Source organism: Saimiri boliviensis, chromosome 10, assembly GCF_048565385.1.
Source record: "Saimiri boliviensis isolate mSaiBol1 chromosome 10, mSaiBol1.pri, whole genome shotgun sequence".
Taxonomy (NCBI): Eukaryota; Metazoa; Chordata; class Mammalia; order Primates; family Cebidae; genus Saimiri; species Saimiri boliviensis.
In genome coordinates this window covers 19,413,962-19,537,368 of record NC_133458.1, presented here as the reverse complement: position 1 = coordinate 19,537,368, position 123,407 = coordinate 19,413,962, and the positions used below count along the sequence as shown (strand labels likewise).

General features: G+C 41.0%; 1 protein-coding gene and 3 non-coding genes across 5 annotated transcripts; 3 read left to right on the top strand and 1 right to left on the bottom strand.

Moving 5' to 3' along the window:
* Positions 1 to 12,467: 12,467 nt before the first annotated feature.
* Positions 12,468 to 54,926, top strand: AKR1D1 (aldo-keto reductase family 1 member D1). 2 transcript variants are annotated; one of them, XM_039473040.2, is made up of 9 exons: positions 12,468 to 12,657; positions 27,038 to 27,205; positions 30,595 to 30,711; positions 34,360 to 34,437; positions 41,758 to 41,880; positions 43,600 to 43,709; positions 44,614 to 44,779; positions 51,176 to 51,258; positions 54,103 to 54,926. In XM_039473040.2, the coding sequence occupies exons 1-9, from the start codon at positions 12,565 to 12,567 to the stop codon at positions 54,143 to 54,145; spliced, it is 981 nt and encodes a 326-aa protein (XP_039328974.2). In that variant the 5' UTR covers positions 12,468 to 12,564; the 3' UTR covers positions 54,146 to 54,926. The 2 variants fall into 2 exon arrangements, with proteins under 2 accessions (XP_039328974.2, XP_039328975.2); XM_039473041.2 differs by lacking the exon at positions 51,176 to 51,258.
* A 2,543-nt stretch (positions 54,927 to 57,469) lies between these two features.
* Positions 57,470 to 57,573, top strand: LOC120365506 (small nucleolar RNA U13). The gene has a single exon (XR_005580429.1). It is a non-coding gene; the product is annotated as a small nucleolar RNA U13 (small nucleolar RNA).
* A 47,180-nt stretch (positions 57,574 to 104,753) lies between these two features.
* Positions 104,754 to 104,860, top strand: LOC120365517 (small nucleolar RNA U13). The gene has a single exon (XR_005580438.1). It is a non-coding gene; the product is annotated as a small nucleolar RNA U13 (small nucleolar RNA).
* Positions 104,861 to 116,133: 11,273 nt separating this feature from the next.
* On the bottom strand, positions 116,134 to 116,265 carry LOC120365496 (small nucleolar RNA SNORA51). The gene has a single exon (XR_005580421.1). It is a non-coding gene; the product is annotated as a small nucleolar RNA SNORA51 (small nucleolar RNA).
* Positions 116,266 to 123,407: the final 7,142 nt, after the last annotated feature.

Below are 123,407 nucleotides of genomic sequence, written 5' to 3'. Positions count from 1 at the left end.
AAAACTCTCTAAAAAATAATCAAAGATGTTGTTGGAATTGAAAAACACTGTAACAGAAATGAAGAATGCCTTTGATGAGTTCATTGACAGACTGAACACGGCCAAAGAAAGAATGAGTGAGCTTGAGGAAATGTCAATAGAAACTTCCAAAGCTAAAATGCAAAGAAAGAAAATGAAAATAGGGAGAGAGAACAGAATATCCAAGAACTGTGGTACAATTACAAAAAAAGTAACATATATGTAATGAGAATATCAGAAAAAGAAGAAAGAAAGAACAGAAGAAATAGTTAAAGCAGTAAGGACTGAAAAATTCCCCAAATTAATGATAGACCTCAAATCACAGATCCAGGAAGCTGAGAGAATAGCAAGTGGATAAATAGCAAAACATGATACCTAGACATATTATGTTCAAATTTCAAAATAGCAAAGACAACCAGAAAATCTTGAAAAAAGCTAGGGTAAGGGGTAGAGAAGGAAATTTACCTGTAGAGAAGCAGGGATGAGATTTACTTTAGACTTCTCTTCATAAATCATGTAAATCAGAAAAGAATGAAGTGAAATATTTAAAATACTGAAAGAACAAAAAATCCATCAACCTAAAAATTCTTTCTTTTTTAAGGCAGAGTCTCACTCTGTCACCCAGGCTGGAGTGCAGTAGCATGATCTCAACTCACTGTAACCTCTACCTCCCAAGTTCAAGTGATTCTCCTGCCTCAGCCTCCCGAGTAGCTGGGACTTCAGGTGCGTGCCACCAAGCCTGCCTAATTTTTTGCATTTTTAGTAAAGACGGGGTTTCACTGGGTTACCCAGGATGGTCTCAATCTCCTTACCCTGTGATCCTCAACCTCTCAAAGTGCTGGAATTACAGTCATGAGCCACTGCATCTGGCTCCTAAAAGTTCTTATCCAGTAAAATTATCCTTCAAAATGAAGACTTTCAGAGATAAATAAAAATAAAAATTGAAGAAATTTATTACCAGTAGACTTGCTTTGCCAGAAATGTTAAAAGAAATTCTTCAGAAATAATAAAAAATGATATATATCAGAAATCTGAATCTACATACAGAAAGCAAGAGTGTTAGAGAAGAAATAAATGAAGGTAAAAGAAAATATTCTTTAAAATCTTATTGATAGAGTAAGGTAACTTTGTTCAAAGTATAATAAACAAAATATTTGGTCAATGTAGCTTATGGATAACTGGAATGAATTACTGCAACACTATACGGGAAAGGAGGGAGGGATTAGGAATACTTTGTTACATAGTACTTACATCATTACATAATGATAGAGGAGTCAATTCTTCAAGAAGACATAATTTCTAATGTGTGTGCACCTAGCAACAAGCCATCAAAATATACAAGGCAAAAACTGATAGGCATACAAGGCAAAAACTGCAAAGAGAAACAGATGAATCTACTATTATATGTGAATACTTCCATGCCCTTTGGAGTAATTCATGGATCCTGCAGGCTGAAAATCAGTAAGGACACAGTTGAGCTGAACAGCACCACCAAACAACGGGATCTAATTGACATCCATAGAATATGTCATCCAGCAACGGAGGAATCCATATTCTTCTCAAGTTCACACAAAACATTCACTATGATAGACCACATTCTGGGCCATAAAACAAACCTTAACAATGAGAAATTATACTTAGCTGGGCATGGCGGTGCGTGCCTGTAATCCCAGCTGCTCAGGAGGCTGAGGCAGGAGAATTGCCTGAACCCAGGAGGCGGAGGTTGCCCCGAGATCGCGCCATTGCACTCCAGCCTGGGTAACAAGAGCGAAACTCCATCTCAAAAAAATAAAAATAAAAATAAATAAATAAATAAAGAGGAATTATACAATGTATCCTCTCAGCTTACAATGGAATTAAACCAGAAATCAAATCAGAAAGATAGCTGGAAAATCCCCCAAGACCCCCAAAATACTTCCGTTTAAACACTTGGAAATAAACATAGGTTAAAGAAGTCTCTCTAGAGAAATTTAAAAGTATTTTGAAATAAAGTAAAATGAAAATACAGCTTATCAAAATGTGTAGGATAGAGTGAAAGCAGTACTTTGACAGGAATGTACAGCACCGAATGTGTACACTAGAAAAGAAGGAAGACTTCTGGTCTTAACATGGTAGCACAGAAGCAGGCTGGCTTTGGCGCCCTCCTACAGAAAACCAAGAACTGTAGAGAGAGCAGTGAGATTTTTACCAGCAACAATTCCGAGCTCAAATATGAGGATGAGAGAGATACCAGATCCACAAAAAAGCAAAACATTCCAAGCGAATTGTAGGAGAATCAGACTTGTCCTGATGCCTCATCTCCTTTTCTGCCCAGCAACCCGCATGTGAAAAAATCTTTCCTCAACGGACAGTTTCTCCACCAAAGTGAGATTGAGGTGGTCAGCTAGCTTCCTCAGCACAAGTTACCAATTTCAGAAATTAAAGAGGAGCCATCACTGCTAATTCCATGGACATAAAAAAAAAAAAAAGAAGAATGCGATGAATAATCTGTGTCCATCAATTTGGAAACCTAAATAAAATAGACCAGTTCCTTGAATGGCACAACCTCGATCCTGCCGGTCAGCCATGTACACAACCACCTGAGTCCTCACCACTCCTGCTGTGGTGAGCAGCTGCAGTGCCTGCGTCTCAGTATCCTGGCTGGATACGACTGAGTCTTCAGGAAACTGGGATTTGAGTCTTAGGGAGGCTTTCACACCGTTGGTGGGAGAGCAAATTTTCAACCATTGTGAAAGACGTTGCGGCAATTCCTCAAGGAACTAAAACTAGAAATACCATTTGAACCAGCAATCCCATTACCAGGTGTATACCCAAAACTGGCCGGCCATATGCAGAAAGCTAAAACCGGGTCCCTTTCTTACAACGTATACAAGATGGATTAAGGACTAAGACCTACAACCATAAAAACCCTAGAAGAAAACCTAGGCAATACCATTCAGGACATAGGCACGGGCAAAGACTTCATGACTAAAACACCAAAAGCAATGGCAACAGGAGCCAAAATTGACACATGGGATCTGATAAAACTAAACATCTTCTGCACAGCAAAAGAAACTCTCATAAGAGTGAACAGGTGACCTACAGAATGGCAGAAAATTTTTCCAATCTATCCATCTGACAAAGAACTAATATACAGAATCTAAGAACTTAAACACATCTATAAGAAAAAAGCAAACAATCCCATCAAAAAGTGGGTAAAATATAGTGAAAGTGAAAATCAGTGAAAGTTCCTCTTTCCAGATTAACTACGTATAAGTAAAATACGCTAATACAAATTTGTAGCCATCTATTTTGTACTTTTCAGGTTAAAACAAATATACCTATGTTTAAATAAGATAACTGCCAAAATAACTATTAATAGATTTTTTTTCCCCAAGATGTAAATACTCCTGTCAATTGGAAACAATTACAACGCACTTTATGGAATAAATTAAATGCCTTGGAGACAGATTTTTGTATCATTGTTTGTCCCTCCTTCACATATAACTATCTACAGCTGTTGTGCCTTGAACCCAACAACTCTCTTTCCCTACTCAAGCAAGAAAAAAATGCCTTGATTACTTAACTTGTGTTAGGAAATTCTCAGTGCCTCATACAGACCTTTGTATATTAACTTTGTATGGCATGGGTTAACTTCTATTGATCTTCTTATGTGGAGGTTAAGGACAAATGCTTATCTCCAGACTGACTAGAGAATGACATCTACTCTTGCAAATACTAGGGACTCGATTAACTAAATATGTATTAATTAAAGATAAACAATGTTATATAACCATGGGTCTGTGAGTTGTTTTCAGGGTGGCATGCACCAGCCTGTCAGCAATATTTAGTATTAATAATTGGATTTGCCTGTAATCCCAGCACTTTGGGAGGCCAAGGCGGGTGGATCACAAGGTCAAGAGATTGAGACCATCCTGGTCAACATGGTGAAACCCCGTCTCTACTAAAAATACAAAAAATAAGCTGGGTATGGTGGCGCGTGCCTGTAATCCCAGCTACTCAGGAGGCTGAGGCAGGAGAATTGCCTGAACCCAGAAGGCGGAGGTTGCGGTGAGCCAAGATTGCGCCATTGCACTCCAGCCTGAATAACAAGAGCAAAACTCCGTCTCAAAAAAAAAAAAAAAAAAAAAAATTGGATTTATAATTTCCACCTGGTTTTGGTGCAGCTGAAGGACTAGGTCTGGTCACATATTGAAATATGTCTAATGCATCTAGTTCACTCTAAGAGACACCCACCTCGAGTAGGCTTTGGGCTTTCTGATACCAAGGTGATCAAAATAATTAATGTACCTTTGGATAACCCTAACTGAATTTTGTTCATTAGTAGTTCATACTTAAACATAAAAACTGGAGATTGTCAGGCAAGCTATGCTATTACTGATTCCAATCCACTCTTGGCATGGGAGCCTTTCTCAAAAGTCAGTTCACTTCAGATAACTGAGTTAACTGATCTCAACTGGATCTGCCAGTTAGCATAAAATGGAAGAGCAAGTATTGGTCCAATCAACGTTTCCCAGTAAGCTTTGATGATTCTTTACTTATTTTTTAGGATGGATTGAAACTTTTTCTTGCCAGACCATCATTAAAGAAGTTTTAATGCTTTGCCTTTTACTTAAAAACTTTATTGTTCTTATACCCAATCTTCAGGAAAATGTAGAAAAAATAAAGGATTACTAAAACTAAAAATTGTCACAGTTTTGAGAGATGCTGGAACTTACATAAAAGTTCCTACAGTATTCCATTTGCCTTAATGACATAGGCTCTTCCCCTTAAGAGTTAATCAAAGATCACACCATGCATTACAGACTTTTGATCTGATCCTAGTCTTTGTCCCATTGCAAGTTGACATAACTAAATATTACATCTTATCGTTAAACAGATACGAGCTGCCTTTTCAAAGTAACCATTTACACAACCTTTCAGCTTGAAACTTGGAGATTTCATCTTCTGGAAGAGAAAGCAAAGGAAGATTTACCTTGAACTTTCACCAGCAGGACTGTATCAGGTACTGTTACTAACTAACAGTATGATGAAACTCTAAGATATTAATCTGTGTGTGCATTCAGAGTTTCAGTTAAAAAGACATACATCCTTTTTCCTAGATCAGGGATTTCCATTTCACCTGTAGACCCTGGGAATTTTTTCAACTCTACCAGAAGCAGACAATCCCCTAAAGCAGGCATCCCCAAACTTTTTACACAGGGGGCCAGTTCACTGTCCCTCAGGCCATTGGAGGGCTGCCACATACTGTGCTCCTCTCACTGACCACCAATGAAAGAGGTGCCCCTTCCTGAAGTGTGGCGGGGGGGCCGGATAAATGGCCTCAGGGGGCCGCATGCAGCCCGAGGGCCGTAGTTTGGGGACGCCTGCCCTAAAGGAACAATTGATTCGAAACCCTCCATCACCCTCCATTGAAGCTAATGATTGTATAAACTAGATAGCTTTTGCTAAAATCTCTAGAACAAGATTACTTTTAAGATAATTTAACTCCTTTTTCTTTGGATTTCTTTTACTATGGATCTTGCCTAAGAGCATATGTTAAAGCTCTCCAGTGACTGGGTCAAGCATTCTCAGTATGGTCTCGTATACCTTTTTTTTTTTTTTTTTTTTTTTTTTTTTAACTTCTAAGCCTCTATGGTCTTTTTTGTGGCATTTCAAGAGAAAGAAAGCATTCTGATACATTTTTCTCAGACCTTAGTTACTGCTGTCAATCTGATTGGTAGATCCGTGTCCACTTGACCCTGCTGGGGAAAACATATGTCATAGATGGTTCTTTAAATACTGTCAAGATAGATGTTCTTATACAGATTTCTTCCAGTACCGAAATGTCTCTCACATTATGAGTCCCAACCTTCAGCCTTGTAAAAATGGACTTTACCTCCACGTTACAAAACACTTCTTATTAGATCATTAACTAAACCCAGGAACTGAGCTCTCTGAAATGGTCAATTGCTCTCTTCAGAGTCACTGTATCCTGTAGGAATTATTTAACTTCACTCAGAAAATATGTTCACCATTAGGGCCCAATGGTTAGTTCTCTCTTTTTAAGAAAGTAATATTTGTACTCTCCTTTGAATCCATGCCCTACCAAAATACTATTTCTTATGTGTACACTACCACTGGAAACCCATCAAATCAGTTTAAATTTATTACCCAGGGTCTGAATGGATAATAACATATTTCCTCTTGATTCCTTCTTGGCTAACCAAGAGGGAGTCTCTGCCAGAGCAAACATACCTTGGTGCAAATACATATGTACAAGAATAGATCCAGCTGGATTTTTTAATGCATTTTTGAGATCTGGGTTTGGTTATCTAGTCCACTGGATGAACAGTCTTTTACCAAAGTCATAATAATTTGTTTTTCTGGCAAGTGCCTGTATCACAGTTGGTCAATTCATCCTGTCTAGATTCTTAGGTGTTTCTGTGTAACCACTTTTACCTCACACGATACAAACACTTATTCTATAATATTTGGTTGGTGCAAAAGTAATTGTGGTTTTTCCCATTTGAAAATAATGGTAAAAACCACAATTACTTTTGCATCAAACCTTAGAAGGCCCAGAAGGAACTGATACTTGTCCAGTCTAGAGGCAACATTTCCCAGATAATCTAATCAGTAGGGGCCTAACAATGTGAAGGACTTGAACATCAACGATTATTGTCCCATGGTCCGACTTTGTCTGTCCTGATATCTATCAGCAGTGACCTAATTTCTACCACTAGGCTATGGTGTTCCTTCCCTGCTAAACATAAATATTTTCAGAGAATATCAATGTCACACATGAGGACTCTTCATGACCATGATGGAATGAGAAAAAATTAAGTGTGCTTTGTAATTATACCTGAGCAGAGATACTATGCAACCACAAGAATAACCAAATAACCCATCTTCAGCCAACATGAGTGACTATTACTTTTTCTCCAATAACACCCAGCCTGGGTGATGACAGAAAAAAAAAAGTTCTCAGTAACCAAAAGACACACACACACAAAAGTTATCTATAACCAAAAGACACCAAAGCCAAGAGGTCATAGATGTTGTACATACTTACATGGTGAAAACTTCCACGTAACTATTACAAAAGTTCCTCAGTAAACCATCAAGAACACTCCAAAAGTAGAAAGTTTAAGGAAAGAAATAAAGCATACTTAAAAGAATCGAAAGGAAATTTCAGAAGCGAAAAACGTAGTATCTGACATTTAAGATCTGTGGGACACCGTCCGTCTTACCAGCATATACATAATAGGAGTACAAGAGAGGAGAGAAAAAAACAAAACACTATTTTTTGAAGAAATAATGGCCAAGAAACTTTGCAAATTAGGTGTAAATCATGACTCTACATATCCAAGAAGCTTAGTGAACTACAGGAAGGACACAGCCAGAGATCCACAGAAAGACACATTACTGTCAAATTGTCAAAACCGGAAGACAAAATCTGTGTGACAATAATAACAGAAAGGAGGAGGTTGATGGAGTTTTTAAAGGATCGACATTTTTGAATACTATTAAAACTGGGTTATTATTAATTTGAACTTGATTATTACAAAGTTAAGATGCTAATCCTAATACCCAGTGTAACCTCAGTGTTATAGACTGAATATTGTCCCCCTAGATTTCGTAGGTTGAAACTTTAATTCTCAGTGTGATGGTATCTTGAAATGGGGCCTTTGAGAGGTAATTAAGTTTAGATCAGGTCATGAGGATGGGGTCCTCGTGATGGGTTTTGTGTCCTTTTAAAAAGAAACCAGAGAGCTTGCTTCCTCTCTGTTTCTCCTCTTCCCTACCTCTTCAACCTCCCCCACCAACACACTGTGAGAGTACAGCAAAACCACCATCAACAAGCCAGGAAGCGAGCTCTTACCAGAAACGGAATTGGCTGACACCTTGATCTGGGACTTCTCAGACTCTAGAACTGTGAGAAATAAATGGCTATTGTTTAACCCACCCAGTCTATCATATTTGATTATAGCAGCCGAAACTAAGACATCCAGAAAAAAAATTTAAATGTACAAAATAATACAGTACAAATGTTAAGCATACAAACTAATTCTAAAACGTGTGTAGAAAGTAAAAAGAAAAAGAATAGCTAAAATACTTTTTGGCAAGAAAAAGTCTGAAAATTATACTATGTGATTTTAAGGTTTATGATAAAGCTACAAAAATCATGACAGTATGATATCAATGAAAGAAGAGACAAATAAATCAGTGAAACCTATTTCTATGCAGAGTTCACAGAAATAAAACAACAACAACAAAAATGAAACAAAATAGAAAGTCCAAAAACAAACCTACCAAAATATGGTCTTTTATTTTTAACAGTGGTGCAAAAGAAATTCAGTGAAGAAAGCACAATTTTTTCAGCAGATGTAACTGAAAGAATAAGGCAGACTTATTCAAAATAAAACAACTAAATCTCTTCAATTATATAAAAATTTACTCAAAATGGATCATGGGTCTAAACAGACAATATGAAAATATATAACTTTCAGAAAAAATGTAGAATTAAATTTTCATGATCTTGGGTTAGATACTCAAAGTACAATAAAAAGACAATGACAAACTGAACATCATCAAAATTAAAGTCTTTTGTTTATGAAAGATAAAATTAAGAGAATGAAGAGACAAGCTAGAGACCGAGAAAAAATATTTGCAAACCACATATCTAGTAAAAAAATACACATCAAGAATTTACCAAGCAATCTAAAATTTCAACACTAAGACAATCCAATTTTTAAAATGAGCAGATTTAAATAGGCACTTCAGCAAGAGGATACACTGATGGCAACTAAGCGTAAGAAAAGGTGGGCCAGGCGTAGTGACTCAGGCCTGTAATCCCAGCAGTTTGGGAGGCTGAGGTGGGAAGAGGATTGCTTGACCCCAGGAGTTCGAGAGCAGCCTGAGCAACATGATAATATGCCTGTCTCTACAAAAAATTTTTAAAACAGCCATGCATGGTGGCACTCGTGGGTAGTACCAGCTGCTCAGGTGGGTAAAGCAGGAAAAATCACTTGAGCCTAGGCAGTAGAGGCTGCAGTGAAGTATAATCATGTCACTGTAACTCAGTTTGGGGGATGGAACAAAACACTTTCTCTCTAAAAAACAAAAAAAGGAAAAAAGAAAATGTGTTCAACATGATTAGACACATGGGAAATGTAAATTAAAATAACAATGAGATAACACAAGAAGTGTATTAGAAGGCGAGTATTTTTTAATACTAAGTGCTGTCAGGACGCAGAACAACTGCCATTCACATGCATCGCTGCTGGGGATGCAACATGACAGTCATTCTGAATGGCCATTTGGTGGTTTCTTACAAAGCAAAACATACATTTACCACATTACCTTATAATCTCATTCCTGGGTATTTACCAATGAATTTCAAAGGCATTATGCTGAGTGAAAGAAGCCAATCTCAAGAAATTTTAAATTGTATGATTCAATTTTTATGATAATTTCAAAAAATAAAACTAAGGTGATGAAAAACAGTGATTTCTATGGGTTAAAGGTTAGGGGAGGGTGTGATAGGATAGAGTTCCTTGGGTTTATAGCACTTTTCAGTAACCTGATTGTGGTGGTTACAAGAATATCTCTATATATGTTAAATGCATAGAACTAGACAGCAAAAAATCAGTAATAATAAAAATAATAAACACATGCTAATCAACATTTTAGCACAGAAAGGTGCACAGTAAGCATTCGTTGGATCAATTAAAAAATGATATTGGAGGCCACAACTGCCATGTTCCACACTGCCACAGCCTAGTTTAAATTACTGTGTCTGCTGTCCATGTGAATACTGCACATGTTATATACATGTTATGTGTCCATGTGTACATAAGCAAGAGTGACTCCTGGAGGGAGGGCAAGTCACTTTTAGACAAATTTTGTTGCTGAAACACCAGGAGTTCGGTCAAGGTCCTGCTGCTCCCTGCACAGAATGCCAATCACTGAGTCAACAAAGATTGCCAGAGAAGGCTTTAATCTGGTCCCGCAGCCAAGGAAAATAGGACGTCAGTCTCAAATCTGTCTCCCTGACTGACCAAAATTGGTCTGTTCGCATAGCTGAGAAGGTGGGAAAACAGAAATTAGGAAGGGTTAAGGAAGCAATCCTGATGAATGAGGCGTTTGGTGTCTCATTATCTGGATGTGGTGATTCAGTCACTTGCCTGAGGGTCAGTTTCTCGAGGAAAAAACTCAGTTAAGACAAATGTAAGTTTCAAGTTTTAAGACAGAGGGCCGATGTCTATGTTTATTCAAAAATCCATAAACACATGACAATTTTGCCAGTTTCAACTTCAGGACATTTTAACCATTGTGGACTCAGTGACCTATGAAGTATACAGGCCAGGGAAACGTCCTCTTTTGCCTTCTGAAGTTTCACTGAAAAATCAACTCACAGAATTTTACTTAAAAATATGGCCGGGCGCGGTGGCTCAAGCCTGTAATCCTAGCACTTTGGGAGGCCGAGGCGGGTGGATCACGAGGGCAAGAGATTGAGACCATCCTGGTCAACATGGTGAAACCCTGTGTCTACTAAAAAAAAAAAAAAAAAATACAAAAAATTAGCTGGGCATGGTGGTGCGCGCCTGTAATCCCAGCTACTCGGGAGGCTGAGGCAGAAGAATTGCCTGAACCCGGGAGGCGGAGGTTGCGGTGAGCCGAGATCGCGCTATTGCACTCCAGCCTGGGTAACAAGAGTGAAACTCCGTCTCAAAAATATATAGGCAGAACCACAGAATGGTTACCCACCCACAACAGGGTTTAGAGACTTATTTACTGGCAAATAAGGTTATGGAAGAAGGAGAAAGAGGAATTCTGTAGAGGGGATCACTAGGGAGAATGAATGGATCAGGAAGCAGAGATTACCTTGTACATTACCTTGTGAAAAGGTTTGTTCAGAAGGAGTTACATTCTTGGTCTTACAAGGAAAGGAAAAAAAAAAAACAGTTGTTCCTTTTGGTGGGTCTTGATCTTAGGGATATAAAGAAACTTCACTTTGGGAGAGGTGGTAGGAAGTAAAGGTCAGAGAAATCTTGAGGCTTTCCAGTTCAGTATGTCAAAGTGCCATATTTTGAGGTATCCGTTTCTGAGTCCCAACACATTCTTGGTCTTCTTTTTAGGTAATGGGTCATGAGATAACAGGGAGGGGAAAAAGAACAATTGTCCTCTTTGGTGGGTCCCTCCTATATTTATGTAGACGGGGGTCTTTTCCAGAGCTTGTTGATCTCTAAAGGTCTTTAATTCAAAATCTTTACTATACTAGGGAGCCATATGTTGGGGTGGAATTTCCTGCACTCTTTCACCCCCAAATCCAAATTTAGAAATAGTTTCTAATTTTTTTAAGGCAATGTCTTTTATTTCTTCTGGCCACTGTGATTGATTTTGTGACGGATCCATGAACCAAGAAAGGTAATCAAAGCTGACAAGGTTCAATTTCAGGACTACTGTTTAAGCTATTGAGAAAGTAAAATCTCTTTTTTGTTGTTTGAGCTTGAAACCATGTCACTCCAAGGACAGTCAGTAAATACCTTTCAGTAATAAGGGGACTGAGAGAGAGAGTTTCCTGAGAGATCAAGAAGGCAGACGGAAGAACAAGAAGTGAGAAATTGGTCCTGGCCATATTATTGTTTCTCTAGTCCTGTTTAACTGGTGATAAGCTTAATTCATGAGAAAGATCCTAGATCCTTTCCCCAGTCCTGCTGCATTCAAATCTCCAGGGAAGTCCTAGAATTGTCTAGTCTCCCCTGAAGCTAGCCATAATGCCAGAATTTGAGGAATATGAACCAATAAATTTCCGTTATAGTTTAAGGTAAGTCTGTGTATTAGTCCATTCTCATACTACTAATAAAGATAAACCAAGTCTGAATAATTTATAAAGAAAAAGAGATTTAATTGACTGACAGTTCCACATGGCTGGGGAGGTCTCACAATCATGGCAGAAGGCAAAGGAGGAACGAAGGCACATCTTACATGGCAGCAGGCAAGAGAGCGTGTGCAGCAGAACTGTCCTTTACAAAATCATCAGATCTCATGTGACTTATTCGCTATCATGAGAACAGCACAGGAAAAACACATGGTTCAATTACCTCCATGTGTTCAATTACCCCCATGGTTCAATTACCTCCCACTGAGTCTCTCCCATGACATATGGGGATTATCGGAGCTACAATTCAAGATGAGATTTGGATGGGAACACAGCCCAACCATATCAGTTTGTTATTTGCCAACAAAGGCATCCTAACTGATAGAGTCCAGATAGATCTGTCTCTTTTGTTTTTTCGATCTTTTGTTGCAAAGAAGTAAGTGTAAACTCTCAATACCTTATGTTTTACAAGCCTCTTATGAAGTTCAAAGGACAAACATGCTCAGGATTTCCAGGAACACCTGGAACAACAACAGGTTGAGAAATAGATCTGTTAATACCCCTTCCCTCTGCTCCTCCCTCTGGTCTTCCTTTTGTTGACTGAATAGGCCCTAGGACACCTCTTTGAAAAGACTCCGCAGTGTTCAAAATCACTCCTACAATCAGATTCTCTCTTCACAATGGATCTCAGTGCTGCACATCACCGCATACCTCTAAGTGATGGAAACAGCATTCCCATAATCGGACTTGGTACCTACTCAGAACCTAAATCAGTAAGCTTACCTTTTCTCTCTTTGCTTGTTTCTTTTAACGTGTGCCTATAGCATAATCTATAATTTATTTTAAGCAGATCTCATTGACTTGCTTTTTGTAGAAATGCAAGCAACCTCAATTTGTAATAATGAAAGGACTACTACTTACTGAATGGGTATTGAGCCAAAGGTTAAACTAAATCAATTCATGATTTAAAATTAGTTTGGATTTGAGAATGACAGCTTTCTTCTTCCTTTACTGAAATTTAGCTAACTGCTGATTACAAGAGTGAACTGAGCCACATGAAATTTGTGTGTTTATGACTTGTGTGGTTTTTTGTTTTGTTTTGTTTTGTTTTGTTTTTTGAGGTGGAGTTTCGCTCTTGTTACCCAGGCTGGAGTGCAATGGCGCGATCTTGGCTCACCACAACCTCCGCCTCCTGGGTTCAGGCAATTCTCCTGCCTCAGCCTCCTGAGTAGCTGGGATCACAGGCACACGCCACCATGCCCAGCTAATTTTTTTTTTTGTATTTTTAGTAGAGACGGGGTTTCACCTCGTTGACCAGGATTGTCTCGATCTCTTGACCTCGTGATCCACCCGCCTCGGTCTCCCAAAGTGCTGGGATTACAGGCTTGAGCCACCGTGCCCGGCCGGTTTTTTTTTTATGTTAGATAATTTTTAGTTTAGTCTAACAAACGTCTAGTGAAGACTTGCCATGCACTAAGCACTAGGTGATAGAAATGTCATATATAAAGAAAACAGTGTCTCTGTTACCTAGGATTAAAAATCAAATAGAGGGGGTAGATTCTTTACAACCAATTGTAGAACAATAAAGATAACTATCAATTATATTCTAGAACTCTCTGTAAACAGTCTCTGAAAGCGTTAAGTATTAGTCCATTCTCATGCTGCTATTAAAGACATACCCTAGAGACTGGATAATTTATAAAGAAAGGAGGTTTAATGACTCACAGTTCATCATGGTTGGGGATACCTCAGGAAACATAATTATGGCAGAAGGAGAAGAAAGCACATTCTTTTTCACATGGCAGCAGCAAGGAGAAGTGCTGAGCCAAAGGGGAAAAGCCCCTTATAAAACCATCAGATCTCATGAGAATTCACTCACTATCACGGGAACAGCATGGAAGTAACTGCCCCCATGATTCAATTACCTCCTAGCAGGTCCCTCCTACAACATGTGAGGATTACGGGAAATACAATTCAAGATGAGATTTGGGTGGAGACACAGCCACATGGAGAGTCTCTGCTAGGGCAGTATGGAAGGGAGATGTGGGGTCAGAGGCCCCACACAGAGTTCCCACTGAGGCACTTCCTAGTGAAGCTAAGAGAAGAGGGCTACTATTCTCCAGAGTCCAGAATGATAGATCCACCGATAGCTTGCATGGTATACCTAGAAAAGCCATAGGTACTCAACACCAACTTGTGAAAGCAGCTAGAAGCGGGGTTATACCCTGCAAAGCCACAGAAATGGAGCTGCCCGAGGCTGTAGGAGCCCACCTCTTGCATCAGCCTGCCCTGGATGTGAGACATGGAGTAAAAGATCATTTCAGAGCTTTAAGATTTGACTGCCCTGCTGGATTTCAGAGTTGTGTGGAGACTGTAGCATTTTTGTTTGGGCCAATTTCTCCCATTTGGAATGTGTGTATTTGTCCAATGTGTGTACCCTCATTGTTTCTAGGAAGTAACTAACTTGCTTTTGATTTTATAGGCTCATAGGCAGAAAGGACTTCCCTTGTCTCAGATGAGGCTTTGGACTTGGACTTTCGGGTTAATGTCAAAATGAGCTAAGACTTTGGGGGATTGTTGGAAGGGCATGATTGTGTTTTGAAATTTGAGTACATGAGTTTTGGGAGGGGCCAGGGCAGAATGATATGGTTTGGCTGAGGCTGCACATAGCAGGGGGGCCCTGGGCTGGGCTTACAAAACCATTTTTTCCTTCTAGGCCTCCCAGCCTATAATGAGAGGGGTTGCCACAAAGGTCTCTGACATGCCTTAGAGACATTTTCTCCATTGTCTTGGTGATTAAAATTCAGTTTGTTGTTACTTATGCAAATTTCTGTAGCAGGCTTGAATTTCTCCCCCCAAAAATGGGCTTTTCTGTTATATTGCGTTGGCCTAAGATGATGGGGTTTTCCAAATATACAATCATGTCATCTGTAAACAGAGACAATTTGACTTCCTCTCTTCCTATTTGAATACCTTTATTTCCTTCTCTTGCATGATTGCCCTGGCCAGAACTTTCAATACTATGTTGAATAGGAGTAGTGAAAGAGGGCATCCTTGTCTTGTGCCAGTTTTCCAAGGGAATTCTTCCAGTTTTTATCCATTCAGTCTGATATTGGCTGTGGGTTTGCCATGAATAGCTCTTATTATTTTGAGATATGTTTCATCAATAACTAGGTTATTGGGAATTTTTAGCATGAAGGGCTGTTGAATTTTGGCCTTTTCTGCATCTATTGAGATAATCATGTGGTTTTTATCACTGGTTCTGCTTATGTGGTGGATTATGTTGATTTATGTATGTTGAACCAGGCTTACATCCCAGGGATGAAGCCAACTTGGTCACGGTGGATAAGCTTCTTGATGTGCTGCTGGATTTGGTTTGCCAGTATTTTATTGAGGGTTTCACATCAATGTTCATCAGGGATATTGGTCTGAAATTTTATTTTTATTTTTATTTTTATTTTTGTCTCTGCCAGGTTTTGGTATCAGGATGATGCTGGCCTCATAAAATGAGTTAGGGAGGATTTCCTCTTTTTCTGTTGTTTGGAATAGTTTCTCAGAAGGAATGGTACCAGCTCCTTTTTGTACCTCTGGTAGAATTCAGCTGTGAATCCATCTGGTCCTGCACTTTTTTTGTTGGTAGGCTATTAATTAATCATTGCCTCAATTGCAGAACTTGTAATTGGTCAATTCCAGGATTTGACTTCTTCCTCTTGGGAGGGTGTATCTGTCCAGGAATTTATCCATTTATTCCAGAGTTTCTAGTTTATTTGCATAGAGGTGTTTATTGTATTCTCTGATGGTAATTTCTATTTCTGTGGGATCAGTGGTGATATCCCCTCTATCATTTTTTATTGTGTCTATTTAATTATTCTCTCTTTTCTTTTTTATTAGTCTGGCTAGCTCTCTATTTTGTTGATCTTTTCAAAAAACTAGCTCCTGGATTCATTGATTTTTTGAAGAGTTTTTTGTGTGCCTATCTCCTTCAGTTCTGCTCTGATCTTAGTTATTTCTTTTCTTCTGCTAGCTTTTGAATTTTTGTGCTCTTGCTTCTCTAGTTCTTTTAATTGTGTTGTTAGGGTGTCGATTTTAGATCTTTCCTGCTTTCTCTTGTGGGCAAGTAGTGATATAAACTTCCCCCTAAACACTACTTGAAATGTGTCCCAGAGATTCTGGTACATTATGTCTTTGTTCTTATTGGTTTCAAAGAACATCTTTATTTCTACCTTCATTTCATTATTTACCCAGTAGTCATTCAAAAGGAGGTTGTTCAGTTTCCATGTAGTTGTGCAGTTTTGATCGAGTTTCTTAATCCTGAGTTCTAATTTGATTGCACTGTAATCTGAGAGACTGTTTGTTATTATTTCCATTCATTTGCATTTACTGAAGAGTGTTTTTCTTCCAATTATGTGGTCAGTTTTAAAATAAGTGTGATATGGTGCTGAGAAGAATGTATATTCTGCTGATTTGGGGTAAAGAGTTCTATAGATGTCTATTAGGTCTGCTTGGTCCACAGCTGAGTTCAAGTCCTGGATATTCTAGTTGATTTTCTGTCTCGTTTATCTGTGGAATATTGACAGTGGGGTGTTAAAGTCTCCCACTATTACTGTGTGGAAGTCTAAGTAACTTTGCAGATCTCTAAAAATTTGCTTTATAAATCTGGGTGCTCCTGTACTGGATGCATATATATTTAGAATAGTTAGCTCTTCTTACTGCATTGATTCCTTTACCATTATGTAATGCCTTTCTTTGTCTCTTTTAATCTTTGTTGGTTTAAAGTCTGTTTTATCAGAGACTAGGATTGCAATCCCTACTTTTTTTTTCCTTCCATTTGCATGGTAAATCTTCCTCCATCGCTTTATTTTGAGCCTATGTGTGACAGGAGATGGTTCTACTGAATATAGCAAAATGATGGGTCTTGCCTCTATCCAGTTTGTCAGTCTGTGTCTTTTAATTTGGGCATTTATCCTGTTTATATTTAAGGTTAATATTTTTATGTGTGAATTTGATCCTGTCATTATTATGCTAGCTGGTTAATTTGCTCATTAGTTGATGCAGTTTCTTCATAGAGTCAATGGTCTTTACAATGTAGTATCATTCTGCAGTGGCTGGTATTGCTTGTTTCTTTCCATGTTTAATGCTTCCTTCAGTAGTTCTTATATCACAGGCCTGCTGGTGAGAAAATCCTTCAGCATTTGCTTGTCTGTAAAGGATTTTATTTCTTTTTCGCTTATGAAGCTTAGTTTGGCTGGATATTAAATTCTGGGTTGAAAATTCTTTTCTTTAAGAGTGTTGAATATTGGCCCCCACTCTCTTCTGGCTTACAGGGTTTCTGCTGAGAGATCTGCTGTGAGTCTGATGGGCTTCGCTTTGTGGGTCACCTGACCATTCTCTCTGGCTGTCCTTAGCATTTTTTTCTTCATTTCAACTTTGGCGAATCTGATGATTATGTGTCTCGGGGTTGCTTTTCTCGAGGAATATCTTCGTGGTGTTCTCCGTGTTTCCTGAATTCGAATGTTGGCCTGCCTTGCTAGGTCGGGGAAATTCTTCTGGATAGTATCCTGAAGAGTGTTTTCCAATTTGGTTCCCTTCTCCCTGTCACTTTTAGGTACACCAATCAAACACAGCTTTGGTCTTTTCACATAGTCCCATATTTCTTGGAGGCTTTGGTCATTTCTTTTTACTTTTTTTTCTCTAATCTTTTCTTCTCACTTTATTTCACTGAGTCAATCTTCAATCTCTGATATCCTTTCTTCTGCTTGATTGATTCAGCTAATGACACTTGTGCATGCTCTGCGAAGTTCTGATGCTGTGTTTTTCAGCTCTATTAGGTCATTTATGTTCTTCTCTAAACTGGTTATTCTATTTAGCAATTCATCTAACCTTTTTTCAAGGTTCTTAGCTTCCTCATATTGGGTTAGAACATGCTCCTTTAGCCTGGAAGAGTTTTTTTATTACCCACCTTCTGAAGCCTACTTCTGTCAATTCGGCAAACTCATTCTCCATCTAGTTTTGTTCCCTTGCTGGCAGGATTTGTCATCCTTTGGAAAACAAGAGACATTCTAGTTTTTGGAATTTTCAGGCTTTTTGCGCTAGTTTCTCCCCATCTTCATGGAGTTATCTACCTTTGGTCTTTGATGTTGGTGACCTTTGGATGGGATATTGGGATGGCCATCCTTCTTATTGACTATTCCTTTCTGTTTGTTAGTTTTCCTTCTAAGAGTCAGGCTCCTCTGCTGCAGGTCTGCTAGAAGTCCACTCCAAACTCTGTTTGCCTGGTTACCACCAGTAGAGGCTAAACATCAGTAAAGATTGCTGCCTGTTCCTTCATCTGGAAGCTTCATCCCAGAGGGGCACCTACCAGATACCAGCTAGAGCTCTCCTATATGAGGTGTCCATTGGCCCCTACTGGGAGGTGTCTCCTAGTCAGGATGCATAGGGTCAGGGACTCACTTGAGGAGGCAGTCTGTCCCTTATCAGAGCTGAAATGCTGTTCTTGAAGATCCACTGCTCTCTTCAGTGCTGTCAGGCAGGGATGTTTAAGTCTGCAGAAGCTGCATCCACAGCCACCCCTTCCCCCAGTGCTCTGTCCCAGGGAGATGGGCATTCTATCTATAAGTCACTGGACTGTGGATGCTGCATTTTTTTTTTTTTTTTTTTTTTTTTTTTTTTCAGAGATGCCCTGCCCAGAGGAGGACTTTAAAGAGGTAGTCTGACCTCAGAGGTCTTGTCAAGCTGCAGTGGGCTCCGTCCACTTTGAACTTCCCAATGGTGGCTTTGTTTACACTGTGATGATAAAACCACCTACTCAAGCCTCAGCAATGGCAGACACCCCTCACCCCATGAAGCTCCAGTGACCCAGGTCGACCTTAGACTGCTATGCTGGCAGCGAGAGTTTCAAGCCAGTGGATCTTTTGTTCATACCACCAAAGCATGAACAAAAAACTCTCCTGCTGCTAGCTCACACGGCTGCCAAGTTTTGTGCTTGAATCCCAGGGCCCTGGTGGCATATGCACCAGGAGGAATCTCATGGTCTGCCAGTTGTGAAGACCATGGGAAAAGCACAGTACCTGAGCCGGAATGTGTACCATTCTTCCTGGTACACTCTCTCAGAGCTTCCCTTGGTTAGGGGAGTTAAATCCCCTGACCCCTTGTGCTTCGTGGGTGAGGTGATGCCCTACCCTGCTTTGGCTTGTCCTCTGTGGGCTGCACCCATTGTCCAATCAGTCCCAGTGACATGAACTGGGTACCTCAGTTGGAAATGCAGAAATCACCTGCCTTCTGTGTCAATCTCATTACAGACCGGAGCTGTTCCTATTTGGCCATCTTGCCTGGAAATCCCCTAATTAACCATCTTCAAAGCATCTCTGCAGGTCATGCTCTTTGGATGCCACTCATTATGATAACCATGCCCACTTCACTTCTGAAGTTAAGTACTGCCATGTAGCCTCTATTATTTTAAAATTCCATCATTCCTAGTTTTTAAAATAAGGATAGGATCTTACTATGTTGCCCAGGCTGGTCTTGAACTCCTGGCCTCAAGCAATCCTCCTGTCTCGGTCTCCTGAAGTTCTGAGGTTAGAGGTCTGAGCCACCACACCTGGCCCCAAATTTTTTAGTAAACCCAGTTTTTTAACCTCTCCCACAGTCTGCCTTGTGTACGGAGGACAGATGTAATTGAGCTGAACAATTCTGGTGTTTTTGTCTTTTTGGTAAAAGAAGTGTTCTCTGGGCCCTGCTGCAAACCATGGATCCTCTGTGGGTTTCTGGCATTATATACTATATCCACTCTTGTGGGCTTCCATCTCAGAGCTTCCTGACCCCTCCCTCTCTTGACCATCTGCCACAGTATTTCTAGAATGTCTACTTCATGTATGTAGATCTCACTTTTTCCAGATTTCAGGAGTTATGCTGGCAGTGTGTTAGCACTGTTTCCTGAGGTGTTAAGTCACATATCAGAGGATGGTGTTTTCATATCAATTAACTCTCCTTTATCCACCGTCCTTTTGATGCTGTACCCCAAGATCCACTTCCACACATACTCTCCACCTCCATTGCACATGGTGTCTAGGAATGGGGTTCCTTCAGTGTATCATCCTCTTTCTTCCCTTTTTCCCACCAGGAAATCTCATAAGGGATAATATCCAAAACATAAAAGGAATTCCTACCTTTTATATTTAGAAGTATATATTCTAGTGTGACTCCATGGCTCTGAAATTAGTCTCCCTACCAAGTGATATTCACTGGAAGCCTCCTTTCGAAACAATTAATTATTGGCCTGGTGACTGGGAGGCAATTGCAGTAGATCCTGCCTGGAACACATGTTTCAAGGCAGCAGCTTCTACATCGTTTTCAGAAGACACAGGGAATGCTGGACATGAACACAGAGGAGTAGTGCTGGATCATTTCTTCTGATTTGCTTTCCATGCTCTAACTCATTCTTGCTACATCCAATATGCTACTGACACGTTCATTTGATTTTAAATGTCTGGCCAGATTTCTTGTTTGTTTATAGAATTGCTGTGTTTGGTTCTTTCCTAAATCTTCTATGGCACTCTTCATAGTTTCCAGTCCTCTATAGAGAGTTCCAAGTTCAATACCTCTTGGTATTTAATTTTCTTTTTTGTAATCTGGAAATGGGGGTCTTCTTCTGTCACCCAGGCTGGAATGCAGTGGTACAATCACAGCACACTGGAGATCTGAACTGCTGGGCTCAAGCAATCCTCCTGCCTCAGGTGTACATAGCCATGTCTGGATGATTTTTTAATTTTTGCTTATTTTATTTTATTTTATTTTTGTAAGACAGGATCTTACTATGTCGCCCAGGCCAGCCTCAAACTTATAGCATCAAGCAATTCTCCTGCATCAGCTTCCCAATGTGCCGGGATTACAGGCATGAGCCACCATGCCCAGCCTCAAGTTTCTTTCTTTAATCAAAACAAGCACAGTTATTTTAACTTTTGACTAATAATTCCCATCCTTATTGTGGTATTAATCTGTGGCTGAATTATTGCAGTTAGTATAATATCCTCCAGGTTCATCCACGTTGTTGTATATTGCAGAATTTCCTGCTTTTTTGAGGCAGGAATATTCTGGAATAAAATAATATTACATTGTTTATATACCACATTTTCTTTACCTGCTCATCTGTCAGTGAACATTTAGGTTGTTTCCATATCTTATCTAATGTGAATAATGCTACAGTGTATGGAAGTGCAAATATTTCTTCAAGATAGTGATTTTATTTTTATTTTTTTGGATATATACCCAGAAGTAGGATTGCTGGATCATACGGTAGTTCTATTTTTAATTTTTTTCTTGACCAACATGGTCTAATATATTTTTATTTTTTTTAGAAACCTCCATACTATTTTCCATAGTAGCTGCACAATTTTACACTTCCTCCAACAGTGTACAAGAGTTTTAATTTCTCTACATCCTCACCAATAATTGCTACCTTTCAGTTTTTTTATACTAATAATCCTAATGGGTGTGAGGCGTTATTTCATTGTAGTTTTGATTTGCATTTCCCAGATAGCTGGCGATGTTGAGTATCTTTGCATATACCTATTGGCCATTTGTATGTCTTCTTTGGAGAAATGTCTCCTCAAGTCCTTTACCAACTTTTTAATCGGTTATTTTTTGGGGGGGGTGATTTTTGTTTGTTTGTTTTTGTTGTCTGTTTGCTTTTGTTTGTTTGCTATTGAGTTGTAGAAGTTCCTTTTAATCATATTTTGGATATTAGTCCCTTATGAGATATGTGCTTTGTAAATATTTTTTCCTATTCTGTAGGTTGCTTTTTCACTCTGCTGAGTGTTTCCTTTTCTGTGCAGAGGCTATTCAGCTTGATGCAGTCCTAACAACCTCTTTTTGCTTTTGTTTCTTGTGCTTTCAGTGTCATACCCAAGATATCATAGCCTACCCAATGTCATGATGCTTTTTCCCCTTACGTTTTCTTCTAGGAGTTTTTCTGGTCTTAAAAATCTTTACTCCATTTTCAGCTGACTTTTTGTGTATGGTGTAAGATACAGGTCCAATTTCATTCTAATGATAGTTCCAATATTAGGATCTATAATTCTATTGAGGCTGTCAATTGTTTCTTCCTGTCTTCCTTTACGGAACTTTGTTTTCTGGGGTATCTAAATTCTTCAACTGTGTGTAGGTTAATACCACTTTAAAAAAAGTATTTGTGAGCATGCACCAAGGGTGAAAAACAAATATTTTCTTTCAGAGAGCATGTGTGTGTGTTTGCTCCAGGTTCCCTGGAGGCACTGCTACTCAGTGACCACATGAAACTGGTCATCGGACTCTGGCTACATAGGTTATGAATTCTCCCAGGGACTGGAGGTGGTCATAGCCTTTTAGGGAGTGTTTTTACTTTCCTTTTTCATCTTCTGAACCTCTCACTTCTGCATTCAGACTTTCCCATAAAATTTAGTTTGATTTAATAAATGCCTGCTGTCTTTTCAGCACTTTAATGGTAATTCTTTTAAAAGTTTTAATCTAGCTCTTTTTTCTGTTTTTTTGAGACAGGGTCTTGCTCTGTCGCCCAGGCTGAAGTGCAGTGGCTTGATTACAAATCCCTGCAACCTCTGCCTTCCAGGCTCAAGCAAGCCACCAGACAGGGCTAATTTCTGTATTTTTTGTAGAGATGGGGTGGGGGGATTCACTATGTTTCCCAGGCTGGATTCAAACTCCTGGGCTCAAGCAATCCTCCCACCTCAGCCTCCGAAAGTGCTGGGATTACAGGTGCGTCACCACACCTGGCCTAATCTAGCATTTCTAATTTTCTTAAATGGAAGAGGATGCTGTCAGCCACTTTAGAAAACCAAACTTTTTGTTTTACTGTTCAGTGAGATTGTCCTTAATTGTGGATCAAATTTTTATATTTTAGATTCTCCTATCATATCATTTATATGGTATCCTATTTGATCTTTCTGATTTTTTTCAAAACTGTGTTTCCAAAAAAAAAATGGTCAGAATTTGTGTAGACTTCCTTTATGCTACATTTAAGGATTACTCAGTGTGGTCTTCATGTTCATATTCCCAAGTAGTTCCTCCGTATTGATTAGAATTAAGTCCAAAACAGTAATACATCTCACTGCTGCCTCTGCCTTCTGAGAGACAATATTTTTCGGCAAATGTAGAAATATAAACATATAAATAAATAAGTAAATAGTGAATATCTGTAAGTAAACATCCAGCTTTTAGAAGAGACTCCCTGGTGAAAGCTGAATAATTAAAGATTTCACTACTATAACTTGCTTCTGTGCCATAATTCTTATTAAATGAGTCATCATCCATATATGCAACACCATGGTAGACTATACTCCTGCTTTGGCCCTCACCTTTAACATTTTTTTTTTCTTGCTTCGTCGCTCAGGCTGGAGTGTAGTGGCATGATCTCAGCTCACTGCAACCTCTGCCTCCAGGGTTCAAGCAATTCTCCTGCCTCAGCCTCTCAAGTAGCTAGGATTACAGGTGCCCACTACCATACCTGGCTAATTTTTGTATTTTTTAGTAGAGATGGGGTTTCACCATGTTGGTCAGGCTGGTCTTGAACTCCTGACCTCAGGTGATCGCCCACTGTGGCCTCCCAAAATGCTGGGATTACGGGCGTGAGCCACCATGCCTCACCGTACTTTCTTTATCCTCAATGCTCTCTTCTGTACTTCATTTTTTGTGTTAATTTTTGAAAATACAAGTCCCTACTTTAATATGCATTTGTCTGGGGCTCCCTTCATTGTGTACTTTAACTCTTCATTTAAATGATCAGTGCCAGCCCATAAAATCTCAGAGATGTTTCTGAGATTCTATTTACCATCCAGTATTAAGCTTCATATATTAATAACATGTAGAGGGAGGCCAAGGCAGGAGGATCACTTGAGCCCAGGAGTTTGAAACCAGCATGGGCAACATGGCAAAACCCCATCTCTACAAAAAAGTTAGCTGGGCATGGTGGCATACACCTGTAGTCCCACCTACTGGGGAGGCTAAGGTGGAAGAATCACTTGAGCGCAGGAGGCTGAGGCTTCAGTGAGCTGTAATCGTGCCATTGCACTTCAGCCTGGGTGACAGAGAACCTGAGAAGAAGAAGAAACAAGAAAGGAGAAGAAGAAAGAAGTAGAAAGGAGGAGGAGGAGAAGAAGAAGAAATGCAGATACTTGAGAGTGAAAGCAACATGTTTATTTTCTTCTTTGTAAATTTCTAGACACCACGCCTCACCTCCCCTTCCCACTGAACTTTAGTTGTCACACTTGTCATTCATAACATCTCATTTCACAGGTTTTTTCTGGTCTTTTGACTCAATTACTATCCAAGTCCTATTAATCATGTTGTTAATTAATTAATGAAATATCGCTAACATTTCTGGAATGTATGTTTCCTTTTCCCAGCTATTTGATATTTGTGACTATGGATCTTATAATATCCTCTATGGGGCCGGGCGCGGTGGCTCAAGCCTGTAATCCCAGCACTTTGGGAGGCTGAGGCGGGTGGATCATGAGGTCAAGAGATCGAGACCATCCTGGTCAACATGGTGAAACCCTGTCTCTACTAAAAATACAAAAAAAATAACTGGGCATGGTGGCGCGTGCCTGTAATCCCAGCTACTCAGGAGGCTGAGGCAGGAGAATTGCCTGAACCCAGGAGGCGGAGGTTGCGGTGAGCCAAGATGGCGCCATTGCACTCCAGCCTGGGTAACAAGAGCGAAACTCTGTCTCCAAAACAAAACAAAACAAAACAAAACAAAAATATATCATCTATGTAGCTAGTTTGTTCATTTTTCATATCCTCTTATCTTCTCTATAGTGATGACTTTCAATCGAAGCAGGGGAAAAAAATACAATATATATTCCCAAGGCTTTCTATTTCCTGCCCAAAAAGTCACTAGAAATACATTTCAGATTTCTTCTCTCACTCAGCCTACACCAAATCAATAGCTGTGGACCAGGGTTCACCTGCCTGATGTGATTTGTCCAGCATTTGGTTACAACACTGAAGAAAGCACAAGTAGTTATCAATATTTGTTGAGCAAGATCAGAACAATCACCCTTCAATATGAAGTCAGTACAAATCAGAAAACAGAATTAACCCTTTCACACACACGCTCTCCAAAAGATGCTTTGAAAATTACATTTAATGAGACTAGATGTTTGTCTTCAGGGAAATCTCATTGCTGTTTCTTATTAAGAAAAAATGGGCTGGGAGCGGTGGCTCACACCTGTAATCCCAGCACTTTGGGAGGCCGAGGCAGGTGGATCACGAGGTCAAGAGATCGAGACCATCCTGGTCAACATGGTGAAACCCCATCTCTACTAAAAATACAAAAAATTAGCTGGGCATGGTGGCACGTGCCTGTAATCCCAGCTACTCAGGAGGCTGAGGCAGGAGAATTGCCTGAACCCAGGAGGCGGAGGTTGTGGTGAGCCGAGATCACGCCATTGCACTCCAGCCTGGGTAACAAGAGCAAAACTCTGTCCGAAAAAAAAAAAAAGAAAAAAATGTAACTAAGATGAAAACACATTCATATTATTTAAATGCCATCATAACTGAAGCACGGTGATTTATGTGAAATCTGGAAAATGGTGTCTCTCAGAGACTGGGTAACTAATAAATCACTGAGAATACCTGAGACTGGGTAACTGATAAAGAATAGAAGTTCATTCTCCTACAGTTCTGGAGGCTGGAAAGTCCAAGACCAAGATGCCAGCATGTTAGGGCCCAGTCTCTCTGCTTCCAAAGCTGTATCTTGAATGCCGCATTCTCTGGAGGGGAGAAACACCATTACTCACATGACAGAAGAGGGAGAACCCACTCTCACAAGCCCTTTTTATGGTGGCGTTAATCCTAAACACCTCCCATTAGGCCCCACCTCCCAACACTGTTTGTTACATTGGAGATTAAGTTTCAACATGGGTTTTGGAGAGGACAAAAATAATCAAACTACACCAAATGAAAAACCAGTATTAAGAGGATAGGATATACTCATTCTTATGTTTAATGTGGGTGAATAAAATGAACAAAGATGTAGCTACCAAATTTTATTAAAACATATCCTAAAACATAAAATGTTCCTCAACAATATTTTTTCTTCAGTTTTATTGCTATAACTGACATGCCATAAACTGCCCATATTTAAAGTATACAATTTGATGAGTCTGACATGTATACATCTGTGAAGCCATCACTACAATCCAAATAATGCACATACCAATCAACTGTATAGGCTTTCTCATGCCACTTCGTAATCCCTCCTCCCACCCATACTTCCCCTGGCTCCTGACCCCAGGCAATCACTGATCTGTGTCTGTCATCATAGACTATAATTCCGCTTATATAAAATGCTAGAAGAGAAAAACTAAAGCATTTATACTTTTTGGCCTGGCTTCTTTCACTCAGCATAATTATTCTGAGATTCATCCATACTATGTGTTGTCATCAGTGCTTCACTTCTTTTTCTTCTTTTTTCTTTTCTTTTGAGACAGGTCTATCTCTGTTGCTCAGGCTGGAATGCAGTGGCATGATCATGGCTCACTGCAGCCTTGAACTCCAGGCTCAAGCAATCTTCCCACCTTACCCTCGAGTTGCTGGGACTCCAGGCACATGCCACCATACCCAGCTAACTACTTTGTTTTTTTGTACACATGGGGTCTCCCTATGTTGTCCAGGTTGGTCTCAAACTCCTGGCCTCAAGCAATCCTTCTGCCTCAGCCTCCCAAAGTCCTGGGATTACAGGTGTGAGCCACTACACCAGGCCCACGCCATTCCTTTTTATTACTGAGGAGTACTCTATTCTGTGCATACCTCTCAATTTGTTTACTCAAGCTTTTGATTTATAATTTAGCCTCCTTTAATCAGCTTATGCCCTTTTATAAAAAGGCTTCCACAAATTCTGCTGTGAGCGGAACTATTGATCAAATCACATTTTTGACACCACAAAGCTGAAGGCAGACCTGGGACAAATGGAAGGAGAGGAGGCTCCTGGGAGCTCAGTTTCTCCTGTGGCTAAACACCATCTTCCAATCACGACAGCCAGGAATTGAGAATCTTTCATTTCAGCTGTAAAGGAATGTATGTGCAAAATGTCCTGATTAATGATGATTAAAGGAAAGACCATTTCTCTTTTCCCCAAACCCAATCTCTTTGTCACTTCAGACCCCTCAGGGAGCCTGTGCAATATCGGTGAAGGTTGCTATCGACATAGGGTACCGACACTTTGATGGGGCCTACGTCTACAAAAATGAACATGAAGTTGGGGAGGCCATCAGGGAGAAGATAGCAGAAGGCAAGGTGCAGAGGGAAGACATCTTCTACTGTGGAAAGGTGAGATCTTGCCTTCAGTCTCCACTGGGGACAGTGAGGAGGTTTCAGGTGTTCATTTTATTTTTCATCTTCCGTGTGTGCGTGTTTGTGTGTGTGTGTGTGTGTGTGTGTGTGTGTGTGTGTGGATGGGTAGGTGGGTGGGTGTGTGAGTGTAACTGCACTCATGAGTATGCAGGACTCCATAATAACAGTTTGAGTTTGTTTGTGTAAAAGATAAGTGTTAAAATGACACCAAAATCATGCAAAATAGGATTTTCAACATTCTTGTATTATATTAACAAAGTATTCATTAGTTTCGGAGAAGTAAGCAGAGTAGCATTTCAGGAAGAGAAAGAGTTTTCAAAAAGTATTTGGCTGGGTGCAGTGTCTCACACCTGTAAGCCCAGTGCTTTGGGAGTCTAAGGCGGGTGTTTTGCTTGAGCTAAAGAGTTCAAGACCAACCTGGGTAACACGGCAAAACCCTGTCTCTACAAAAAATAAAAAATTAGCTAGGCACAGTAGCTTGCACCTGTAGTCCCAGCTACTTGGGAGGCTGAGATGGGAGGATGGCCTGAGCCAGGGAGGTCGAGGCTGCAATAAGTCATGTTCACATCACCGCACTCCGGCTTGGGTGACAGAGTAAGACCCTATCTCAAAAAAAGGAAAAAAAATTTTTGAGCAGACGTAATTAACTCAGGAATGATATTCATTTTTGGAACCAATAGATATTGTTTAATAAAAGCAAACAAACATAAATCAAAAAAACAAGCTCTTAAAGTCGCCAATCCAAAAGCCGCATGACTCATATTACACGAGTCATTTTTCACTATAATAGAATTAGCATGCAAGAAAAAGGTAGTCAAAACATGCTTTAAATTGTCCTTTAATTCTTTAAATTGTCCAAAAAGTACAGTTGTGAAGAGAAATCAATATTCATACATATATAATGTCAATATGGGCTGTATCTAATAAAGCACACTTGGTAAAAATATTAGTGCTTACTATTTTATTATTTATTTATTTTGTGAGACCGCATCTCACTCTGTTGCCTGGGCTGGAGTGCAGTGGCATGATCTTGGCTCACTACAACTTCCACCTGCCGGGTTCAAGAGATTCTCCTGCCTTAGCCTCCCGAGTAGCTGGGGCTACAGGCGTGCACCACCATGCCTGTCTAATTTTTGTATTTTTAGTAGAGACAGGGTTTCACTATCTTGGCCAAGCTGCTCTTGAACTTCTGACCTCGTGATCCACCCATCTCGGCCTCCCAAAGTGCTGGGATTACAGGTGTGTGCCACCACACCCAGCTTAGTGTTTACTTAAGTAAACAGAAAGAGTGTGTGCAACTGAGTTCATGTAATGAGCAGTTACTATCCCCTTATCAGGATTGTTTTCACCGAAGCTCAGCAGCAGCTGAGGGGTAATATGGGGGCGATTAAGTGCACAGACTGGTGTAAGGCTGCCCAGGTCAGAAGCCCAGATCTGTCACTATTGGCTAAGTTCCCTAGTATTTCTGGACCTCAGTTTTTCTCTCTGTAAAATGGGGATAATAATGTCAACTATTTCATACAGTTGTTATGAGTTCACATTTACAAAGCGCTCATATAGAACCTGGCACAGAGCTAATATTATGTGTGTTTGTTGAATAAAAGTAAATTAAAATATCTTCAGGAATGAAAAAAAAGTAAAAATAGCAAACAGAATTTCCACTTACATAGGATTGCAACAGTAACAGCAAAGGGACTCACAGTAGCAATCAAAACCCATGTAACACATTTTTCCATTACTGTCTTCATGTTAAATTTTCTCTGTGTTTTTAAGTCAAGAAAAAAAAATCATTGTCCAACAGAGAAAAAAAAAAAAATCAGATTTTACCAATTTTGCTCACCCTGTCTTGTGACCAAAAAACAGTATGATTCAGGCCGGGTGCAGTGGCTCACGCCTGTAATCCCAACACTTTGGAAGGCAGAGACAGGAGGATCACTTGAGGTCAGAGGTTCATGACCAGCCTGGTCAACATGGTGAAACCCCATCTCTACTAAAAATACAAAAATCAGCCAGGCATAGTGCCAGGTGCCTGTTGTCCCAGCCACTTGGGAGGCTGAGGCAGGAGAATCACTTGAACCCAGGAGGTGGAGGTTGCAGTGAGCTGAGATCAAGCCACTGTGCTCCAGCCTGGGTGACAGACCAAAACTCTGTCTCAAAAAAAAGAAAAGAAAAAGAGAAGAAGAGAGGGGAGGGGAGGGGAAGGGAGGGGAGGGGAGGGGAAGGGAAGGGAGGGAGGGGAAGGAGGGAGGAAAGGATTCTAAACTTTTATCCCCAAAAACATCTGTGAGCAAAACTGATATTCCAAACAACAGACTAATTTGTCCTGTGGGTATGAGCAACCTTGGCACCATATGTCTCAGATCCCTAAGGGTACACAAGCTCCAGTAGGATCAACCAAGCCTTGATCCTTCATTACGTAATACCTTAGTGAAAGAGTCATTTCTTAGAAATTGCTCTGGGGTCTAAGTAGGGCCAAGCAGGAACAAAAGATCAGTGAAAGCAAATCTAAATCTATGTACTACTTTAAAATGTCGCCAGCCTTCCACACCACCTGTCACAATGTGAAGGACCCAGTGAAGCCACACACATTAACCATATTCCTTGCTCATCTGAAACACATCTTTTATCAGAGTGGCATGACAATAAAGAATCTGGCTAGGTCAGGACATTTAGAACATTGTGTAACCCTAGTCATACGATGATGAATAATGCAAGCATTAAGGGTTGGTTAGGAAATTCACCCGGAAATAGGGAAGACTGCCATCAAATTAGGTACCGTGTGGTCAAGAGGATCTCTGAGTCTCTTGCACTACATTTGAATAAAATTATGTCTGGGGATGTGAGGGTGATCTGGCTGCGACATCTGTCACCCCACTCATCACCAGGGCTAATTCAGCTGATCTGGCTGTCTAGGCAATTGTACCTCTCGAAGCTGCACTCTCATTGGAAGAGGACGACTTTCCCTGGTGGAGGATGAGGGTTTTCAGATCAAGGGTATATGAGTAGCTGCACTCTTCTGCTACAACCTCCAAACAAGCTCTCAAGCTAGGCTCTGAGTGTCAAAAGTTTTATCAGCTCATCCTATACTCAGATGACTCTGCATCATAAACACATTTTGGTGACATAAAACATGTGCATAATATGCGTACAAGGGGCCAGGTGCAGTGGCTGATGCCTGGAATCCCAGCGCTTTGGGAGGCCGAGTGGATGGATCGCTTGAGCCTAGGAGTACAGCCTGGGCAACATAGTGAGATCCCTATCTCAAAAAAAAAAAAATGTGTATAAGTGCTCTACAAAGAAAAATGTTTACAAGATTGTAAAAATCACGTGGACATTAGTTAATTATCCTTCTTTGATTCTTTTAGCTATGGGCTACAAATCATGTCCCAGAGATGGTCCGCCCATCTCTGGAGAGGACACTCAGGGTCCTCCAGCTAGATTACGTGGATCTTTACATCATTGAATTACCCATGGCCTTTAAGGTGAGTTCAGATGCCTAAAGGTTAGGTCTCGGCAGCCTGACAACCATGAGTCAATAGCTATGTGTATGAATCTAGCTTATTATTTAGCACCACAGAGTATTGTGGGGTTTTGTTACCACAGATCAGAGAGTACTGCCCTAGCCTGACAAATGCCTGAGAAGATTGTGTTAACAGACTCAGGCTTGGTTTTAAAATTTCTTGACTTTGTTTAACTCCATGCAATTTCTATTATACCATGTTTTTACAACTATAGTTTAAGCTCTCTGCATCAAACCAACATGTAGTCCCCTGTAGCCCGGCATCAAGACACACACCCTTCTTCCCACTCACACACTCACCATCTCAGCCCTTATTCTCACTTTGTTAATGTTGACTCTTGTTCAAACGTCAGATTTCCAACCTAAGTCTTAAAAATTTGGAAAGACCCAGCGTACATGTGTTGCTTAGCAACGGGATGCATTCTGAGAAATGCGTCATTAGGCAACTCCGCTGTTCTGCAAACATCATATAGAGTGTCCTTACACAACCCTAGGTGGTAAGGTTTCATTTACCACGGTGGATGGTACTACTCTTGTAATAACATGAATCAAACACAAGCACATTGGGCCTAGATGGTGTAGCCTATGACAGACTTAGGCTAGATAGCCCAGCTGGCTGCCCCTGCGCTATAAACCTGCACAGCATGTTACTATTCTGAATACCACAGGCAATTGTTACACAATGGTAAATATTTGTGTATATATACATATCTAAACACAGAAAAGGTACAGTAAAAATATGCCATAAAAGATATGATACACCTATGCCTGGCACTTACCATGAATGGACCTTGCAGGATTAGAAATTAGGTGAGTCAGGGAGGGAGGGGTGAGTGAATGTGAAGGCCTAGGTCATTACTGTACATGAATGAAGACTTTATAAACACCGCACACTTAGGATACACTAAATTAATCAAAGCATACCTTTCCTTTGATAATAAATTAACATTAGCTTATTGCAACTTTTTGCCTTATAAACGTTTTAATTTTTTAACTTTTTGATTCTTTGTAATGATTACAAATGACTGTATTTAAAGTGAGAAAATAAAATTTACTTTTCTGTGACTAATAACATTTACATCCTTTTGAAAAAGACAGATAATTTCTATTCTTATTTTTGATGGGATCAAGGGCACAGAAGGTAAAACTTCAACAGTAAGAAATGACACAATATAGTGACATTACCTCCCAATTGAACCTATAATTGGGAAATCAATATTTGAAGCTAAAGTATGACATGCTTTTGGTGTTTGGTTGTGGTAGGGTCAGCAGGACGCAGTGGCTCATACTTGTAGTCCCAGTACTTTGGAAGGCCGAGGCTGGCAGATCCCTTGATCCCAGGAGTTTGAGACAAGACTGGGCAACATTGCAAAACCCCTCTCTACAAAAAATACAAAAAAATTAGCCAGTGGCATGTGCCTGTAGTCTCAGCTACTTGGGAGACTAAGGCAGGAGGATCGCTTGAGCTGGGGAGGTTGCAGGTACAGTGAGCCAAGACTGTGCCACTGCACTCCAGCCTGGGTGACAGAGAAAGACCCTGTCTCAAAAAAAAGTAAGAAAGAATAAAGAAAAGAGAGAGAGAGATCGAGGGATCATGCCACCTCATTCCAGCCTGGGAGGCAGAATGAGACCTTGTCTCAAAAAAAACAAACAGAAAACTACAACAGAAAAAGAACGCTATGATTCAGAAACAGTTCCTTTTAAAGGAAAAAACTAAGAATGCCTGACACTGGGTGATAGATAATAAATAGAAATGTATTGGCTGAGAGTTCTGGAGGCTGGAGAGTTCAAGACCAAAGTGCCAGCACCTCACAAGGGCCTTCTTGCTACGTCACCACATGATGGAAAGGGAAAGAGCAAAGAGCACAAGAGAGCACCCCTCCTCGCCTGAGCCCTTTTGACAATGCCATGAATCCATCACTTAACAACTCCCATTAAGCCCCACCTCCCGACACAGTTGCACTGAGGATTAAGTTTCCAACACGTGAATTCTGGGGGATACATTGAGACCACAGCAATTCCCAACAAGAAAATTTCTATTATCAAAGTCAACAAAGACTTTCATACTACCAAATTCAATAGACATTTTGCCCTATTATTTCATCTCTTTCAATACAGTTGACTACCACCTCCTGCCATAAACATTTTCTTCTCATGGGGTTTGTGATATCTCATGACCCTCTCATGATCTGTGGCCGCGTATTCTCTGCCAGTCTCCAAATGTTGTTATGCCCAGTCCGCTGCCCTCAATATTCTTGTCTTACTAGCTACACACTCTCTATAGGTGACTTAATCCAATCATGTGGATTTAAGACCATTTTACATGCTAATGTCACCCAAATTCTGTCTGTAACTATGAACTCTCTCTGAGCTCCTGACTTCTCTGTTCAGCTGTCTCCTTCAATATCCACTTGAATGTCTGGTGGGCATTTCAGAGTCAAAATATCCAAAATGAGGGGCCTGGTGCAGTGGCTCACGCCTATAATCTCAGCATTTTGGGAGGCCAAGGCGGGCAGATCATGAGGTCAGAAGTTCGAGACCAGCGTGACCAACATGATAAAACCCGTCTCTAAAAGTACAAAAAAATTAGCTGGGTGTGGTGGTGCATGCCTGCAATCCTACCTACTCTGGAGGCTGAGGCAGGAGAATCACTTGAACCTGGGAGGCAGAGGTTGCAGTGAGCTGAGATTGCACCACTTCACTCCAGCCTGGGTGACAGAGTGAGATTCCATCTCAAAAGAAAAAAAAAAATCCAAAATGATGTTCCAGATTCCTAGCCCCAACCTCAGGAAATGCTTACCACTACCCACCCAAGGGGTCTAGGAATCATCTTTGATTCTTTCATGTCTCACTCCCACCACGCCGCCTCATTTCCAAGTCAACGTGAAGGTGTGCTGGTTCCGCTTCTCGTCCGTGTGCTAATCTGTCTCCTTCTTTTCCTCTCTACTGCAGCTGCCCCAGTCCAGGGCACCGTCAGTTGCAATAGCGCCTTAGGTTGAGTTCCTCAGAAGCAAACTCTGAGATGAAGAGACTGTATGCAAGAGTGATTTGGTTTGAAGTATAACCAGGGAAACTGATAAGGGAGTGGGGAAATGTGGCTGAAAAAATAAGAGGTTACACAGATGGGAGGTAGAAAGCAGAATCCTACAGAGAGCAACTTGGGCTGAATGCCATAGAAAGCTCTGGAGACAAAGTTGTTCACATCTCAGAATTACATAGCCAAGAGGCAAAGTAACAAATATTGATACTTGCAACTTTAGCTCAAAGGCTGCCCCAGTGTGGGGAGCAGGGTGTAAATTCCTGGGGACATCTAATTGAGTAGGTACACAAGTCCCAGGAGCCTGAGCTCTGTCTGCTAACAGATGCAGGTGTCAGCTGTACAGAGTGAGAGGACAGTGCTCACGGAACAGGTACAGGTATCCCAGCGGGCATGGGCAGGTGTCTCAATCCAGTTGGGCTGCTACAACAAAATACGTTAGACTGGGTGAGTTCCAAACAATAGACATTTATTGCTCACAATTATAAAGGCTGGGAAGTCCCAATTCTATCATTTTAATTCCCAGATATAAATAAAATGAATTACGTTTATTCTTTTTTTTTTTTTTTTCAGCCAGGAGATGAAGTATACCCTAGAGATGAGAATGGCAACTGGTTATATCACAAGTCAAATCTGTGTGCCACTTGGGAAGTAAGTTCAAACGCGCTTCTGATTTTAAAAGATTACATTTTAAAAACTGTGATCTGATTATTGCTGTCAGATTTATGGAGAGAGATGCACCCTTTACTTCTAATGAAAAGTAACAGAACAGGCATTTCTAATCCTAAGTAGAGGTATATGAAATCTCCACTTCTGGGTACTAAATAATTCTTACTTTTGTTTTTCTGCAATGCCAAAGAAAAGAGAGAGGTGTGGAAGGAAAAACAGTGTAAATGAAATATGTTCTAATATAAAAGTAATTAAAATATATGAATGAGATAAACTCATAAATTAAAAAATAAATCTTAAATTGTTAATATGATGCCTAAAAGAAACAAACTTAAAATGATACATAAAAAAACTGGAAAACAGGCCAGTTGCAGTGGCTCACGCCTATAATCCCAGCACTTTGGGAAGCCAAGGTGAGCCGATCACCTGAGGTCAGGAGTTCAAGACCAGCCTGGCCAACATGGTAAAACTCCGTCTCCACTAAAAACGCAAAAACTAGCCAGGTGTGATTGGCCATGCCTATAACCCTGGCTACTCAGGAGGCTCAGGAAGGAGAATTGCTTGAATCTGGGAGGGAGAAGTTGCTGTGCATCGAGATTATGCCACTGCACCGTAGCCTGAGCGACAGAGCAAGATGATTCTGTGTCAAAAACAATTCTGTTGTTTTTTTTTTTTTTATTTCTGGGCAACCTGTTGGCTCTTTTCCCAGGATCACAAGAGTAGACAACCATAGGAAAATAACAATTAAACTCTTATGGATTCATGGCAGGGCAGGATATTTTGAACTTATTTTCTTAGCGGTGGTGTGGCAGCTCTGACCTAGAGTAGAAGGCAACTCAACAAGCAGAAAGAAGATAATACAGGAGAGGAATGGTTGGTCTTTTTGCATTTCCTTCACCCCTGCCATAGCCTGAGAACAAATATTGCCACAGAGGTGGAAACTCAGGACTCATTCAGGTGTTTTCAGGAATCAAAGCAGAGCAGCCTTGAAATTCTGCACTTGTGAAAAGCTGAAGAAGAACGTGAGTTACCACCTAACCTCTGGCAGTTTTTTTCCCACCGATCCTATTCCAAACTCCAAACGCTTGGAAATTACACCCTGGAAAATACCTCTTTCTATATACTTGCCTCTGAGGTGACAGCTGAAGGTCTGAGCCGTGGACTTGTTTAGAGGGGTGAGGAGGAATGATTTGTTTTCCAGTGCCCGGGGCTCTGTCCAAAAGAACACACAGTCGCTCCTGACCTCATTGGAGCCAATCAGGTTTGGACATTTTGAACATTCTCCTCTAAGAGACTGCCTAAGAGGACAGCCAGTATCCCCAGGAAAAAAAATGAGTTCACCACCCAAAGTAACAAGGCATTTGTTTCACAAGAAGACAAATGCATCTCAATTATTGATTCCAACATGAACAGAACAGAGAACCAGGATCTTCTAAAATTAACCAGTTAAGATATTAGAGAACATAAGAAAAGATATTAGCAATACGAAACTTGAACAAATAACTTTTTAAAACAAACAAAAATAATAATTAAACAAATAAAAATACAATGCAATAGGTTGGGATAAATAGAAGAAAATGGTCAAATTGAGATATCAGAATGAGGAAATTGCTCAATATGAAGAAGAAAAGAACAAGAAACTTTTTTAGATATGAAGAAAAAGCTAAGAAATTCAAAGAATAAAATGAGAATTTTCCAATCTACACAACTGGAGTCTAAGGAAAAAGAAGAAAAGGGGAAAGAAAACAAGAAGCTGCGCACAGCGGCTCATGCCTGTGATCCCGGTGCTGTGGGAGACCGACGCGGGAGGATCACTTGAGCCCGGGAGTTCAAGACCAGTCTGGGGAACACAGTGAGACCCCATCTTTACAAAAAAGGAAAGAGGTAATAGTTGAAGAAACACACACACACACACACACACACACACACACACACACACACACAGAGATCTTAAAGGGATCATGGAGCACAAAAGAGGAAAGACGGGGAATGTCACGGGTGAGGTGGCGTACACCTGTAGTCCCAGCTACTTGGAATTCTGAGGTGGGAGGACCACTTGAGGCCAGGAGTTCAAAGCCACAGTGTGCTCTAGTCATGCCTGTGAATGGCCACTGAACTCTAGCCTGGGCAACATAGCGGGATTTCGTCTCAAAAAAAAAAGAAAAAAATCTAATATTAAAAAAATGTTAAAACTTCGAGAGCATAACAAATAAGCCAATAAAAGAGGCAAAATGGAATAACAAAAATAATCCAAGACAAAGCAGAAAAAAAAGAGAGGCAATAAATAGATGAGAAAAATAGCAAACAAAGGGCAAGATGGGAGATTTAAACTCACTAATATCAATTATCACAGTATATATAAATGGTCTTAGCGCCCCAATTAAAAGGCGTAGATTGTTAGAATGGATACAAACCAAATCCCATTATATAGTATAAACAAGAAATTCATCTTAAATAAAAAGTCACCTAGTCACCTACAGGTTAAAAGCAAAAGCCTTTTCAAAAAGCAAAAGGGTAGAAGAAGATATATTAAGCTAACACTAGTAAAAATAAAGCTGGAGTTGCTATTTTAATATCAACGAATACTTCAGAGCAATGAGGATTACCAGGGATAAAGAAGATTATTATATAATGATAAAGGAGTCAATCAGAACATCTATGCCCCTAACAACAGAGCTTCAAAGGACATGAACTATGAACTAAGAGAACTGAACAGAGAAAGAGAATAATCCACATTTATAGTCAGAGATTCTATTAAAAGGATATCATATTTAAATGATAAATATACAGAAAGCCCTATAGGATAGGAGATTTAAACATTGTGAAACTTCTTTATCTAATGAACATTTATAGAACACTTCCCCCAAAGTATGAGCGTTATTTTTAAATTGCACATGAAACATTTAACAACATAGGCCATTTTTTGAGACATAACATAAATCTGAGTAAGTCCTCAAGTATTTTAATTATGCAATATATGCTGTCTGATCAAATGAAAGGCACAGATGTAAATAACTCATAGACCTAAAAAAATTAAAATATTTATCTAGATGTAATTTATACATTAGCAACACAAGACTGGAAATTATTTTTAAAAACAATATTAAACATTAAATATTCAGAGATAAATCTAAAAAAATATGTGCAAGAGCTATACAGTAAAAACTACAACTAATTACTGAAAGAAATCAAAGATGATCCGAAATTCAATGGAAAGATATACCATGTCCCTTGATCAGAATACTCAAGATGTTAATTCTCCCCAAATTCATCTTTAGATTCAATATAATCCCAGTCAAAATCTCAGGTAATTCCGAAATGTATATGGTGCCTGGTGCAATGGCTTAGGCCTGTAATCCCAGCACTTTGGGAGGCCAAGGCAGGTGGATCACATGAGGCTAGGAGTTCAAGACCAGCCTCAGAAACATGGCAAAACCCTGTCTCCACCAAAAATACAAAACTTAGCCAGGCGTGGTGGTGCCCATCTGCAATCCCAGCTACTTGGGAGGCTGAGGCGTAAGAATCGCTTGAACCTGAGAGGCGGAGGTTGCAGTGATCTGAGATTCTACCACTGCACTCCAGCCTGGGCAACAGAGTGAGATTCTGTCTCAAAAATAAATAAATAAAATAAAATAATATTTATATGGAAGTACAAATAAACCTACAACAGCCACAACTTTTTGAAAAAGAGCAGTAGCCGAGCAGTGGCTCATACCTGTAGTCCCCGTACTTTGAGAGGCTGAGGCAGGAGGATCACTTGAGCCTAGGAGTTCGAGACCAGCAAGGGGAACAGTGAGATCCTGTCTGTACAAAAACATAAAACAATTAGCCGGGCATGAGGGTGGCATGTGCCTGTGGTCCCAACTATTCAGGAGGCTGAGGTAGGAGGATCACTTGACCTGGTAGGTTGAGGTTGCAGTGAGCTATGCCACTGCAGTTGAGCATCAGTGACTGAGCAAGACTCCATCTCAAAAACAAAAAGCAATAAATTTGGAGAAATTATGCCAATTTTTTTTTTTTGAGACAGAGTTTCATTCTTGTTGTCCAGGCTGGAGTGCAATGGCACCATCTCGGCTCACCGCAACCTCCGCCTCCCAGGTTGAAGTGATTATCCTGCCTCAGCCTCCCAAGTAGATAGGATTATAAGCACGTGCCACCACACCTGGTTATTTTTTTTCATATTAGTAGAGACAGAATGTCATCATGTTGGTCAAGCTGGTCTTGAACTCCTGACCTCAGGTGATCTGCCCACCTCGGCCTCCCAAAGTGCTGGGATTACAGGTGTGAGCCACAGCGCCTGGCCAATTTATACTAATTTCAAGAATTATTATACGACTATTGAAATTATGACAATGCCATATTAGCATAAAGAGGAACATATAGATCAATGAAACATAAGAGAGTATGTTAAAATAGACCCATACACATATATGGTCAGTTGATTTTCAGCTGAAATGCCAAGGTAATTCATTGCGGGAGGGATAATCTTGTATGAAAACTGGCTCATATCAGCTTGCAAGAACCTGTTTGCATGCCGGGCGCGGTGGCTCAAGCCTGTAATCCCAGCACTTTGGGAGGCCGAGGCGGATGGATCACGAGGTCAAGAGCTCGAGACCCAACATGGTGAAACCCCATCTCTACTAAAAATACCAAAAATTAGCTGGGCATGGTGGCGCTTGCCTGTAATCCCAGCTACTCAGGAGGCTGAGGCAGGAGAATTGCCTGAACCCAGAAGGCGGAGGTTGCGGTGAGCCGAATCGCGCCATTGCACTCCAGCCTGGGTAAGAAGAGCGAAATTCCGTCTCAAAAAAAAAAAAAAAAAAAAAAAAAAACCCATTTGCAAACCTCTTCCTCACTCCACATTCAGTGATGTCAGGTTGTTAGCTTGAGTGTAGCCTGGTGTGAATAGTTACATCACAGACATTGACAAATGCTACAAACTGGGAAACTTTTTTCTCCCTGGATAACTGGTTGTTAAACATTTATCAGTATTCCACTGGAGGTGTTCATGATCTTGATTGTGATGATTTTACTGGGTATGCATACATTAAAATTCCTCAAAATGTACACTTCAAAAATGTGTAGTTTATTTCACATCAATTATAACTCACCAAACTATAAGGCAAAAATGATGCATGATAAAAAGTTCCACATTTATGCATGCTCAGAAATTTTGCCTCATAAAGACACACACTGGAAATTGTTAGGTCTGATGAATGTACTAAGTAAAAGGAACAAAAATCTAACAGATGCTCTAAAAAATGTATGAAGTGAAAGTGATCAAAGTATGCATTATCTATAAAAATCTTTAAGATCAAATAATAAAAGGAAAATGAACTTAATACATTAAAATTAAGCTTATATATATACTATTAGCATACAGATGTTGAGGGGAGATCAAGGAATGCATAAGCATGCTAAGTTATTGTCTTTATTAGAGAACTTCTTATAACTAATAAAGACTTAAAAAGAAACAGAGTAAGTGGGATAAACTGAAATAAATCAAGATGGTAGAAACGTCTAAATATATGTATGGTTGCAATAAATGTAGATAAATTAAACTCACCTAGACAGAGATTGACAATTTAAAAGGAGACACCTAAGCATAAAGACATGTGAAAGTTAAAACTTTACAGAAAAAAAGTCAAATGCCAGAAAAAGTTGGTATTACTATATTAATATCATATGACAGACTTAAAAATTAAAAGCATTATTAGGGACAGAAAAGGTTGTATACAAGGATGAAAGATTGAATTTAACAAAAAGATATACTAATTTTAAGCATACATGTACCAAATATCTTCAAAACATAGAGAACAAAAAATTGACAGAATATAGGAGGACACTGGCCAAGACTGGTAGCTCATGCCTGTCATCCTAGCACTTTGGGAGGCCAGGGTGGGAGGATCGCTTGAGGCCGGGAGTTTGAAATCAACCTGGGCAACATAGTGAAACCCCTCATCTCTAAAAAAAATGTAGGCAGTGTGTTTGCACATGCTTGTAACCCAGCTACTCAAGAGTCTGAGAAGGGAGGATCTCTTAAGCCCAGAAGTCAAGACTGCAGTGAGCCAAGATCCCACCACAGCACTCCAGCCTGGCAGACAGAGCAAGATATTGTTTCAAACACACACACACACACACACACACACACACACACACACACACACACACAGAGGCAGGAGAACATTGATAAATCACCAGTATAGTAGGAGATTTTCACATATTCCTTTCAGTTTTTGACATATTCTTTCTGTTAATTTTGACATATTAATTTCAGTTACTGAGAAGCCTAGAAGAGTTAGACCTAATTTTATAGACAACATGTGTGTATATATATTTACATATATATATGCATGAGAGAGAGAAGAGGGACAGTGTTACATCCAAAAATGGGAGCATATAGCTACTTCATATATACCAGAATGTTTATAACAATTGCTGGCCGGGCATGGTGACTCATGCCTGTAATCCCAGAAATCTAGGAGGCTGAGGCAGATGGATCACTTGAGGTCAGGAGTTTGAGACCAGCCTGGCCAACATGGTGAAATCCTATCTCTACTAAAATTTCAAAATTAGCTGGGTGTGGTGGCAGGTGCCTGTAATCCCAGCTACTTGTGACTGAGGCAGGAAAATCACTTGAACCCGGGAGGCAGAGGTTGCAGTGAGCTGAGATCGCAACATGGCATTTTAGCCTGGGCAACAAGAGCGAAACTCTGTCACACACACACACACACACACACACACACACACACACACGTGTGTGCGCCCAGGTACTATGGCATAAAGAATCAAAACATTTCAAGAAATAGAATCATTTTTTTAAAATGTTTTTGAGACACAGTCTCACTCTGTTGCTCAGGCTGGAGTGCAGTGACAGTTGTAACTCACTGCAGCCTCAGTTTACCCAGCTCAAGTGGATCCTCCCACTTCAGCCTCCTAAGTAGCTGGGACAACAGGCATGCGCCACCATGCCTGGTTAATTTTTGATTTTTAGTAGAGACAGGGTTTCACTATGCCTCGGCCTGCCAAAGTGTTGGGATTACAGGTGTGAGCCTGAGATCACTAATGTGCTGATAAATACCTTGAGAAAATACAAGGAAAAGATAGGGCATACAAATATTTTCCAAACTCAGTCATAGAATTATTGCCTTTTCCCACCGTCCCTCTTTTACTTTTTTCACAGGATGCTTATTAACATACCCAGGAACTTTCCTTTTTAAAGAATTCACCGACACCCTTCTAAAAATTCATTCTTGCTTCTTGCGAGGCTTGTTTCTTGACCTGTTGACATTTACTCTACAGGCTATGGAAGCTTGCAAAGATGCTGGCTTGGTGAAATCCCTGGGAGTGTCCAATTTTAACCGCAGGCAACTGGAGCTCATCCTGAACAAGCCAGGACTCAAACACAAGCCAGTCAGCAACCAGGTACAGCCTAATAGCTTCCACTGGGGTGTGGGGAGTGGGGGCAGGACTTACTAACACCAAGAAGCCTCAGCCGGGAGTCGGGAAGGCTCAGGATTGCTCCACCTAAATCTCATCATGGGACCCTGTGCAAGTCTTTAGCCTTCTTTCTATTGGTGTCACTTAATAAACAGACTTGGAAGTTCAAACCCAGGCAAAAGTAACCAAAAATGTTTTTGAAGAAGCAATAAGGGAGATAAGAGTTACCAGATTTTAAGATAGAGCATAGAGTCTTTAAAGTAATGTAAGAGTAGTACAAGAACCAACATATGAATAAGTGGGAAATAACAAATAACTCAGAAACAGGCTCAAGTATAATAAAAAGCTTAATACAGAAGAAAGTAGCACAAACTAATGGCAAAGGGATACCTTTTCCAGTAAATATTGTGAGAAAAATGGCTAACTATGTAGAAACAAACCTAGATCTTTGCCTCATAACTGCAAGGTTAATGTATCTCTGATCAGGAGCTTAAGAAGAAAGAGAAAATTATTTGTACATTCTACAAAAGAATTTTAGGTTTCTGAAGCTGCAAACGGAAGACAGAAGAAGATAGAAAAGGAAGCCATAAAAAATCATAAAGAAAACTTTGATGAATTTAATAGTACAAAAATGCTAAACTAAAAATACTAGGAACAGTTAAAGAACACACAAAAATAGATAACTATATTTTGTAACATAACAAAAAAGCCTCATGTCCTTGTGAGTTAAGAGTCTAGGCCAGACGCAGTGGTTCATGCCTGTAATCCCAGGACTTTGGAAGGCTGAGGCAGGCGATCATGATGTTGGGAGTTCAAGACCAGGCTGACCAACATGGTGAAACCCCGTCTCTACTAAAAATACAAAAATTAGCCAGGCATGGTGTTGTGCACCTGTAATCCCAGCTACTAAGGAGGCTGAGGCAGGAGAATCACTTGAACCCAAGAGATGGAGATTGCAGTCAGCCAAGATCACACCACTGGGCAACAAAGCGAGACTCTGTCAAAAAAAAAAAAAAAGTAATAAAAATCAGTGAGAAAAAACGCTAAGGCTCAACAAAAAAAGGAGTAAAAGAAATGAACAGAACTTCACAAAAGACATATTGCAACACTGGTAAACATGAAAAATGTTAAACTCACTATTAATTCGAGAAAGTTAAATTCAAGTGTGATTTTCTACTGCACATCAAATTAGCAAAGTTTTTGTCTTATTAATATTTTTAAATATAATGCCCTCATGCAGGCAAGTGATGAAATGCTAGTGAGTGCAAATTGGTTCAACCTTACTAAAAAACAATTTGGCAGTACATATCAAGGCCCTTAAAAAATGTTCAGTCTTCTATTTCTAGTAATCTACCCTAATAAAAATATCAGAATCCTCAGACAGACTGATGTATGTTTACTACAGCATTGTTTATAATGGAAAAACAATGGGAACAACATAATACAAAAAATTAAGGGAATTATTAAATAAGTTACAAGACATTCATATTATGTGAAGTCTTAACAAAAGATGTTCTTGAATCAATTTTAAGGAAGCAAAATGAACAAGATATTAAAGGACAGACTAGGAGGTAAAATGCATACAGTATGAAGGAGATTCTATTAATGAAATGGATTTTATTGAAGAATAGTTTTTTAACTATAAAATTGCATTCAACAACATGGTCTTGATTTTCTGCTCTGCTCTCCAATGCAACTATATAGGTTGAGTGCCATCCATATTTCACCCAGCCAAAACTCCTGAAATTTTGCCAACAACATGACATTGTCATTATTGCATATAGCCCTTTGGGGACCAGTAGGAATCCATTCTGGTAAGTAAAGCTTCAGGAAGTATTTCCTTTGCCGTAGAGGGTGAGGCTTGCGGGAATTACTGTACTTCAGGCGTCCCCAGACTTTTTACACAGGGGGCTAGTTCACTGTCCCTCAGACCGTTGGAGGGCCACCACATACTGTGCTCCTCTCACTGACCACCAATGAAAGAGGTGCCCCTTCCTGAAGTGCAGCGGGGGGGCTGGATAAATGGCCTCAGGGGGCCGCACGCGGCCGGCCCTCGGGGCGTAGTTTGGGGACACCTGCTGTACTTGATTGGAATGCCTTTCGGTTTGCCTCTGCAACCTCTTCAAGTCACTATCTGTATATATGAATTAGAGCTTTTCATACTTTCCTCACTGAGATGTTTTAAGATCGATTACATTATAGGTATGAAATTGCCTATCAGTACCTGCTATATAGGACTGGTCAGTAAATGTTAGTTTAATTATTATTTGACACAGGAGCTTCTATGGCCATGTGTGGCAAATTTTGAATTTTTTTTGATCTCTGTATTCAGTAGTGATACTTCTCCTACGACATGTTCCATAAACTTAAGTAAAAATTTTTCTGCTCTAAGATGATTCCAAAAGTTGTCTCTCTATTTCTTCCACTTCAGTCTTCCTGCCTTTCCCTATTAGCCAGCTCTCTCTGTAAGACTCATCAAAAAATATTATTTACCCTCTGAAGGAGGCAGCTCCATAAACTTGCCTCTTTTGATCTTCCCATGCTAAGAGTAACTCTCCATTCAATGCATACTCTGCACTCAAAGAAACTGGTTACAGGTGACCTGCAGTGTTGGGGTAGGTTCCTGGGTGAATGGGAAGACAGAGGAGGAGGGTGGCTGATTCACCTTTGGTTCTCATTGAGCAAACTAATTATGATTCATGTTTTGATATTTGTAAGGGTGGATGTTTCTATTCCTCCTTTGTTAAAGGATACACTTCTAAACTCACTGGGGGAAAAGTACAATAAGACAGCAGCTCAAATTGTTTTGCGTTTTAACATCCAACGAGGGGTGGTTGTCATTCCTAAAAGCTTCAATCCCGAAAGGATCAAAGAAAATTTTCAGGTAAGAGCATTGTTTTTGGAAATGTGAAAAGATGGGTATGTTTGCTATGTTTGCTTTTATAGAATGTTATGTTCAGCTTGACAAGAAATTTGTAATACTCTCACATTTTATTTTATACCAGCTTTTTGACCTGTGTAGCCCGTAACTAGGTTTAACTTTCACTGAATTTCAGACAACTGCTAGTACTTCAGAGACTGCTTTCCTACTTGTACACTATCCAGTTCCCTCATATTTTCTTTGTCCTTATCTATTTTTTATTTCTTTAAAAAAATTTTTTTGTAGAGACAGGGTCTCGCTATGTTGCCCAGGCTGGTCTGGAACTCCTGGCTTCAAGCAATCCTTCAACCTTGACCTCCCAAAGTTCTGGGAAGATAGGGGTGAGCCACTGTACCCAGCCTCTTCCCTTATCTGTTGGCTCTTGGCACTGCCTACTAACTTCTCTACCCACACAACAGAATTGAGAGTGAATAAAACTTGGAATTCATAATAGTCAAACTTCCACCTTCTTAATGGCTCTGGTAAAAGTTGAGGACAAATTTGAAAATTATTGAAGAGGACCATTTAGACTTTATGAATGCTAAGTGCCTTTATTTCCCTCTACAAGTGATCTATGACCTACATTGTAATTTCCAGATGAAGAAATAACTAGACAAAGGGGGAATTCATTTATTCTGCTACTACCAAAGACTAAACAGCTAGGCAAATACACCCATAGAAAAGTACCATATAAAATCAATTACCCATTAGTTAATACTTTATATTTCAAAAGTAAATTGTTTAGCCTTACTCATAATTAAAGATAAATAAAAAATAAGATACTAGTTGTCCCTTCGTATCAGAAAATAATCAAAATACTTGATAATATCTGTGGAAATAGTATATGAAAATATACTATTATTAGAAACATTAATTGGTATGAAATTTCGAAGAATAAGGTATCATTATTTCACATTCATCAAAATTCAAATGTACATATTACATGATTGATTCATATGTGGAATCTAAAAACGTTAATCACACGAAAGTAGAGAGTACAATAGTGGTTACCAGAGGCTGAGGTGATTGAAAAATACAAAATATTAGCCAGGCCTGGTGGCACATGCCTGTGGTCCCAGCTACTTGGGAGACTGAGACAGGAGAATCGCTTGAATCCCGGAGGTGGAGGTTGCAGTGAGCTGAGATTGCTCCACTGCACTCCAGCCTGGGCGACTCCATTTCAAAAAAAAAAAGAAGAAGAAGAAGAAAAGAAAAGAAAAAAGGAATAAATGTCAAGAGATCTATTGTACAACAAGGTGTCTATAGTTGATGATGATATAGTGTATTCTTGATATATAAATATAAAGAGAGTTCATGTTATGTGCTCTTCCCACAAAAATAACTATATGAGGTAATGTAGTTGTTAATTAGCTAGATTTAACCACTCCACAATTTATAGATATGTCAAAATATCACGTTTTATAGGATAAAAACATACCATGTTATCTGTCAAATAAATTCAAATACACATATCCATTGACTCAGCAATCTTATCCTATAGATGTATTTGCACATATATACATGTATCCACATACACACAGAAACACACAGATGTTTATTATAGAATTATTTTTATAATTTTTTAAAAACTCAAAACTATCTTCAACCAGACTTTATAAAACAAGCTATGACATTCATACATTGAAATATTATGTAGCCATTTAGAAATACAAGTACTAGCATAGGAAGGTATCCATAATATTAGACAATTACATCTTCATACCTTTTTTGCTACATGAGAGAATGCAGCTCAAACTTTAGCAAAGAGAAAAAAGATAATTTATTGGCTCACATAACCAGAAAGTCCACAGATAGATCAGAAATGGCTAGACACAGGTACTCAAATGATTTACAGAGATATTTAGTTCGTTTTCTCTCTCTCTCTCTCTCTCTCTCTCTCCCCCCCCACACACACACACACACACCTTTCTCCTTTCTCTCCACCCATGTGGTGGCACAGACAATTCCTAACAGCTCCAGGATAATCAATTACTCATATTCAGTGAAGAGTGAAGGTGATCAGACACAAAGGCTTCTCTCAGGGTCTCTACCAATCCCTGATTAGCTCTTTGTGAGTCATCCTCTGATTAGCCCCCTGGGCTACATCCCTACTCTGGTGCTGAAGGAGGTAACAGGGAGCTCCATTGGAAGAGGGAAGGAAAGTTCACACACACACACACACACACACACACACACACACACACACACAAAGGGAGGAAAAGATGCTGAACAGTTACGTCAACTCCTGACAATGCTTTAACATTTGCCAAAATGCCTCATACTAAAAAGTGACTGACACCCTTTTCCACAATCTTAAAAGAGAAAGAGATCAACTGCATGCCTAATGTGTAGGTTCACTGAAGACTAAAACAAGTTTTAATGCACTTTTCAGGGACTGAAAAGTTTGCTGTTCAAAAATTACGAGAGAGTGTTACAAGTGACCTTTGCAATGGAAGGCATTTGAACTTTATGGCATGTAGCCAGTGATGATTTTGTACCAGAGAAAATGCCACTCTCCTTGAAATTTTCATTGTAACTAATTCTGTTACATTCCATATGTTTCCATAGCCTTGATAAGAACAGAATGGATCTCAGAGGTTACATATTCCAAGAAAATATAAAAGGGACATAGATTTAGAAGGAAAATGAGAATGAAAATCACGGCCAATTCTCACTCTTTTGGGAATAGATTTACTCAATAACCATGAATTTTGCTGGATATGAAACCAAGAAGCAACAAAATTAAAAATTATGCTCCCTTAGAATGAAGGCAAAATAAACTATTAAAAATATTTTAAAAGAATGGTAAAGAGCAATAAAACATAAAGAATAAAGGGAAAAATATTTTGATGATAAAAGAACAAAAAAATATATATGTAATAAAAAGTTAAGACTGGGCACAGTGGTTCATGCCTGTAATCCCAGCACTTTGGGAGGCCAAGGCAGGAGGATCGCTTGAAGCCAGGAGTTTGAGACCAGCTTGGCAACAAAGCAAGATCCCATTGTTTTAAAACGAAAAAAAAAAAAAAAATTAAGGTAAACCATAAGTTTAGGCTGGGCATGGTGGCTTAGGCCTGTAATCCCAGCGCTTTGGGAGGCCAAGGTAGGTGGATCACCTGAGGTCTGGAGTTTGAGATCAGCCTGGCCAACATAGCAAAACCCCATCACTACTAAAAATACAAAAATTAGCCAGGCATGGTCGTGGGCGCCTGTAATCCCAGCTACTCAGGAGGCTGAGGCAGGAGAATTACTTGAACATGGGAGGCAGAGGTTGCAGTGAGCCAAGATCATGCCGTTGCACTCCAGCCTGGATGATAAGAGCGAACCTCTGTCTCAAAACAAACAAACAAAAACCATGAGTTTAAAAACTAGATAAAACTAATGGTAGAAATGAAGAAAACTAATATGGAGCCAGAATATTTTAAAAGTTAAAATTAAAAATGTATGTATGAAATTATACCAGGTGCGGTCCAGCTTTGTTACCATCATTTTTGTTACCTACACTGTGTTGAGAATAATAGTAGATTAGAGATCATTTTTGTTACCATCATTCATTGTCCTCCATTCTTTGAAGATGTTATCTCTGGGCTGACTTTCACTTTCTCTAACACTCTTCTTCTCGTAATTCTCTGTGAATTCGACATCCACACGAGTCATTCTGTGCCCTTACCTGACAGCTCTTTGACTTCCTCTCCCATAAGAATCTTGTCCTATGTATTTGAACCATTCATTCCCATGGCTATCCCTTGGAAATTGCAATGACAAATGCCTAACAAATCCTCCATAGCCTCAACTTCAAACATCTTCCTTTCTTTCCTACACTAGCCATTCTTCCTCTCTACTGTGTAACTCCCACCAGCACACACATAGGTAATAACCTCCTATCTTAAAAAATAAAATCCAATCTAGACTCACTTTCCTCTCTATTATCCACTTCTCTCTTTCTGTTTCAAACATCTTGAAAGAGAAGTTATTCCTGATGCTTTGCATTCTCTTCCCCCACTATCCAGTGAACCCATTCAAACCAAACTCTCACCCTGACCATCCACTGGAACAGCCCTTGGCAAACTCACCAGTGACCTCCACATTGCTAGATCCTGTAATTCTGAGTCCTTGTCCCACTCGATCATTCTACCACATCTGATACAGTTGACATTCTCTCCTTCTTCAGACATTTACCGAAATGGAAAACTGTAGGAGAAGCAGTTTGAGAGGGACCCTCAGGAGCTCGGTTTTGTAATATGAGATCCTTATTCACTTAGGATAATGTGTACAGTGGGAGAAAAAAAAAAAAAAGACCACTGAAAATCAATCCACATAAAACAAGAAAAAAAAATTACATAGAAATAATGTACAGAGGATGAATTTGGAAGCTTATATTAAGATTGAAACCAAAGTTTATGAAAGTAAGTTTACTATTATTCTCAACACAATGTAGGTTACAATTGCATGTTTACTAACTCAGAAGAAACAGTGAATCTGTGTTGATTTTTTAAAATATGCTTCACAAAATTACATGACAACACAACAGGACATCCTCTATTTCACAAAAGATTTGCAGAATGTCCATAAAGAGAACAATTCTTACAAAAATTTTGGAGGGCTTCATCTGAAGGAGATTTTTAATTCTTTAATGTTTTCAAGTCATGCTCTTTTGATATGTCTATCAAAGTAGATTTTAACTGTGCAGGATTCTTTTTTTAAAAAGATCATACCTATAATTAGAACAAATCATATTTTTCTAAGATCATTTTCCAAGATCATTTTCATTGATTTAATAAAATCCTGCATCTTTGCAAGATTTGCAACCTCACTTTGCCATTAGGTTACGCTATATATTTACTGGATTAGAAGCTGACCCACCAAGACTTAAAGGGCAGGACTAGCATTTAGCAAAAAGGAAGCCTCAGTAAGGATTCATTTTACAGGCAATTCATTCATTTTTGTATTGTGCAAGTTTTTGATTCCTTATGTAAACTCAAAAATGCCAATACGTAGATAATAAATCATTTTTTAAAATGGTTCTCTGAAAAGAGTACTTGGAAAGAATCCATGGAGGTATAATTAAGTAAATTGTATTCCCCCTATACAATGAATACCATGGCTAAATGAATAAAGTCAGGCTGCATATTGTGATAGAACCATCACTGAGGTCACTAAGATATTATGTGAATAAGGGAAAGTTGTAGAATCATAAAGATATGGTCCAATGACTGTATTTTCCTCTTGATGTGTGTAGTGTTTGGAAGGAATATCTGGGAAGGGAAGTAAGACTGGGATGATGAGTGACAAGACTTTCATTATTTATTCCGTGTAAGTCTATGTACTTCTACAGTGTTTCATTTCTTTGCAAAGACCATATATTTATATACTACTTATATAATTAAAATCTATTAGTCATTAAATATGTTAAAATAAAAGTTAAAGGATAGAAAGATAAAATAATAAAGAGAAGATAGGTTATATACCAATAACCCAAATGTTAAAAATAAAAGGAAGTGAAAATAAAATATATAAATGATAATAAAAGACAATTATAAACCAGAATATTAATAAAGTATGAAAGCTAAGAAAAATAAAACAATGAAAATTAGAATAAAAAGGTAGAAGAGACATCAAAATGATGAGAGAAATCATTTCAACATAGCAAATTAAAAGTTAAAAACAAAACAAATTAAAATTTTTTAAAAAAGCAAATTAGGCTGGGTGCAGTGGCTCATGCCTATAATTGAAGCACTTTCGGAGGCCAAGGTGGGAGGATCACTTGAGCTCAGGAGTTTGAGACCAGCCTGGGCAACATGGTAAAACCCCATCTCTACAAAAAATACAAAAATTAGCTGGGCATGGTGGCAGGTGCCTGCAGTCCCAACTAGTTGGGAAACTGAGGCACAAGAACAGCTTAAACCCAGGAGGTGGAGGTTTCAGTGAGCCAAGATGGTGCCACTGTACTCCAGCCTGGGTGACAGAATGAGACCCTGTCTCAAAAAAAAAAAAAAAAAAAAAGCATATCTAGAAACTCAGAATTTTCTAAGGGTAAGATAGTAGTTCAGAATCAAAAGCTAAGCATCTCATACAGAAATAAGAATTCTTCACATTTGAGATTTTAGGAGATTTCATTAACATTTGTGGTTTCAGAGCATTTGGAATTTCTTGTAAGATGTCCCCAGAAAGATGATCTTGAAGACAAAGGGCAGAACAGAGTAACCAGCATCACATTAGTGGGCAGCCCCCCAACACCAGCCTGACTCCTCTTAGACATTTGCAGATAGTCATGCATCTTTGAAAGGCTCCCACTGGTGGCCCCACTTTCTGATCCCAAGCTTGACCTCCAAAAATGTTCTATTATTTCCATGACTTCAGATCTTTGACTTCTCTCTCACTGAAGAAGAAATGAAGGATATTGAAGCCTTGAATAAAAATGTCCGCTTTGTACAATTGCTCATGTAAGTCTGGGGATCATTAATGGGGTACTGGCCTGTAGTATTGAATAGTCATGTGTCAAGCAACAAGATTCATATAAAGCCTGACCTATGTCCATAGCACCAAGACAAGGCATGGTGGGCCACATGTTCTGAATGTTAACAGGCCTGGGGGAAATACATCCACTACAGGACCTTCCACTACTCTACACTCTCACCGAAAAGAAGAGTCCTGGCATGTGTGGCATTCTATGACTTAGGTTAAGGCATACAGGCTAAAGAACCTGAGGAGAATTAATTCATTACATACATATGCTAAAACAACAGCAGCACAAATGTCGAAACTTATTTATTTATTCCTAAATATCAAAGTGATGCACAAATTAGAGCAAAGTTATTTTGTAAAATTTTTGAAAAAGAGGCATGATGATGTTGTAAAAAGAGCACCAGGTTGAAAACCAAGAACCAGCCGGGCGCAGTGGCTCATGCCTCTAATCCCAGCACTTTGGGAGGCTGAGGCAGGCAGATCATGAGGTTAGGAGTTCGAGACCAGCCTGGCCAACATGGTGAAACCCTGTCTCTACTAAAAATACAAAAATTACCTGGGTGTGGCGGCACACACCTGTAGTCCCAGCTACTCAGGAGGCTGAGGCAGAAGAGTTGCATGAATCCGGGAGGTGGAGGTTGCAGTCAACTGAGATCACACCACTGCACTCCAGCCTGGGCGACAGTGCAAGATTTCATTTCAAAAAAAAAAAAAAAAAAGAAAGAAAGAAAGAAAGAAAGAAAACCAAGAACCTAGTTTTAGACAAACACTTTCTTGCCTATAAGATTTTTGTTTCTAGCTCTACCTATTAGCTCTAGTCCCACAAGCAAAATTCCATATACTCCTTTAAAATCTCAGGTTCAGCTAACCAACTGAAGTAGCTCTTTATTCTCTATTACGGGCCCTTTAAAAAAGAATATCGTTTCTATATATGTGTGTACAGATCTACACACACATACATATATATACTCACATACGCACACATATGAATGTCTTTCTTCTTAATCATTCTCTATTAATCTTTCCAGTTCTTCAAGTCACCTGAATAGTCATCTTCATCTTGAATCTTTAAGTGAGCATTCAGAAAATCCTAAAATGATTCATATAGTTTGGATACTTACTTTATTAATCTCACTGCTTTTCATCAGAAAGTATACTGACTGGACTATTACTGAATTTCTGAATTAATAAAACAACTTCCTAGTGGAAAATTTCCAGGTGGGAAATTGACATCAAAAGGCACCACCCAGCCTCAAGAACAAAAGAGTAGCAAAAGAGTAAACACAAACACATAAATAATATTTTCCCAGAACTAACAGTTACAGGCTTATTAATAGCTCTTGAAGATAAATGATGTCTATTGAATCAATCGTATATGGTTAAGAAGAGAAGCCAGGTGCAGTGTCTCATACCTGTAATATCAGCACTCTGGGAGGCTAAGAGAGGAGAATCACTTGAGGCCAGAAGTTCAACACCAGCCTGGACAACATAGCAAGACCCCATCTCTGTAAAAAATTTTAAAAATAAGCTATCGTGGTGCCACACACCTGCAGTCCTAGCTACTCAGGAGGCTGAGGTGAGAGGGTCACTTGAGCCCAAGACTTTCAGTGAACTATGACCATACTCTAGCCTGGTAAACAGAGTGAGGCCCTGTCTCTCAAAAACAACAACAACAAAAAACCACCATATAATCAATCCACCAATGTACTAATTGTTTTATAGACAGTTGGTGACATTATTCAGTTTGACATTTGACATATTTAAAAGCAATTCTAGCAACATAGGGAAAAAAATAACTCTTACCAGGAAATAACTAGAAAAATCTGCAGGGCGAAACAAAAATTAGGCCCCATTAATCGCAAATGCTGTATCATATAGGGATACTTGGTCATGATTTTTTATCAGCTTTTTGTTCAGTTGGTTTTTTACATTTGAGAATCTTAGTATTTTCCATTTTCATTTACAGTGCATGCAGAAAACTAAACCAGGAACACACACATTCCAGACATTTTACAGACCATTTTACCTTTGTTATTTAAGCGCTAAATTCACTGCCATCATCATTATCATCATCATCATCAAGGAAACTTATTTTGCTACTCATCACCTTTCTAGATCTCAAACTTTCAACACACAGGAGGTTCTAGTGAGAGGGGCAAGTAAAAATGCTGATAAGGCTGGGTGTGGTTGCCCACACCTGTAGTCCTAGCACTTTGGGAGGCCATGGCAGGAAGACTGCTTCAGCCCAGGAGTTCAGACCAGCCTGGGCAACCGTGATGGCACATACTCATAGTCCCAGCTACCTGGAGGTTGAGGCAGGAGGATTGCTTGAGCCCAGCAGTTTGAGGCTGCAGTGAGCTATGATCATGCTACAGCACTCCAGCCTGAGTGACAGAGCAAGACCCCATCTGTTTAAAAAAAAAAAATGCTGATCAGCAGAGGGTGACACTGGTAATAAGAGTTTCACAGAGAAATGCCTATGTAGTACGTTGGAGAAACAGGCAGCCAGTGTCAAAGGAGCGGAAAGGGGGAGGGAGAAGGGAAGAGGCACGTGCCTAAGATATGAGTCACCTCTGGGGATTCTGTTCTGTTGATGTGGTGGCCGCCAACCTTCCCTCAACACACACATCCAGGGGGCTGTCCAGAGCTTCAGGAAAAGGTGCTGGCTAGAGGAAAAACAACAGAGGGGAGTAGGTAAGAAACAGTAGAGGAATGAATAGGAGAGGGGAAGTGGTCAGTGAAATTCTCAAAAGATGCTAGCGACATATACAGCTGTGCAATTTTGGAGTGAACTTTCTTCTGTGGGGGAATTGTTTTGGCAGGTGGCGCGATCATCCTGAATACCCATTTCATGAGGAATACTGACTGCAGGGAGTTCCTGAACAGATTTTTCTCTCCCACGAGTGCCAAGACTGTGGGATGGGTAGTCCCCCAGATGTGAAAATGAAAGGGGTTTTACCATCCTGAGGTGAAATAATGATGGAAATGTGTTTAACGTTTGTGTCGTGTCAGTGACTTTGAACTAGTCACATTGAAGTAAAAATATTAAAATCTATTGAAATAACTCTTAGGAAATTATCAACTAATTTGTTTTTAGATCAATATCTTCTACGTTCCAGACAGAAAACAATTAGACTTCAGAAAAGACATCAAAGGCAACGTATGAGAACATGGAACTCATGAACCTGGGTAGTACCACTGGTAATCTGAGTTCTTTAAGAGTTAACAGAACAACAAGGTACACGTGGCAGTGTGCTGGCAGTGGCCTTGAGGCTTTGGATCGTTAGTTATAAAACAGAAACAGCCAAGATTAGATCCGCACATGCATTATTAACAAGGAAGTGATTTGCACCACCTTGAGTAGAGAGGTCTACCTGGAGAAAAATCTTCAAACAGAGCTAAACACCACAGTGGTCAACAAAGCCATCATGACGTTGTTTCTTTCCACCCATTGTATGTTTGTTTAGCTTTTATCCAGCTTGAAGAATGAAAACTTAAGTGGATCTCTCTTGCATCCTTAAAGGGCCTGAGCGTCAACACGGCTGGTGATGCATACTTACACATCTTACGATCAATCTTACCTACGTTGATTATAAAACCTCTATTATGTGAAAAGGCTTGAAACATCCAACAGACACAAATAAAACCCTGCCTTGTAAAATAGTTCTCAGATGGCTATTTTAAAAGAGGGATTTAAAAAGGAAACCTTGGGAAATATATTGAAAGAAGGTGCTTTATATGATTATTGTACTTAAGACTTTGACAGTGTTACTGGGATAGCTTCTATAAATTTTGAGAAAGTAGCAAGTTCAAAAGAACACTGGTAATTTTACTGTATGTCCAGTTTAAAGAGTGAATTAGATTACTAGAATTCAGAAATAGAGACATATCTATTTTCAATTCAACTACAGAAATATATTTTAGTCATTCACATTAGGTCATTGTCATAGGATAAGACAATTCTTCAAAAATTATGTTTTCCTGAGATCAGTTGCTTATAGATAATGTTCAGTGACATCAAGACATGCATTTCTGAGAAATTATCACTTTTGAAAATTTGATTTATACTGATTGTTTTCACTGATTCCAACATTATTATTTACAACACTGCCCTCTAGAAAATATTTTGTTCACAGGAAACAATAAAGTATAATGATTTGTTGCATCATATGAATCTCCATTCTCTTTCTAAGTTGGGGGAGGGGAACAATCATCTGAAGCCAATTAAATTAAAAGGCCTTTGATTTAATTCCTGCTGTGCATTTGGCACTGGGAAGAGAGGAAAGAAAAGGGGGTGCCACTAGGCATGGTGGCTCATGCCTGTAATCCCAGAAATTTGAGAGGCCAAGGCAGGTAGATCACATGGGCCCAGGACTAGCCTAGGCAACATGGCAAACCCCATCTCTACCAAAAAAATACCAAAAGTAGCCAGGAGTGGTGGCACATACCTGTAGTTCCAGCTATTCAGGAGGCTGATGTGGGAGGATGACTTGAGTTGGGGAGGCAGAGGTTGCAGTGAGCCAAGATTGTGCCACTGCACTCGATCCTAGGTGACAGAGTGAGAGTCTGTCTCAAGGAAGAAAGGAAGGAAGGAAGGGAAGGAAGGAGGGAGAGACAGAGGGAGGGAGGAGGGAAGAGAGGGAGGAGAAAGAAAGAAAGAAAAGAAAGAAAGAAAGAGCAAGAAAAAGACAGAAAAGAAAGAAGAAAGAAAGAAAACAGGGAGAAGAAAAGGGGGTACCATTATAAAAGAGCAGAAACTTGAGTCCTGGTCTCTGTTGTCAAAGCCCTTCAAAATGCTTTGAGGGGATTAGGGTAGAGATGAAAATGGAAACAACATCGATCAAAGCATTGTTAAAAGACAAGCATTGGTAAAAAGTCCCACCATTTGTCAGCAAAAAGGTATTTCTAAAAACTGGAGGAGAGCAATCCTTTCTTAGTCATAACAGAGATGGAGGGAAAAAATCTGGAGACAGAAAGTAGGAAGGTCAGGAAAGGAGAAGTCTGAGGGAAGTTTCTACATGTTCCTTCTCTCTCACTGTCACCCCTCTCAAGCTTCCTGTCTGTTATGGGTTGAACTGTGTCCTCTCAAAATTCATATGTTAAAGCCCAGCTTCCATGACCTCAGAATGTGATCCTATATAAAAATAGGGCCAGGTGTGGTGGCTCGTGCCTGTGATCTCAGCTATTTGGGAGGCTAAGGTGTAAGGATTTCTTGAGGCCAGGAGTTCAAGCTCACCCTCTTCAATAGAGACCTCACCTTTACAAAAATTTTTAAATTAGCTGGATATGGTTGTGCACACATGGAGTCTCAGCTAGTAGGGTGGCTGAGGCAGGAGGACTGCTTGAGCCCAGGAGTTTGAGGCTGCAGTGAGCTGTGATCATGCCACTGTACTTTAGGTTGAGTGACAAAGCAAGACCTCATCTCTTAAAAATAAATAAAATAGCATCGCCGCATATGTAATTAATTAAGATGAGATCATACTGGGGTAGGGTGGAGTAGGGTGAACCCTAAACCAGTAAGACTGTGTCCTCATGAAAAACGGAAATTTGGACACAGAAAACACACAGGATGAACGCCAGAGGAAGATGGAAACGGAGGTAAGGGTGGTGCTTCTACAAGGTAAGAAATGCCAAAGGTTGCCTACAACCACAAGAAACTAGGCAAAAGGCATGCAACAGGTTTCCCCTCAGCCCAGAAGGAATCAACATTGCCAATACCTCAATCTCAGACTTCTAGCCTTCAGGACTGTGAAACACTACAGTTCTGTTCTTTAAGCGACCCGGTTTGTGGAACTTAGTTATATCAGTTTTACAAACAAATACACCACGCCTCCGGAAAGATTTCCTGTCTCTCTAGCTAACATCGGCTGTAAAAATGTCCTTACCAAGTCAATACTAAGTATTGACAACCAATAATCTTGACCTTTTGGGGACTTTTGCAACCCGAAAGAGGTATTTGTTAACCCAGATCGATTTTTCTCGTCAGTGGCCTCTGATCAGCCATGTAGAAAGATCCATCAATAGTGATGCAACCTGCCTGAAAAAGGAGGGGAGACCTACGGCATATCATGCACCCTTTGGAACATACCGATCCACAGAAACATACCCGGCTGGAGTGGCAAGGCCATCCTGCCCCAGTGCACGGAATGTTTCTGCGTCTGCAGTGTTTTTTGATAAGAATATTTCTTGATATTTTTGTAGTTCATGAGCATAATGACTGGGTGTTCATGTGCATGTGTGAGATGTGCCGCCCTCAAACCTTGTTACGACATCAGCACATGACCCATATGACATGAAAAAAGATGTTCCATATCCCTGACAGTTCTCTGGGAGGACCTCCTTCAGGCACTGTCGTCCCATCCACAGTGAAGCACACAGCACCAGGAGGGGGCATTGGAGTGGCACAGGCAATGATCCCGTGTCTTCAGCCTTCAACATGATGAGGTATGTGCATTCCAAGGCCACAGTCACAGAGATTGACAAAGTTGAACAAACTCATATTTCCAAGACTTGGTATTTCTCAGAACTCTCAAAATTTCAGGCTTCTGCTGATAATTTCAATATCTGCTTCTTGAATCAGAATCCTTCCTGAATCTGAATGGTAGCCTTAATGTTTCTGGCTCCACACATGAAGTCTCCAAATTCTCACTTTGGCTTCTTCCACTCTAGTCTCTGCCTCCCATTCATGAAAAACAGGATTAGAGGGTCATGCCCAACTAATAGGCTTACTCTCTCACCTAAGGGGCATTTTGGTAAAAGGCTTTTACTGGTGGATCATATCTCTTCTGGCAGGTCTTATGTCCCTTGGCATCGGTGTTCGGATTCTTCAGGACCCCAGCTTGAGCTCAGGCTGCACTCCCTGGATGTACTAACTACCTAGCTTGGGGCAAGATTCTCCTTTTTGCCAGGGCACATGCTTGCCTGATTTAGCTCAAAGCAGATCACACTTTCTTAATCAGGCCATATTCTCTTCCCTCTGTGCCTTCTGCACTCCAAGCTTGAACCCAAACTTGGTTCCTTTATGAATAATTTCACTGAAGGCCACAGGAAACATCCAGCACAATCTTCCAACCCAGCACCAAAGCCTGAGGCTTGGCAGGCACATGGTCCAAGTTTCAAAACGTAAGTTAAACTTTAAGTGAATCTGGTGAATGGGCAGGAGCTCTGGTCTGGTGGGGAGTGCTGGGGGTGCTGGGGAGAAAAGGAAGGGGCAGGGGTCTGGGAGGAAGCCTCCTGTCTGTTTTTTATTAATAGTTGCTTGTCGGCCGGGCGTGGTGGCTCAAGCCTGTAATCCCAGCACTTTGGGAGGCCAGAGATCGAGACCACCGTGGTCAACATGGTGAAACCCCGTCTCTACTAAAAACACAAAAAATTAGCTGAGCATGGTGGCGCATGCCTGTAATTCCAGCTACTCAGGAGGCTGAGGCAGGAGAATTGCCTGAACCCAGGAGGCGGAGGTTGCGGTGAGCCGAGATCGCGCCATTGCACTCCAGCCTGGGTAACAAGAGGGAAACTCCGTCTCAAAAACAAAAAACAAAAATAGTTGCTAGTCTTCCTTTTGCTCTCTGGTTTCTCATCACTCCAGCCAGCAGAGACCAGCCCAGGATGAAGTCTGGGCAGTAGCCTGGGCTTTGGTACCACAGGGGCCCACGTGCGCCAGGGAAGCGCAGAGGTCCCAGCGTGTGAGCAGGAGGCCCAAGCGACAGCTCCAGTGGGCCCTGGCGAGGTCAAGGGCACAGCGCCAGTGGCTGCATATGTGAACAAGGTGCGCGGCGGCGCACAGTGGTTGCGGAGCCTGAGCACACCAAGGAGTGCGTCAGACTTCCAGGGTCAGAGTGCAAGGGGGCAGCTTTTGATTTGGGGGGCAACGAACTAGGACTTGATGGGCCGAAAGGAAGTGTCTAAACAGCAAGCTGCTTACTGCAATCTCCATCAGAATTTGTGGGGCGGATAGCGGTCCGGGGTTTGTGTGCTGCGCACAGTACCCTCATCACCACACAAGGGAAGCTGTGGAGCTGGGGTCAGAATGAGAAGGAGCAGCTGGGACCCGGCGACACCAAGAGAATGGAGGCCCCCAGACTCATGAGGATCTCTACCAGGAAGTGTGTAGGCAGCCTGTGGGCGGAACCTCACCTTGGCCTTGATGGAAACAGGCTCTGCGTTTGCATTTTGGGAGAACAAGATGGGGCAGCTGAGCCTCGCAGCCACACAGAAGCATCCCCAGCCCCGAGTAGATCACGGACAACACACAGCCGATTACCAGAAGGGCCAGTAGAAATAAATACAGTACAATCGGCGACAAAGAAAACCTACTCAATATGCTCAGCTTGGACCCAGGTACAGGGAATAGCGTAAGACGGCAAGCTGACGCCGGGGCCCTGGCAAATGGCCCACTTTCAATGAGGTGAAGACTCGATGGCATCTTTTCAAAGCAGGTGGCCATAGGCTACTCCTTGGTGATAGCCAGCGATGAATGTGAGACCAAGAAAGAGAAGATCAAGAAACTGCCAGGCTACAACACCTGAACCCTTTGATGCTCCTGAGGAATCCTGCAACTCCACACATCTCCCAGAAGCTGTCATTTCCCTGTACACTGAAAGGTAAAGTCAAACAAGGAATTTCAGAAAGCAAAAGTCAGTCAAAGATGCATTTTCATTAGACTCCCTGAGGTTCCATTTTTACAAGAGAACCAATGTTAATTATCCTTTTCTGTATACTTTTTAAAGTCTGTTTTTTTCTCTTTTCATGTTTAATTAAAATATTTGCACATATTTGGAAAAAATATGAGTCGTTAGCCAGGTGCAGTGGTTCACACCTGTAAGCCCAGCACTTTGGGAGGCAAAGGCGGGCAAATCACGACCTCCAGAGATCAAGACCATCTCGGCCAACATGGTGAAACCCTGTCTCTACTAAAAATACAAAAATTAGCCGGGTGTGGTGGTGCTCCCTGTAGTATCAGCCACTTGGGAGGCTGAGACAGGAAAATTGCTTGAACCTGGGAGGCAGAGATTACAGTGAGCCAAGATCATTCCACTTCACTCTAGCCTGGCTACGGCGTGAGACTCTGTCTCATAAATAAATAAATAAAATTAAAATATGAAAAATATGCGTTGTTATAAAACAGTGGTAGAGACAACCAGACTCCCATTGAGGACTGTCTTTCCCATTATTCTTCACCCAAATTAACTCAGTCAATTCTAACTTTCAGGAGTATTCACTTGTTATGCCCCATTTCCATAGAGCTATATTTCCATCAGGATGTTATTAGTTCCTAGTAACAGAAATGCAATTCAGACTAGTTGAAGCGGAAATGGTGAATTCAATTTGTCACAGAACTGGAAACAGAGAAGCGCAAGGATAAAGTGGCTTTAAGCAGCTAAGAACTAGGGCTCAAACAGTGTGTTTAGAACTTGTGACTGGTCCCCACCCCCACGTGGACTAGCTGTCTCTAGACAGCAGACATGATAGCTCTCAGCAACACTGGGCTCTCCTTTAACCAGACTAGGAACCCAGAAGAGAGTGAGAGTCTTCGGTAATCGCTCTGTCAAGGAAGTAATCCCGGGTAAAACTCTGATTGGCTAGCATGCATCATGCTGGAGCCAATCACGATGGCCTGGGGCAGTCTGAATGGAGGGGCTTGAGACATAAACTCATCCCTGTGCAGAGAAGAAGAAAGAGAGGGATGAAGGAGATCGCAGGAAGGGGAAGGAAAGGCAAGAGTGTAGGAGCGGTGGAACTAGAGGAGGACTGAGGGAGAAGGAATCATGAGGAACTACAATCCTGCCTGAATCACCAGAAACAGGTTGCCCCAAGAAGCAGACAAAATAAGAGATGTCTGCAACAAAGACTTTCAGGATATAGAGATAAATAAAATGTAAAAGCTATGGGAACCCGCAAAACACATTAAGTAAGCCCTGAGTGAGATGTGACTATGATCTGAGTCACACATGGTAACAACTTCTGTTCTCAGATAGATTAACTCACTTTCCTATTTTTCTTGTTCTGCACAATGACTAGAGAGAATTAGACTACACCACAGATAAATGCCTCCTGATTTCTTCATTAATGACCCTGGTTATAGATTCACTTCCCCTTTGTGGCCTCACTTTGCTTAGACCAGATGACAGAAAACACATGACTATTACACCCTCTGTAAAAAATGTTAAATGCCCCTTCCCAAAAGAAAACACTGTCTATAACCAATCACATTGCTGTAACTAGGCACCAAACCTGTATAAATAGTATTGTAATCCCACTAAAATCTCGGTCTCTGCCTATATAAATGAAATCTTAACTTCCTACTTCAGAATGCTGACTCCATTCCTTTGGAGTTGGTGTTTATGGCTGGTCCATCCTCACTCTTTGAGCTTGAATAAACTCTCTTTAAATTAAATTCTGAACCTTTTGATCATTTTAGGTTGATAGGAGTTTTGGAGTACTAGGTTTTAGCTTCCTACTTCCCTCATTTCAGATTCCCACAAAAATGATAGAGCAGAAATCTCTATCAGTGCTGAAAGTCAAGGAGGTTGCTGCCTATCAGAGGGTGTAAATGAGAAAAAACTGTCAAAGCATAATTTTTTAAAAATCATACTTTGGGAGGTCAAGGCAGGTGGATCACAAGGTCAAGAGTTCGAGAACAGCCTGACCAACATGGTGAAATCCTATTTCTACTAAAAATACCAAAAATTAGCCAGGCATGGTGGTGCACATCTATAATACCAGACACTTGGAAGACTGAGGCAGGAGAATTGCTTGAACCTGGGAGGTGGAGGTTGTAGTGGGCCAAGATCACTCCACTGCACTACAGCCTGGGCAACAGAGCGAGACTCTCAAAAAAAAAAAAAAATGATTCTTATATAAACACAAAATGAGTACATACCAGTGACTTAATTATCTTATTAATGATGGAAACAAAAAAAATGGTAAAAAGAACTACCAAGAGAATTGGAGAAAGTGAAGTATTTTCAGCAGCTGAAAGAAAGGATGCTTGGATCAAATTGCTCATTTAGATCCAAACTAGTTTAGCCTTCTGAAAGGCAATACAACTATATAACTTTTGGGTTTACCTTTTCTACCAGATTTAATAATTTACATCTCTACAATAAAAGATCCATTTGCATTGTTATTGGATAAAAGTCATTTTCATCACTATCGGGTTTCTATTAGTTAACAACTACTCTTACAAAATTGCAGATTATCCTATTAAATTATTAATTCAGCTGATCTGGGATACTCAAACCCTGCTCCTTCCAAAGAAAGGTCTAGCCATTAACCACCTATTGGCAGATAACCTCTAAGGCATTGGAATGTCATTCCTGAGAAGAATGTCTTGGCTTATCTGGGGCTTTGGGCCATACTAGACAGTTTATGCTAACAATGCAATTTATTAAGAGAGGCAGGGAGGGAGATGGCTACATGATGTCAGTTTGACTTCAAAGGGCTGGAGACTGAGTAAGGTCAGCTATGTGGGCACTCCAAGCCTATATGACTGACCTTCTATAAATACCCTGGATCTCAAAGTTTAGATGAGTTTCCCTGGCTGACAATACTGGTATGTGTTGTCACACACCACTGCTGGAAAAATAAAACACTATCTGTACAACTCCACTGAGAGAGAACATCATGTCAAGATAATGTTTTCCTCACAAATTGGGTTGGAAAGTATTCCTTCCTCTTTAGTTTTTTGAGGAGTTTGAGAAGGATTAGTACTAAAGCTTCTTTAAATGTTGGTGGAATTCAACGGTGAAGCCACTAGGTCTTATGTTTTGGGGTTTTTTGTTGTTTATTTTTGTTGTTATTTTTGATGGCAGAGTTTTATTAGTGATTTAACTTTTTACTTTTTTTTTTGAGACAGAGTTTCACTCTTTCACCCAGGTTGGAGTACAGTGAAGCAATCTCAGCTCACTGCAACCTCTGCCTTCTGCTTTCAACCGATTCTTCTGCCTCTGCCTCCCAAGTAGCTGGGATTACAGGTGCCTGCCAACACAATTGGCTAATTTTTGTATTTTTAGTAGAGACAGGGTTTCACCATGTTGGCCAGACTGGTCTTGAACTCCTGACCTCGTGATCCGCCCGCCTCAGCTTCCCAAAAGTGCTGGTATTGCAAGTGCAAGCCACCACGCTGGCTTATTAGTGATTTAATATTTACTCTCCTTACTGATCTGTCCAAATTTTCTATTTCTTCATGATTCAGTCTTGTTAGGTTGTATATTTCTAGGAATTTATCTGTTTATTCTAGGTTATCCAATTTGTTGGTATATAATTATTCATAGAAGTCTCCTATGACCCTTTGTATTTCTTCCTTTTTTTTTTCTTTTGAGACAGAGTCTCACTCTGTCACCCAGGCTGGAGTGCAGTGGTGCGATCTCAGTTCACTGCACCCTCCATCTCTTGGGTTCAAATTATTCTGGTGTCTCAGCCTCCTGAGTAGCTGGGACAACAGGTACACACCACTATGCCCAGATAATTTTTGTATTTTTAGCAGAGATGGGGTTTCGCCATGTTGGCCAGGCTGATCTAGAATTCCTCCTGGCCTTAAGTGACCCACCCACCTTGGCCTGGGCCACTGAGCCCAGGGAATCCTTTGTATTTCTGTGTTATCGATTGTAATGGCTCCTCTTTGGTTTCTACTTTTATTTGAGTCATCTCTCTTTTGTTCGTAATCCAGCTAAAGGTTTGTTAATGTTGTTTATGTCTTCAAAAAACTAATTCTTAGTTTTGTTGATCTTTTCTATTCTTTTCCTAGCCTCTTTTTTTTCTGCTCTGATCTGTATTATTTGATTTCTTCTTTTAACATTGGGCTTAGTTAGTTCTTCTTTTTTGAGTTCCTTAAGGAATAATGTTAGATTACTTGTTTGAGATCCTTCTTCCTTTTTAATGTAGGCATTTATTGCTATAAAATTCCTTCTTGGAACTCCTTTTACTGCATTCCATACATTTTGTCATGTAGGGTTTCCATTTTTGTCTCAAGGTATTTTGTTTTGTTTTGTTTTGTTGTTGTTGTTGTTGTTGTTTTGAGACGGAGTTTCACTCTTGTTACCCAGACTGGAGTGCAATGGCGCGATCTTGGCTCACCGCAACCTCCGCCTTCTGGGTTCAAGCAATTCTCCTGCCTCAGCCTCCTGAGTAGCGGGATTACAGGCACGCGCCACCATGCCCAGATAATTTTTTGTATTTTCAGTAGAGACGGGGTTTCACCATGTTGACCAGGATGGTCTCGATCTCTTGACCTCGTGATCCACCCGCCTCAGCCTCCCAAAGTGCTGGGATTACAGGCTTGAGCCACCGTGCCCGGCCATCGCAAGGTATTTTTTAATTTCACCTTCAATTTCTTGTTTGACTCATTGGTTGTTTAGGAGCATGATGTTTAATTTCCATATATTTGTGAGTCTCCAGTTTTCCTCCTGTTATTTATTTCTAGTTTCATACCACGCTTGTTGGAAAATATAGTTGACATATTCTTCTTAATTTTTTTAATTTTTATAAAATATACAAAAATATACATAGATACATATATTAGATTTTTATAATAAATACATAAAAAATATACATAAACAGAGTCTTGCTGTGTTGACCAATCTGGTCTCAAACTCCTGGCCTCACGCAATCCTCCCATCTCAGCCTCCCAAAGCGCTAGAATTACAGGCAGGAGCCACCGATCCTGACTACATTGTTTCAATTTTTGAAATTTGTTAAGACTTGTTTTGTGGCCTAATACATGAACTTAGAGAATGTTTTATGTGTGCTCCAGAAGAACACGTATCCTGCTGCTGTTGGATGGAATGTTCTGTACATGTCTGTTAGGTCCATTTAGTCTAAAGCATAGTTCAAGTCCAATGTTTCCTTATTGATTTTCTGTCTGGAAGATCTATCCATTGTTGAAAGTGCAATGTTGAAGTCTCCTACTATTATTGTATTGCTGTCTATTTCTCCCTTCAGATCTATTAATATTTTCTTTCTGTGTTTATGTGCTCCAATGGTAGGTAAACAATAGTGTGTGTGTGCATGTGTGCATTATATATTGCTCCATATTATATATTGTTCTATCATCTTGATGAATTGACCTCTTTATCACTATATAATGGCACTCTATGTCTCTTTTCACAGTTTTTGACTTAAAGTCTATTTGTCTGACATGAGTATGGCTCTTCCTCCTCTCTTTCGGTTTCCTTTTGCATGGGGTGTCTTTCTACATCTCTTCACTTTCAGTTCATGTTTATTCTTGAAGCTGAGGTGAGTCTTTTGTAAGCAGCATATAACTGAGTCTTTTTTTCTATCCTTTCAGCCATTCCATGTCTTTTGATCAGTGAGTTTAATTTACTTAATGTAAAGTAATTATTCAAAGTAAGTTTCCATTTTGTTCATTGTTTTCTGGCTGTTCGGTAGAGCCTTTGCTTCTTTCTCCCTCGCTTGTCATCCTTCTTTGTGATTTGATGACTTTCTGCCATGATATTACCTTATTCTGCTTTGTATTGCTGTGAAGGAATACCTGAGGCATAGTAGTTTATAAAGAAAAAAGGTTTCTTTGGCTCACAATTCTAATGTTTGGAAGAGTTCAAGATTGGGCATCTGGTGAGGGCTTCCGCTTATGGTAGGAAGTGAAAGGGAGCTGGAATATGCAGAGATAGCATGGCAAGAGGTGAAACCAGAAGGGGAGGTGCCAGGCTCTGTTTAACAATTACCTCTCATGGGAACTAACAGAGTGAGAACACAGTCACCCCTAATGGAGGGCATTAACTTATTCATGAAAGATCCACCCCCATAATCCGAACATCTCACATTACGCCCCACCCTCCAACACTGAAAATCAAATTTCAGCATGAGTCTAAATACCACATGTTCTCACTTATAAGTGGGAGCTAAGCTATGGGCACACAAAGGCGTACAGAATGGTATAATGGGCATTGGAGACTCAGAAGGGAAAAGGGTGGGAGGGAGCTGAGGGATTAAAAAAACTACCTATTGGGTACAATGTACATTACTCAGGTGACAGATGCACGAAAATCCTAGACTTTACCACTATCCAATTCATCCATGTAACCAAAAACACTTGTGCCCCTAAAGTTATTGAAACTTAAAAGATTTTTTTTTAAATTCAACGAGATTTAATGTAGACAAACCATGTTTGAACTATAACTAGATATGCTTTTATTCCTTTCTCTTTATCTTTTATGTGACTATGATAGGTCTTTTCTTTTTCTTTTTTCTTTTTCTTTTTTTGAGTCAGAGTCTCACTCTGTCACCAGGCTGGAGTGCAGTGGCACAATCTTGGCTGACTGCAACCTCCACCTCCCGGGTTCAAGTAATTCTCCTGCCTCAGCCTCCTGACTAGCTGGGACTACAGGCATGCACCACCACGCCCAGCTAATTTTTGTATTTTTGGTATTTTTTTTGTATTTTGTACTTTAGGCCACCATGTTGGCCAGGATGGTCTCATTCTCTTGACCTCGTGATCTGCCGGCCTCAGCCTCCCAAAGTGCTGGGATTACGGGCGTGAGCCACCATGCCTGGCTGGTCTTTTCTTTGTGATTACCATGAGGCTTACATATAGCTATAACATGCTATTTTAAGCTTATAGCAATTTAATTTTGATCCCCTCCTCAACATTATATATATATGTATTTCTCAATTATGACATTTGAAGAAACTTGAATATATATATAAAAGACATGCTATCACACCCTGGTAATTTTTGTATTAGTAGAGATGGGGTTTTACCATGTTGGCCAGGATGGTCTCAAACTCCTGGTCTCAAGCGATCTGCCTGCCTTGACCTCCCAATGTGCTGGGATTATAGGTGTGAACAACAACATCTGGCCACATTCTGTATTTTTGATATCACCATTTGCATTATTTGTCTATGCTGAGAACTGAGATGGTTTGAGATAAGACTAGATAGGTAAATTGGACATGACAGAAATTTAGTTTTGTTTTTCCTAGAAGGATATAGGAAGTCATTGAAGCAATTTAGAAAAGGGAATAATACTAGAACAGGCAATACAGCATCTCAAACTCATTCTGAGTTCTGACTCTAAGGAATACATTTTGCATAGGTTTATATACATCAAATGCATTTTTCTTGGTGCAAAGTCATCATAAGTACGTATACTAATAGAGCTTTCTTCTATTGCATAAACATCTGCCTTTTACAATAAACAAGGGAAGTATTAAAATCAGAGACAGAAGATGCATTTCTTCAATTTGTGTGATCTGTGTCTAGATATCAAGACACTAATAATCAACCTTAATCACTCTAATAAATTTAAGATATGGAACACAGAGGTGCAGATACACACACAATCTGCAACATTTTTGTCTTCTCAATTAAAATAATCCATACAAAATTTTAATTATTTATTTATTTTAGAGAAAGATCTCACAGTATCATCCAGGCTACAGTGCAGTGGCACGATTATAGCTCACTACAGCCCTGAACTCCTGGGCTTAAGAAATCCTCCTGCCTCAGCCTCCCAAATAGCAAGACTTAATGTACCCACCATAATATCTGGCTAATCTTTTAAATTTTTGGTAGAGATAGGGTCTCACTCTGTTGACCAGGGTGGTCTCAAACTCCTGGCCTCAAGCTATCCTCCTGTTGTGGCCTCTCAAAGTGCTGAGATTATAGGCCTGAGCCACCATACCCAGAATGTACCTATTTATTCATTTAAAGAATCCACATTATGTATGGTCATGTTTTACCGGGCATTTTTTGTCATATTGCACAATAGGAAAGGCAAGTAATATACCAATTTTTCACTTACAAAAATTGAGATTCTAAGTTTCTTTCAGCAACTCTTACTTAAACAGAGTAGAAATATCATACTTGGTTGTAGAATGCTTGAACAAACGAAAAATAAATATATATGTTTAATTTTTTGGGGGGGAGGAGGGAAAAAAGGAAGAGGGACGGAGGGAAGGAAGGAAGGAAGGAAGAAAAACTGTAATTTTTAAAATTTATTTGTAATTGACAAAAATTGTATATATTTATGGTGTATGACATGTTGTTTTGATACTTCTTTTGAGACAGGGTCTGGTTCTGTCACCCAGGCTGGAGTGCAGTGGCACGACCTTGGCTCACTACAACCTTTGCCTCCTGAACTTAAGCCATCATCCTACCTCAGCCTCTTGAGTAGCTGGGGTCACTGGTACCCACCACCACGCCCAGTCAATTTTTGTATTTTTTGTAGAGACAGGATTTTGCCATGTTGCTCAAACTGGTCTCGAACTCCTGAGCTCAAGCAATCTGCCCACCTTGGCCTCCCAAAGTGTTGGGATTACAGGCATGAACCACTACACCTGGCCTTGATACTTTTTTTTATATTGCGAAGCCATTAACGAATTATTATATAGTTTTTGTTTTGTTTATTTTTTGTTATTTTAGAGACAGGGTCTTGCTGTCATTCAGGCTAGACTGCAGTGGCTCAATCACAGCTCACTGTAACCTTGAACTCCTGGCCTCGAGAGATCCTCCTTCCTCAGCCTCCCAAAGCTCTGGGATCACAGGCGTGAACCACCATGCTCAGTATTACAGTTTTACATTTTAATGGTTTTTCTTTTAACCTCTGTGTTGAAGATATAAGTGACAGACAAGTGATATAAGTATTTATGGTTTTGTTCCTTTTTCTGCTAATCAATTAGTGGTATATCAAGTAAGTTTTGTTTTGTTTTTTTTTTTTTTTTTGTATTTTTAGTAGAGACAAGGTTTCACCACGTTGGCCAGGGTGTTCTCAAACTCCTGACCTTGTGATCCGCCCACCTCGGCCTCCCAAAGTGCTGGAATTGCAGGCATGAGCCACCTCGCCCGGCCAAGTTTTGCTTTTTTTCTGGATTTTACTAGAGCAAATTTCCCAAAGGAAAACAAAAGTATTGATTTTTTTTCTGCTGTTTTTTGTTTTCTGTCTTCTTTTACTGATATCTTTTGTCTGGTTTTTAGTTTGTCAATAAGTTTCTAACTTCTTAGGTCGAATAATACCTATTGCATTTTCTTTTTTGGTTTGTTTTTCTTCTTCTTGTTTAGTAATATAAACATTGAATACAATAAATGTTTCTCTGAGCACAGTTTTGGTTAAGACCTCATAAATGTAATGTTTGCAATTTTGTTATTTTCTAGATATTCTGAAATTTTATTTTGGTTTCTTCTTTGATTAGCAGTTGATTACGGGAATTCTTATTTATTTTTATTTCTGATGTAGAGTTTTATCTTCTGTCTTGTATATTTTACTTGTAATCATGCTGAGCTCAGATAATATCATCAATCAATGTTTTTAATATTTCATTAGTTTGTGACAAGATTATTCTATTTAAAAGTACTGAGTTGGATATAATGCACATAGTCATGTGTTACAGATTTTTATCATCTAATACGGGAAAAGTTGTTTTGAGTGAGTGGCTTCATTCCCTCACCACAGTGATTCTTTTTTTGTTTGTTTTTGTTTTTGAGATGGAGTCTCGCTCTGTCACCCAGGCTGGAGTGCAGTGGCACGATCTCAGCCCACTGCAACCTCTGTCTCCCTGATTCAAGCGATTCTCCTGCCTTAGCCTCCCGAGTAGCTAGGATTACAGGCATGCACTACCACGGCCAGCTAATTTTTGTATTTTTAGTAGAGACGGGGTTTCACTATGTTGGCCAGCCTGGTCTCAAATTCCTGACCTCAGGTGATCTGCCTGCCTCAGCCTCCCAAAGTGCTGGGATTATAGGTGTGAACCACCGCACCTGGCCAGATTCTTAACTGTGGTTAATTTTGTCCCACCCTCCTTCAGGGGGCATTTGGCAATGTCTACAGGTATTTTTGGTTGTCACGACTGGGGTGGGGGACACAGAGGTGGCATTAGCATCTAGCAGGTAGAGGACAGGGATACTGTTAAATAACCTACAATGTACCGGGTAACTCCCCACAGCAAAGAATTATCTGGCCTCAAATGTCAATAGAACTGGGGTTGAGGAAGCCTGTTAACACAAGAGTCTTTCTTGATAGGTGCTAAAGGGTACTGGTTCCTAATGCCATGCTTTCAGTTCATTGCATATGAGCTAAAAACTAATCCATTTAGGTTCATTTCTACAATGCTTAAACAGTCCATCCATTATAATTCACCTATTTGTATGCATTTTACGTGTTCTCAGATCATTATACTGATAACAGATTTCATGCTTTCAGTGTTTGCATTTGGAGCACATGGACAAATGAGTCCTAATGAAAATGAGTTCCTGCAGGAAACAGAAATACAAATTATAAATTATGTCTTCAGTATAAGCCAAGAGAAAATTGCTCTGATAAATAACAGACCGCTATTAACGATGGAAGCAATAAGGGATTGGATTAAGCTGGTCATCTACTTTCCTTCCTTTCCAATTTTTTAAAATAACTATGCAGAAAGCCAATTTAAAAGACCAAATTCATACCACCTTTAGAATAAAGAAAGCGTACAGTTGGTGAACTCAAAACCCTCAAAAACAGGAAACACAAGAGATTGGACGGACAACACAATAGGAGTAAACTGCAATCAATCCAAAGCACTTACAGTCAACAGCTTCTGCAAAGACAAGGGCAATTTTAGACATGCTCCAACCTTGGAGTCAATTAAAAATTCAAAAAGCAGAAGCTTTTAGGGCATCGGCAGATAATTCATTAAAGATGCACTTCAAAAAGTTACACCAATGACCTCACATTCCACCAGCGCTATTCCTTGCTATCCACACAGAGTTCTAAGGGTCTGCTAATAGCCACATTTGTTCTGGTTGGAACCCAATTCTTTCTAATCAAAGTGAATACTGTACCTGAAAAGGGCGGGTAACACAAGTATTGAGACTAGAGAGCGAAGCAAAACACTGCCTGGGGTAACTTCAAAGAACCACACAAGCCGGGCACAGTGGCTCAGGCCGATAATCCCAGTGCTTCGGAAGGCCCAGGTGGAAGGATCACTTGAGCAGAGGAGTTTGAGGCTGCAGGGAGCTACAATCATGCCACTACACTCCAGCCTGAGTGACAGAGTGAGACTCTGTCTCCAGTAAATAAATAAGTAAGAATCACACAAAAGGCAGGAGGAAAAAAAGCAAAGAGTGAAGCAGATTCTGGCATTTATTTCCAGGATAAAGCTGGGGATGGGGGAGAGATGCAACAGTGGAAAGAGAAAACAGGAAGACGTATCAGTATTAAAGGGACTTCTTGGGTTACTACCGTCAGATGTGTTATGATTATGTTATGTATAAATATTACCTCCTAACATCACCCTGAGGAAGGCAAAGAAGCCAATGACGTGAATGGCCCAACAATTGTCCTAGAAACCCTAAAACTAGTTATCTCTTGTTCCGAAGTCTAGTTATCTCCTCTTCCTAAGTCCACCTACCTTCTGGGCAAGGAGGGTCTGAAAGGAAATGTGAAACACCAGTGTCAACTGCGGAAAGCTGAGAAACAATTGCAGCACATAAATTACACCAGCCAACTGCAAAGAAGATCACTACAGAGTTTTGCCTAAAACAGCCTTGGGTAACCAAGAGTACAAGAGGCAGAACCAGAAAATGACAAGGCTCCAAATACACTGATCGTGACCAGTGCAGCGGCTCACGCCGGTTATCCCAGCACTCTGGGAGGTCAAGGCAGGTGATCACCTGACGTCAGGAGCTCGAGACCAGCCTGGCCAACATGGTGAAACCCTGTCACTACGAAAAATACAAAAATTAGCTGGGTGTGGTGGTGCGCACCTGTAATCCTAGCTACTTGGGAGGCTGAGGCAAGAGAATTGCTTGAACCCGTGAGGCAGAGGTTGCAGTGAGCCGAGATCACACCATTGCACTCCAGCCTGGGCATCAGAGCAAGACTCTATCTCAAAAACAAAAACAAAATACACCAATCACAACCAAATTCTAGGAGCATTCTTCCCAGATGTGTGGCATGAAAGGAAGACCCTTATGCACAGGTGTCATTGGTCAAAGCTGTACCTGATAATTAGCACCATCAATTTCCACCTCTATTTCTAGGCTCTTTGAACTGGAGACTGGTATTAGACAACTTCGCAATGCCTCACACATTGCCTTTGGAATAAGTTCCTGAAGACTGACTTTTACTATGTAATGTAAAAATGCAGCTCCTTGTTGGCTCATGGTAACGTCGCATCGCATATATCCATAGATCACATAAGCCAAGCTTGAACTGCAGCTAATCTGAGTGTTGGCCAAACAGCCTGCATCCTTCTGAACCTTGAGCACATGGGAGGCTTTTGAGGAGCTGCTTGGAGCCATTCACACTCACTTTTCTATCTGCCAAGGAGGCTGTAATGAGGCACCACAGTGCCTCGTGAGGTTTGACTCTTTCTGTTACCTAACGGGGTAACAGCTGCGGAGCTGTAACATGGCTAAGCAGTAGCATAGCAGTAGCTCCCCAGCAACAGAGCATGCCATTATTCACGTTGCAATCACCTGGGCCGTTTTCTTATAGTGTTGCCCGACACAAGGAAGTAAGCACAAGAGACTGTCTTATTATAAAAGACATGGAAACTGAAAAAGAGAAAGAGAGATTATGCTGTTATATTTAGAAATAAATAATAAAATTACTTCGATTTTAATAATGATTCCCCCAAGGGTCCTAGTGGTGCATAATTATGGTCTTTCTTATTTTCTTTTTCTTTTTTTTTTCCTTTTTTTGAGATACAGTCTTGTCTCCCAGGCTGGAGTGCAGTGGTGCGATCTCAGCTTACTGCAATCTCAGCTCACTGCAATCTCACCTCCCAGGTTCAAGCCATTCTCCTGCCTCAGCCTCCCAAATAGCTGGGATTACAGGTGCCCACCACCATGCCCAGCTAATTTTTGTATTTTTTGTAGAGATGGGGTTTCACCATGTTGGCCAGGCTAGTCTTGAACTCACGTGATCTGCCTGCCTCAGCCTCCCAAAGTGCTGGGATTACAGGAGTGAGCCACCACACCAGCCATCTTTGTTTCCTTAATTCAATAGTGGGGAACCTTTTTGGCACCAGGGACTGGTTTCTTAAAAGATAGTGTTTCCATGGATGGGGATGAAGCGGGTCTGGTGGTGGTGGGGGTATGGAGGATGCTTTCGGGATGATTCAAGCACATTACATTTATTGTGCACTTTATTTCTATTAGCATTACATTGCAATATGTAATGAAATAATTACACAACTCACCATAATGTAGGATCAGCGGGCGCACCGAGCTTGTGTTCCTGCAACTAGACAGTTTCATCTGGGGGTGATGGGAGACACTAACAGATCCTTAGGCATTAGATTCTCATAAGGCGCATAAAAGGGAGAACCCTTGAATGCGCAGTTCACAACAGGGTTCGTGCTCCTAGGAGAATCTAAAGCTACCGCCGATCTGACAAGAGGTGGAGTTCAGGCGGTAGTGGGAGCAATAGGAAACAGCTGTAAATACAGGAGCTTCACTCCTACTCTGCAGCCCAGTTCCTAACCAATACTTGTGTGTGCCCCAGGGTTGGGGATCCCTACTTTTTTTTTTTTTTTTTTTTTTGAGACAGAGTCTCACTCTGTCTCCAGGCTGCAGTGCAGTGGTGCAATCTTGGCTCCCTACAACCTCCACCTCCCGTGTTCAAGCGATTCTCCTGCCGCAGCCTCCCAAGTAGCTGGGATTACAGGTGCATGCCACTATGCCCAGCTAATTTTTGTATTTTTTTTTTTTTTTAGACGGAGTTTTGCTCTTGTTGCCCAGGCTGGAGTGCAATGGCGCAATCTTGGCTCCCCGCAACCTCCGCCTCCTGGGTTCAGGCAATTCTCCTGCCTCAGCCTCCTGAGTAGCTGGGATTACAGGCATGCACTACCATGCCCAGCTAATTTTTTGTATTTTTAGTAGAGACGGGGTTTCACAATGTTGACCGGGACGGTCTCGATCTCTTGACCTCATGATCCACCCGCCTCAGCCTCCCAAAGTGCTGGGATTACAGGCTCGAGCCACCGCGCCCAGCTAATTTTTGTATTTTTAGTAGAGACAGGGCTTTACCATGTTGGTCAGGATGGTCTCCATCTCTTGACCTGGTGATCCACCCACCTCAGCCTTCCAGAGTGCTGGGATTACAGGCGTGAGCCACACCCCTGGCCAGAGACACCTGCTTTAACTGATCAATATTCTTCATAGATCCTGACATCTCTGCTTCCACATTAGTCTCTGCTTCATTGCCATTGCAATTCCAGCTTACACAAGAATTGGTAAAATTTTCCATTTTATAGTATTTTAAGCAAACATATATACCTTATCTACCTCTAGGAAAATTAATAAACCAGATTGTAAGATTTTTTAAAATTTAATGAAGCAAGTGTTTCTTCCAATTATCCAATAGACACGGTATTAATACGTCAAATGTTAATATAAGCATGAAGAGGAACTCAAAGATTTCTAGAGCTTTTTCTTTCTTTTTGTGCTTTAAAGGTATTATCTCTTAAAAAAATCTTGCTAAGGTTGTGCTAACCCTGTGTTAGCCTGACAGACTCCATCTTAACCTCCGTCTCACCCCTCCTGCCATTTCTCCCTTGAGTTCATACCTGGGTCATGCTACTATGCTGGGTCATGCTGTGCTTAGAACTATAGAGGCATACAACCATTGTAACCATATCCTGCTTGACAAGCCCACTTGCTATTGTGAATACCCCCCTGACTGATTATATGACAAATACCAAACACCCCCCTTGGTAACCAGCAATCATGGGAACTGCTTGTGTGTATCCTCCTTAGTAATCAACAATCATGGGAACCTCCTGCCTCCTAGTTACCAGCCTCCTTATCTGACTTGCTTGTTCTGCTTCTATAAATTCTGCTTCAGCTAGGCTCCCCCTCCCCTCCCTTAAGCAAGTTATAAAAAGAAATCAAACCCCTTCTTCGGTCCGAGAGATTTTTGAGCGTGAGCTGACTCTCAGTCTCCAGCAATAAAGGACTCCTGATTCAGTCTCAGTGCTCTCCTTACAACTTGCTCAGTTATAACAAAAGTGGTAACAGAAAAAAAAATGTTTTTAAAAAGTTTAGCAGAGGCTGGACGTGGTGGCTCACAGCCGTAATCCTAACACTTTGGGAGGCTGAGAGGGGCGGATCACCTGAGGTCAGGAGTTTGAGACCAGCCTAACATGGAAAAACTCTGTCTCTACTAAAAATTACAAAATTAGCCAGGTATGGGTGGCACATACCTGTAATCCCAGCTATTTGGGATGCTGAGGCAGGAAAGTCACTTGAACCCAGGAGTCAGAGGTAAGCCAAGATCATGTCATTACACTCCAGCCTGGGCAACAGGAGTGAAACTCCATCTAAAAAAAAAAAAAAATTTTAGTTATGAACTTAACTGATGGTCTTGGTTAATAGGAAATGTGATAACGGCAACAATTTTTTAATGGAGATGGGTTCTCACTATGTTGCCCAGACTGGCCTCAAACTCCTGGCCTCAAGCAATTCTCCTGCCTCAGCCTCCCAAAATGCTGGGATTACAGGCATGAACCATTGAAACTAACCAAAAATTGTCTTTAGGCCGGGCACGGTGGCTCACACCTGTAATCCTAGCACTTTGGGAGGCTGAGGTGGGTGGATCACCTGAGGTCAGGAGTTCAACACCAGCCTGGCCATCATGGTGAAACCCCATCTTTATAAATAAATAAGTAAATAAATAAATAAAATACACTTTTAAAAATTGTCTTTAAACAACTTAAAAATTATAATAACTAATAGATACTTATAATGGGAAAAGTTTTATATAATAATCCTAATAAAGAGGATTCCTTGACTAAATTAAACTGGCTTAACACTTTTGGCTTAGAAATAGCTGTCTTTTCTTTTATTTTACCAGTATAAAATTATTTACCATAATTTCTTATTTTAACAAGTCTTGAACTTATTTTCTAATATAAAGGCTAATTAATTTGAGTTTTATGAATTTCCTTTACTGATTTTACTCATCAAATAAGCTATTTCAGATATTATAAAATATTAAAATTATGTATCAAACTAAATTAAATTATAATACATAATCTTTATAAAAGGGATTATTACAAGGCTTTAAATCATGCAAATTTAATGTGCCAGCATAGATTGAAATTTCCAAGTCCTTAGTTTTAAGACCTTAAGCAGATATTAAATTGAGTTAATTGTGAATTATCTTCATATACCTGAAATTTGTTTTTCAGACAGAGTCTCGAGGTTGCCCAGGCTGGAGTGCAGTGGCATGATCTCAGCTCACTGTAAGCTCTGCCTTCTGGGTTCAAGCAATTCTCCTGCCTCGGCCTCCAGAATAGATGGAACTATAGACCTGCACCATCACACCCAGCTAATTTTTGTATTTTAGTAGAGATGGGGTTTCATCATGTTGGCCAGGCTGGTCTTGAACTCCTGGCCTCCAGTGATCCATCCACCCTGGCCTCCCAAAGTGCTGGGATTACAGGCATGAGCCCCTGCACCCTGCCCCTTGAAAATTTTTATGCAAGATAAAGATATAAAACATTGGTCACTAAACATCATTTTAATTTATCCTTCTCTCATATTATTACTAAAATTACAGAATGGGCCAGGCACAGTGTCTAATACTTCATAGGGCTCTTGAGAGGACTAAGTGAGATGATGCATGTAAGCACTCAATATGTATCTGCTGTTGGCATTTTCTTGTTTCTTTTAGACACTGTCACTCTGTCACCCAGGCTGGAGTGCAGTGGCACTGTCTTGGCTCACTGCAACCTCCACTTTTCAGGTTCAAGCGATGCTTCTGCCTCAGCCTTCCAAGTAGCGGGGACTACTACAGGTGTGTAGTAGTTATTATGCCCAGCTAATTTTTGTATTTTTAGTAGAGATAGGGTTTTGCCATGTTGGTCAGGCTGGTCTCAAAACTCCTGTCCTCAAGAGATTCTCCCACCTCCATCTCCGAAAGTGCTGGGATTACAGGCATGAGTTACCACTCCCAGCCTTAATAATTATTTTAAAAAATATTCTGGCCAGGGCCGGGCGCGGTGGCTCAAGCCTGTAATCCCAGCACTTTGGGAGGCCGAGGTGGGTGGATCACGAGGTCAAGAGATTGAGACCATCCTGGTCAACGTGGTGAAACCCCGTCTTTACTAAAAATACAAAAAATTAGCTGGGCATGGTGGCGCGTGCCTGTAATCCCAGCTACTCAGGAGGCTGAGGCAGGAGAATTGCCTGAACCCAGGAGGCGGAGGTTGCGGTGAGCCGAGATCGCGCCATTGCACTCCAGCCTGGGCAACAAGAGCGAAACTCCGTCTCAAAAAAAAAAAATATTCTGGCCAAACTGAAACAATCCCTCACCAAAGGCTAATAGGCTGGTAGAAAAACATACAGAGGTTGTTTTCCTGTCTGGAAATATCTCCAGTCATCAATAACAATGAAAGCTCACTTTACCAGCAAATTTTTAAAAATGTATGCAAAGTACTCACATTAATTTGAAACATTTTTGTCCACATCATCCTCAAAGCTCTAAGAAAAAGGCAAGCTAATGATATTTTAAAGTCAGTACTGCCCAGCCTCTAAAGGAGCTTACTTCTTGGCTTAAAGTGTTACCACTAGCCTGAATGATAAGGGGATCTTTACCCCAAAAATCTCTATAAACCTTCTCTATATGAAATTGTTACTAAAATTCCCTGAGGATTTGGCTTGAGACTTGTACTGACAGATTCTGCCTTGTACATTTCTGACCTCATTGGGTATCATATTATTTAACTCATGTATACTTAATTATATATGAGAAGACTTCAATCTGGATGTACCTTGAAGATGTTACAGTAAGTGAAATAAACCAGTCCCAATAAGGCAAACACTAAAGGATTCTACTGATTGGAGGTTCCTAGGACAGTCAAATTCACAGAAACAAGAAGTAGAATGCTGGTTGCCAAGGGCTGGAGGAAAGAAGGAATGAGACTTATTGTTCAGTGAGTATGGAGTTTCAATTGGAGAAGATGAAAAAGTTCTAGAAATGAATGATGATATGGTTGCAAACAATGTGAATACACTTAATGCCACTGAATATACACTGAAAAATGGTTAAAACAATACATTTTGGCTGCGCACGGTGGCTCACACCTATAATCCCAGCACTTTGAGAGGCCAAGGCAGGTGGATCATGAGGTCAAGAGATAGAGACCGTCCTGGTCAACATGGTGAAATCCTGTCTCTACTAAAAATGCAAAAATTAGCTGGGTGTGGTGGCGCCTGCCTATAGTCCCAGCCACTTGGGAGGCTGAGGCAGGAGGATCACTTGAACCTGGGGGGGCGGAGGTTGTAGTGAGCCGGGATTACACCACTGTACTCTACCCTGGTGACAGGGCAAGACTCCAGCTCCAAAAATCAATCAATAAATAAATTTCATGTTATATATATTTTATAAGAAGAAGAGAAGGAGGAAGAAGAGGAGAAGAACTTAAGAATCTACAACTTTCTGTCTACCGAGAGGACAGTTAGGAAGAAAAATAGTTTTTAAAAAATTACTTAACTTTGACTTACAAACTTGCTGGAAATCTGACCCTGGAACCCACTTAAAAGCCCCAGAAACAGACCGCTGCCAACGCAAACAACCTCCTGTGAATTCCGCGATTTAAGATTCCGTGACTCAAGATGACATCCAGTGTAGACAAAGTCCTGCCACGGTCTTTGAATCAAGATTTATGATCAGGATAAGGGATTTACATTTGAACTTGGGTCTCACTATTCATTGTCTCTTCTTTTTTTTACATTTTGCCTTTCATGCTAATCCTTCTGACATCTGAACCACTATCCATTCCCAACTGTTGAATTTGTTTTCTAGACTTTTGAAGTATTTAAAATAAAGCCTGATGTCAAAGTTATCAAAAGGGAGGTAAGATGCTGGAATACACTGGTTTCTAACAAAGATTCTACTCTGGTGAGATGTTTCAAAACCAGAATGTATGACCCATAATTTAACTCTGATCAACCAAATAACAGTTAAAATACTCAGTTAAAATACACACATGTGCAAGCACAAAGCAGCTTATAGAACTAAAGAACTATAGAACTTATAGAACTAAACTTGGGCAAACGACTCTCTTTGTTAAGCCTTAAGTTTCCAATGCTTCCCACAATATTTGCTTCCTCCTCCATCGCCTAAAAGACAGTGTTGCTACACATAACCATTTTGTTATCCTAAATTGGTAATTGATAAAACTGTGTCAGGACTGTGTCAAGAAGAGACTAGGCTGGGCACAGCGGCTCACGCCTGTAATCTTAGCACTTTGGCCAAGGCAGGAGGATCACCTGTCAGGAGTTTGATACCAGCCTGGCCAACATGGCAAAACCCGGTCTCTACTAAGAATAAAAAAATTAGCCAGTGTGGTGGCATGTGGCTGTAGTCCCAGTTACTCTGGAGGCTAAGGCAGGAGAATCTCTTGAATCTGGGAGATGGAGGTTGCAGTATGCTGAGATCGTGCCACTGGGAGATAGAGTAAGACTCCATCTCAAAAAAAAAAAAAAGAAAAAAGAAAGACTGACCCCTCATGGCCAAACCTGTTCCACTCGGAGCTTGTTTGACCAAAATGAAGGAGTTGAGATATTCCTATGAGGAAAGTAGCACAGCCCTGGCCCAGCTAAGAACAAGGTGCCCACAGAAGGATCTGACAGACGTTACACTGGAGACCGCATGGCATGCACACCACGAGGAAAATTCCCAAAGCCATCTGGAGAAGCCACAAACCAATGAAATCCTGACTAGAGGTCAGCCTTTTCAAGGACAGAATGTCCAGGCTGACCCCTTTATTAGCTGCCAACTCGCTTTCCAAATGGAGAAGCAGAAGCGTACTGTAAGAAGATGTTTAACACTGAATGTGAAGGTGCTTGATGATAGCCTGTTTTAGGTTAAATACGCACAAGGGAAACTCTAGAGCAATCTTTAGGGCAGTGGCGTGATCACAACTCACTGCAGCCTTCACCTCCCAACTCAAACAATCCTCTCACCTCATCTCCTGAGTAGCTGGGACTACAGGCACATTCCATCACACCCAGTTAATTTTTTTTTTTTTTTTTTTTTGGTAGACATGAGGTCTCACTATGTATCCCAGGCTGGTCTCAAACTCCTGGGCTCAAACCATCCTCCTGTTTTGGCCTCCCAAAGAGCTAAGATTACCGGAGTGAGCCATTGTACCTAGCACGGTCTTTTGTTTCAAAACAGAAGTATAGCTATTAAGTCAATAGTGGAGACTCATGGGATCACAAAAATATTTATTTAGCCCAAAAGTAATCCCACCTGTAATCCCAGCTGTTTTGGGAAGCTGAGGCAGGAGGATCACTTGAGGCCAGGAGCTCAAGACCAGCCTGGGAAATATAGTGAGAACTCATCTCAAAAAAAAAATAAAGAGCTGGGTGTGCTGGCACATGCCTGTAGTCCCAGTGACTCAGGAGGCTGAGGTGGGAGGATCCTCTGAGCCCAAGGGTTCAAGGCTGCAGTGAGATATGATCATACCAGTGCATGCCAGCCTGGATAACAGGTGAGACACTGTCTCTAAAAATAATATTAAAATGGCAAAAATAACAAAATAATAATAATGTGACATAAACTAAGGCATATGATTAACTCAGCCCTCTGTACATGAAGTCCAACTAAGAAATATATACACGTAACGGAATATTATCTCATCAGATCTGTCAGAGGTTTTCTTTAGACATTCTGCCTTTTCTATGCTATTCTAAAATTATATATATCACATCTCTTTTTTCTGATTAGTTATAACTGTTTGGCTTTTTGTTTTTAAATTTAGACCCTTAATTCATCTGACAATATTTTTGCATCTGCTGTGCAATACAAAAAAAGAAAGTCATAAGTTTATATTTTTTATAATGGAAATCCAGTTATCCCAATACATTTTTTCCTTTTTTTCTTTTTTCTTTTCTTTTTTTTTTTTTTGAGACGGAATTTTGCTCGTTACCCAGGCAATGGCACGATCTCGGCTCACTGCAACCTCCGCCTCCTGGGTTCAAGCAATTCTCCTGCCTCAGCCTCCCAAGTAGCTGGGACTACAGGCACGCGCCACCATGCCCAGCTAATTTTTGTATTTTTAGTAGAGACGGGGTTTCACCATGTTGACCAGGATGGTCTCGATCTCTTGACCTTGTGATCTACCCGCCTCAGCCTCCCAAAGTTCTAGGATTATAGGTGTGAGCCACTGCGCCCAGCCTCATTTTTTTTTTCTTTTGAGAGAGAGTTTCACTCTTGTTGCCCAAGCTGGAGTGCAGTGGTGCCATCTCAGCTCACTGCAACCTCCGCTTCCCAGGTTCAAGTGATTCTCCTGCCTCAGCCTTCTAAGTAGCTGGGATTACAAGTGTGCATCACCATGTCCAGATAATTTTTGTATTTTTAGTAGAGATGGGGTTCTGCCATGTAGCCAGGCTGGTCTCAAACTCCTGACCTCAGGCGATTCACCCACCTTGCTCTCCCAAAGTGCTGGGATTACAGGCATGAGCCACTGTGCCCGACCCCAATACCATTTTTACTCAAGGGCCATCCTTTCTTCACTGATTGTAAAGGCCCGTTTATCATACATTTCCACTCCTGTTTGTACATGGATCTATTTCTGGGTTCTTTTGATTCTTCTGATATATTTGACACGTTCCTCTACCAAAAATGCTAATTAGTGTTGCTTTAGAATACAGTTTAGTATCTGTTAGGTCCTCCCTCACTATTATTCTTTTTCAAAACTTTCTTGGTATAATTACCACTTTTTTTTCCCTTCAGATAAAAATGGAAACTTTTCAAGATCCCCTCCCAAATGCTGCATGGGGATTCTCTTTGGAATTGCATAAAATGTATAGATTATTTTGAGAAATGTTAAACACTTTATTATAGTAAATCTTTCCATTTAGAAACATGGTGTGTATCTGTGTTCAGCTCTTGTTTTACGTCCTTAAGCAAAATTGCAAATTTTCTTCATATAAGTGTTCTGCCTTTCTTGCTTAATTTAGCCTTGGGCAATTTATAGATTTGTTGCTGCTGTAAATTTTTTAAATTTCTATTTCTAACAAGGATGCTATTATAAAGAAAAGCTATTAATCTTTTACTATTCACCTTGTAGCTACAGCTCATTCTAAATTGCCTTTTTAGATATACTAGTTTTTTTTTAATCTGAGTATCTTGAATTTTTAATTATCAGATGGTGATAAGTGATTGGTCACTGTTTTCCTTCCAGAGTTGGAAATAGATCCATGTGCAAATGGTAGAGAAATGTATGATAATTGGGGCATTTAAAGTCAGTGAGGAAAGAATGGCCCCTTTAATGAAAATGGCATTGGGACAACTGGATCTCCATTTTTAAAAATATATAAAGTAGGCCAGGTGTGGTGGCTCCCACCTGTAATCCCAGCACTTCGGGAGGCCAAGGCAGGTGGATCCCCTGAGGTCAGGAGTTTGAGACCACCCTCAGTAACATGGTGAAATCCTGTCTCTATTTAAAAATACAAAAAATTAGCCGGGCATGGTGGTGTGTGCCTGTAATCCCAGCTCCTTGGGAGGCTGAGGCAGGAGAATCACTTGAACCTGGAAGGTAAAGATTGCAGGCCGGGCGCGGTGGCTCAAGCCTGTAATCCCAGCACTTTGGGAGGCCGAGGCGGGTGGATCACGAGGTCGAGAGATCGAGACCATCTTGGTCAACATGGTGAAACCCCGTCTCTACTAAAAATACAAAAAATTAGCCGGGCATGGTGGTGTGTGCCTGTAATCCCAGCTACTTAGGAGGCTGAGGCAGGAGAATTGCCTGAGCCCAGGAGGCGGAGGTTGCGGTGAGCCGAGATTGTGCCATTGCACTCCAGCCTGGGTAACAAGAGCGAAACTCTGTCTCAAAAAAAAAAAAAAAAAAAAAAGATTGCAGTGAGCTGAGATCATGCCACTGCACTCCAGCCTAGGCAACAGAGCGAGACTGTGTCTCAAAATAAAATAAAAAGTAAAGTTAGGACTATATTGTACAGCAGATACAAAAATACTTTCAGACAAATTAAAGGTCTAAATTTAAAAACAAAAGACCAAACAATTAAAGCTAACCAAGGAAATGTCTGCCCCTGGCCAGTCACATAGCCCTTGCTGTGAAGTCAGCCCATGTTTGCTCATCCTGCCCGTCTGCAAAACTTCACAAACCCCTAACTCCATGGCTGTGTGCCACCCTCCAGAAGAATACGTTGAAGACGATAAGCAGGACAGAGCATAGGTTCCCACATCTCTTGCCTGAATCACTGTATTTTTAGAAAAGATAAGTTCAACAATCTTAGCACTTGCGTTACGTAAGATAACATCTGACAGTATTAATGATTATGCCTCAGTCATCTATAACCAGATGTATTACTGCACCCAAACTTTGATGAGATGTTGCTCTAATGTAACTTCTGAGCACATTTGACCTAACTTGTGAACGCATACAGAACCTCTATCACTTGATATATAAGCTGCAGACTAAAATATGGCTTTGACAGTCTAACAGAAACTCTGAAAGACTCTCCCAGGTTGCAATGCTCAGTAACTCTGAATAAAACGATAACTTTAATTCTTCAGAAGTCTGATTTTTTCTTTAGTTGACAAGTGTAGTAGGGGAAAAAAGGAAATTTAGATTCAAACTATTTTTATTTTATTTTACACACACACACAGTGAGCAGAATGTTTACAGTGTTGTTTAAAAACTGGAAAAATGTTAAAAATTTACTTTACTAGGCCTGATGCGGTGGCTCATGCCTGTAATCCCAGCACTTTGGGAGGCCGAGGCAGGCAGATCACAAGGTCAGGAGTTCAAGACCAGCCTGGCCAACATGGTAAAACCTCGTCTCTTAAAAAAAAAAAGAAAATTTACTGATGTATAAGGTCAAGGCTATATCCAGAAGCAAATATAAACAAATAAAACATAATGAAAGGAGGTATTCAGGAAAAAAATTATATATATATAATTAAAGCAGATTCTTTGAGACAGGCACAACACAGGAGCTTAAAGTTTGATAAGAAAAAGGCTAATAATTTTAAATTGACTAGGCACAGTGGCTCATGCTTGTAACCCCAGCACTTTGGGAGGCCAAGAGAGGAGGAGCTCTTGAGGTCAAGAGTTGGAGACCAGCTCTGACAACATAGTGAGATCCCACCTCTACACACACACACACACACACACACACACACACACACACAAATTTTTAAAATTATATTATGTTAAATAAGATAAATCTGCATAAATTTATACCAGTAAACAATATTATACCAACTACAGGCAATCATCCCTTTGCATGGCAGTGTGGGACTGCAGAAAAAGACTGTGCAAACTAAAACCATGCAAAATAGTCACGATAATCAATGGGGAAAGTTACAATCGTCTGTGACACTTAAATTGTTGTCAAAACATTGAAAACTTTCTTACTTTTGATTATAAATGTATAGTGAAATGGGAAAAAAGTACAACTAATATTTATTTAGCATACTAAAAAATTTTAGAAACATTGAAAATTAAACTGTTTTCTTTCTTTCTAAAAAACAGATCAAAATAGTCTGAAAGGTTTTTGCCTTTTTCTCATATAATTTATGGCTTGTCATACTCTTTCTTAAGTTGGGACCAGATACCAACATTTTGCCCTTTGTGCTTTCAATGTCATAAAGTATCTCTGAGAGTTCCTTAAATGCGAAGTTTTCTGCTGCTGTCACTTCCTCTGCAACATCTTCATCCTTTTTCTCACAAATATTTTTTCTAATTTATGTCAATAAAGTCACCTTCGCCAAATACCTCTGACTGCCTATGTAGTGTCTCTTGAATTCAACAGTCTGTCAAGTTTTATCTATAACTCCATTTATGTTGGACTCAAATTTCACTTCTAGCATTATCATTCACGGTTTTTTTTCTGCGTTCATCTTTATTGACTAAGTTCCCATTTCAAATACTCACTTCGGCCAGGCGCGGTGGCTCAAGCCTGTAATCCCAGCACTTTGGGAGGCTGAGGCGGGTGGATCACGAGGTCAAGAGATCGAGACTATCCTGGTCAACATGGCGAAACCCCATCTCTACTAAAAATACAAAAAACTAGCTGGGCATGGTGGTGCGTGTCTGTAACCCCAGCTACTTAGGAGGCTGAGGCAGGAGAATTGCCTGAGCCCAGGAGGCGGAGGTTGCGGTGAGCCGAGATCGCACCATTGCACTCCAGCCTGGGTAACAAGAGTGAAACTCCGTCTCAAAAGAAAAAAAAAGAAAAAAGAAAAAAACACTCACTTCTGTGGAATGTTGGTGGGTTCATCACTCAGGGACAAAGAAGCAATACAACCACAAGCTTTGCTGCCTGTGTGTGAATGGAAGAACAGCTGCACAGTGACCATAACACACCCCAAGTGTCCCTATATGGATGAATGGATAAACAAAATACAGTACAGTCATACAATCAAATATTCATTAGCCATAAAAAGGAATGAAGTTGGGTACACACAGCAATATAGATGAACCTTGAAAACATTATGCTAAGACAACAGTCACAAAGACTACACATTGGATGATTCCATTAACATGAAATATTTAGAATAGGCAAACCCATAAAGACAGAAAGTAGATTCGTGTAGCCTAGTGTAGAGAGATTCAGGGAAATGGGGAGTGACTGCTAATTAGTATGAGATTTATTTGGGAAGTGATTAAAATGTTCTATAATGATAATGGTCACACAACTCCGTGCAACTAAAAATCATTGAATTGTACACCTTAAATGGGTGAATTATAAAGCATGTGAATTATATCTTGATGAAGTTGGCATTTAAAAAAATCTTATTACCCATTTAGTTTAAATGTTCATGGGAGGGAGGCAGATAGCACCTTAGGACACTGTTCAACGCTCAAGAGAAAGAAGATGAATTATGATAAATCATCCCAGTGAAACAGAAATTATCTGATTACAATGAGAAATTATAAAGATTAAGGCCAGGCACGGTGGTTCACGATTGTAATCTCAGGACTTTGGGAAATTGAGGTGAGTAGATCACTTGAGGCCAGGAATTACAGACCAGCCTGGCCAACATGGCAAAACCCTGTGTCGACTAAAAGTTTTCCAGGTGTGGTAGTAAGCACCTGTATTCCCAGCTACTCAGGAGGCTGGGGTGGGAGGCTTGTTTGAGCCCAGGAGGTGGAGGCTGCAATGAACTGAGATTGTGCCACTGCACCCCAGCCTGGGCAACACAGTTAGACCCTATCAAAAAAAAAAAAAAAAAAAAAAAACTGTAAAGATTAAAACATGGAAAAGACGCATATAGCATAATGTTAAGTGAAAATAGTTGAGTGCAGCACTGTACGTGCACCACAAATTCTAAAGCATTCCTTGGAATGCAGTTTAATATTGTCATGTTTGCTCTGGTAGATTCGTGGTAGCCTAGTGTAGAGATTCAGGGAAATGGGGAGTGACTGCTAATTAGTATGAGATTTATTTGGGAAGTGATTAAAATCACAGGACCTGCAGTTCCTAAATATAGTGGGCACTCACTCTTTCTTTCTCATCTCCCCAAATGAAATGATTTGAAACCATGCTATAAAGAGTTATCCTACATGTATTGAAATTCCACTGGACATTGGTTATACATACATATAAACATACACACACACAGACAGACAGACACACACACACACACACACACGCAGCCATTCTATTTAAAAGCTGTAAATACAAATATTTGTATCAGGGTCTCTGGTTATTTCAGGCTAAAAACGCTCCATCTTAAAACAGGATGATATTCAGAGCTTTGGTAGGATCTGGAAGCAACCTATGCCAGAATGCAGCTGGCACCTATGCAGACCAGTCGAGTAGGCAGAAAGAGAAAACAAAATTTTGCTTGCTCGAACAAACTTAAAAAAAAAAAAACCAAGAAAGAAAAAGAATTTAGAGTCTTTTACACAGGCCAACTTGGATTTGAATCTGTTCTAAAGTTCATCAACCATGTGACCTTTTGCGCTAATTAATTTACCTCTCTGTCTCTGAGCTTCAGCTTTCCCCCTGGTAAAATGGAAATCATATCTACCTCAAAGAGTTTCTGTAAAAACTGGGAAAATCAGAGCAAAGCAGCTAGCATAGTACCACCTTCAGAGTAGAGGCTCAATAAATGGTAGAGATGTGAGAAGAGGAACAGCTGTGGTTCAGGTAGTAGGTATAACAGTATTTTTTGGCAATGATTAACTCACTTGGGATTTTTGGTAATCATGGGTGAGTTAATCATTAAAGAGCGGAGGGCCAAATGTCAAGTGGTTAGGTCAGGAAAACAAAATTAGAATTGTATTCAAGAGATCACCAAGCAAACAAAACAAACATAAAAAATCAAACAGAGGAGGTCATGGTCCCTCTGATGCATTCCGGAATGAAGAAACAGAAAAAAATAGTCAAGTGTGCAAGAAGCAAAGCAGGACTTTCTCCAGGAGAACGAGGCTGCGCCTGAAGCTGCTTCCACCAGCACACGTGATTTCTCTTGCCAGTCAGCATCCTCACCTCAAGGCTTAAAGGGATCCTGGCCTATCGCAGGTTTTTGTTCTTGTAGAACTAAGTTTCTTTATCTATGCCAGCTCATTCTATCTCCTGCATATTCTGTCAATTCTGTATGTCTGTATTGGCAGCTAATGGTATTTCCACCTGGACAGAGGGAGACCAGACACTCCCTTGCACTGATTTGTCTACTGAGACTCGGTCAATTATCCTCAAAAAGGTATTTGAGGCCAGTTATGGCAGCTCATGTACTTTGGGAGGGCTGGACAGGAGGATGCATTGAGCACAGGACTTTGAGGCCACCCTGGGCAACATAGCGAGAACTTATCTCAACAAAAGATAAAAACTAAAAAGTTATTTGACTAGGTCCCTGACCTTATCGAGTCTAGTGATTTTCAGACTTTATAGCAACAGAACCCATTTTGAAAGAAAAGGAATTGTATTTGGGACCCCAGTAAGAAAAAAAAAACCTATTCTCAATTGACATAATGCATATTATAAATTTAAATTTATAATATTTACAATTTACCATAAAGTGTGTTAATTAGAATAATGGGGCTGTTTTGAAGAACCCCAAAATTTAAAATGACACCAAATGTTCTAGCAATCTCTAGAGCAAATTTATTTATTTATTTTATGTATTTTATTTGTTTATTTTTTTGAGACAGTTTCACTCTTGTTGCCCAGGCTGGAGTGCTATAGTATGATCGCAGCTCACTGAAATCTCTACCTCCTAGGTTCAAGTGATTTTCCTACCTCAGCCTCCAGAGTATCTGGGATTACAGACACCCGCCACCACACCTGGCTAAGTTTTATATTATTAGTAGAGATGGGTTTTCACCATGTTGGCCCACCTGGTCTTGAACACCTGACCTCAGGTGATCGGCTCACCTTGGCCTCTCAAAGTGCTGGGATTACAGGTGGGCGTAAGCCTCTGCACTAGGCCAATTTATTTTTTTTTTTTAATTTTTATTTATTTATTTATTTTGAGACAGAGTCTTGCTCTGATACCCAGGCTGGAGTATGGTGACATGATCCTGGCTCACTGCAGCCTTGACTTCCTGGGCTCAAGTGATCCTCTTACCTCAGGCCCCAAGTAGCTGGGACTGACTACAAGTGCATGCCATCATGCCCAGCTAATTTTCTCTTTCTTTTTTTTTAAAATTGCACAGTACTAAAAGTCCTGACCATATTCAGGAACAGTTGTAAAGAGTAAAAGCTATTCTTTTTCTTATTTTTAAAACCATTTGAATTAGCCAGGCGTGGTGGCACGCGCCTTTAATCCCAGCTACTCAGGAGGCTAAGGCAGGTGAATTGCTTGAATCTGGGAGTTGGAGGTTGCAGTGAGCCAAGATCGCACCACTGTGCTCCAGCCTGGGTGACAGACAAGACACTGTCTCAAAAATAATAATCATTTCAAAAAAACATTTATTACATCGATAATTATTTCCCCAGCAGTGGTAAAAATGACATCAAAATAACACACTTTGCAAGCTCAGATTATTAATATAAAATCAATTATCAGCTTTTTAATAGCTGTAGAAATCAGAGAAAAGGAGAACATGAAATGTTTATCTTAAAGTTGAATCACCAGCAATATTGAACCCTAGTTGATATTTTTATCATAAATATAAAAACCAAACATGACGTTTGCAAAACATACAATGGGGCCAAAATTCTTATATCACATTATCATAACATAGCATATTGTATATTTAATCACTACTGTGTAATAACTACCCAATCCTGTGAACATTCTCAAGAAGTCTCAAATGGGTGTCCAATCTCTGCCTTATTATTATAAACTCAGAACAGATTTCTTTCCATTTAGTCATTTTATAGAATGTAACATATATACAGATTTAAATATAGATAAATTTACATATTATTTATATATAAGCAAAAAATGTGGACACAATTCAACATTAAAGTAAGTTCACACCACCGTTATTTGCCACACGGCACTTTTAGAAGGAGATAAATGTTCTAAAGATGATAGATGCCTGATAATTGACATATCATGTTCTGCAATCATCGTGCCCAGCACTTTGAGTTTGTTGCTGTTGCAATATTGTATGACCTATCAGATTTGGATAACAAATTTGTCCTGAAAAAAGAACAAAAGATTGATCTTTGAAAACGACTATCCATATAGCAGTGTTTCCATGGGAAAATTGGGAAGATTTTTGAAAAACGATTCTCTTTCCTTTCCCGAAATGAACCTCTACCTTAAGTCATGAGGGTGTGAGCCCCCAAATCTTCTACGGATGAATAAAATAATGCAAACATTGCTGTACATTCAAGGCCAGTAGTGATTCGCAAGAACTGTGGCCATAGCTCTATCTCCAATCTAGGACACCCGGACCTGCTTTTTCAGGCTGAGAACACCAGGTGGCATATGGTGGCTGAATCAGAGCCTTGGTAACCATGGCAACCAGCTACCCTTCCAGCTCTGCAGCTGCCATCTTTTATCCAAAGCAGTGTTCTGTGCACACTGGGGGTTTTGCTTTGAAATGGTGGTGCTGTGTGCTTTTCATTTTTCATACAGTCAGGGTTCCTACTTCTGGAAGGGGAATTTAGGTGCCAGAGATAGATAAATACTTCAGGTCAGTTGCATTCATTTTCTTTTCTGTGCGTTATTTATTGTGTCTACATAAAGTCGTCTGCAAATGATACTTGAGAGGGCCACACCTTTCACAGCAGGCTTTCTCTAGGGAGGCTAGACTTCACTGAAGGGAAATGAATGATGGAGTGAATGAGTCCTCCCCTGACCAAGGTTAAGAACAAACATGAGTGCCCAGCTCAGTGCTTGAATTGATTGTAGGTACAATGACCCTGAGATCTGCCTGTACCCTAAGGGATGTCTGCTAGAAATATCACTGATCTATAGACAGAAGACATCTGTTCACCGACACACTGGGAGGATGTCATTGACATAAATAGTACCTTGTCACAAAATTTGTTTTTTGTGTCTGCCATGCAATAATAAACCAAATATTTATAAATTGGAAACTAGCCATTTCCATTTTTATCAGTCAAAAATGATGAGATTTTCTAAGTTAATTTTGTCAGGCATTGCCCCTGGTATTTGGCATTATATCACTCACCCAGCTGCCAAAACCCATTTTCTTTGCTACTAGGAAGAAAGCTAAAATGAGTAATGTTATCCAAACTTCCCTAAATTCCAAAAAGGCTTGGGACTTGAAGTGGGACTCTTATTTATAAACACATCTATTTAAGCCTAGTGTTTTTTCTTGCTGTTACGGGGACTATATCATAAATGTCCATTCTTTCTATGAAAGGTCCTTCTCATAGGATGATAATTCTGTTAGAAACTCATTAGATTAAGTCACATGAAAAATGAAACATTCACATTGTGTATGTAATATAATAATAATAAAGGATAAAAGAAAAGAACTTCTGCTTGGAAAATGAAAAGAAATACAATGAATATTAACAACTGTGAGGCTTTGAATGGATTTTCTTTCCTCTTTCCACATTTATGGGCTACTTTTTTTTTTTTTGAGATGGAGTCTCACTCTGTCACCCAGGTTGCAGTGCAGGGGCATGATTTCGGCTCACTGCAACCTCTGCCTCTTGGGTTCAAGTGATTCTCCTGCCTCAGCCTCCCAAGCAGCTGGGACTACAGGCACATACCACCAATCCCAGCTAATTTTTGTATTTTCAGTAGAGACGGGGTTTCACCATATTGGCCAAGCTGGTCTCGAACTCCTGACCTCATGATCCACCCGCCTCAGCCTCCCAAAGTGCTGGGATTACAGGCATGAGCCACCACACCCACCACTTTCTACTTCTTAATCAAAATTTATTACTATGTCATAAACTTATGAAAACATTCAAATATTGCATTTTAGAATGTTTGGATTTTCCTATAGCAATTTCATTGTTTTTCACTTATATTACAAATGTAAAACTGTTAACATTCTATTTGAAGGAATCACTTGAAATCACGAACTTCTCAAAGTATTTTAATTCATTTAAATTGTTAAATAAGTTGCAATATGCTTGCTCTAATAGGAAGATAACTTTTTCAAAATCTAGAAATAAGAAGCTATTATTAAAACAATTTTTATCTGGCATTCTCTGTGAATTAAAGTATTATTTAAGGGTATCAGAAAGGGAGTATTACATTTAACCTCAAGTCAAACCCAGTTTCCGGTGATTTTATAAAAGTATCTATTGACACAAGGGATTTTACATCTATATCTACATATAGATACAGATACAGATAGATATATATTCATTGAGAAAGCTGCTTATAATTTGAGAAAATTAGTCATGGAGTTTTCACACATTTCCTGGTTTTATACTACCACATGTCTTCCTCCTGCCTCTCTTTTCCATCTTTAGCTTAAAAAGGGGAAAGAAGAGGAGGAGGAGGAGGAGGAAGTGGAGAAGGAGAAGGAGGAGGAGGAGGAGAAAAGGATTTGAGGAAATTGAATTAGTTCTGGAACAGGAGACTCAGGTAACCCATGCAAGCTAATCCTTTGGGACCACTCTATAAAGGATTGTCCATTGTTGATTGACAAGAGCTTGCGTCACTGACTGGTAAAGGATGGAGGAGGGTCACTGGTGAAAGCACCCAGCTCACTCTCCTCCAGGGCAGTTCAACCGTGGTGACCCCAGCATTCAACACCACACTCAGCATAGTGAATTTCTGTAGGGCTATTAAGAACTATGTCCAAGAAACATACTTAACAATATGAAAACATGTTCAAATTACGTCATTATGTGTGAGAAAAATTATGATATTGAGATAGATGACAGTCAAACCCTCAATGAGGTTCTCAATGATTAAGAACCACCATCTCTATCATCATTTAATTAGCTCAAGGGTAAGTATTTTCTTATTTTTTCTTACACATTGCAAGTATTTTCTGCCAAATTGTTGTTTGTGTGTGTTGGAGGGTGGGATGGCAGGGGGCGCTGTAGAGATGGGGTCTCACTGTGTTGCCCAGGCTGGTCTTGAGCTTCTGGACTCAAGAGATCCTCTTGCCTCAGCCTCTCAAAGCGCTGGGATTACAGGTGCGAGCCACTGCACCCAGCGAAACTGTAGCGTTTTAACAACATTGTGTTTGTTTCTTTTTAACAAAATTTTTAATGGCATATTTTGTCATTGCTCAGTATTTTGCTTTATCTAATTAAGTCTAATTTATCGAATTTTTTAAACTCTGGGTTAAAAACTCAGGACATGCTATCCCAAAATGTGAAACCTTGGCATTTGCAAAGACAACAGAAGCAGGAAGGCACTCTCACTGACTCCCCTGCAATGACCTACTCCCCTGAAACAGATCATAAAACCTAGGAAAGATTTACTGACTGTCCCCTCAATTAGGTCTTATGACCTTCACGTGAGAAGTGCCCTCCGTATACCCAGAAAATAGAAACATCCTCATTTCTGAAGATACTGGGAAAAGAGAAGAGTTTGAACAAACAGGGCTTGCTAAATTCTCTACCATTATGTTAGAGTCTCACCAATGCACCGCAATGTAGCAGTCTCTCATTTGAGGTATCGCCCTGAGTTCTTTGTCTCACAACCCTAACAATTAAGGAGCATGTTCACCAAGGGTGAGGTTGGAGTGGAAGTTTATTAAGCAAAAGAAGGCCGGGTGTAGTGGCTCACGCCTGTAATCCAAGCACTTTGGAGGCCAAAGTGGGTGGATCACCTGAGGTCAGGAGTTCAAGACCAGCCTGACCAACAGGGTGAAACCCCATCTTAAAAAGAAAAAAAAAAGAAAAGAAAAGAAAAATAAGCAAAAGAAGACCATCCTGGCCAACATGGTGAAACCTCGTGTCTATTAAAAATACAAAAATTAGCTGAGCTTGGTGGTGTGTGCCTATAATCCCAGCTACTTGGGAGGTTAAGGCACGAGAATCACTTGGGCCTGGGAGGTAGAGGTTGCAGTGAGCCGAGATTGCACCACTACACTCCAGCCTGGGTGACAGTGTAAGACTCTGTCTCAAAATAATAATAATAATGAGCAAAAGAAGAAAGCTCTTACCACAAAGAGGGGGCCCAAAACAGGGTCACCATTTTTACAGTTGAATGCAAAGGGTTTTATAAGAAACAAGTTAGGGCTGGGCATCTCATTTGCATGAGATTTGAATTTCTGGTAGCTCCACCCCATCCTCCTAATGTGCACACAAGGCCTTAGCTTGAGTTACTCCATATTGCTTTGTTCCCCTTTACTGAGCATGTGTCAGGGACAGAATTTTCCATTGTGGGCATGTCTGGGCAAGTCAGCTGTGCAGCCTTCCTTGGTCTGTGGGGCTGTAGGCATGTCTTAGGCAAGCGCCCTGTGCAAATTCCCTTATCTGTGCCTACAGCTTGGTTTTTCAGGGTGTTCTTCTGTTTGAAAGAATTCAACCAAGGACCCACCCAAACTACCCACCTGACCAGTTTCTTCCTTCCTCTTCTCTCGATTACATCGTTCTCCCTTTGTTCAATCATATTTCTTCATCAAACCTAGCATAAAGAATACACAAATTTATTCACTGGGGGAGGTCTTCATTTCCTTATGAAGACTTCCATGCCACATGTAACGTAGAGTAAATAAATGTGTACGATCTTCTCTTGGGAATCTGTTTTTTCTTATAGGGGCCTCAGCCATGAACCTAGAGATTAGTGAGCAAAAGGTATTTTTTGCCTGTCGCGGTGGCTTACACCTGTAATCCCAGCACTTTGGGATGCCAAGTCAGGCAGATCGTCTGAGGTCTGGAGTTCGAGACCAGCCTGGCTAACATGGCAAAACCCCGTCTCTCCTAAAAATATAAAAATCAGTCAGACATGGTGATGGGCGCCTGTAATTCCAGCTACTCAGGAGGCTGAGGTGGGAGAATCACTTGAACCTGGGAGCAGAGGTTGCAGTGAGCAGAGACCTCACCATTGCACTCCAGCCCAGGAAATGAGAATGAAACCCCATCTCAAAAAAAAAAGCAAGAATTTTTTTTCTCAAGTGTTTCTTGCTTGCAATGACTTTCTTATCCCCAGGATTAAAATATTATCTGTTTCTTCTATGATTTTTATGGTGTCTATATCTATTTATTTAATCTATCCAGAATGTACTTTTGTATATCCTGAAAGGTAGTTAATTTTGCAAAAAGGAAAAAGCTACTTGCTACTTTTACTATCATTATAATCATTATTATTTTGTTTTTCTTTTTTCTTTTTTTTCTCTCTTTCTGGTTTTTTCTTTTCTTTTCTTTTCTTTTTTTTTTTTTTTTTTTTGAGACAAGGTCTCACTCTGTTGCCCAGGCTAGAGTGTAGTGGTGCAATCTGGGCTCACTACCACCTCTGCCTCCCAGGTTCAAGTGATCCTCCCACCTCAGCTTCCCAAGTAGCTGGGACTACAGGCCTGTGCCACCATAATTATTATTTTATTAGACCCTCTCTGGATCTTATTCCTTCTCTAATAACTCTGCCAATTTCTCTGAATCAGTTTTATATATTTAAATCCTAGCTCGTGCAAAGAAGGAATAATTTCAAAAAGAAAAAATAATTTTTGATACACATGCAAATAATATACATATGCATCTAGCTACCTGCATGCATTTGTGGGCCAAAAGTCATGAATTATATAAAGAAGTAGCTGCAGCTGGGCTCGATGGCTCATCTCTGTAATCCTAGAACTTTGGGAGGCCGAAGCGGGTAGATCACCTGAGGTCTAGAATTTCAAGCCTGGAGAGGTAATTCAAAGTGAATAGACAGGCTAGCTGGACTTTTACACCTCATTTATGCAAAGTCAAGAGTATCCATAAAACATTTTTATGCAATACATATAAATTGAATTTATTTTACCAGTAAAAAATCATTGCTAACATCCCTTATGCTAATTAACAAAGCCCCTGGGATTGATATGAGATAAAGATGACTGGAACCATAATCCAGTCCTTCTGGAATATGGCTTCTGAATTGAGAATTTCTTTTCTTTTTTTTCTTCTTTTTTTTTTTGAGATGGAGTCTCACTCTGTTGCTGAGGCTGGAGTGTAGTGGCGCAATCCTGGCTCACTGCAACCTCCACCTCCCAGGTTCAAGTGATTCTCCTGCCTCAGCCTCCCAAGCAGCTGAAATTACTGGCATGCACCAAAATGCCCAGTTAATTTTTTTGAATTTTTAGTGGAGATGGGGTTTTGCCATTTTGGCCAGGTTGGTCTCAAACTCTTGACCTCAAGTGATCCACCCGCCTCAGCCTCCCAAAGTGCTGGGATTACAGGCATGAGTCACCACACCCAGCCTAAATTGATAATTTCAAATGTTAACCTACCATCCCTGGAGTACGTTTTTCCTGAGAACATTCAGAAATATCACCCCAAAATATGCAGCATTGGTATGCTGATTACTTCAAACTGAAGTCATTTGGGAAACAACAAATGCACAGAGGGACTTTTCCTGAATTTCCCTTATCTGATTAAGAGCAGATTCTCCAGAAGGAAGTCAATTGTCATGAAAATGATTCCTGGGGACTTTTATCTATCAGTGAAGATTAACACACAGCAGAAGTCAAACCTAGAAGAAGCTGGAGGTTAGCACCTCCAACAGACAGAATATAACCTATTCTTAGGAAGTCCAATTCCTATTTTTCATAATCATTTACTCTCCCTAGGTTGCCGACATACTCCCCTTCCCTCCCTCCTATGAAGGGGATATAAAAGCTTTTAGGTCTCACTGAGTTATTGGACAATTTCTTATGTTCCATTTGATGCCCTTCTGCATGTTAATAAAACATATATATATATATATATATATATATATATATATATATATATATATTTTTTTTTTTTTTTCTCCTGTTAATCTGTCTATTGCCAGCTTATTTCAGCAGACTTTCAGCCTCAAATCTTCAGAAGGGAAGAGAACTTCCTTCACCCATATTTCCCAATTATGTAACCCTCTGATGGGTTCTTCCTGCCTGCTGCACACACAAAATCAACTCACTGAGACCATGCCATTGCAGTAAAGAAAGGGTTTCATTGACATAAGGTGGGCCACGCCACCCAGGAGACTGTTAGCACTCAACTAAATCTCCCCAAAGGCTCAAAGGTTAGGGATTGTTCCAAGATCTTTTGATGAGCAGAGGCCGAGGGTAGGGGCAGACTGATCGGTTGGGTCAGAGGGGAAATCACAGGGAATCAAAGCTGCTCTCTTGTGCTGAGTCAGTGCCTGGGTGGGAACCACAGGACGGGTTGCAGGTCCCGGTGTGGGCATCCATTGTTAGAAATGCAAAAACCTGGAAAGACATCTCAGAAGGCCGGTCTTAGGTTCTGTAACAGTGATGTTACCTCCAAGAGTAATTGGGGGAGTCATAAATCTCATGACCTCCAGAATAATGGCTGGTAATTATTTAGAATTCAAGCCCTTCTCATCCTCCTAACTTGGTAGCCTTTCCTTAGTTTTACAAGAACAGTTTAGTTTTGGGGAGGGGTTATTAACATTTAAACTATAAGCTATATTGCTCCCAAAGTTATCTTGGCCAAAGCCCATGAATGAGCAAAGACAGCCAGCCTGTGAGGCTAGAAGCAGGATAGGGTCCGCCATGTCCCATTTCTCTGTCATGCTTTTGCAAAGCTGGTTTCCGTCAGGGCTCTTCAAATGCCCAACTATTCCTAAGTAAAGAACAAAAGTAACTAGAACCTGTCATGCCACAGTATCCATGCTGAAGCATTTTAAAGTAAATGTAAAGATAATTTAATGACAAACACCTTCATGTTTCTCATGGTGATTTCTCTGGGATATTGCTTTGTTTTTCCCTGTCTGACTTGTGGCAACATTCATACTTTTGTAATTATAAAAGGCAAGACTTACTACTTGACTTTAAGAGGAACATTTGAGGCCAGGCGTGGTGGCTCACACCTGAAATCCCATCACTTTGGGAGGCCAAGGTAGTTGGATCATCTGAGGTGGGGAGTTCAAGATCAGCCTGGCCAACATTGCGAAACCCCATCTCTACTAAAAATACAATAGTTAGCCAGGTGTGATGGTGCATGTCTGAAATCCCAGCAACTCTGGAGGCTGAGGAAGGAGAATCGCTTGAATCTGGGAAGTGGTGGTCACAGTGAGCCAAGATCAGGCCACTGCACTCTAGCCTGGGTGACAGTCAGACTCCTTCTCAGGAAAAAAAAAAAAGGGCCTGGGGATTGCTAGGGGATCCCAAATCCACTTTTGTCTTAACATCAGCCATTATAAATAACAAACATCCTCTTCTCAACACAGTCCGTGATTCCCATGGGGAGGCTGGATGTTGGGAAAGCTGCCTCTCTCCGTTTGGCTTATTTTTTGGCTTATCAGAATCTTCTCAAGGAAAGGCCTCTCCTGTTCTTTCTCCTAGGAGGGAAAATTACTAGTCATCTTCCCAAATGTAGCACTCTTAGATTGCATTCCCATAAGGATTTCTCTCCAGCTTCTGTATTTTCTCACCCTGCTGACCTTAATCAGTAACAAAGGCTTTTATATTACTACTACTGCATTGCCCCCGACCTCAAGTTTAGAAACTCCTTAGCTCCCTTGCCTCTGGGCAGGTCTGTCTATTGCATTGCACAAAAGAAGAAGAAAGAAAGAGTAGAGAAAGGAATGTCTAGCCCTAAGCTTTCTTTTGCATCTGTATGCTTGGTGGCCTCGGAATCCCCCGAAGCAGTCAAAGGTAAATAAGCCTTTGGTCTATTCTTCCTTTGTTCTCTGAACTGAGACTTTACTCCCGAGGAGATTTTCTTCTCAGATTAGACTTGAGGAGGTCTTTTTTCCCCTTTGCTTAGATGATTTGAACTGATAATTCCCATCTACAAAGGGAACTAAGAATTATTGAATGGCTGACACTCCCACAGAAGACTAGGTGGAGGGGCTCCATTCTGAAATCTCTGCTCTACTCCAGGAAACCCCCAAAATAAATGGAGACCCCCAAAGCAACATTATCAGGGCCAAGTTTATTTTCATATTGTCTCCAGATGTATCATCAAACAGGTTTTAAGTCACTAGCCTTAAAACTAGCACTCCTCTCCTCCAGATAAAAAAAAAAAAAAAAAAAAAAAATTAGATAATTTTAACAAAAATAAATAAGACACAGGATTTTTAAAAATTAACTCCTTATTGCAAACAAAAGGACAATGCAGTAAAGGCTCAAGCCAAAATCTCACCCCACTCCACCCCCAACACAGTTTCTCCATAAAGCATAGAATTTTTTTTGTAACAAAATATATATACAATTTATTCTCAGTGAGGTAAAAGAAAGCATTACTTTTCTTTGTTAAACCAGAATAGACTTTCCTAAGAGAAATAATACGACAAAACTCACTGCAACTGAAATAAAACACATAAAATGAAGAGAGAACAAAGATGAAAGGAAAGCAAGCATCACCAAGGAAATCAGAACAAATGGAACAGAAGCAAAATCAAAGTTATCAGACCCCCGCCAAAAAAAAAAAAAAAAATCCTATCAAAAGAAAACAGATAATGGATTGTGAAAGATCACCATACTGTGGGGGAGGGGGACGTGAACAAAGAACAGTGCTCACACATACCTTGGGAATAGTTTTAAATTCCAAACACAAAGGCAGCAGGGACCCTGCAGATGTGAATAAGCCAGCGGCTTTCTACTGAAGAATTTATGAGGTTCGTTTAGCCCCTTCATCTAGCACCTAATAACAGTGCCACCTTTGCCTGAAAACCACCCTGCCTCCCTCAAGCACAGCCATCAAACACATTATAAAAGGAGAGCTTCAGGCTTCAGGAAACACCAGATAATGACAGAATTCTGTGGCAATCAGAAAGTATTAGCTTTGATTTCATCAGGCTGACAATACCGATGGACATGTACGTTACAGTCGTATTCAATAAGAAGCGTGATGAAATTCAAAATCCCGGGCTGGCCATTCTTTCTCAGTGCAATTGAGAGTTGGCCAGAGGACATCATTTGCCTTCTGGTGATAATCCTGTCTTTAAAAAAAAAAACGAGGTAAGACAAAAATGTTTCCAGCTGAATATATATGTTTGCCTCTGCTCGTCTAGAAATGTCACTAAGAATAATGGTAAAGTAGTATGAGCCTTAAGCCCAAAAGAGCAAAGAGAATAGGAACGTGGAGGGCAAAAGGTGTCAAAATTGGAGGCCAGGCTCATTGGCTCACGCCTGTAATCCCAGCACTTTGGGAGGCCGAGGCAGGTGGATCACGTGGTCAAGAGATCGAGACCATCCTGGTCAACATGGTGAAACCTCGTCTCTACTAAAAATACAAAAATTAGCTGGGCATGGTGCATTCGCCTGTAGTCCCAGCTACTCGGGAGGCTGAGGCAGGAGAATTGCTTGAACCCGGGAGGCGGAGGTTGCGGTGAGCCGAGATCACGCCATTGCACTCCAGCCTGGGTAACAAGAGCGAAACTCCGTCTCAAAAAAAAAAAAAAAAAAAAAGGTGTCAAAATTGGGAGTTGGAATGAAGAGGAAAGATTGGCAACTGGTGTGTATCAGGCCAGAGAGCACTGTTAAAATAATTTAATAGGAGGAAATTAGACAGGGTAGCTCTGAAGTTCTGGGTTTCTAGGTAAGCAAACCAAAACCTAACTCAAATACATCTGTTTGTATGTTTGTCTGTCTGTTTCTGGGGATTTTTTGTTTGTTTGTTTAATTAGAGACAGAGTCTCACTATGTTGCCCAAGTTGGTCTTGAACTCCTGGACTCAAGTGATTCTCCACATTCAGCCTCCCAAGTTGCTGGGACTACTGGCATAAGCCACTGCACTGGGCTCTCTTTCGTAAGTGACTAGCTTCGAGGAAAATGAAACTGAAGCTTAACCACTCTGAAACTACCAACTAATCTCTGACTGGAATGATCCAAATATGGCTACTGCTCCACTTTCACCTAGCAAATATTTTCTTTCCCTAGTTCCACATTTACCTTATATAGACCTTTCACTCCTGCACCTTCTGTCTGGCGCTATGGTCTAGAGCTGTCCAATTCATGCACTGCCGTTTGTTCAGATAAACTCTCTAAAATTTTAATGTGACAACCAGGTGCAATGGCTCATGCCTGTAATCCCAGCACTTCGGAGGCAAAGGCAGCAGATCACCTGAAGTCAGGAGTTCGAGACCAACCTGGCCAACATGGTGAAACCTTGTCTCTACTAAAAATACAAAAATTAGCCAGGTGTGGTGACGCACACCTGTAATCCCAGCTATGCAGAAGGTCGGGGTACAAGACTCACTTGAACCAGGGAGGTGGCTGTGAGCTGAGATGGCACCACTATACTCCAGCCTGGGTGACAGGGCGAGACTCTATTTCAAATAAAATAAAAAAAAATTTTAACGTGCCACAGTTGATCTTTTAACAGTTCTGAAATCAAAGTACCTAAAAGGAGTCCAGGTGGGTACGTGCAAGTGAAAGGGAGTTAACAGCAGTGGATTCACAATGCCAAAGCTCAGAAATCCTGGGAATTCAAGGCCTCAGGACTCCCCATAGGTGAGGTCCAGGTGGGTGGGGAAACAGGAGGATTGCTAAAGTCCATTTGTAAAGCAGTGGCAGGAAGCAAGAAGGCCAGAGCCAAAACAGTGCTGACTCCTGTGTGCAGAGCTGGTCTGCATGGGAGCTGCTGCACAGCTGTGGCTCAGAGCCACCTGGCAGAAAGTGACTTAGAGATGGAAGGAGCCCCCAGTTCCTATTCTGAGTCACCTGAAGATGGCAGAATTTGGAAAGCCACCCTTAGACCTCTGCTGAGCTTGAGTTCGGCCTAGGGTGACCCCAAAAGTAAGTCAATAGGAAGATATTATGACCAGAAAAATGCAAGCCTGCCAGATTTTCATTCTGATATTGTGATATTAGATTCAGCCTATGGTTCCTGGCTCATAACTCCCATAGCCCTTGTTTCAGTAAACAGAATCTTGCTCTCCGACCTTCTCCTGACCTCCTTGCACCTGCCCAGGGCAGAACTCTCACGTGATTATGGGTTATAAGACCCTCATTTAGGAAGGGGTTCTGCCCTGTACCCTGGAAGAAGGAATGCTGCCCAGAGAGGCCAAGAACAATCTGAACAGACAGGCCTTGCTGGGCTGGGATCATATCTTTTTATCCAGTCACATCTCCACATAGCTGTCAATCATGCCTGTCCAAGGAAGTCTTCATAAAAGGCCCAAGAGGACTGGGTTCGGAGAACCTCCAGATACCTGAACATATGGAGGTTCCTGGATGGTGATGTTCCCAGGGAGGCCTGGAAGCTCTGCACCCCTTCTCACATGCCTTGCCCTATGCATCTCTCCATCTGTACCCTTTGTAAGAAACTCCATAAGGCGGGGCATAGGGGCTCACGCCTGTAATCCAAGCACTTTGGAGGCCAAGGCAGGTGGATCACCTGAGGTCGGGAGTTCAAGACCAGCCTGACCAACATGGTGAAACCCCATCTTTAAAAATAAATAAATAGCCGGGCGCGGTGGCTCAAGCCTGTAATCCCAGCACTTTGGGAGGCCTAGGCAGGTGGATCACGAGGTCAAGAGATCGAGACCATCCTGGTCAACATGGTGAAACCCCGTCTCTACTAAAAATACAAAAAATTAGCTGGGCGTGGTGGTGCGTGCCTGTAATCCCAGCTACTCAGGAGGCTGAGGCAGGAGAATTGCCTGAACCCAGGAGGCGGAGGTTGCAGTGAGCCGAGATCGCGCCATTGCACTCCAGCCTGGGTAACAAGAGCGAAACTCCGTCTCAAAAAAAAAAAAAAAAAAAAAAAAAAAAAAAAAATTACTTAAAATAAATAAATAAATAAAGTAAAATAAAATAAAGAACCTCCACAATACAATATTACCTGTAAATGTGTCCCTGAGTTCTGTAAACTGCTATAGCAAATTAACTGAACCCGAAGAGGGGCTGCAGAAACCCCAACTCGAAGTTGATTGGTCAGAAGTTCTGGAGGCCTGAACTTGCAACTGCTGTCTGAAGAAAGTCAGGGTGGGGGCACACAGTCTTGTGGGACTGAGCCCTCATCATGTGGGATCTGAAGCCATCTCCAGGAAGATAGCACCAAAAGTGAATTGCATTAAAAGACACTCGCATGGGGTCTGTTTCTTAGGGTATTGGGGGAAACACACACACATTTGGTCACAGAAGTCTTTGCTGTTGTGGTGGTGGAGGTGGTACGACGAAAAATGATTTGAGTTTTTTCAAACAAATACGTAGAGTTTGAACGTTATCACTCCCATCCTTACAATAAGAAAAGATGGTGTACAAACTGAAATTCAGCAATTCTTTTCAGAACCATCGGAGAACTTAGGTCACAGAGCAAACTCCCACATCAAAAGCTGGAGAGACAGGTGAATCACAGCTTACTAGGAGCAGAAGCTGACGGAGATGAAGGCTGTGGGAACATTTAAACTGTAACTGATAAGTGCCGGAGGTTGAGTGTGGACCAACCTGCTAGTTAAAAACTATTATGGGCTCAGTCCCAGGCTCCCCCCACCTCCCCCCGCCCCACTGCCCCAACCGACACTTTCATGAGTTTTCCTCCAGAAGTCCCATTAGGTCCTTACAATGAAGATCACAGAAAAATCCCCTCATGTATAGGGCAGGTGGAGAGAAGTAACCATTTTGAAATAAACCCAGAAACTTTTGTTCTCCATAACAAAAGCCTTCTCTCAAAAGAAACTACTTTGTTAAAGCCTCATCTGATCTTGTGGAAGGACAGTTAGACAATTAAGCCACTTTTAGCTTCCTAGCTCATAAAAAGGGAGGGAAAAAAGCTAAAACTCTTCTGAAAAATCACAAGCCAGCGACAAAGAGAGAAAGAGAGAGAGAAAGAAAGAAAGAAGAAAGAAAAAAAGAGATATAAAAAACAAAACAAAACAAAACAAACATAGAAAGAAAGAAAGAAACTAATTGAATCATGATTATAGTATGCTTCTTTTCCATAATACCTTACCACCACATCCACAGGGTTCCAGTATAGTGACAGTAGATTATCATAGAGAGATAAAAGACACAAGCTCTATTTAAGAAGGAGTTTCTAGGGAAATCCAAAGACAACAGGAAAGACAAAGAACAAGAACACCAGAGGAAACTGAAAGCCTCAAACTAAAGGCCCATTTACCTCAGCTCCTATTACCCAATACGTTATGTTCAGCATTCAACAAAAAAATTACAAAGCAGGTAAAAAGGCAAGAAAGTTTACAGTTTGAATAGGCAGAGCAAGCATTAGAATCAGACTGAGGTATGGCAGAGATTTGGAAATTCTCAGATATTTTAAGTAATTATGATTAATATACTAAGGGCTCTAAAGGAAAAAAGTGAACTACATGCAAAAACAGTTAACTGGTTGATCCCAACCAGTTACAGATTTCTTTGTTCCTTCTCCATTCCTATTGCTTTATTTAACCAGGCTTTGAAAACTTTTTTGAAAAAACAAATGGGTGAGAAGAAAAGAAAGGAGGCTGGGTGTGATGGCTCACACCTGTAATCCTAGCACTTTGGCGGCCGAGGCAGGAGGACCACTTGAGGTCAGGAGTTTGAGACCAGCCTGAGCCATAGAGTGAGACTGTCTCTACAAACAATAAACAACAATTTTTCAAGTAAAAAAGACAAAAAGAAGGAAGAAAGGGATGGGGGGAAGGAGAAAGGAAGGAAGAAGAGAGACAGAAAGGGAGAAAGAAAATAAAGAAAATTCAAGGCCTGGCAAGGTGGCTCATACCTGTAATTCTAACACTTTGGGAGACCGAGAGAGGTGGAGGCTTGAGCTCTAGAGGTGCTAGAGACCAGCCTGGGAAACATAGTGAAGCCCCGTGTCACCCAAAAATTTAAAAAATAATAATAATTAGCCAGGCATAGTGGTGAACGCCTGTAATCCCAGCTACCTGGGGAAGGCTGAGGCAGGAGGATCACCTCAACTTGGGAAGTCAAGGCTATAGTGAGCTGAGATGGCGCTATTGCACTCCAGCCTGGGTGACAAAGTCTGACCTGTCTCAATAAATAAATAAATAAGAAAATTCAGTTTGGGAAAAACAACCAACACAGATGGGTAAAGTAAGCAGAAAGATGAAAAACCTAAGGAAGAATCAAAAGGAAATGTCAGAAATAAAAAAACATTGTAATCTTTTTGTAATTCCTAAGAATGGTGATTGATTGGGTTTCACGTGCCTCTGTGAGATGTGACTCCTTCAGACCTTGTTGTGAAGTCAACACATTACTTGGCAGAAGTGAAAAGGAAAAAATAAATTTAAAACATTGTAACAAACATGAAGAATGCTTTGGATGGGTTCATTATTGGACTGGACACAGCCAAAGAATCAATGAGGCTGAAGATGTTGATACAAACTTCCAAAACTGAAATGCAAAGAGTAAAATAAATAAATAAAACCCCAAATATTCAAGAACTATGGAACAATTACAAAAGGTGTAAGATGCAAAATGGGAGTATTTGAAGGAAAAGAGAAAGAAGCAAAATATATACAATGGTCTTTTTTTCTTTCTTTCTTTCTTTCTTGAGACAGGATCTAACTGTTACCCAGTCCAGGAGTTTGAGACTGGCCTCGACAAGTGGGAAAACCCTATCTACAAAAAATACTCAGATTGGCGAGGCGTGGTGGCACACACCTGTCCAGCTACTTGGGGCTGAGGTGGGAAGATCACTGAAGCCTGGGAGGTGGAGGCTGCAGTGAGCCATAATCATGCCGCTGATCTCCAGCTCCCAGATGGAGACCAGAAAGAAGGCAGAGGGGGCATGTCTCTGGGAAGTTCTTGCCTTTTAAACCACACCCCTTGTGGACCCAGGAAGAAAAGTTAACACTTTCCCTCAACTGCACTCCAGCCTGGGCAACAGAGTGAAACGTTGTCTCCAAATTAAGAGGAGGGGAGAGAAGAGGAGGGGAGGGAAGGGAAGGGGGGAGGAGAGAAGGGGAGGGGAGGGGATTACAGGTATGAGACCACATGGCCAGGCACAGTGGCTCATACCTGTAATCCCAGAACTTTGGGAGGCCAAGGAGGGAGGATCGCCTGACGTCAAGAGTTTGGGACCAGCCTGGCCAACATGGTGAAACTCTGTCTCTACTAAAAATACAAAAATTAGCTGGGCGTGGTGGCACACCCCTGTAATCCTAGCTACTCAGAGGAGAATCGCTTGAACCCGGGAGGCAGAAGTTGCAGTGAGCTGAGATCATGCCACTGCACTCCATCCTAGGTGACAGAGTGAGACACTGTCTCTGAAGAAAAAAGAAAAGAAACCACAGAAGCAAGAAGAAAGTGGAGTGAAATATTTAAAGTGTTGATACAACTATAATTTGTCCATTTACAATCTAACAAATATGTCCGGGTGCAGTATCTCCCGCCTGTAATCCCAGCATTTTTGGAGACCAAAGTGGGTATATCACCTGAAGTCGGGAGTTCAAGACTATCCTGACCAATATGGTGAAACTTCATCTCTACTAAAAATACAAAAATTAGCCGGGAGTGGTGGCACGTGCCTGTAGTCCCAGCTACTTGGGATGCTGAGAAAGGAGAATCGATTGAACCGGGGAGACAGAGGTTGCAGTGAGCCAAGATCACACCACTGTACTTCAGCCTGGACAGCAGAGCAAGACTCTGTCTCAAAAAAAAAAAGTGTGTGTGTGTGTGTGTGTGTGTGTGTGTGTGTGTGTGTGTACAAACACACACACACACATATAAATTTTAAAACAAATAAATAAATAAATAAAATGGTGAAAGAACAAAACCAATAACCTAAAATTCTGTATCCAGTAATATTATCCTTCAAAAATGAAAGCGAGACTGGGTGCGGTGGCTCACGCCTGTAATCCCAACACTTGGGAGGGCAAGGCAGGTGGATCACCTGAGGTCAGCAGTTCGAGATCAGCCTGACCAACATGGAGAAACCCCATCTCTACTAAAAATACAAAATCAGCCAGGCTTGGTGGTTGCATGCCTGTAATCCCAGCTACTCAGGAGGCTGAGGCAGGAGAATCAGTTGAACCCAGGAGGCGGAGGTTGCAGTGAGCTGAGATTGAGCCACTGCACTCCAGCCAGGGTGACAGGTGATACTCCATCTCATAAAAAAAAAAGAAACAAATACTTTCTCAGTTAAGCAATAACAGAATTTGATGTTTGTAGATCTATCGTATACTAAATATTTTTTTAAAAGTTCTTCAGAGATAAGAGAGATGATTTGGGTCAGAAACTCAGGTTTACATAAAGAATGGAAAAGGTGGCCGGGCGCGGTGGCTCACGCCTGTAATCCCAGCACTTTGGGAGGCCGAGGCGGGTGGATCACGAGGTCAAGAGATCGAGACCATCCTGGTCAACATGGTGAAACCCCGTCTCTACTAAAAAGACAAAAAATTAGCTGGGCATGGTGGTGCATGCCTGTAATCCCAGCCACTCAGGAGGCTGAGGCAGGAGAATTGCCTGAACCCAGGAGGCGGAGGTTGCGATGAGCCGAGATTGAGCCACTGCAGTCCAGCCTGGATAACAAGAACGAAACTCTGTCTCAAAAAAAAAAAAAGAATGGAAAAGGCATCAGAGCAGGAATAAATGAAAGATAAGATATTTTAGTGTTCACACTCTTACCAATCTAGTAATTGTTGTTCAAAATAATAATAGCAATAATTTGATTATAGTGTATGGGTAAGTGAAATGAGTGGCAGCAATGTTTTAAGGGAAGGAAGAAAGGAACTAGGAATACTTTGTTATAATGCATCTGCACTACCTGTGAAGTAGCACTAGTATTAATTAACAGTGGACTTACATCAGTTGTAAACAGATAGTGTAAACTTTAGGACAACCACTGAAAAAAATATAAAAGCGTAATACTATGCTAAGAGAGGAGAGAAAATGGAATCAGATAACATATTCCATTAAAACCAAGCAGGTAGTAATAGAAGGGAAGATGAAGAAGAAGTCAAAGTGCAACAAGTATAAAACAGTTATAAATATGGTAGATATTAACCCAATTACTTCAATAATCATTTTAAATGTGAATGGTCTAAATATACCAATGAAAAGAAAGGAAGATAGAGTAGATCAAGAAACAAGACCCAAATACATGTTGTGTGCAAGAAACTCACTTTAAAAATACAGACATAGCCAGGTACAGTGGCTCACACCTGTAATCCCAGCGCTTTGGGAGGCCGATGTGGGTGGATCACGAAGTCAGGAGATGGAGACCACCCTGGCTAACATGGTGAAACCCTGTCTCTAGCAAAAAACACACAAAAAATTAGTTGGACATGGTGGCATGAGCCTGTAGTCCTAGCTACCTGGTAGGCTGAGGCAGAAGAATCGCTTGAACCTAGGAGGTGGAGGTTGCAGTGAGCTGAGATTGCACCATTGCACTCTACCCTGGGTGACACAGTGAGACTCTGTCTCAAAAAAAAAGAAAAGAAAAGAAAAAAGAAAACACAATAACCCTCAATGTGTATGCACCAAACAACAGAATCAAAATCCTTGAAGCAAAATCTGATAGCACTACAAGGAGAAATAGACAAATCCACCACCATTACAATTGGAGACTTCAACACCTCCTTATCAGTAACTGACAAATCCAGCAAGCAGAAAATCAGTAAAGATATACCCAAAGCGAACAGCACCACCAATCAACTGAATCTAATTAACATGTATGAAATAACATCATCCAACAGCAACAGAAAACACTTTTTCTCAAGCTCACTTGAAACATTCATAAATACAGATCACATTCTGGGCTAAAAAACAGACCTCAACAAACTTAAGAGAATAGAAGTCATACAGAGTATGTTCTGGGACCACATTGGAATTAAACTAGAAATCAATAATGGAAAGATAAAGCTAGTTATGGTGATTTGCACCTGTAGCACTAGCTATTCTGGAGGCTGAGGTGGGAGTATCGCTCAAGCCCAGGCATTCAAGCCCAACCTGGGCAATATAGCAAGACTCCATCTCTGTAAAAAAAAATTTTTTTTTTTAAGGTGGGGTTTCACCATGTTGGTCAGGCTGGTCTTGAACTCCCAACCTCAGGTGATCCACCCACCTTGGCCTCCAAAGTGCTTGGATTACAGGCGTGAGCCACTACACCCGGCCGCAAGACTCCATCTCTAAAAAATAATAATAATAATAGTAAGGTAGCTGGAAAATCCTGAAATATTTGGATATTAAGCCACACACTTCTAAAAAACAAATGAGTCAAAGGAAAACTCTTAAGAGAAATTTAAAAATATTTTGAATTAAATGAAAATGAAACAGTATTCAATGTTCTCCAATCCTGAGTAAGTTAGGACACGACTCTGCCCCTACTCTTGAAGAAGACTGGAAATTAACTCTCTGAAGATCTTGCTTTGACCCTGAACTCAGACACCAGGCATAGTTGAGGACGCCATCTGAATAAGGGGAACTAAGTCATATTTCACATCCCATGTATTTGGTACCATCTCTCAGCCTCCTTCTCCTACTTGTCTTTCAGAATAATAGTAACCAGGAATATAGCCCTGCAGAGGACAGAACAGTGGCCCCACAAGGATGTCCACATCCTAATCCACAGGACCTATGAATGTGTGTTACGTTACATGGTAAGGTGAAATTAAGGTTGCTAATAAACCCCAGATGATCTGGAGGTACATTGAATGCAATGTACCCGCAAAGATCCTAATAAGTGACAGAGGGAGGGAAGGTTAGTATCAGGTTATGAAAAGACTCCACTGGCGACTGTTGTCTTTGAAGATGGAAGGGGACCACCGCCAAGAAACGTGGAGCAACCTTTAGAAGCTGGAAAAGACATGATAACAGATGCTCCCTAGAGCCTGCAGGGAGGAACACAGTCCTGAATCCCCTTGATTTTAGCCAAGTGAGACTTGTGTCCAACCTCCGACCTCTAGGAATGTAGGACAATAAATTTCTACTGTGTTAAGCCACACACTTATGGTTATTTTTATAGCAGCAATAGAGAACTGATACAGCCCCCTCACCCAGAAAGTGTAGGCTTCCTCACCTTCAACACTGACCAGTCCAAGGGAAATTCATATAGTACAATATTGGCACCTAGAATCTCCTGAAAAATAGCCAGTGGCCCTCCCTGATCATCCTATAGTGAAGTCCCCTTTTTTTTTATTTTTTAAGGAGTTTCACTCTTGTTGCCCACGCTGGAGTGCAATGGTATGATTTCGGCTCACTGCAACCTCCACCTCCCGGGTTCAAGCAATTCTCCTGCCTCAGCCTCCCAAGTAGCTGGGATTACAGGCGTGTGCCACAATGCCTGGCTAATTTTGTATTTTTAGTAAAGACAGGGTTTCTCCATGTTGGTCGGGCTGGTCTCAAACTCCCAACCTCAGGTGATCCTCCCGTCTCGGCCTCCCAAAGTGCTGGGATTACAGGCATGAGCCACCACACCTGGCGAAGTCCCATTTTTAAAAAACTACACTCATCCACACAGTATCTAAATCTGAAATATAAATGAACAGCTAAGGATCGGTTGACACTTGGAAAAAGCTTTTGACATCAAAGAGATCCCAACGAGCACAAAGAGAGAAGAAATTGAATGGAATTAGAGACAATGCAGATGAAAAATTACTTTAACAGCATAATTGAGGGTAGGTATAGTGGCTCATGCCTGTTATCGCAACTAATCAGCAGGCTGAGATGGGAGGATGGCTTGAGTCCAAGAGTTTGAAGCTGCAGCAAGTTATCATCAGGTAACTGCACTCCAACCTTGACAACAGAGTATGACTCATCTCTAAAAAACAAAACTTAAATAAAAAATAAAAGCCATAATTGATATCCTCAAAGAGATCAAAGAAGATACTGAATCTATGAAATGGGATGCTGAGGTAACCCCAAGGATGAGATTATCAAATCAAACTCATAAAAATCAGAGATCTTAGCCAGTATCAAAATTTATTAATTGGGCCAGATGCAGTGGCTCATGCCTGTAATCCCAGGCCTTTAGGAGGCCCGGGCAGGAGGATCGCTTGAGCCCAGGAGTTCAAGACCAGTCTGGCCATTATAGTGAAATTTCATCCCTACAAAAAGCAGAAATGAATTAGCCAGGTGTGATGGTATGTGCCTATTGTTCCAGCTACTCAAAAGGTTGAGGTGGGAGGGTCACTTGAGCCAGGGAAGCCTCGTCTGTAATGGGCCATGTTTGCAACGTGCACCCAATCCTGGGCAACACATCTAGACTCTATCTCAAAATAAACAAACCCCCCCCAAAAAAAAAGAAAGAAAAAAAGACCTCATTATTCAAAGAATACAGATGATCATGACATGTAGGCAAAACCTGGAAAAGTCTGAAATGATCACTGCGGATGCCCACTCCCTTCTTGTCACTTTACACTATTCTGTAGTCCAGAGTTAATGTGTAAGGTTCTAAGTAGCATATATAAGGCATCCATTACACAAATAGTTATTTTATTGACAAAAATCTTCTGTTTATACTCTGATGGTTACATAGCAGACACTGGCCTCTTCAAGTGGGCCATGTCTCTGTGTATGCATGGATTCCAGATTTGCATGCCAAGAGCAACCAGACCACGTACATCCCGGTAAAAGCATTCCAGAAATGAGACCTCCTTCTGCTCGTAGATGTTATCCCATTAGCTAGTTTGCAAGAAGATGTAACTTGGTCCTTTCTTGTTTTTTTTTTTCCTGGCATTTCCAGGTCAAGTAGAGTAAGTTACAAACCAGCTACTAACCCTTTTCTTCCCAGATGGTATAAAAAGAAAGATTCAGAAAGCTCTTAGAAATCAAAAATATGGTAGTGGAAGTAAATATTTCAATGGAAAGGGTGAAACATAATGCTATGGAAATATCCCATAAGATAGAGTAAAAGGCAAAGAGATGAACACAGAACAACCTCTGCCTCCCAGGTTCAAGCAATTCTCCTGCCACACCCTCCTGAGCAGCTGGAATTACAGGTGCACGCCACCACACCCGGCTAATTTTGTATTTTTAGTAGAGACAGGGTTTCTCCATGTTGTCAGGCTGGTCTCGAACTCTTGACCTCAGGTGATATGCCTGCCTCGTTCTCCCAAAGTGCTGGGATTACAGGCATGAGCCACCACACCCAGCTTTGTATAGTTTTTAAAAAGATAAAAAAATCTGTTTTCATCCATGTCTCCATCCATCCTGACCACAATCTTCCACACATACATCGTTTACTATTTGCTTTTCATGTTCCTTAATGTACCAAATAATTTGATATACCCCTGATGTTACATGTGTTTATCTCTAGGATAAATTCTCATCAGTAAGAGTTTCAGGTCACAGAATAAATGCATTTGTAATTTGGGGGGATATTGCCAAATTGCCCTACATAGAGATTCTATTATAACATGTGCAATCACACCAGCAATGTATGAAAGAGCCTGTTTCTCTACAGCTTTGCCAAGAATGCATTGTAAAGCTTTTAGATTTTGCTAATCTGAGAAGTGAAAATGGTAAATTCCGTTTAATTTGCATTCATCTAATTATGAATTGGATTTAACATCTTTTCATAAATGTTTTAACATTTGTATTTCTTTCTGGTGAAATGTCTTTTCAAGTCCTCCACTCTTATTTTATCAGGTCACTTTTTCTTACCAATTTGTGTGTGTGTGTGTGTCTGTGTGTGTGTGAATGTATTGAGAAAAGAGCTATACTTCTCACAATAAGTTTGGAAATTAAATAATATTATTGGCAATAGAGAAAGAAGACAAAGGTATTATGGTTACAAGAGCCCAAACCTCTTTTTCCACAATAGGGGGATGATAAGCAATAATATCTAAAACGGAAGTCAAGAAATAGCATTAGAGAAACTCAGTGGCTCATGCCTGTAATCCCAGCACTTTAGGAGACTGAGATGAAAGGATCACTTGGGGCCAGAAGTTCAAACCTAGCCTGGGCAATGTAGTGAGATTCCATCTCTACAAAAAATTTAAATTAGCTGAGTGATGGCACATGCTTGTAGTCCCAGCTACTTGGGAGGCTGAGACAAGAAGGTCACTTGAACTTCAGAGTTTAAGGCTGCAGCGAGCCATGATCATGCCGCTGCACTCCAGAGTGGGCAAAGAGTGAGACTTTGTCTCAAATATATATATATACATATATATTTTAAAATTAATGTTTGCATATTCTGTTTTCTCAGATACAAGATTCTCTTCCTATGTTTGCTAACAGTTGCTGAGAAGAAAAGACTTCCTTGCTATCAAAAAACCAAAGAACCCTAATCTAAGTGTTTTCTTCCCATAGTATTGCAAAATGCAAGTCAATAAAGAAATGAATCTGAGAGATCTAAGTGTAAACACAGCATGCTTCTTTCACAGTTTTGAGTCACTTCATTCAACCCATTCCATGGATATTTTTCAATTTGCACTTCCAGTCCTCTGTATTCATTTCCTAGAGATAGTACCACAAACTAGGTAGCCTAAAACAACAAAAACTCATTGTCTTACAGTTCTGGAAACTACAAGTTTTAAATTAAAGTGTCAGGAAGCCATGGTCTCCCCGAAGTCTCTACGCTAGGATCCTTCCATCCTTCCATCTTTCCTCACCACTATCTAGCTTTTGATAGTTTATTGTTTGCCTACTTTGTTGTAGTTGCCATTTGGAGACAGAGTCAGGCTCTGTCACTCGGGCTGGAGTGCAGTGGCACAATCATGGCTCACCGTAGCCTGATCCTGGGCTCAAGCGATCCTCCTCCCTCAGCCTCCCAAGTAGGTAGGACTACAGGCGCCTGTTGCCACATCCAGTTAATGTATTTTAATTTTTTATAGAGACGGTGTCTCACTGTGATGTCCTGGCTGTTCTCCAACTCCTGGCCTCAAGCTGTCCACTCACCTTGCCCTCCTAAAGTGCTGGGATTACAGGCATGAGCCACTGTGCCCAGCCTGGGTGGGTCCTTGTTTGTTGTTCCTTGACTTGTAGACACATCACCACAAGCCTCCATCATCACATAATGTTTTCTCTGTGCCTAAATTTCCTCCTTTTTTTTTTTTTTTTTTTTTTTTTTTTTTTTTTGATACAGAGTCTTGCTTTTGTTGCCCTGGCTGGAGTGCAATGGCATGATCTCTGCTCACTGCAACCTCCACCTCCCGGGTTCAGCAATTCTCCTGCTTCAGCCTCCCGAGTAGCTGGGCTTATAGGCGCCCGACACCACACCTGGCTAATTTTTTATATTTTTAGTAGCGACAGGGTTTCACCATGTTGTCCCAGCTGGTCTTGAACTCCTGACCTCATGATCCACCTGCCTCGGTCTTCCCAAGTGCTGGGATTACAGGTGTGAGCCATCACACCTGGCCTATTTCCTTTTTATAAAACACCAGTCATTGGATTAGGGTCCACCCTCCTCCAGTACAACCTCAGTTTATCTTGATCACATCTGCAAAGATCCTATTTCCAAATAAGATCACATTCATAAGTACCAGAGGTTAGGACTGCAGCATATCTTTTTGGGAAACATTCAGCTCACACATAGCTTCTCAGCTAATCATTCTGTTTATTCTAATGTATTTTTTCTTCTCTTTTCCACCAGACTTCACCTTTGCCTTGCTTCTGTGAAGCCAAAGTAAGCTTTTCTGAGAAATACAACGGTGTGAGGGCATATTCTGAATATGCCCCAACCCAGACCCACCTGTCTCAGGAAAACTGTATACCCTGTTATCCTATTCCAGTTTCTTCAAGTGGGACACCCCACAATTAATGTTACCTATTAAATTTGATATCCAGGCTGGGAACAGTGACTCACGTCTATAATCCTAGCATTTTGGGAGGCCGAGGTGGGTGGATCACCTGAGGTCAGGAGTTTGAGACTAGCCTGAACTAATATGATAAAACCCCATCTCTACTAAAAATACAAAAATTAGCCAGGTGTGGTGGGGTGTACCTGTAGTCCCAGCTACTTGGGAGGCTGAGACAGGATAATTGAACCATACAGGTGGAAGTTGCAGTGAGCCAAGGTCACACATCTGCACTCCAGCCTTGGCAACAAAGCGAGACTCAGTCTCAAAAAAGTAATTAATTAATTAATTTAAAAAATTTGATATCCAAATGATATAATGATCTCAGCACAAAAATGAACAGGAGAAATAATGGTGTGTTTGAAAGAGTACAGGGTTTGAAATCAGAAAACCTGAGTTGCAATTCCAGTGCCAATACTTAAAACAGAACCAATCTAGTTCTTCTAAATGCTAGTACAATATTCATCACTGTAAGGCTAAAGGCTCCACCTGTGACCCAAATTCAATTCCCACACCAAGAGTGGTCCTAGATTGCACCGAAAGTTGCATCTAAGTTGAAATAGAAACGCCCAAGGAGAAGGAACAGAAGGGAACCAGAGGAAGAGAATAAAGAGGAGGAAAGGAAGAGCGAAAGGAGGAGGAAGAAAAGGAGAAAGACCAGAGGAAACTGCAAAATAAAATTTCCAGAAAACCTCTTTTAACAACTTTTGAGCAGATACACAGAAAAAAAAAAAATCCCAAAAGGAAAGTGTCTCTTGGAGCTTCCCTAAAGATGAATGGAAAGAAGTCACTGGCAGTTACCAGCGTGTATTTCATGCTATTTTGGTTAGGGGTGAGTCATACAGGCTGGGTAGTGAATTTCCCAGGCTTTCAAATTTAAATAGGAGTAGATAGTGCAGGGCATTCATTTTAGCATGGAGTGTTTTCTCCTGCTGGTCATAAAAGGAATCCATTGTGTTATGATTAGGTCATGCTTGACCCACCTCAGGAATGTTTTCAGAGTGACAGAATATTTATTTCTCAGAGATGTCTCCAAGGCTCAAGGAAGTCTGATCGGCATACTTACAAAGGCCTTGTGATCCTAACAGGGTCGAAGACAAGTCCTCCTCTTCTTTTGTGGGCGGGCTGTTATCGTTAATCCAGCTGCACTCGGTAATGACGCCCACCTTTTCATTCTAAACATGGAATAAGAGAGTAATTAACAGAGCCTGATCACAGCAAAAGAAAATCCTGCTTTTTAAAAAAAAAATCTTGCTTCAGAATAATTTAATTGTGCTTCACATGTTTTGAACAACAATTTTCGACTGGAATTTAACTTACTACTAGTAATAACATGCCATTTTTTCTCCATCTGTCATAATTACTCAATAAATACATAGACTTCAAAAACTGCATCTAAAATTATTCATGCAAGTGGTGGACTTTCTGATCAAACCACGGGAGGCAGTGAGTGGTGCCATCAATCTTTGTTTTTCTTTTCTTTTGTTTTGAGACAGAGTCTCCCTCTGTCACCCAGGCTGCAGTGCAGTGGCGCAATCTCGGCTCACTGCAACCTCCGCCTCCCAGGTTCAAGTGATTCTCCTACCTCAGCCTCCCCAGGAGCTGGGATTACAGGCATGTACCACCACACCATGCTAATTTTTTTGTATTTTCAGTAGAGACAGGGTTTCATCATGTTGGCCAGGCTGGTCCCAACTCCTGACCTTAGGTGATCCACCCACCTCAGCCTCCCAAAGTACTGGGATTGCAGGGGTGAGCCACCACACCCAACTTTTCTTTTTTTAAAAAAAAAATTCCCCTTTAAGTCCCCCCATTGACAATACAGATAAGTCACAGGACTTGAGTTAAGGTGTATATGGGACAGGTTAATTCAGCCTCCTCTTTCTATTTGGTTGGGGTAAGAACACATCCTGTACTGAGCTCCAGGAGGCTGACACCACAAATCTCTGAGACAAAACTTACGAGATTGTAGCTTCTGAAATAGCAAATCCAGGCCCAAATTGGCACTGAGCTAAGGACCCAGCGCCTACCAGTTCCTGTTTGAATTTGTCACTCATACTTGACAGGTGATTATTTCTCCTCAGATTTTTGTACTTAAAGGGACATCAGGTGAGAGACTGGGGAAAGGAGAAAAGGGCGATTAGGTTACTGCTCAGTGGTTCTTACTGAATGAGACTAACTGTGGCTTCTTTCCATTCAAATATCAAATCACAAAAATGGAAATCTTCCTTGAAACTCATAAAACTTAACTTTAAGGAAGATTTAGGTTTAACAACATCAACTCATTTTTTGTTTTTGTTTTATGTTGTTGTTGTTGTGACCGGGCAGCACTCTGTTGCACAGCTCACTGCAACTTCCACCTCCAGGGCTCAAGCCATCCTCCCACCTCAGCCTCCCGAGTCGCTGGGATTACAGGCACTTGCCATCACGCCTGGTAATGTTTGTATTTTTAGTAGAGACAGGGTTTCACCATGTTGGCCAGGCTGGTCTCGAACGCCTGGTCTCAAGTGATCCACCCGCCTTGGCTTCCCGAAGTGCTGGGATTATAGGCATGAGCCACCGCGCCCGCTACTGTAGCAGAACGTGTCACAGACAAAACCTCTCAGATACCAGGTTTGTGAAGGAAGTGGCTTTTTATTTGGCCGGGAGTCTCAGCAGACTTGAGTCTCAAGAACTGAGCTCTCCAACTAGAAAATCCTGGCCTCTGTGAAAGGCTCACAGTCTTAGAGGCTACATGCGAGAGGGTTGTGATTGATGAGGTGAGCAAGGGGTATGTGACTTAGGTGGGAGTCTAATCGTGATTAAGCAAGAACAATGCCTTCCAGGGAAGATTCCTCCATACCATGCCTCTGATCTATAGACAGAATAGGAACTACGGTTGGGGCTTTCATCTTTAACCTCCAGGTCCAGCTAGTGGCACTGGGTCTGTCTCCTCCACTGACCTTGTACCTTCTATTTTCAAATTTTACTTCTTTTGAAATGCTGTGTAGAAGTCTCAGGGGAAGTGGTCTTAGATGCTTAAGAGGAAAGGGTCTCCTTCCGCACCCCGCCCTCTGAGAACCTCACTTATAACACGAGTGAGAGTTCTCACTCTCTCGTTTTCATTTTCCCGATATTCTAAAGAAACTGATTGATAATGATTCATATAATATACCTGTGATATGGTTCTCTGTTTAACTACAGCAGTGATGAATCCTCTGATCACATGAAGGCATGGGGAGGGAATAAGAGAGTAGCAAGCAAACACCGATTATTATTACAATACTACCCTTATGATGAGAGTCTTGAATCCTCCTGAGAACCAACCTCCAGACAAGGACTCGGGGTTAAATCTGTGCCATATCTGCACAGGCACAGGTGCCAGTTTGGTCACGTCTTACAATATCCTCCACTGCTTGACCCCGGTTACCTATGTGTAGGCAGCAGTTGGTTAGACTGAATTTTCCACAGACGACTCCTTCAGCTGCCAGCAAATAAGCTAAGGCCAACTGGTTCTGATAAATCGCATTTCTCATTTGAGTTTCTTTTCAGGCCAAAATGGATAGAGCTCTGCCCGTTTCATTAGTGAGTATTTCCAAAACAACCTGCAACCCAATGATCCAATTGCGCCTGTAAATAGGAGTCCGGTATCCCCAAGAACCATCCTCCGCCCATGTGGCTGGCCCATAATACTCAATAATTCTCTCCGGTGGCCACTCCTCATCTTTCCATTCGCCTATCTTTAGACTTATTTTCTCCAGGTGGAGTAGACCAAATATCCTATAGCTCACCTGTCTTAACAGGTAATAAGAAAAAAGAAGGCTTCATGGTGCCCATGACACAGCTACCTGTCCATCTTTCAGGCAGTTGTACATATGCTCTATGTCTGCATATCCAGTACAACCCAGCCCGGGCTGTCCAGTCTCTCTGATACCCAGGATGGTTCCAAGCATCCTGTAATTTTGGAAATTTTAGGAGGGGGGTTTTCTCTGTGTACTTTGAGCTCCACCAGGTCACAGTGTCCACTGTTCCCTTATACAGTCACTGCCCTAGGCAGCTAAGCTTTCCTACCGCAACAGTGAAGTCTTTTCCTTCTCTGTTCAAACAGCATTGTCCAATAATCGGATCCTTTAAAACCCAGAAACTGTTGGTTTGAATTCTTTGAACTGAGGTCAGGTCAGGGACAGGATCAGAGGCTAATAACTCATGGGCTTCCCATGGCCATCCATTACCCATGATAATTTCCCCACATACATAGCAAGAAGTGACATTAAGGGAATGGGCTACATTTTCAGCGAGTTGGAGGAACAAGTTCTTTGTCTTTTTTGGAAGTTCCGGCACTGGCTTATTTAATATATTTTAGAAGGGCTGGTACACTGGCTGGGCTGAGCGTTTTTGGATTTTTCCCTGAATCTGGATACTGACTCTAGGATCAAGCCCTTTCCCATCAATTGCTAACATTACACTCTACCCTTTTTCCCATCTGGGGTCTTGGAGGTTTGTGATTATTAATTCTACTGGGTTACCATGTCCCTAGACACAGGGGACATTACCCCATGGAATGGTGTCCCTTCCTTTTACAAGGCAAACAGAATCATTTTTATCTTTTCACGTGGCCCAGATGAGGCATGATTAAAACGTGCATTTACTGCACCAGTAGGTTCTCTGGCAGATACACTTACGCTCTTTCGCGTAACTTTGTTCCCATCCGAGGGAATCATTGCCCCCTCACTGGGATAACAGGCACTGATGGCTGCACAAGCATCAAACCTCAGAGTGACCTGTTTTGAGCTTCCCTTCTCCTCTGTTTTAGCTATTAGTAGGGCTGTTCCATCGCCCTGTTAGGAGTTTAATTTCAAAAGTCGTATGCACGGGGGCTTTGATGGATTGTAACAGACATCAGGCTGTCCATCCCCTGGATTACACACCTTATACTGAGTACCATTATATAAGCAGGTTCCCTTCTGTGTCCCTGTACATTCATAATAACTGTAGAATGAAACAATGGCAGTAACTTTACATCCTACCTCAGTAACCTGGTGCACACACTGAGAGCATTCTTCAAAATTTGTTAATGTCCCTACTGTACAAGTCCAAATATTAAGAAGAACAAGTCCCACGATGAACTTCCTCATGCTTCAGCCGTGCGTGGACCAGCCAGCTTCCAGGATATGGCTGGAGCAGGGCTTCTTGTCCTTCTTAAGGTGATTATTGTCCGGGTCTGGTCTAGCTTCCCAAGTTTCAGCTGCTGCTGGTTTCACGCAGCTGTGGTGGATCCAGGCTGAGACATCCTCTACCTTTACAGCTGTGGGAGTGGTCAGGATCACAGTCTGGGGTCCTTTCCACTGTGGCTTCAGAGGGACTGCATTCCAGTTCTTTGTTCACACACAATCACCTGGTGAGAAAGGGTGAACTGGGGAGAATAAGCTTACAGGGCATCTCTCATTTACCCAGGTTGAAATATCCTGAGTGATTTTCCCTAGAGCTTGTAACTGTCGTCCTAGCTCAGTCTCTCCCAACTCCTGAGGAGTTCCCGGGAGTGCCCACAGTATGGGAGGGGGCCTATGACATAAGACTTCATAGGGGGAATATCCTGTCTTCTTAGAGGGAGTACATCTAATTTTGAATAATATCAAGGACCAACAAATACTTATGTCCTCCACACTTGGGCATTTCAGTGAAACTACCTGGAGATCTTCAAACGGAGCTGCTCCGTAAGCTGAATGCCAGGGGGATAGTTGGACCTTGCCTCACATTGTGCTGCCAACATGGAATGCATCGCTGTGCCACAGTTTTGGTCAGGGCAGACAAATGTGAGATGTAAAAATACCAGCCTAACAACTTCTTAAGTGATTCTTGGCCTTAATGAGTGGTTTCATGTACGGCCTGTACAGCCACAGCCCCTAAGAGCTATGGCACCGCTACTCTTCCATCTGGGAGCCGGATCCATCCCTCTTTACTATTTGCCCCCCTTCTGCTTGGAGAAAGTCTTTTCCTCCTTAGAATAAGTGGGCACCAAGTCAGGTATCTGGGGAATTAGAGGGGCTGTAACTGCTGCTCAGTAGGGAGTAGATGCTGCCTTAAGAGCTGCTGAATCAGCTTGGGAATTTTTCAGGAGGATGGGCCTGCCGATGTCCTTGGCAGTGAACAAGCGCCACCCTTCAGGGCTTCCAAACTGCTTCTCACACTGCAGGATTTCATGCCGGTACCTTATTTCTCTTCCCCCTGAATTTAACAGTCCTTTTTCTTTGTACAGCACCCCCATGTACTTGAAGAGTTACAAACGCATACCGGGAATCAGTATAAATGTTCACAGCTTTACCTTCACTCCGTTCTGTGGCGCAGGTCAGAGCAAAAAGTTCAGCCTTCTGAGCCGAAGTACCCTGAGCCAGTGGCATGGTCCCGACTACAGTGTCCTGAGTTACCACTACATAGCCTGCACACCTTTCCCCTCGTGGATTAACAAAACTGCTTCCATCCACATACAACTCCCAGTCCACTACCGTCCATGGTTGATCCCGAAGATCGGGCCTGCCGGAATAAACTGAGTCCAATATTTCAACACGGTTGTGTTCAGCTGGGCCCTCTGACACCGAGAGCAAAGTGGCGGGGTTTAAGGTGTTGAAGACCTCAATGGTGATGCGGGGACTTTCACATAGCAGGCTCTGGTATCTGGTTAACCTAGCAATTGTCAACCAATGATGTCCTTTGGTATTCATTAGAGTCACTACTGTACAGGGTGCTTTGATATTTAAGATTTGCCCCAGAGTTAGCTCATCAACCTCTTGTGCTAGCAGAGCAGTTGCTGCCAGGGCCCTTAAGCATGGGGGCCATCCCTTGGAAACTCTGTCCAGCTGCTTGGAGAGATAAGCTACAGGCCTGGGCCAAGGTCTCACTGCTTGTGTTAGAACTCCAACTGCCACTTTTTCTCTTTCTGACACATACACTGTGAAGGGCTTTGTTAAATCAGGGAACCCCAAAGCTGGGGCTGACATAAGTTTCTCTTTCAGTTCCTGAAACACCTGCTGCTGCTGAGATCCCCATTCAAAGGGTTCCTTGTCCCCGCCTTCATAACTTCATAGAAGGGTTTGGCCAGTACCGTGAGGTTTGGAATCCACAATCTACAGAAACACACAGCTCCCAGGAACTCCTTCACCTGTCTTCTAGTCCTGGGTTCTGGCAGGTTGCAAATGACTTGTTTCCTCTCTGCTCCTAGGCTGCACTCTCCCTGCTGGATGGTGAACCTCAGATATGGCACTTGCTGTCAGCAAATCTGGGCATTTCTTTTAGACACTTTATACCCACAGTCCTCCAGGTGCTGAAGTAAGGCATCTGTTCCTTTTGTGCACCCAACTGCTGTGGGGTGTCCCAATAAAAGGTCATCAGCATATTGGAGCAATACCCAGCCTAAGTCCTTAGCAGGAAGCTTCTGGAAGTCACAGGCTAGTGCCTTCCCAAAGATGCTGGGAGAGTTCTTGAACCCCTGGGGGAGCCGGGTCCAGGTGTACTGGGTGGTTACACCTGTTTCTGGATTTTCCCATTGAAAAGCAAAGAGTTTCTGACTCTCCGAGGCCAACCTGATGCTAAAGAAAGCATCCTTTAAGTCCAAGCAGGTGAACCAACTATCCTCTGCTGGCAATAATCCCAGCAGTGTGTATGGGTTAGGCACGGTGGGGTGCAAAGTCACTGTGGCCCGACTAACCAGGCACAAGTCCTGCACTGGCCTGTAGTCACTGGTCCCTGGTTTAGGAACAGGCAAGAGGCGGGTGTTCCATGGAGACTGGCAGGGAACTCTAATTCCATAGTCCCTTAAGTGCTTTAGGTGGACCTGAATTCTTTCTAGGGCTTCTCAGGGAACTGGATATTGCTTTTGCCCAACCGACTGAGCCCCAGGTTTTACCTCAATGAGCACAGGGGCCTGGCTGACTGCAGGCCTGGTGGATTGTTCTCTGCCCAGAGCTTAGGCCACTGTTTTGCTAAGGCAGGTCCTATCTCCCAATCTGGTTTGGTTAAGAAGAGCTTCCACTCTTCTTCATGAGGCACCCTGAGGGCCATTATGACTCCAGTTCTAGGCAATGCTAGCCATAAAGTGCCACTCTCAGTAAAAGTGATGGTTGCTTGTAGCTTACTGAGCAGATCCCTTCCTAGCAGGGGCAAAGGGAAATCAGGCATGTATAAGAACTGGAGAATTACCTCGTGCCCCTCCACCTCACAATTCCATGGCAAATACAAATAGTGTTTCTCTGACACCCCAGCAGCTCCAACAATATTGGCTGTTTGCTTTGATAGGGGAGCTACAGGGGTGGTTACCACCAAATATTCATAACCTGTGTTGACGAGGAAGTCAATGTCCTTGACCTCACTGTCACCGTGACCATGGGCTCTTTGGGGGCAATTGAGCCTGGTCCCCTTCAGTCCAGTGGCCTTTCCACTAGATTAAACAGAGCACCTTCACTTTTGTCTGAAGCCTCGGACTTACCCCTGTTTTTCTGTCAACTGGGGGCACTTGTCCTTCCAGTGTCCCACTTCCTTACAGTAAGCACACTGATTATGCTGCAGGCAAGGGCAATTAAACTGGGTAGACTTCCAGGAGCCCCCCTCCCCCTGCCCTTTTGGGGGCACTCCTCTAATAGTGGTAGCTGTCAAGTTGACGCTTCATTGAGCTTGATGCTCATTTTCTCTACAACTTTCTCTACGGCTTACCACATCTCTGTTCACAAACACCTGGTTAGCTCTTTCCAATAACTGTGAAGTATGCATGCCCACAAATCCTGCCTGCTTCTGTAGCTTTCTCCTAATGTCTTCTGCACACTGACTGACTAATGTCATATTCACCATGTGTTGGTTTTGGGGGCTCTTAGGATCAAAAGGAGTACACATGAGATAGGCTTCGCATAGCCTCTCATTGAACTGTGCTGGGCTTTCCTCTTTCCCTTGAATAACCTCAGAGACTTTATTGATGTTTGTAGCTTTCTGGGTTCCCTTCTTCAATTCTTCCAGTAAGGGCTCCCTGTACAGGATTAGCCTCTGCATTCCCTCTGGGGTGTCTGGATCCCACTGGGGGTCAGTCCCTAGTAGCTGGGCCCTGACATACT

Bases quoted from the DNA above. Each gene is read 5' to 3' on its own strand.
- AKR1D1 (XM_039473040.2), top strand. From the start codon at position 12,565: ATGGATCTCAGTGCTGCACATCACCGCATACCTCTAAGTGATGGAAAC. The intron at 12,658-27,037 runs GTAAGCTTACCT...TTGTCACTTCAG, and splicing joins CCTACTCAGAACCTAAATCA to ACCCCTCAGGGAGCCTGTGC. The intron at 30,712-34,359 runs GTGAGTTCAGAT...TTTTTTTTTCAG, and splicing joins AATTACCCATGGCCTTTAAG to CCAGGAGATGAAGTATACCC.